Source organism: Pan paniscus, chromosome 4, assembly GCF_029289425.2.
Source record: "Pan paniscus chromosome 4, NHGRI_mPanPan1-v2.0_pri, whole genome shotgun sequence".
Taxonomy (NCBI): Eukaryota; Metazoa; Chordata; class Mammalia; order Primates; family Hominidae; genus Pan; species Pan paniscus.
In genome coordinates, this window is record NC_073253.2 from 1,415,129 (window position 1) to 1,555,571 (window position 140,443).

Below are 140,443 nucleotides of genomic sequence, written 5' to 3' on the forward strand. Positions count from 1 at the left end.
GGCTCACTTGAGGGTCATGGGAGTCCGAAAGACTCGGGGACAGACTCAGGCCTGGGGAAGTCACATCCACAGGGACATCAGGTGCCCCCCTTGGGCCACCAGGACCAGACACATAGCACCCTGGACTCTCATCTCACAGTGTGGATCTGTGCACACACAAACATAGACACAGATGCACACAGATAAACACACACAGAGATATACACAGAAATACACACAGACATGCAGATACACAGAGAAACACACAGATGGAGACACAAATATGGAGACACACACAGATACACACAGAAATAGACACAGATACACACAGACATACATAGACACACAGATATGGAGACACACACACCGACACACACACAGAAATACCGACACGCACAGCCAGCTGCTCCACCTTTGTGACCCCACCACCTCCTCCAGGGGCCCACCCTGATTGACTGAGAAGCTTTGCTCCTAATTTGCTGAAATGAAGCCACCAGCGCTGGGGGGAGTGTGGCCCCGTGTCCCTTGAGCTCCCCGTGTCCCTTGCGCTCCCTGTGCTGGCCTCAGAGACCACATGTTCTAGCTGCATGAACAGCCAGCACACGGATAAATCCGTCTCCAGAGGGTACTTTTCGTGCAGAGCCAGTCGGCTGGGCCCTTTTTCTCCCTGCAGGACACCCTGTGTCTCTGTGGGAGGAGGGCAGTGATGCGGAGTGGAGAGTCCTCCTCAATCAGATAACAGTGTGTCTCCCAGACGAGAGGCCCATGAAGGTCAGGGAGGGCACAGGGCTCTCGGAGGGAGTGTCTGGGGCCAATGTCACAACCTCTGCTTCACGCCCTTTCCAGACACAAGCGCAGACACTGAGCAAGGAGGAAGGAGGCTGAGACTCTGCAGGCCCGGGGACTGGCAGGAGCTCTTGTCCATGAGCTGAAGCTGCAGCACCAGGGTGGGGACAAGCCGGGCCCATGGTTTCCAGGGCCTCTGTCCTCCGTCCACCTGAGAGTTGTGCCTTGAGACAGGAGGCACTGGGCAGCCAGCACAGCTGCACTTTGAACAGCCACGCAGAAGCCTCCACCCAGGCAGCCCCTCCTCCCAGGCTTGCCGCACCATCCTTCTGATGAAGAAAAACCAGGTTCAGCCCTCTCTTATCGGGACACAAAATAAGGGCCCTGGCACACCAGAGCAGGGTCATCCCCCTAGGGTGCAAGGAGGTGTTTTGGCCCCTAAGGACACAAAGAGCTGAGTGGAAAGACCAGCCCCTTCTAAGGGGGCGCTTAGAGGCAGATGTAAAGGGCCCCACCCAGGGCTGGAAAAATGCTGGCCCCAGGCCACATCCTGGAGACTGAGGCTGCGCCTACTGGGAGACCAGGAGCCTTTACCTTTGCAAGGAGCTCCTGGGTGGTCCCAGTGAGTAACGCCCTGAGAGGTTACACCCATATCTCTCAGGAGTCAGGCTCCTGCCTCTGTGTGGAGCATAGTTCACAGAGACTGGTGCATGGGACACAGGCCACTCAGGGACCGTAGGGTAGATCCAGCTCCAGGGCCTGAGGAACAAATTCACCTACTCATTCATTCACTCATTCTTTCATTCACTCATGAACCCATCCATCCAATAATCCACCCACCCATCTCCCCATCCATCCATCCATCCATCCACCCACCCATCTATCCATCCATCCATCCACCCACTCACCCACCCATCTGTCCATCCATCCATCCACCCACCCATCTATCCATCCATCCATCCACCCACTCACCCACCCACTCATCTGTCCATCCATCCATCCATCCATCCAATCATACATCCATCCCTCCATCCACCCATCCTTTCACCCACCCTTTTATCTACCCACCAACCTACCCATCTATCCATCCATCCATCCATCCACCTAACCATCTATCCATCCATGCACCCACTCATCTATCCATCCATCCATCTATCCACCTACTCACCCACCCACTCATCTATCCATTCATCCATCCACCCACCCACCCATCCTTTCACCCACCCTTCTATCTATCCACTTACCCACCCATCTATCCATCCATCCATCCATCCACCCATCCATCCATCCATCTGCCCACCCACTCACCCACCTATCCATCCATTCATCCATCCATCCATCCACCCACCCACTCACTCGTCTATCCATCCATCCACCTACCCTTCTATCTATCCACTTACCCACCCAACTATCCATCCATCCATCCATCCATCCACCCACCCACCCACCTATCCATCCAGCCATCTATCCATCATTCCATTCACCCATAAATCCATCCATCCACCCACCCACTCGTCTATCCATCCATCCACCTACCCTTCTATCTATCCACTTACCCACCCAACTATCCATCCATCCATCCATCCACCTATCCACCCACCCACCCACCTATCCATCCAGCCATCTATCCATCATTCCATTCACCCATAAATCCATCCATCCACCCACCCACTCATCTGTCCATCCATCCATCCATCCATTCACCCACTCTTCAGATAGAAATCTATCCACCTACCCACCCATCTATCCATCCATCCATCCATCCACCCACCCACCCACCCACCTATTCATCCATCCATCCTTCCATCCATCCACCCACCCACTCATCTACTCATCTATCCACCCATCCATCTACCCACCTATCCATCTATTCATCCATCCACCCATTCATCGATCTACCCATCCACCAATCCATCCATTCATGGTACGGGGATGTGCAGAGAATTAGATACCTTATGTGGCTGGGGACACAAAGGGAAACCCCCCAAGGTAGCAGTCCTGAGACGTCTGCCATCAGGAGGGAAGTGAGAGGCACTGAAGGGGTGTGTAGGGAACCCAGGGAAGGTCAGTCATGGGGTGGGCAGTGCAGGGAGATGAGGCATGGGGGAAGCACCTGCCCATCAGGTTGATGCCAGGGGTTCAGAGCAGTTAAGAAGAGCCAGAAGGTGTTCAGGCAGGGGGACCCCCAGGCTACCAGCGTCAGGGAATAAATGACACAGATTTGCAGAGAGAGGCCGTGGTCAGTCCTGCCTCCAGCTTCCTGGCCAGCCCTGCCTGCCCAGACATCTGAGTCAAAGTACCCTCTGTCTTCTGTTGTTATTTTCAACATGTGTGCCTGCCACTTACAGTCCAGAAGGTGATGATGACAAGCACTGAAATAACCTTCTTGATCCAGGTGCTTCCTTCTTTCTCCACAAAGGCCTCCCTCAACCTAGAAGGCTCCATGGCTCCTTATGGCCGAGCAAAACCCTGAGTGGTTTCAGGGCTCTTGGTAGCTCCTGCCCATTCCACACACACATAATCTTAGTCCCATCCTCCCTGCTACAAATTCCTGCAAGTTTCGTACTCAGGAAATGCAGCTGGGGATGGGCACATCTGGGCACCAGGTGCTTTCAGAAGGAGCAGGTGTGGTCAGGGTGCAATTTATGGCAAAAACAGAACTTTCGGTCAAAATATCCTGTGCATGGTGACTGAGCACCACCTTGCGGACAAACTGCCAGTGAGCCGAGCCCTCCGGGACAGATGCTGGCAGTGGGGGAGGTGGACTCCGTGTAGACAGCTGTGTCCACCTGCATCAACACCACCCCAGAAAGCTCAGTCCTGGCCTTGCTGTTGGCCCTCGCCCAGGGGTAATATTGGCCTGGCCGTCTCTGCCCCAGGCATGCTTTGCCTGCTCCAGAACCCCACAGGACAGGGCCCCCGGCTTCCCGTCTCCTCACCCACCATGGTCCTGACATTGTGTCCACAGCTCCGTCCACAGCCCCTGCCCCTGGTGCTGAGCAGCACTCCATGGCACAGATGTGCCACAGCTGCCAGTCACGCTCCTGAGCCTGGACTCTGTGTCATCTCCAGTTTGGCGCAATTACAATATTGAAACACAGCGGCTACGAACCTTCCTGTGCCTGCATCTGGGCAGATGTCTGCATCCATTTCTCTCTGGTAAACACCAGGGGGAGCCGCTGGGTCACAGAGTAGAAGGATGTTGCATTTCCTGAAAAAGTGCCACACTCTTCCAAATGCTTGTGCCGTTTCCCACGCGTGGGGCCCCTGCCCATTTCGTAAGGCAGATCTGCCTCCATGCCACACTGCCTCCTCCGTATTTTTGGCATTCGGTTGCTGAAATAGAACAACAGCCATCTCTGCTCAGCACTGTCCATTCTAGGAACCTGCAAGCATTTCATATACATGATGCTATTTTGGCAGAATCCTTAAAAACACAAGTGTTACTACGATGGACAGATGAGTAAACTGAGGCATAGAGCAAGAGATAACTTGCCTGTTTCTGCTTGTTGGTGTTGAGCTCAGTTGCCCCAACCCCCATCAGGCTGGCCCTGACACAGAGGCCTTGGTCTCCCTCAAAAACCATGATTCTCAAGGTCATAAAGATCCCAACACACGCCCCATCACAGGACCCCACCGCACAACTTCCTGAAACGACCACCACCCAGCCACCGCCCAGAGGCCCCGTGTGCAGCCCTGACCACCAGGCCGGCCCACTTACAACACACAGGATCTATTTCTAGGGACCCAGGGCCTTAGGCTGTTGCGTCAGCCCAGAGATGGTGCGTGGCGAAGCTCCCAGTGCAATGAGAAATTGTGGTCTTGATTTGTATCCAACCGGACGTTTAATATCCGAGACCATGCCCTGTGGTATGATGGTTGGCGGCAGGAGCTCTGGAGCCTAGTTGGCTTGAGGCCTAACTGCTGCTCTGGCAACGGTGCCCAATTTTCTCAAAAGTGCGATCGTCCGTAACGATAGCACCAGGGTGGTAGCTGTGAGGTTTGAGAGTCCCAGCACCTACTGGGACTAGAGAGCCCCAAACACCCAACGATGACTAAGACTCCTGAAGTCTGCGGGTGCCTGGAAACGGCGTGAGGGACGCCTGGGCCTTGGACAGAGCTGCCTCCTCCTGCCCGTCTTGCCTTGCCGCCTCCCCGCACACTACCAACATCCCCAGCTCCAGGGCCCAGGTGGATCCACGGGTTCCCCACACGGCCAGCTCTCCGGTGTCCTGGGGTTGGTTCAGTGATGCGAGCATCACCCCGTTGGGATCTGTCATGTCTGGGATTTCCAGGAGGGAGCACGAGATTAGAAACGTGGCCAAGGCCTGGTGCTTCGTGGACGAGAGCTGTGGGAATCGCACTGGGATCTGGGGAGGTCAGGGCGGCCCCTTGTGCCCCGACCCCCAGAGGACCCTCTGGTTCCTGGAGGCGAGCCTGCCATGCTCCTGCATGACTCTGGAGACCAACCACGCTGGTGCAGGGGTGGTGCAACTCGGGAGGCGAGAGCCTCACTAATGAGGAAAATGTCACCCTAATGAGGAAAGTGCCATGTTCCTGGGTAAGGTCGTGTCTGCTGGAGACTGGAGACTGCGCCTCCCAGCCCAAGCCTGCCGAGCACGGGGGTTCCTGGGGGGCATGGCAGGGCATCAGCCCCAATGAGGACAGGACAGTCAGGGTCTGAACACTAAAGGCTACAGCAGGGAAGGAGGGGAGGAGGGAAGGAGGGCCGGGGGCTGGCCATGACAGGTGTGAGACATGGCCTTGGTGTCTGTCCCCCGCCAACAGACCAAGTTGGGTCACAAAAGGGCCTCCGTTTCAGGACAGCTGGCTCAGAAGGAGAACAGAGCACAGAGCCTTTGGTGAGGGAGCAGGGCCTGAGCCGAGGCCGGCCCTCCTGTCCTGGATGTCTCGTGTCCCTCAGCAGCTCATAGCCCTGTCCACTAAAAAAGAAGTCAAGCTTTTAAATAAGGGAAGTTCATCTTATTTGGAAGTTTTTCTGAGCACTGCAGCCTGGGAGGGGTCTTTCAGAGGCACATGGTCAGGCTGCTGAGGAACAGTCCCAGCTCCTGGCACAGCTCTGGTGATGCAGCTCGAAATGTGCACAGTCACGGAAGAGCAGAGTCACCCGGAGCTGCGCGCGGGTTACAGAGAATGTCTGGATTATAGACACAGAAGTCACAGAAGAGCAGAGTCACACGGAGCTGCGCGTGGGTTACAGAGAACGTCTGGATTATAGACAGAGAAGTCACGGAAGAGCAGAGTCACACGGAGCTGCGCGTGGGTTACAGAGAACGTCTGGATTATAGACAGAGAAGTCACGGAAGAGCAGAGTCACACGGAGCTGCGCGTGGGTTACAGACAACGTCTGGATTATAGACACAGAAGTCACAGAAGAGCAGAGTCACACGGAGCTGCGCGCGGGTTACAGAGAACGTCTGGATTACAGACACAGAAGTCACGGAAGAGCAGAGTCACACGGAGCTGCGCGTGGGTTACAGAGAACGTCTGGATTATAGACACAGGAGTCACGGAAGAGCAGAGTCACACGGAGCTGCGCGTGGGTTACAGAGAATGTCTGGATTATAGACAGAAATTACAGAAGAGCAGAGTCCCATGGAGCTGCATGTGGGTTACAGAGAATGTCTGGATTATAGAGAACGTCTGCTTACAGAGAAAGCCTGGATTGTACTGAATGTCCGATTACAGAGAATGTCTGGTTGTAGAGAACGTCTGGATTACAGAGAATATCTGGATTAAAAAGAACATCCGGGGCCGGGTGCGGTGGCTCACGTCTGTCATCCCAGCACTTTGGGAGGCCGAGGTGGGCGGATCACCTGAGGTCAGGAGTTCAAGAGCAGTCTGACCAACATGAAGAAACCCCGTCTCTACTAAAAATACAAAATTAGCTAAGCATGGTGGTGCGTGCCTGTAATCTCAGCTACTAGGGAGGTTGAAGCAGGAGAATCGCTTGAACCTGGGAGGTGGAGGTTGCAGGGAGCCGAGATCTCGCCATTGCACCCCAGCCTAGGCAAGAAGAGTGCAACTGTCTCAAAAAAAAAAAAAAAAAAGAAGTCTGGATTATAGAGAACATCTGGTTACAGAGAATGTCTGGATTATACAGAATGTCTGGTTAGAGAGAACATCTGGTTGCAAACAACGTCTGGATTATAGAGAAGGTTACAGAGGACAACTGGTTATAGAGAAAGTCCAATTACAGAGAACTTCAGTTTACACAGAACATCTGGATTACAGAGAACGTCCAGATTATACAGAATGATTACAGAGAATGTCTGGTTACAGATCCCAGAGGCATAACTACCAACCCTGCCAGACCTTATCTCGTGCAGGACACAGCAAGGACGTGAGTCACGTACCGTCTTTAAGGAATGGAGTGGCTCAGGCAGGAGTCGGGGTGACGCATTGTCAGTTCATTGTGTCTTCAGAGCATCTTTCCAGCAAGCGGCAGTCATCACAGTCGGGTTGAGAAATGAGGCTGCAAGTGGCAGTGGGCACACATGGCTCCTCATGCTGCTCCCTTGCCCCACAGCCCCCTTGTTCTTGGTCCTACAGCATCTTCCTACATCATCCACCCTCCACCCTGCTGCCTGTCCCCATCCTTGGTTGAAGTGGATGCCCAGATCCCACGTGTCTAAATATTCAGTTTTAAATCTCAGGACAAACTGTCACATAAAGTCAGCTCTGGGCCATCACAGTTACCCACAAGGCCAGGATCCGGGTAGAATCTTGGCTCCCCACATTCAGAATGGGATCTCTGGCCCAGGCCTCAGGGAGACAAGCTGCCCCCTCCACCCAAGCCCTGAAGGCTCCAGGACGCACCCTCAGTCCTCACACTGTCATGGGTGTGTAACCTGTCCCAGCACTGTCCAGCATAGAGGGAGACCCAGCAAAGTGTGAAATGGGAACGTGGCCTCCTCTGCCCCACCCCATCCCCCAGCAGCCTGGGGAGATCAGGAACATGGCGCTGCCCACAGAGGACCCTCCTGGCCCACTGTCCCCTCGTGGCGGGCATCTGCCCTGTGGGCTCGTGAGCTCTGACTTGACTATGGGTGGCGTGGGGGTGTCCACAAGGCTGTGCATGGAGGCATGAGCCACCTGGGTGACCCCAACACAGGGACAGAAGCCAGCAGCATGGCTGGGGTGGGAACACTGCCTGGCTGGTACCCTGATTCCCCACCTGGATCTGGGGAGTTGGGCCTCTCTGGGGAGGCTTCCCTGACCAAGTGCCATGGGATCCCTGGATGGAAGGAGTTTCCCGTCACCCTATAATGGCCAGTAGGTCCGGGGCTCCTCGCAAGCCCTCCCCCGGCCGAGGCCCCATTCTGGTCCAGGATTCTGCAGAGTGACCAAGACCCGGGAGAGTCAGTCCAGAGTAGAAACCACCATACGGGCCCGGCCTGGTGGCTCACGCCTGTAATCCTAGCACTTTGGGAGGCCGAGGTGAGTGGGTTGCCCAAGCTCAGGAATTTGAGACCAGCCTGAGCAACGCGGTGAAACCTCGACTCTACTAAAATACAAATTAGCTGGGCATGGCAGCGTGTACCTGTAATCCCAGTTACTCCGGAGACTGAGGCAGGACAATTGCTTGAACTCGGCACGTCCGGAACTGGTTCCTTCCGGTGGGTTCTTAATCTCACTGACTTCAAGAATGAAGCCACAGACCCTCGGGTGAGTGTTGCAGTTCTTTGTGTCTGGAGTTCCTTCCGGTGGGTTCCTGGTCTCGCTGACTTCAGGAGTGAAGCCACAGACCTTCACAGGGAGTGTTACAGCTCTTACAGGTGGCACGTTTGGAGTTGTTGGTTCCTCCCAGTGGGTTCGTGGTCTCGCTGGCTTCAAGAATGAAGCTGCAGACCTCTGCGGGGAGTGTTATAGCTCATAAAGGGAGTGCGGCCCCAAAGAGCAAGCGGCAACAAGATCTACTGCAAAGAGCAAAACAACAAAGCCACCAGAGTACCGAGAAAGACCCAAACGGTTTGCCACTGCCCGCTCGGCTACCAGCTTTTTATTTCTTTATTTGACCCCGCCCACATCCTGCTGATTGGTCCATTTTACAGAGTGCTGATTGGCCCATTTTTACAGAGTGCTGATTGGTACGTTTACAAACTTTAGCTAGACACAGCACTGATTGGTGCATTTACAAACCTTTAGCTAGACAGAAAAGTTCTCCAAGTCCCCACTGGACCCAGGAAGTCCAGCTGGCTTCACCTCTCACCGGGAGGCGGAGATTGCAGTGAGCCGAGATCGCACCATTGCACTCCAGCCTGGTCGACAGAGCGAGACTCCATCTCAAAAAAATAAAAGAAAGAAAGAAACGGCCGTGTGGGGTGGATGGTAGTCAGGGTCTGCACTGCAGAGACCCTGGGAGCTCCTGTGCCTGAGGGCAGAGAGTGCCCACGATGGTGAAGGGGCCTGCATCTGGCCTGACCAAGGACCAGGCCAGCTGATCGCTGCTCAGTGGACTTGGTGTGGACAGAGGGTAGGGAGGCTCCACAGGCCCTGGCCGCAGGCACCTCTGGGAAAGCATATCCACATCATCTTCCACCGTGAGGCGGGTGGCGACCAGAATGCAGTCAGTGTCTTGTATAAAACCCAGCGCGATGCCTGTGTTGCTGCCCCATGTCCCCAGCGGGGAGAAATCGCTGGATCTGAGTACTTGAGGATGCAATTCAGACTGTCAGGAGGGGAGCGCCCCACCCAGCCCGAGGGGCCTCGTCCCACCCGTGCCCAGGGACACACGTGGACGCAGGTGGGGCTGAGCCGCCCCTGGGGTACTGTGGGCACTGGGGCACTGCTGGTGCCATCTCCCACCTCAGGCCCCTCCAAGGGGTGTCCCTGGGCCGCTTCCCCTCCCTCTGCTGGGGGGCTGCCCTCTCCCTGAAGCACCCCCAGTCCCTCCCCAGCAGACTGATGCTGAGACTGAGGCAGAGGCTGAAAGTCATTTCCAAAAGGTCCTTGGTGACACTGGAACTGGTTCTGCTTGTTAAAAATTTCAAACCGGAACGAGACTTTGGAGCTTATTTTGTCCAAGCCTTTTATTTTTCAAAGGCGGCAACTGCACTGAGAGCGTTAGACTCAAGGTGCCTGGCACTGACTCAGGCTCCAGGGCACCCCCTCCCCGGGATGCCCCACACGAAGCATCCGTCCCTAGAAGGTGGCCCCAGGTTCGTGGTCCCATCTTCAACCCCAGGGTTTACTGTCTATATTCTCTGCCGTGAAGTCTAAGGGCAGCTCAAATTTCATAAACGGAGAAAGAGTCCTATTTGTCGATTCTCAACTGCCTTTATCTCCAGAGATCCCGTGAGAGCAGGGATTTGTGGAAAGACTCACTGTGTAGCGGCGTCTTCTGGCGGTGGACGAGGCCGGGCGCACGATTTTCCCTGTGGGTGAGAGTGCCCTCTGCTGGTCCATCCAGACACCGCTGTCAACAAAGTTTCCTGAGGAATGGTCACCTGGCTCAGCTGGGGGAACCGGACTCCCCATTCTATCCCATTCCGTCCCCCACCCAGAGTCTTAAGCTAGACCAAAGCTGATTTTTCTCCCACACTAAGAATATGCCCGGGGCTGGTATAGGGCACCAGGTGTCGGGAATGCAGGCTCCGTGAGTCTCGCCAAGTCACTGAGTTACCATTGCAGCACAGGCTTCCTCCTGATGGCCCAAGGTGGCTGCTCAGGCTCCAGCCCTCACATGTGCCTTCCAGGCAGCCAGAAGGAGACATGAGGAGGGGAAGGGCCTGTCCCTTCCTTTAAGAAAACTCCTGGAGGTTGTATTCACACTTTTGCTCACCTGTCATTGACCTAAACATTTTCCTGTGGCCACGCCTGGCTCCAAGGAAGCTGGGGAGCCAGGGGGTCTAGGAACAGTGAGAGATGCTCATGTTGACAAAGAATGTGCCCGCCAGCCACAGAGCAGCTCCGCCCGGTCCTACACTCACCCTGCATGCAGCGCCATCGCTTCTCTCAGTGCTGGTGGCTCCAGAGCTTCTGGAGCTGCAGGATGCTTGGAAAGAACATAGACTCAAGGAAAGTGGCGCCTGGAGCCTGCAGCCACTGGTGAGATGGGTGGAAGCAGCCCTCAGAGGCCGATCCCTCCCTCACACCATCAGGATAGTCTGTTAGCCTCACCAGGCCCCAGCTTTCTTGTCCATGGAGTGGGGATACTAACAGTTCCCACCTCAGAGGCTGGGATTCATAGAGTCTGGGTTTTAGGGGAGGCTGGGATCAGAGAAGCTGGGATCGGGAGGCTGGGAGTGGGGGTCCTGGGATGGAGGAGGCTGGGATTAGGAGGCTGGGATTGGGGAGGCTGGGATTGGGAGGCTGGGATAGAGGAGGCTGGGATTGAGGGCACCTGGGTTCCCTCTGGTCTCTGCCTTCTCCCTGGCTGCCTGGTTGGTCCCAAGGCCACACTCAGATTTGGAAGGTGATCTGTGTCTCATCCAGGCGTCCACTGTGGCTTCATGTTTCTGTCAGTCATATGCACTAGGCTGCACCTCACCTTGTTAAGTAGAGATTTTAACATTCACCCCCTGAACATGAAATCAGCATGTGGACTAAACTCAGAAAGATTTCCCGAGGCAAAATCGTGTTTTTAGTGGGCCATTTAGTGTGGGATCTACTTAAACTATCACTGGAATACATGGTGGATGTCAAGGAAGGCCCTGGCCCAACCCTGCTGCTGCTGAGGGAGGGGGCGGGGGTGAGGCCTGGTAGGGGGGCGGGAAGCACCTCTGGGTTCTGTAGCTGGAGTGCCCACCCTGAATCACCCACCTTCACGCACCGTCTTTGTGGCTGTGGAAACATCCGGCACAATGAGCATGGGGCGACTGTGAGTCAGGGCCTTAGAAAGGGCACGGTCTCTGGACTTGGAGTGAATGTCTGCACCCTTGGGTGTCAGACGCCCCAGTGGCTCTCAGTATCGACTGGAGGCTCTACAGAGAAGCGCAGTTGTGTCTGCTCTGTGGTACTCGCTGGTGACGATGAGTTACTGAGCTGTGACCATCGACACCGACTCCCACTCTCAACAGGGCTGAACACCTGCAGCGACTCCGTGGTCCTGCGAAGGTGCTTATGGCCACGCTGGGGCTTGGTCGACTCTTCCTGGGCTCCGGCATCACTGAAATAGTGTCAGGGACCTCGATCTCGGGCCTCCAGCCTCCAGAACGGTGGGGAAGCAATGTCAGTCACTCATCCAGGCTGTGGCATTTTGTTACAGCGGCCCAAGCAGACCAATGCACCCCCTCGCCCTGTGGGTGGTAGTGACCGGAATCCATCACTCCAGCGGGTCGCCTCATGGCCAGAGGCATGGCAGGCTGGAGAGGCCGACTGCGGTCGGAGGGACCTGCTGTGTTCTCCTGGCGGAAGAATCAAGCCTTGAAGTCAGCAGAGCCCAAAGCTGCGGGGTCGGGGGCGCGGGGGGCGCTTTGCACGTGGGTCGCTGAGAGCGAGAGCGAGAGCATTGCTCACCGCCACTCCCGGGACCTGTGCAGAAGGAGCGGCCCCAGCCCCGGCTCTGGCCCCAGCGTTGACTGAGAACCATCGCCCTGCACCTGAGGCAGGAGAACAGGGAATGGGGTCACCGAGGGCTAAGGCAGAAGCAGGAGGGCAGCAGGTGCCACCGGTTCCTGGCTGGATTGGGCGGCACACAGGCCGCAGCCTCCTTCCTGGGAAACCAAGACAGGAGTCTCCACCTCAGCCTCTGATTGGCCGCAGGCCAGTCTTTCATAGGATGCAGCCAATCAGAGACCTTGAAAGGGCACCTGGGGGTGTTACCAAATTCTTTTAGCCCAATACAAACCCTAATGGGGGCTCCGGAGCACTTGCTGGAGTCCGCGTCCCCCCTTGTGGAGTGCATGTTCACTGCAAAGGATCTGCGCTTTCATTACTCTGTTATTTGTCGTTTTGTGAGTTTTGCTCAATTCTTTGTTCAACATGCCAGGAACATGGACTCACAGTCAGGACCTCCCTTCCGGTAGCACACCCAGTAGGGCCTCCGGCCCACCCACAGCGTGGCTCCCACCGCCCCCGGGGTTGCCCACGGCGGGGATCCCACCACCCCTCGGGCCGCCCATGGCAGGGCTCCCACTGCCCACCAGCGCCAAGCCCTTCTGCTCAGGTCGCCTGCTCCTGAGTGGCGGGGACACGGCTCTGGGATCCTATGGCCCCAGATCCGTTCCTCACCTCTTTGCTGTAAAATGCGTTTCTTGGTCAGGAACATTGTGTGGGAAATTATAACATCTGAATAAGGCGTTCGGAAAGACTGTGGGCGACAGTGCTGAAGACAGCCCTGGAGTAAGGGATGGTGACAAGTCCCAGACAAGCACCCACCCCAGAGAGAATAGCTCTGCTCTCCCCACCGTAGAAAAGCCCAGTTTTGGCTGGGCGCGGTGGCTCATGTCTGTAATCCCAGCACTTTGAGAAGGCCAAGGCGGGCAGATCACGAGGTCAGGAGTTCGAGACAGCCTGACCAACATGGTGAAACCCTGTCTCTACTAAAAATACAAAAATTAGCCGGGCGTGGTGGCTGGCACCTGTAATCCCAGCTACTCAGGAGGCTGAGGCAGGAGAATCGCTTGAACCCGGGAGGTGGAGGTTGCAGTGAGCCGAGATCCTGCCATTGTACTCCAGCCTGGGTGACAGAGCAAGACTCTGTCTCAAAAAAAAAGAAAAAGAAGAGCCTAGTTTCCATTGGCCGCCACCGTGGCTGCGCCCTGCAGTGACGCTGTGACCAGAGCCACCTCCATGAGAGAAAACGCTTGCTGGGGAGCCCTCGTGTTCTCCCCAGTGCCACTGTGGCCACCCATCCCCAAGCTCTCGCAGGAAGGACGGGGCAGCTGGGAAGGCAGCGTATTGTCCATTCTCACATGGAGAGCCCCAGTGCCCGGGATGGTCCTCAGTGAGCATTCACAGGGCGCGGCGTCCTCCAGCCGTGAGCATTGGATAGTCTGATGTACACCTCTGCCCCGACCACCCTGCCACGCCTTTCCACGGGTGCTCCTCCCTCCATGATGGTCTCGTCAAACAGCGGCCGTCCACGAGTCAGCGTGCATCCATGCCTCTGGCCGTCTCTCCTCCAGTGGAGGCGAGCAACCCACTTACTGTGGACATCCTGCCTCCCAGGGCATGTCCCTTCCCCAGCACCTTCAGGACCACCCGTGCCTGGGATGTGGGCCCACAAGCTGCCGCAGCCACACAAAAGCCACCCAGACACCCAGGGGCAAGTAGCACCAGTGCATTGGCGGCCTGCAGCTCACCTGCTGAGCGGGTCAGGATGTGACACGGGCGGTCACCGGAAGGCAGAGGGGCCCCCCAGCCTTGAGCCTCCTTCGCGGTAAGTGGTGCAGGGGCAGCCATTTCTCTTTCACTTCTCACTGTCTCCAGAACAGGAGAAATATCCGGAGCTCAGGCCTGTGTGTGTTTGTGAGGCCGGACATCAGTGAAGCCTCACAAACTCAGGATGTGCTCCTCCAACCCTCATGTCTCCTCCTCTTCCTCCTCCTCGCCCGTCCCCTCCTCGTTCCTCCCACCGGGATATCAGAGTCAGAGAGCTACAGGGGTAGAAGGGATGTGGGGGTCACACGGGCGTCCGCTTGAGCCCTGCCTAGGCGCTGGAGGAGGGCCTGGCCATGTTTTCTTTCCTAGAAACTCTCATTTGATCCTCCGAAGGGAGAGAAGGGACGGGAAGGAACAGAGGCCTTGGGTGTCGGCCTAATTCAGTCCCAAGGCCACCCCCACCTGCCATCCTTGGGGCCACTGGTGACTCCACATTGCAGAGCAGCTGCTGGCTGAGGCTGGGCTTGGCGGTGCTCACGTGCCTGGGGTGTGAAAGCTGCACGCAGCCCTCATCTGGCCAGGTCCCCAGCTCCGACTCACACCGTGCTTGGCCAGTGTTTAACCCACACAGCGTGATGCTCTCCACTTCATGCCTGGGGACGGACGTCACTCCTATTCCATGTCTTGTCTTTCCACAGGACTCACGTATGGACTCACATGGCTTTGTGTGCAAAAGACGACTACATGGTCGTAAACAAGGCGGCCCACCCCAGCTCTCCCTCAGGTGAGGCTCAGCTGAGGGCAGATCAGGCCAGCCACGTCCTGCAGGGCGAGAGGCACCCGGCCCGCTGGAGCCCCACGCAGCCCTGACATGCCCAGGACCCTGCTCATCCCACACCCTCGCTCGGGCACCCACCCCCTGCCTGCAGCGGGGGCTTTCCCTGGGGCCTCGAGACTGCAGGAGAGGCAGGCGGGGCCTGTGGGGTCATGTTTCTTCTCTCCAGAGTTCCTGAGTCCGGAGCACATAGGCAGAAGGAGCTGCTCCCCATGTTCCCAGGGCTGCTCCTGCAGGGGCTCAGGAGTGGGGACCGGGGGGTTTTGTCAGAGCAAGTCCCCAGGGGCCAGGCCCAGTCATCTCGCTCCAGGCAGCCTGGGCCTGGGGCCCTGACCACTTGCCCTGCACGACTCAGGGCCCCCTCCGCACCTGGACACGGGCCCCACAGGCCACACTCAGGCCACCCCAGGGTCAGGAACACAAGGCTACGCTGGGAAGTGCCAGCGTCTCGCACATAGAATTGGTGTTGCTTCTCTCTTCTCAATATCCACCCCGAATACCCCATTTTCCACATTTCCTATATTAAACTGTATTATTTTGTAGTTAGAAAAAAGTTTTATTTCTAAAGATGGCAGCTTCTGTCTCTGTACCCGTGGAGTTAGAATCAGGAAGAGAATGTGGCTCCCGTCGCGTGGCACCTGTGGTCAGGATGGGGGCACCCAGCTATAAGCCACATCATTCGTGTTCAGTCCCTGTCAGTTTCATGAGAAGTGGCAGCCGAGAGGGCAGCCCGGGAGGTGCCACCCGAGCTGACGGTGACACCACGGTGATGCCTGGCTGAGCTCAGGGCGGCAGCACACCCCTCCTCGGGACCGCCTGTGTGGGTGTCCCCTGTAAGGTGGCATTGCCTGGGCCCCCGCCAGGCCACAGTTTTCCAAAGACTCCAGGGCTTGGCTGCTGCACCCAGCTGCAAAGAGGCCTGCCGGGAAAAGAGCTGATGCCACAGGGAAGAAACGCGACCCCCACGGGCCCTGCTGGCCTCTCCAAGGCCCCGACCACTGGACGCAGAGGAAGCCGGCCTTGCGTCAGGGTGAGATGGATGGAGACGGCCACGGGCAGCGCTGCCCCCAGCGGGGCGCACCTCACCATGGACTGTGGGGTCCTCTCCACAGGCAGCACTGCCCCCAGCGGGGCGCACCTCACCCTGAACTGTGGGGTCCTCTCCACAGGCAGCGCTGCCCCCAGCGGGGCGCACCTCACCCTGGATTGTGGGGTCCTCTCCAGAGCCGCCCATCTGGTCCTGAGACTTGGCCCAAGGCTTTGGGTCCACAGCCTGGCTCTAAGGAAAGCCTGTGCCAGGCCTTGGGGAACCCATTGCCGAGCAGTCACAGAAAGCTCCCGGGGTCCCCGGGGCCCATCTCAGTGAAGCCTGAGGCGGGGGATGGGGGTGGGGAGCAGGGCCCTTCCCGCTGGAGCCTGGAGCCTGTGCCTCTGGGTCCCCTGTGGGGTGGGGGCCTCATAGCCATGCTCCCAGGGTGGGATGCAGCGCCCTCCCCACTGGAGCCTGGAGTCTGTGCCTCTGGGGCCCCTGTGGGGTGGGGGCCTCACAGCCCTGCATCCAGGTGCCTGGTTCTTCCCCCATGGAGCTTGTCATAGGTACGGCTGGTGTGCCAGAGTCTGAGGCCCTCTGTCCTGAGAGCCGTCGTTCTCCAGGCTCCAGGTACCAGACCTCCATCTGTGACTCCCCCAGGCGCCCACACTTTCCTGGCTCTCCTCTGCCCCCCACCCCATCTGCTGGGGCCCTGGCAGCCCTTCCACGTCTGCTCCTCCTTCCTCCTCCCCACAGAAGCCCTAGGGATGGTCCCAAAGCCAGGCCGAGTGTGTGACACCGTCTCCAGCTCCCACGTGCTCAGGGTCGGGGCGGGCTCAGCGGGGTGTCTAGCTGCTGCCTCTCACCCCTTCCCTCCTTCGGAAACACGGCACTGGGCCTGACATCCACCATACGGGACAGTGGCTGGGCTTCTCTGGCCAGACCGAGGGGCCGCCCCTGCTGGCACTACGGGAGGTCACCCTGCAACACCCCGGATGCAGGGAGGATGCCCCCAAAGGAGTCCCCTTCTCCTTCTGAGGCTTCTGAGGAGCCCGGGGCTCAGCGCAGCTATAACCCCTTAGAATCCCCCGCTCCTCGGAGCCCCCGCCGCCTCCCCGGGCTTTTCCCAAACACTGTGCCTGCTCATGGTGGGCTCTGGGACCTTCTGGAAAAGAGGGAGTCCTTGTCTTTTCAGTGCTTCAGAGGCCGTGCTAGTTCTTTGTAAACACATGGGCAGGAAGAGTCGAGTGGCGTCCAAGGGCCGGAAAAGCCGAGCCCCTCCCCAGTCCTGGCCTTGAAGGCTGCTCTGTTCCCGAGCTGGGCACAGAAGCTGCAGTGACTCAGGGTCCACCGTGGGGTCGGGCCTCACCCTGGGCCCAGGTGAGCCAGAAGGGACAGCGCTTTGAGGGCTGACCTCACGCAGGTCCCCGGGCCAGGGAGAGGCCGCACCTGCGCCCGGGTGGTGGAGGGGAAGGGAGGAGGGGCTGCTCCCACTCTGAGCAGGCCCTGGAGGAGGATCAGGACAGGCCCTAAGGCGCTGTTTCTCCCCCACCCCATGGCCTTGGGAGAGGGTCTGCCCCACTCCCTCTTCTCTCCCATGACCTCTGACCCTCAGCCCCTCCTTCCTTTGGGCCATGCTGGCTAGTAGGCTCCTCCCATGTCCACAGCGGTGGCTCCGCGCTGCCCCTTGGACTTCCCCGAAGTGACCCTGACCCCTGGACCTTGGCCACCCCTCCCAGGCCACACCCCGACCTGGTCCCTCCAAGTGTCCACCAAACCGTGGAAGGGAAACACTGCACACCTGTGCCCCGGGGGCCGGGGTCTGCCCAGAATGCCTTCTCTTTCTTGCTCCTTTCACTAAATGATCTTTTCTTTTCTTTTTATTTTTTTATTTATTTATTTTTGAGACAGAGTCTCGCTGTGTCGCCAGGCTGGAGTGCAGTGGCGCAATCTCAGCTCACTGCAACCTCCGCCTCCTGGGTCCAAGTGATTCTCCTGCCTCAGCCTCCCTAAGAGTAGCTGGGACTACAGGCGTGCACCACCACATGCAGCTAGCTTTTGTGTCTTTAGTAGAGACGGGGTTTCACCATGTTGGCCAGGATGGTCTCGATCTCTTGACCTTGTGATCCACCTGCCTCAGCCCCGCAAAGTGCTGGGATTACAGGTGTGAGCCACCGTGCCTGGCCTGAATGTTCTTTTCAGGACCACTCAGGCCTCCAGCCCCAGGCGCCCAAGAGGTTTACCTGTTTCCCACCCAGGAGCCCCCACCCTGCGTGTCCTCTGACAGCTGTGGGGACCTCACTTCAAACGGGCTTCGAGGGAGGCCCCAGCACAGTGTCTTACCTCAGGCTGAGGTCTTACCTCAGCCTCCCTCCCAGCCCATCCATCTCAGGTCCCCTCAGCGCCCCCAGCAGATGTGCCTGAGAACCTTGCTGAAGGGGTGCCAGGGTCGGGGACTCCGGGACTCACAGCCAGAAGAACTCTCCCCGCACCCCGCTGCCCCGAGGAAGGGCGTCCGAGCCCTGCCTCTCCCGAGGCCCACCTCTCAGGGGCAGCGGATCGGAATGGGGCACCCGCCCGGGGAGGCACTGTTCTCCCGATGAGCTTATCAACACCACAAGGTTCACCTTTGCTCGGCTGCGCTGCTGTTGGTTGAGGAAAAGCAAAGAGGAGTTACATTTTAACATTTGTGATAGCACAGCTAGCAGCTCGCAGCTCCTGCAGAAAGCTGCTGGGGGGAGGGTGCCCAGGGAGTCCACGCTGGCTCCAATAAACCCGGCTCCCAGAGACGTGTGTCCTGTCGCCAGGCCTGCTCGCCCCAGAGAGGCTGTGGGGCACAGTGAGAAACGTCTCCGGCGTGATTGCTATTGGTGAACTGTGAGTTTCGTTCACCTGCTAAAAATGTTCCCCCAAACAATGTTTCCTTGGAAGCACTTCCATTTCAAAATACAGCTGCAAAGTGCCTTGCTTGGCCCGTGAAGGTCAATGAGCCCGCAGAAGGGGCAGAGACAAAAGGGTTTATAATAACTCTCCTTGCTGTCAGCAGCAGCACAGGCTCTGTAGACAAGTCAGGCTTTGTTCCCGGGAGTCCGCTGTCATTACATGGGGCAGCTCCATAAAGATACCAAGGCCAGCTCTGAGGCCGGGGTGCAGACCCCAGATGCACAGATGCTGGGCCAGGGATGCCCCTCACCTGGACAGGAGGAAAAAATCCCCAGGAGCCCTGGACGGGGGTGGGGCAGGAATGGGGTAAACCACATGCAGCATCCAGCACCCGGCACCCAGCACCCAGAACCCAGCACCCAGCACTGTGCTCAGTAAGACCTGGAGGACACCAGGGCCGGCCCCAAGGAAGAGGGGGAGAGCAGGTGGCTCCGTGGTCAGGGCTGGGCAGAGGCAGGAAGGGGCAGGGCCAGCGGCCTTTGGGTAACAGCGAAGCTCCTCCTTGCTTGGTTTTCAAGCTCTGAGACCCCTCAGGGGCTGCTGCAGGGGGTGAGGGAGGGGCAAGAAGGGGCATGAGGGGGAAATAGGAGACGTAAGGGGAGCTCACTTCTCCCCCAACCCTTTCCAGGGCAGCAGACCCCCTCTGGCCAGCTGTGTGTGCTCCACCTCCACCTAAGGCTTCCAGTCTGGGCTGCTAAATGGGGAGCCCCTGTCCCCACCCCGGGTGCGGCCCCAGGCTCCCGATAGGCTGGCGAGGCTGGAGAGCCATGGGCAGGCCCAGCCAGGGCCACCAAGGGTTCTGCACATCAGGGCGTGGAGATGATGAAGGGCTGGGCGCACACGGCCCTGGGGTGGGGCAGGAGGAGCACCCAGGGTCTGGGGGAAGGGGCCTGGATGGGTGGGACACGGGCATCCTAGCCGTGGGCGGAAACCTGGAGGCCCCAGAGAGCAGACTCACCTGGGGACCAGAGCTGCCTGAGTACCCCGCACGGGTGCAGGTGCTAGGCAGGCAGAGCTCCTGGAATGTTCCACAGAGGCGGACCCCGCTCTGCCCGGGTTCTCTTTGCAGGTGCTCAGCAGGGTCACAGGTGCTTCTTGGAAAACCACAGGCCACTGAGAAGACACCTCCCCAGTTGACGGTTAATCACAAACCATTGGTTAGAAACCATTTTACAGGATTCTAGAGGTGCTTGGAGAAGGAGCTCAGGGATAACCCAGGTGCTGCGGGGTCGGGTCAGGCTGTGGCCTTGGATGCTCCTTCTGTCCCATCCACAAACTCAACTTGGCGCCTCTTGGGGCTGAGACTGGCACCCAAGCCTCCCCTGCAGTGGAGGCCCCTGTACACCCTGGGGTCAGGTGGACGGAGGTGAGGACCACTCCCCCTCACCGGGACCCACGGACACTGTGCCCACATCCCAGGACCTTTCTTCTGGGCCATGGAGGCCAGGGGTGGCTGAGCGGCTAGTTTGAGGACCTGGGTTCATTTACTGACCAGGCCCTGGGTGGATGCTTGGGCCCCCAGCTGGAAGATGGGGCTGGTCCTGCCTGGGGAGGCTCCTCTGGGAGAGGCCGTTGGGAGGGCTTTATCCTGGATGGGGCTGGGAGGTGAGCAGGGCCATTGGACTGGGCTGGGTTGTGGGAAGGAGACCTGGGGTCTGGTGCCCCTTGGCCTCCAGCCTGAGTGGTCTCTTTGTCCCCAGGACTCAGTTTCCTCATCTGTAGAATGAGGGCTGACCCAGCCCACCCTTTGTCACCCGGTACCTGGAGTGCCTGGAGGGTCTGTGGAAGGAGCTCCTCCCCCAACGCCCAGAGGGAGTATTGGCACATGCGCGTGAGGTGCGCGCGCACCCGCGCACGTGTCAGGACGGAGTATTGGCACATGCGCGTGAGGTGCGCGCGCACCCGCGCACGTGTCAGGACGGAGCTGGCGCATGCACGTGAGGTGCGCGCGCACCCGCGCACGTGTCAGGACGGAGCTGGCGCATGCGCGTGAGGTGCGCGCGCACCCGCGCACGTGTCAGGACGGAGCTGGCGCATGCGTGTGACGTGCGCGTGCACCCGCGCACGTGTCAGGACGGAGCTGGCGCATGCGTGTGACGTGCGCGTGCACCCGCGCACGTGTCAGAACGGAGTATTGGCGCATGCGTGTGACGTGCGCGTGCACCCGCGCACGTGTCAGGACGGAGTATTGGCGCATGCGTGTGACGTGCGCGTGCACCCGCGCACGTGTCAGGACGGAGCTGGCGCATGCGTGTGACGTGCGCGTGCACCCGCGCACGTGTCAGGACGGAGCTGGCGCATGCGTGTGACATGTGCGTGCACCCGCGCACGTGTCAGGATGGAGTTGGCGCATGCGTGTGATATGTGTGTGCACCTGCGCACGTGTCAGGATGGAGTTGGAGCATGCGTGTGATGTGTGTGCATCTGCGCACGTGTCAGGATGGAGTTGGCGCATGCGTGTGATATGTGTGTGCATCTGCACACATGTGATGGAGCTGGCACATGTGTAACATGCTTGTGCATCTTTACACATCTGCACACATGTCAGGATGAAACTGGCACATATGTGTAACATGTGTGTGCACCTGCACACGTGTCAGGATGAACTTTACACATATGTGTGATGTGTGTGCATCTGCACACATGTCGTGATGGAGCTGGCACATGTGTAACATGCTTGTGCATCTTTACACATCTGCACACATGTCAGGATGAAACTGGCACATATGTGTAACATGTGTGTGCACCTGCACACGTGTCAGGATGAACTTTACACATATGTGTGATGTGTGTGCATCTGCACACATGTGATGGAGCTGGCACATGTGTAACATGCTTGTGCATCTTTACACATCTGCACACATGTCAGGATGAAACTGGCACATATGTGTAACGTGTGTGTACCTGCACACGTGTCAGGATGAACTTTACACATATGTGTGATGTGTGTGCATCTGCACACATGTCGTGATGGAGCTGGCACATGTGTAACATGCTTGTGCATCTTTACACATCTGCACACATGTCAGGATAGAACTGGCACATATGTGTAACGTGTGTGCACCTGCACACGTGTCAGGATGAACTTTACACATATGTGTGATGTGTGTGCATCTGCACACATGTCGTGATGGAGCTGGCACATGTGTAACATGCTTGTGCCTCTTTACACATCTGCACATGTCAGGATGGAGCTGGCACATACATGTAATATGTGTGTGCATCTGCACAAGTGTCAGAATGGAACTGGCACATACGTGTGATAGGCGTGTACATATGCACACATGCATCAGGATGGAAAATGCTGAATTGGCTGTTTCTCGCCCCCATGGATGGTGAAATAAGGACACTTCTCCTCTCCGTGTTTGTTCTGCATTTTCCAAATATGTTACAAAACTGTATTTTATAATCACAAAAGTTACAAAAACACACATTTACACTATGGTTATTTCTCTGACAATAACTAGGGGTGTCCCTTCACTTTTCCCAGCTGTGCACCATAGAGCAGAAGGGTTCCATGGATGGGACCAGGGCTTCCGTGCAGGACTCTGGCCCCCAGGCCTCCAGGCCACAAGCTTCAAGCCGGCCGCTTCCAGGCCCAGGGCTTGTGGCCAGGCAGCCTCCCTGGATGTCGTCCACTCAGGGCAGCCAGGGCCCCATCTGACACACTCTGTGGAGAGGAGGTCACAGCCCCTCTCTGTGCTTCCGCTGCCACCCACTGATCTCAGCTGTTATCTTGACACAGAGGAAAGTCAAACTGCAGCCTGTCCCAGCTTATCTCTGGGTTATTTCCGCAAAGATCCACGTTTGGGTAAGCACTGGCTCTCCTGATAACCTAGCAGTAAACACAGCCAGGAATGTGATGCCCATAGGGGAGGCACAGTGCCAGTGCAAGGCCAGCGTCCCCTGGCTGGCAGGTGCCCAGAGCGCCGCACGCACAGGTGTCCTGGGAATTCCCACCCAGGGACCAGAGTATCTGGGGCACGGCCCCTCCTGGGAATGCAGTGGCCCCAGCGTGGAGCACCCATGAGTGCCGTGGGTGCCAGGGACAGGACCATGGGGACTGGCCCCCTCTCTCCCCTTCTGTCCTTTCTCTTCTCCTCTTCCCTCCTTCTCTGTCTCTCTATCTCTCTCTGCCTCTCTGTCTCTGTTTCTCTCTGCCTCTCTGTCTCCCTGTCTCTCTGTCTCTGTTTCTCTCTGCCTCTCTGTCTGTCTCCCTGTTTCTCTGCCTCTGTGTCTTGCTGTCTCTCTCCCCTGCCCCCCGGCCTCCTGCCCTGGTGGGTGGACACTCTGCTTCCCCTTCCCTGGAAAGCAAAGGTAGAGACAAGGGCAGGGGTGAAGGTGACCAGGAGGAATGTCGGAGGTGGAGCTAACCCTGCGGATTTAGCTCCAGGCCTGGGGGAGGTGGGAGGCCTCAGGGTCTCGTGACTTAGGAAGCTGCTGCTCAATAACTTGGGCCTTACAAACTCGGCTCCTCCATGAAAACAAACCACCCCGTTCAGAACAAAGGTTACTGATCCGTGATCACGAGGCCCCCCATGGCTGCCCTCTTGGCTGCTGCCCGATGCCGGGTGCTGAGGGACGTGAGAGGCACCACCAATGAGCCATCAGCATCCCTGGCACCTTTCTCTGGCTGGGCATGGGGGGCGTCCATGCTTTCAGGATGTCTCTGCCCTGTCCTGGTGGCTGCCCCAGGATGTGGGCACCCCCACCCCCTCCTGCTTTTCTCTCCTGGGCCCAGCCCAGCCTCACACTCATCTTGCTGCACCTGGAAGTTTCCAGAAGGGATGGAATCAGGGCCTTGGGCCTCCTCAGGAGAGACCTGTACTTCGCTGTGATAGCTCCAGCCACACCTCAGGTTTGACCGCCATGCTCCAGCTGGCAGCTCCTCCAGGGCAGATGCAGGAGCCCTGTGGCCCCGCTGGGGTGACGTGGGCCTTGGGGATGAGCCTCCACTGATAATTCTCAGGCAGGGATGGGTGAGAGGGCTGTGGAGTCCAGGACGCAGCAGGTCCAGTCCTTGTTGGGGCGCTTGACCCTGTGCTGGGGACGGCAGCCCCGCCTTGGCTGGCTGTGAGCAGATGGTGGGGGTGGCACAGGAGGACCAAGCCTGGCTTCCTGCTGCTTCCATCTCCAGAAAAGGCTCAGAGGCTATGAAAGGGCGGTGCCTCCGAGGTGGGCCCCCTCCCCACCACCCTACCCAATGGGAGGTCATTCTTCCTCCCTGCAGGGGAGCGAGGACCTGAGCGATGATTCCCACGTGTGTGTCTCCTGAGGGCTTGGTCCCTGTGAGATGCCCCAGGGCCCCGAAAAGCCAAGGCCAGGGCACGCTGGGACCCCTGCTGGCCTGGTGGCTTCCAAATGCTGCCCTTCAGTGAGGGCCCGGCTGAGCAGCCAGGTCATTACCAGTCTGCTGTGCCTGAGCAGTCCTCTGCAGACCTGAGGGTCCACCCACCACGCTGGGCTGAAGGCACAGCCGGAGGCCTCTGTTGCTCAGCACTGAGAGGTCCTGGCTGGGAGCTGAGGCCTCTGCCAGCAGGCTGGGTGGGGGCTGGGGGTGGCACAGTGGCTGGGAGGAGGCGGCCGTCCCCCAGGAGAGAAAGAAGCCAGAGAGCATGTCCAAATGCAGTGCTGGGCCTGTGTGGGGCTGGGGCGGCTGCAGCCGGTCCTCGGTGTGCCTGGCCCCTGGCCGTCCATCCTGGCCACGTGGGTACCTCTGACCATGCTTTCAGGCTCTCCTCCTCCAGCCTTGAGGGTGCTGTGCCTCCTTGTCCCCTTGAAGGAGCAGGTGCTTGGATGTTGGAATGGCTTTGGCCGGCAGACTGTGGGCAGGGGTGGCCCATACTGGGTCCCTAGCTCTCCCCTGCCAGCTTCAGCAGCTGTGGACTCTGCAGGTGCTCTGGAGGTGCAGCTGCCTGGAGGATCCCTGGCCCATAGAACATTGTCATGGACAGTTGGGGGATGTTTGTTCCTGCAGCGTAGCCTCTCTTGTGCCGGCTAAAATGTCGTCTCTTCCAGATGATTTGAAAGATGGGGCATCTTATGTGGGAAACATCTAAAGCTGAAAGCCTGCCCCATTTCAATAAAATCCGAGAGGCAAAAACACGAAATTGATTAAGGGTCAAATCCCCTTTACAAAGGATTCCGGAAGCTCTTTGGTATATTTCAGCTGTATGTTGTTAAGCTTATGAAATTAGTGAAGGTTTTAAATAAATAATATTACCTACTGTGAGTGAAAGTTCAATGAGTAGAAGATTCGTAATTCCTGCTGGCGGAAGCATAACTCAGCTTTTTATGGAGAATTTTGTGATGTACGTGTCTACCCGGAAGATAAGGGCAGCCTGTGGCCTTATAATTCCCATCACAGCAATCCACCCCAAGGACACCGTTGGAAATGTGGATTAAGTCATATGGGCAAGGAACATAGATTATAAAACTCTAAGTATATCTGTGGTGAACTGATGCCAGTGTTGTAAAAATTATGCATGATGGACAGATTGGGATTATTCCAGGATGGTAAAATTGGTTTAATATTTAACAATCAAACTGTGGGCCAGGCGCGGTGGCTTGTGCCTGTAATCCCAGCCCTTTGGGAGACCGAGGCGGGTGGATCACCTGAAGTTAGGATTTCGAGACCAGCCTGGCCAACATGGTGAAACCCTGTCTCTACTAACAATACAAAAATTAGCCGGGTGTGGTGGCACGCGCCCATAATCCCAGCTACTCAGGAGGCTGAGGCAGGAGAATCGCTTGAACCCAGGAGGCGGAGATTGCACTGAGCCAAGATTACGCCACTGCACTCCAGCCTGGGCAACAGAGGGAGACTCCATCTCAAAAAACAAACAAACAAACAAACAAACAACTGTGTAATCACCTCATGAAGATAATGAAGAATGAAGAGGAACAATGTCTCCTCAAAAATGTAGGAGATAATTTTATGAAGTTTATCACCATTCATGATAAAAAGCAGAACATCAAGGAGGGTTGAGGGCAATGGGAATTTCTTTTTCGGGATGAGCATGTTCCAGCGTCGATTGCAGTGACAGTTGCAGGATGACGTGAGTTCCCTGAAAGCCACTGGATCATGGGCTTGAAGCGAGTGGATTCTACGGTGTAAGAATCAATAAAGCTCATGAAAAAATTAAAAGAAACTCTTAGTAAACTGAGAACAGAAGGAGGAGCCTTGAATCTGAAATGAGCTTGTACAAAAGTCTCCACCATACTAGGTGACTCCGGGGGTGACCTGCTGATGGCTTCCCACAGGCAGGGCAAGGCCAGGAGGCCGCCATGGGGACCCCACCCAGCACTGTGCTGGACACAACGCGGCAAGACAAGAAACACAGAAGAAGCAAAGGTGACAGAGTGGGGGAGGAGAAATAAAGCCGGCACCTGCAGTTGGCATAATTTTGTATTAAGATATCTTAAAAGGGCTGGGCGCTGTGGCTCACGCCTGTAATCCCTGCACTTTGGGAGGCTGAGGTGGGCAGATCACGAAGTCAGGAGATCGAGACCAGCCTGGCTAACATAGTGAAACCCCATCTTTACTAAAAACACAAAAAATTAGCTGGCTGTGGGGGCAGGTGCCTGTAATCCCAGCCACTCAGGAGACTGAGACACGACAATTGCTTGAACCCGGGAGGCAGAGGTTGCGCTGAGCTGAGATCGCACCACTGCACTCCAGCCTGGGCAACACAGGGAAACTCTGACTCAAAAAAAAAAAAAGATATCTCTAAAAATCAATGGGTAAAATATTAGAAAAAGATTTTGATGTAAGGTCAATATACAAAAGGTAATTGCACTGTTATTGTCAAACCTAGAGAGTGGTTAGAGAGAGACTAAAAGAAACTATTTGTGGCTGGGCTGAGGCTGGCATATCACGAAGTCAGGAGTTCGAGACCAGCCTGGCTATCATAGTGAAACCCCATCTTTACTAAAAATACAAAACATTAGCCGGGCGTGGTGGCGGGTGCCTGTAATCACAGCTCTTCAGGAGGCTGAGGCAGGAGAATCGCCTGAACCCAGGAGGCGGAGGTTGAAGTGAGCCGAGATCACGCCACTGCACTCCAGCCCAGGTGACAGTGCGAGACTCCATCTCAAAAAAAAAAAAAAAGAAACTATTTCCTTGGGAACAGGCGTTGTGAGGGGAGCAGGCGAACGCGGTCAGGAGGGCTTTAAAGGGAAAATGAAGAGGGTCGCACATGTTGTTGTGGAACAATTCCCCTTGGTGACAGCATCAACAATGAGGGTGGCGTCAGTCCAAGGTTGGACAGGCAGTGAGTGGGCTGATGTCTGTGAAGAAGCATTTTGTGCAAGGTTGTGGGTTTGCAGTCTTTTTTGTGGTTCTTCTTGTCAGGCATTCAGGCGGGAGACCCCTCCCTTCAGAGCCTTCCCAGGCTCCGGTTTCAGCGGGTTCAATCCACGGGACCCTGTTTCAAATCTGACAGCTCTCACATGACGTCCACCAGGCAGGCAGGTTAGGAGACGGACATTTAAAAACAACACCATTTACAACAGAGTCAAAAGATAAATAACTGGGAATAAATCTAATGAAAGATATTCAGGACTTATACACAAAACTATGAAACGTTAACAAAGAAAGCCTAAATTAATGGAGAGATACACGGTGTTCATGGTTTGAAAACCTTAACACTGTAAAGATTTCCACTTCAACTGATTTACAGATCTACAGAGTCAATTAAATGCATTTCCATTAAAATCTCAGCTGCCTTTTTTCTGCGGAAAGTGACAAGATTGCTATAAAATGTCTGTTGCTGAGAAAAATAAAGTGGAAGGACTTTACCACCAGACACCAAGGATTATTGCAAGGCGACAGGGAATACGATGGTGTATTATTGGTGCAAAGTAGACAAGAAGACCAACGAACAAAAGAGGAAGTGCAGAAGCCTACCGAACAGGCCTGGACATGGGTGGGAGGCAGGGGCACCCAGCAGAGGCAGGAGGTGGAAAAGGAAGCTCCAGGGCCTGAAGGCGGGTAGAGGTGCACATAAACAGCAGACGATTGGTGGACTTACACTTGACAGCTTCTGTTCATCAAAACATGTCATGAGGGGAGGAAAGGCTGAGGAGCAGGGGAGATGTCATGAGGGGAGGAAAGGCTGAGGAGCAGGGGAGATGTCATGAGGGGAGGAAAGGCTGAGAAGTGGAGGAGACGTCATGAGGGGAGGAAAGGCTGAGGAGTGGGGGAGACGTCATGAGGGGAGGAAAGGCTGAGGAGTGGGGGAGATGTCATGAGGGGAGGAAAGGCTGAGGAGTGGGGGAGACGTCATGAGGGGAGGAAAGGCTGAGGAGTGGGGGAGACGTCATGAGGGGAGGAAAGGCTGAGGAGTGGGGGAGACGTCATGAGGGGAGGAAAGGCTGAGGAGTGGGGGAGACGTCATGAGGGGAGGAAAGGCTGAGGAGTGGGGGAGACGTCATGAGGGGAGGAAAGGCTGAGAAGTGGAGGAGACGTCATGAGGGGAGGAAAGGCTGAGGAGTGGGGGAGACGTCATGAGGGGAGGAAAGGCTGAGGAGTGGGGGAGACGTCATGAGGGGAGGAAAGGCTGAGGAGTGGGGGAGACGTCATGAGGGGAGGAAAGGCTGAGGAGTGGGGGAGACGTCATGAGGGGAGGAAAGGCTGAGGAGTGGGGGAGACGTCATGAGGGGAGGAAAGGCTGAGGAGTGGGGGAGACGTCATGAGGGGAGGAAAGGCTGCGGAGTGGGGGAGACGTCATGAGGGCAGGAAAGGCTGAGGAGTGGGGGAGACGTCATGAGGGGAGGAAAGGCTGAGGAGTGGGGGAGACGTCATGAGGGGAGGAAAGGCTGAGGAGTGGGGGAGACGTCATGAGGGGAGGAAGGGCTGAGGAGTGGGGGAGACGTCATGAGGGGAGGAAAGGCTGAGGAGTGGGGGAGACGTCATGAGGGGAGGAAAGGCTGAGGAGTGGGGGAGATGTCATGAGGGGCGGAAAGGCTGAGGGGGGAGAGATGTCATGAGGGGAGGAAAGGCTGAGGAGTGGGGGAGACATCATGGAAAAGGAGGAAGGGCTGAGGAGTGGGGGAGACGTCATGAGGGGAGGAAAGGGTGAGGAGTGGGGGAGACGTCATGAGGGGAGGAAAGGCTGAGGAGTGGGGGAGACGTCATGAGGGGAGGAAAGGCTGAGGAGTGGAGGAGACGCCATGAGGGGAGGAAAGGGTGAGGAGTGGGGGAGACGTCATGAGGGGAGGAAAGGCTGAGGAGTGGGGGAGACGTCATGAGGGGAGGAAAGGCTGAGGAGTGGGGGAGACGTCATGAGGGGAGGAAAGGCTGAGGAGTGGGGTGGACGTCATGAGGGGAGGAAAGGCTGAGGACTGGGGGAGACGTCATGAGGGGAGGAAAGGCTGAGGAGTGGGGGAGACGTCATGGGAGGAAAGACTGTGGAGTGAGGGAGACGTCATGAGGGGAGGAAAGGCTGAGGAGTGGGGGAGCCGTCATGAGGGGAGGAAAGGCTGAGGAGTAGGGGGAGACGTCATGAGGGGAGGAAAGGCTGAGGAGTGGGGCAGACGTCATGAGGGGAGGAAAGGCTGAGGAGTGGGGCAGACGTCATGAGGGGAGGAAAGGCTGAGGAGTGGGGGAGACGTCATGAGGGGAGGAAAGGCTGAGGAGTGGGGGAGATGTCATGAGGCGAGGAAAGGCTGAGGAGTGGGGGAGATGTCATGAGGGGAGGAAAGGCTGAGGCGGGGGAGATGTCATGAGGGGAGGAGAGGCTGAGGAGTGGGGGAGATGTCATGAGGCGAGGAAAGGCTGAGGAGTGGGGGAGATGTCATGAGGGGAGGAAAGGCTGAGGAGTTGGGGAGACGTCATGAGGGGAGGAAAGGCTGAGGAGTGGGGCAGACGTCATGAGGGGAGGAAAGGCTGAGGAGTGGGGGAGACGTCATGAGGGGAGGAAAGGCTGAGGAGTTGGGGAGACGTCATGAGGGGAGGAAAGGCTGAGGAGTGGGGGAGATGTCATGAGGGGAGGAAAGGCTGAGGCGGGGGAGATGTCATGAGGGGAGGAGAGGCTGAGGAGTGGGGGAGATGTCATGAGGCGAGGAAAGGCTGAGGAGTGGGGGAGATGTCATGAGGGGAGGAAAGGCTGAGGAGTGGGGGAGATGTCATGAGGCGAGGAAAGGCTGAGGAGTGGGGGAGATGTCATGAGGGGAGGAAAGGATGAGGCGGGGGAGATGTCATGAGGGGAGGAGAGGCTGAGGAGTGGGGGAGATGTCATGAGGGGAGGAAAGGCTGAGGAGTGGGGGAGATGTCATGAGGGGAGGAAAGACTGAGGGGGCGGAGAGGTCATGAGGGGAGGAAAGGCTGCGGAGTGGGGGAGACGTCATGGAAAAGGAGGAAAGGCTGAGGAGTGAGGGAGACGTCATGAGGGGAGGAAAGGCTGAGGAGTGGGGGAGACGTCATGAGGGGAGGAAAGGCTGAGGTGTGAGGGAGACGTCATGAGGGGAGGAAAGGCTGAGGAGTAGGGGGAGACGTCATGAGAGGAGGAAAGGCTGAGGTGTGAGGGAGACGTCATGAGGGGAGGAAAGGCTGAGGAGTAGGGGGAGACGTCATGAGGGGAGGAAAGGCTGAGGAGTGGTGGAGACGTCATGAGGGGAGGAAAGGCTGAGGAGTGGGGGAGACGTCATGAGGGGAGGAAAGGCTGAGGAGTGGAGGAGATGTCATGAGGGGAGGAAAGGCTGAGGAGTGAGGCAGACGTCATGAGGGGAGGAAAGGCTGAGGAGTGGGGGAGACGTCATGAGGGGAGGAAAGGCTGAGGAGTGGGGGAGACGTCACGAGGGGAGGAAAGGCTGACGAGTGGGGGAGACGTCACGAGGGGAGGAAAGGCTGACGAGTGGGGGAGACGTCATGAGGGGAGGAAAGGCTGAGGCGTGGGGGAGACGTCACGAGGGGAGGAAAGGCTGAGGCGTGGGGGAGACGTCACGAGGGGAGGAAAGGCTGACGAGTGGGGGAGACGTCACGAGGGGAGGAAAGGCTGAGGAGTGGGGGAGACGTCATGAGGGGAGGAAAGGCTGAGGAGTGGGGGAGACGTCATGAGGGGAGGAAAGGCTGAGGACTGGGGGCAGACGTCATGAGGGGAGGAAAGGCTGAGGAGTGGGGGAGACGTCATGAGGGGAGGAAAGGCTGAGGAGTGGGGGAGACGTCATGAGGGGAGGAAAGGCTGAGGAGTGGGGGAGATGTCATGAGGGGAGGAAAGGCTGTGGTGGGGGAGATGTCATGAGGGGAGGAAAGGCTGAGGAGTGGGGGAGATGTCATGAGGGGAGGAAAGGCTGAGGAGTGGGGGAGATGTCATGAGGGGAGGAAACGCTGAGGAGTGGGGGAGACGTCATGGAAAAGGAGGAAAGGCTGAGGAGTAGGGGAGACCTCATGAGGGGAGGAAAGGCTGAGGAGTGCAGGAGACGTCATGAGGGGAGGAAAGGCTGAGGAGTGGGGGAGACGTCATTAGGGGAGGAAAGGCTGAGGAGTGGAAGAGACGTCATGAGGGGAGGAAAGGCTGAGGAGTGAGGGAGACGTCATGAGGGGAGGAAAGGCTGAGGAGTGGAGGAGACGTCATGAGGGGAGGAAAGGCTGAGGAGTGGGGGAGACGTCATGAGGGGAGGAAAGGCTGAGAAGTGGGGGAGACGTCATGAGGGGAGGAAAGGCTGAGGAGTGGGGTGGACGTCATGAGGGGAGGAAATGCTGAGGAGTGGGGTGGACGTCATGAGGGAAGGAAAGGCTGAGCAGTGGGGGAGACGTCATGAGGGGAGGAAACGCTGAGGAGTGGGGGAGATGTCATGAGGGGCGGAAAGGCTGAGGGCGGGGAGATGTCATGAGGGGAGGAAAGGCTGAGGAGTGGGGGAGACATCATGGAAAAGGAGGAAAGGCTGAGGAGTGGGGGAGACGTCATGAGGGGAGGAAAGGCTGAGGAGTGGGGGAGACGTCATGTGGGGAGGAAAGGCTGAGGAGTGGGGGAGACGTCATGAGGGGAGGAAAGGCTGAGGAGTGGAGGAGACGCCATGAGGGGAGGAAAGGCTGAGGAGTGGGGGAGACGTCATGAGGGGAGGAAAGGCTGAGGAGTGGGGGAGACGTCATGAGGGGAGGAAAGGCTGAGGAGTGGGAGAGACGTCATGAGGGGAGGAAAGGCTGAGGAGTGGGGTGGACGTCATGAGGGGAGGAAAGGCTGAGGACTGGGGGAGACGTCATGAGGGGAGGAAAGGCTGAGGAGTGGGGGAGACGTCATGGGAGGAAAGACTGTGGAGTGAGGGAGACGTCATGAGGGGAGGAAAGGCTGAGGAGTGGGGGAGACGTCATGAGGGGAGGAAAGGCTGAGGAGTAGGGGGAGACCTCATGAGGGGAGGAAAGGCTGAGGAGTGGGGGAGACGTCATGAGGGGAGGAATGGCTAAGGAGTGAGGGAGATGTCATGAGGGGAGGAAAGGCTGAGGCGGAGGAGATGTCATGAGGGGAGGAGAGGCTGAGGAGTGGGGGAGATGTCATGAGGGAAGGAAAGGCTGAGGAGTGGGGGAGATGTCATGAGGGGAGGAAAGGCTGATGGGGGGGAGATGTCATGAGGGGAGGAAAGGCTGAGGATTGGGGGAGACGTCATGGAAAAGGAGGAAAGGCTGAGGAGTGAGGGAGACGTCATGAGGGGAGGAAAGGCTGAGGAGTAGGGGGAGACGTCATGAGGGGAGGAAAGGCTGAGGTGTGAAGGAGACGTCATGAGGGGAGGAAAGGCTGAGGAGTGGGGGAGACGTCACGAGGGGAGGAAAGGCTGACGAGTGGGGTAGACGTCATGAGGGGAGGAAAGGCTGAGGAGTGGGGGAGACGTCATGAGGGGAGGAAAGGCTGAGGAGTGGGGGAGACGTCATGAGGGGAGGAAAGGCTGAGGAGTGGGGGAGATGTCATGAGGGGAGGAAAGGCTGTGGTGGGGGAGATGTCATGAGGGGAGGAAAGGCTGAGGAGTGGGGGAGATGTCATGAGGGGAGGAAAGGCTGAGGAGTGGGGGAGATGTCATGAGGGGAGGAAAGGCTGAGGAGTGGGGGAGACGTCATGGAAAAGGAGGAAAGGCTGAGGAGTAGGGGAGACGTCATGAGGGGAGGAAAGGCTGAGGAGTGGAGGAGACGTCATGAGGGGAGGAAAGGCTGAGGAGTGGTGGAGACGTCATTAGGGGAGGAAAGGCTGAGGAGTGGAAGAGACGTCATGAGGGGAGGAAAGGCTGAGGAGTGAGGGAGACGTCATGAGGGGAGGAAAGGCTGAGGAGTGGGGGAGACGTCATGAGGGGAGGAAAGGGTGAGGAGTGGGGGAGACGTCTTGGGGGAGGAAAGGCTGAGGAGTGGGGGAGACGTCATGAGGGGAGGAAAGGCTGGAGAGTGAGGGAGATGTCATGAGGGGAGGAAAGGCTGAGGAGTGGGGGAGACATCATGGCAAAGGAGGAAAGGCTGAGGAGTGGGGGAGATGTCATGAGGGGAGGAAAGGCTGAGGAGTGGGGGAGACGTCATGAGGGGAGGAAAGGCTGAGGAGTGGGGGAGACGTCATGAGGGGAGGAAAGGCTGAGTAGTGGGGGAGACGTCATGAGGGGAGGAAAGGCTGAGGAGTGGGGTGGACGTCATGAGGGGAGGAAAGGCTGAGCAGTGGGGGAGACGTCATGAGGGGAGGAAATGCTGAGGAGTGGGGGAGACGTCATGGGAGGAAAGACTGTGGAGTGAGGGAGACGTCATGAGGGGAGGAAAGGCTGAGGAGTGGGGGAGACGTCATGAGGGGAGGAAAGGCTGAGGAGTGGGGGAGACGTTATGAGGGGAGGAAAGGCTGAGGAGTGGGGGAGATGTCATGAGAGGAGGAAAGGCTGAGGAGTGGGGGAGATGTCATGAGGGGAGGAAGGGCTGAGGAGTGGGGAAGATGTCATGAGGGGAGGAAAGGCTGAGGAGTGAGGGAGACGTCATGGAAAAGGAGGAAAGGCTGAGGAGTGGGGGAGACGTCATGAGGGGAGGAAAGGCTGAGGAGTGGAGGAGACGTCATGAGGGGAGGAAAGGCTGAGGAGTGGGGCAGACGTCATTAGGGAAGGAAAGGCTGAGGAGTGGAGGAGACGTCATGAGGGGAGGAAAGGCTGAGGAGTGAGGGAGACGTCATGAGGGGAGGAAAGGCTGAGGAGTGAGGGAGACGTCATGAGGGGAGGAAAGGCTGAGGAGTAGGGGGAGACCTCATGAGGGGAGGAAAGGCTGAGGAGTGGGGGAGACGTCATGAGGGGAGGAAAGGCTGAGGAGTGGGGGAGACGTCATGAGGGTAGGAAAGGCTGAGGAGTGGGGGAGACGTCATAAGGGGAGGAAAGGCTGAGGAGTGGGGGAGATGTCATGGGGGGAGGAAAGGCTGAGGAGTGGGGGAGATGTCATGGGGGGAGGAAAGGCTGAGGAGTGGGGGAGACGTCATGGGGGGAAGAAAGGCTGAGGACGGGAGATGTCATGAGGGGAGGAAAGGCTGAGGAGTGGGGGAGACGTCATGGAAAAGGAGGAAAGGCTGAGGAGTGGAGGAGACGTCATGAGGGTAGGAAAGGCTGAGGAGTGGGGGAGATGTCATGAGGGGAGGAAAGGCTAAGGAGTGGGGGAGACGTCATGAGGGGAGGAAAGGCTGAGGAGTGGGGGAGACGTCATGAGGGGAGGAAAGGCTGAGGAGTGGGGGAGACGTCATGAGGGGAGGAAAGGCTGAGGAGTGGCGGAGACGTCATGAGGGGAGGAAAGGCTGAGAAGTGGGGGAGACGTCATGAGGGTAGGAAAGGCTGAGGAGTGGGGGAGATGTCATGGGGGGAGGAAAGGCTGAGGAGTAGGGGAGACGTCATGGCGGGAGGAAAGGCTAAGGAGTAGGGGAGATGTCATGAGGGGAGGAAAGGCTGAGGAGTGGGGGAGATGTCATGGAAAAGGAGGAAAGGCTCAGGAGTGGAGGAGACGTTAGGAAGGTAGGAAAGGCTGAGGAGTGGGGGAGATGTCATGAGGGGAGGAAAGCCTGAGGAGTGGGGGAGACGTCATGAGGGGAAGAAAGGCTGAGGAGTGGGGGAGACGTCATGAGGGGAGGAAAGGCTGAGGAGTGGGGGAGACGTCATGAGGGGAGGAAAGGCTGAGGAGTGCGGGAAACGTCATGAGCGGAGGAAAGGCTGAGGAGTGGGGAAGATGTCATGAGGGGAGGAAAAGCTGAGGAGTGGGGGAGATGTCATGGTGGGAGGAAAGGCTGAGGAGCAGGGGAGATGTCATGAGGGGAGGAAAAGCTGAGAAGTGGAGGAGACGTCATGAGGGGAGGAAAGGCTGAGGAGTGGGGGAGACGTCATGAGGGGAGGAAAGGCTGAGGAGCGGAGGAGACGTCATGAGGGGAGGAAAGGCTGAGGAGTGGAGGAGACGTCATGAGGGGAGGAAAGGCTGAGGAGTTGGGGAGCTGTCATGAGGGGAGGAAAGCCTGAGGAGTGGGGGAGACGTCATGAGGGGAGGAAAGGCTGAGGAGTGGGGGAGACGTCATGAGGGGAGGAATGTCTGAGTAATGGGGGAGACGTCATGAGGGGAGGAAAGGCTGAGAAGTGAGGGAGACGTCATGAGGGGAGGAAAGGCTGAGGAGTAGGGGGAGACCTCATGAGGGGAGGAAAGGCTGAGGAGTGGGGGAGACGTCATGAGGGGAGGAAAGGCTGAGGAGTGGGGGAGACGTCATGAGGGTAGGAACGGCTGAGGAGTGGGGGAGACGTCATAACGGGAGGAAAGGCTGTGGAGTGGGGGAGATGTCATGGGGGGAGGAAAGGCTGAGGAGTGGGGGAGATGTCATGGGGGGAGGAAAGGCTGAGGAGTGGGGGAGACGTCATGAGGGGAGGAAAGGCTGAGGAGTGGGGGAGATGTCATGGTGGGAGGAAAGGCTGAGGAGTAGGGGAGACTTCATGGCGGGAGGAAAGGCTAAGGAATAGGGGAGATGTCATGAGGGGAGGAAAGGCTGAGGAGTGGGGGAGATGTCATGGAATAGGAGGAAAGGCTGAGGAGTGGAGGAGACGTCATGAGGGTAGGAAAGGCTGAGGAGTGGGGGAGGTGTCATGAGGGGAGGAAAGGCTGAGGAGTGGGGGAGACGTCATGAGGGGAAGAAAGGCTGAGGAGTGGGGGAGACGTCATGAGGGGAGGAAAGGCTGAGGAGTGGGGGAGACGTCATGAGGGGAGGAAAGGCTGAGGAGTGGGGGAGACGTCATGAGCGGAGGAAAGGCTGAGGAGTGGGGGAGACGTCATGAGGGGAGGAAAGGCTGAGGAGTGGGGGAGATGTCATGAGGGGAGGAAAGGCTGAGGAGTGGGGGAGATGTCATGGTGGGAGGAAAGGCTGAGCAGCAGGGGAGATGTCATGAGGGGAGGAAAGGCTGAGAAGTGGAGGAGACGTCATGAGGGGAGGAAAGGCTGTGGAGTGGAGGAGACGTCATGAGGGAAGGAAAGGCTGAGGAGTGGAGGAGACGTCATGAGGGGAGGAAAGGCTGAGGAGTGGGGGAGCTGTCATGAGGGGAGGAAAGCCTGAGGAGTGGGGGAGACGTCATGAGGGGAGGAAAGGCTGAGGAGTGGGTGAGACGTCATGAGGGGAGGAAAGTCTGAGGAGTGGGGTAGACGTCATGAGGGGAGGAAAGGCTGAGGAGTGGGGGAGACGTCATGAGGGGAGGAAAGGCTGAGGAGTGGAGGAGACGTCATGAGGGGAGGAAAGGCTGAGGAGTGGGGGAGACGTCATGAGGGGAGGAAAGTCTGAGGAGTGGGGGAGATGTCATGGGGGGAGGAAAGGCTGAGGAGTTGGGGAGACGTCATGGCGGGAGGAAAGGCTAAGGAGTAGGGGAGATGTCATGAGGGGAGGAAAGGCTGAGGAGTGGGGGAGACGTCATGAGGGGAGGAGAGGCTGAGGAGTGGGTGAGACGTCATGAGGGGAGGAAAGGCTGAGGAGCGGAGGAGACGTCATGAGGGGAGGAAAGGCTGAGGAGTGGAGGAGACGTCATGATGGGAGGAAAGGCTGAGGAGTTGGGGAGCTCTCATGAGGGGAGGAAAGCCTGAGGAGTGGGGGAGACGTCATGAGGGGAGGAAAGGCTGAGGAGTGGGGGAGACGTCATGAGGGGAGGAAAGTCTGAGGAGTGGGGGAGACGTCATGAGGGGAGGAAAGGCTGAGGAGTTGGGGAGACGTCATGAGGGGAGGAAAGGCTGAGGAGTGCGGGAGACGTCATGAGGGGAGGAAAGGCTGAGGAGTGGGGGAGACGTCATGAGCGGAGGAAAGGCTGAGGAGTGGGGGAGATGTCATTGGGGGGAGGAAAGGCTGAGGAGTAGGGGAGACGTCATGGCGGGAGGAAAGGCTAAGGAGTAGGGGAGATGTCATGAGGGGAGGAAAGCCTGAGGAGTGGGGGAGACGTCATGAGGGGAGGAAAGGCTGAGGAGTGGGGGAGACGTCATGAGGGGAGGAAAGGCTGAGGAGTGGGGGAGATGTCATGAGGGGAGGAAAGGCTGAGGAGTGGGGGATACATCATGGAAGAGGAGGAAAGCCTGAGGAGTGGGGGAGTCGTCATGAGGGGAGGAAAGGCTGAGGAGTGGGGGAGACGTCATGAGGGGAGGAAAGGCTGAGGATTGGGGGAGACGTCATGAGGGGAGGAAAGGCTGAGGAGTGGGGAAGATGTCATGAGAGGAAGAAAGGGTGAGGAGTGGGGGAGATGTCATGAGGGGAGGAAAGGCTGAGGAGTGGGGGAGATGTCATGAGGGGAGGAAAGGCTGAGGAGTGGGGGAGACGTCATGGAAAAGGAGGAAAGGCTGAGGAGTGGGGGAGACGTCATGAGGGGAGGAAAGGCTGAGGAGTGGAGGAGACGTCATGATGGGAGGAAAGGCTGAGGAGTGGGGGAGACGTCATTAGGGGAGGAAAGGCTGAAGAGTGGAGGAGACGTCATGAGGGGAGGAAAGGCTGAGGAGTGAGGGAGACGTCATGAGGGGAGGAAAGGCTGTGGAGTAGGGGGAGACGTCATGAGGGGAGGAAAGGCTGAGGAGTGGGGGAGACGTCATGAGGGGAGGAAAGGCTGAGGAGTGAGGGAGACGTCATGAGGGGAGGAAAGGCCGAGGAGTGGGGGAGACGTCATGGGGGGAGGAAAGGCTGAGAAGTGAGGGAGACGTCATGAGGGGAGGAAAGGCTGAGGAGTAGGGGGAGACCTCATGAGGGGAGGAAAGGCTGAGGAGTGGGGGAGACGTCATGAGGGGAGGAAAGCCTAAGGAGTGGGGGAGACCTCATGAGGGTAGGAAAGGCTGAGGAGTGGGGGAGATGTCATAAGGGGAGGAAAGGCTGTGGAGTGGGGGAGATGTCATGGAAAAGGAGGAAAGGCTGAGGAGTGGGGGAGATGTCATGAGGGGAGGAAAGGCTGAGGAGTGGGGGAGATGTCATGAGGGGAGGAGAGGCTGAGGAGTGGGGGAGACGTTATGAGGGGAAGAAAGGCTGAGGAGTGGGTGAGATGTCGTGGGGGGAGAAAAGTCTGTGAACAGGGGGAGATGTCATGGGGAAGGAAAGGCTGTGAGTAGGGGGAGATGTCGTGGAGGGAAGGAGAGGCGGTGAGTAGGGGGACATGTCGTGGAGGGGAGGGACAGGTCGTGAGCAGGGGGCGATATCATGGAGGGGAGGGACAGGCCATGAGTTGTGGGAGATGTCGTGGAGGGGAAGGACAGGCCGTGAGTCGGAGATGTCGTGGAGGTGAAGGACAGGCTTTGAGTCGGGGGAGATGTCACGGAGAGGACGGACAGGCCGTGAGTTGAGGGAGATGTCACGGTGGGGGAGGAAAGGCTGTGAGTAGGGGCAGATGTTTCAGGAACAGGACATTTTGGAATATGTTGAGAGTCCTGAAATCCCCATGAAGAAGTCAGCATCAGTAGCGTACGGCATGTGGACAGGCGTTCCTTCGGGCAGCCGATGGCCCGTGAAAGCCATAGATGATGTCCAGCATCCCTGGCCACCAGGAAAACCAGAATTCAAAGCACGGAGATCCTGTGGCTGAATGGTGGAAAGGCTGGACGCCAGGGGTGGGTGTGGGTGGAGGGGCAGGGCCAGGGTGACCAGCTGGACTGTTCATGGAAATCACCTGCCTGCACTTTTCCGGCCGGACACACTCGCCCCAGGAGGCAGCACCTCCCCTCGTGGGCGCTTACCTCGGAGAACTCTGGGCGTGAATGTGCGAAAGGCAGGAACAGACGTCCACGGCGGCTTTCATCCTCATGGCGCAAACGGGACCCCTACCATCAGCAATGGGGCCGTGAAGGAGCTGCAGCCGTGGACCTGGAGCAGGCACAGCGAGCCAGGCTGCGAGGCCTGGACAGCTCTGAGCGGAACAGCGAGCCACCTGCAGCGTCCAGCTCGAGACAGTGGCTCCTTTCTGGAAGTGGGATGGGGCTGAGGGAGCCGGGCTGCTGGGGTTCTGGAACATTGCGTTTCCTGCTCTGGGCAGGGGTTTGTTCCGCGGATGTGCCGCTTCCTGAAAGTTCATCCACCTGGAGAAAGACGCAGGTGCAGCTCGTCCACCCCAGCAAGGCTTCTTGGGGAAAATGAAAGCCAAGGCTGCCGTGAATTTCCACAATCAACGAGGGTGCCGCTGGTGCAGAGGGCTTTCGATGTCACACTCCGGATGGTATTTGAAAGAAAAATTAAATAAAAATTCAAACCTAACAATCTAAACATTTAATAAACAGAAACTCCTCATGAGATAATGTTTATTTTTTAATTTTTTAAACTTATTTTAAGTTCAGGGCCACATGTGCAGGATGTACAGGTTTGTTACAGAAGTTAATGTGTGTCATGGGGGTTTGCGTACAGATTATTTCATCACCTGGGTATTAAGCCTAGTACCCATTAATTATTTTTCCTGACCCTCTCCCTCCTCCCACCGCCCACCCTCTGACAGGCCCAGTGTCTTATATTCCCTTCTATCTGCCCAGGTGTTCTCAGCATTTAACTCCTGTTTATAAGTGAGACATGCAGTATTTGGTTTTCTGTTCCTGTGTGAGTTTGCTAAAGGTAATGGCCTCCAGCTCCATCCATGTTCCTGCAAAGGACATGATCTGGTTCCTTTTTATGGCTGTATAGTATTCCATGGTGCACATGTGCCACATTTTCTTTATCCAGTCTACCGACGATGGGCATGTAGGTTGATTCCATGTCTTTGCTGTTGTGACTAGTGCTGTGAGGGACATAGTGTGCAGACGAGACATGATGTTTAGTAAATATCATGCACAGAGTTGAATCTCACATCATGAGTGAGTGTATCACACACAGATATTTATAAACCACAGGACAGGGAGAAAACCATTGACAGCGTTTTCCTCCAGGAGGTATTGAAAATGCTCCAATTTCCTTTGCTGAGCTTGTAATAACTTGCTTTTGCAATAAGATATTTCCGTAGACACAAAGGCACACTGTTTCTGACTGCGGACCCAAAGGACCCTCCTCAGGTCTGTGTGGGCAAGGTGTATGGAAACCTGTTCTGCAAAGACCCACAACAATGACCCCCTCCATGTGCTCATCACGGACAAAGGTAACTTTTCACTACGTGCCCCAGGTGGCCTCTCTCGCCTCAAGGGAGGACATCATTCTGGCCGCCCTGGCCTTTCTGATGAGTCTCAAATGCAACCCGGAACAGGCAGAAGCCCGGGGTGGTTCACCTGCCCCCAAGCTGCCCCAGATTTCAGGAGGGAGCTTCACTCCCTGACCCCCATCAGCAAGATGGTAGGGGTCTCCTGCAGTACCTGGAGCTGGGAAGGGAGGGGCAGAGGTGGTGGGGACGAACCTGCCCCGGGGATGTCTCTGGGGCCCCGAGGCTGCAGGGCGTCAGATATTGAGGAGGGCTCATAAGGCATCAGGCAGGTTCTGGGGGCTCAGGGCTCACCAGTAAACAGAGGCAACAAAGATTCCTACCTGGTCCCTCTTATGTCCAAGTGGGGAAGAGAGAGCATGAGCCCTTAGCCCAACAGCTAAACAAACTGGACAGCCTGTTGGAGGAGATCCAGCTATGCAAAGGAAAGGCAAGGAGAAGCGCAGTCCCACTGCCTGGCCCATGCTTCGCCTGTGCGGACCAAGCCGAATTCCTGGGAAGCAGCCCTCAGCGGGCAGCAGGTGCAGGCCAGGCCTGTGGGAGGACCCTGCAGGGTCAGAGGCCGTGCACAGGGCAGGTAGGACCCTGCTGGCCCTCAGGGATCATGGCCTTTGCTCTAATGAACACTGAAGGTTTCTGAGCGAGAGGGACTTGGTGACCACCTGGGGAGTGCAGAGGCCCTGAGAACTGCTTCCCTGGCCCCTGCCCCACCTTGGAGCCCAGAAGAGGACACCTCATCTTTCCCTGCCTCTGAGGAATGACGATCACAGACAGTCACCTCCCACCCCCTGGGGACACAGTTGAAGGCCATCACAGACAGTCACCTCCCACCTCCCGGGCACGCAGTTGACGGCCATCACAGATGGCCACTTCCCACCTCCTGGGCATGCAGTCGACGGCCATCACAGCCGGTCACCTCCCACCTCCCGGGCACACAGTCGACGGCCATCGCCGATGGTCACCTCCCACCTCCCGGGCACACAGTCGACGGCCATCACAGTCACCTCCCACCTCCCGGGCATGCAGTCGATGGCCTCTGAGACCACAGCAGCATCACAGAGGCCTCATGCTGGTGACCCGGCCTCAGGCTCTGCAGCAGAACGTGAGGTCCATGGTCCTTGGCTTGCCTGGTCCCTCCTCCCAGCCGGCAATGGGCAGGGCTGGCCAGGGCTGTGGGGGCTTCGGGAAGCTCAGGCGGTGGTGGCGCTGAGACCCTCCCAAGGGGTCCCCATTCCTCAGAGGCAGGGACAGATGAGACGCTCTCTTCTGCAGGAAGAAAGCTCCAGTGCAGGATCAGAACCAAAGTGGCCCCTCGAGGCCCTGTTGTGGGAGCTGCTGCAGGCGTCAGGCACTGGTCTTCCATCAGTCATAGCTATTTCTAGATATTTTCTCAGGGAACAAGCATGGAGTACTTACCTAGGTACGAGGCAGTTGAGTACTCTGGGGGTTAAGTACTGTGGCAGTTAGATACATTGGGAGTTAGGTATTTTGGGAGTTGGGTACTGTGAGAGTTGAGTACTATGGGAGTTAGGTACATGGGAGTTAGGCATTATGAGGGTTAGGTATTGTGGGAGTTGGGTATTGTGGGAGTTGGGTACTGTGGGTATTTGGTACTATTGTAGTTGAGTACTGTAGGAGTTGGGTGCTGTGGGGGTTGGGTACTGTGGGAGTTGGCTACTATTGTATTTGGCTACTGTGGGATTTGGGTACTGCAGGAGTTGGGTACTGTGGGAGTTGGGTACTATTGTATTTGGGTGCTGCGGGATTTGGGTACTGTGGGAGTTGGCTACTATTGTATTTGGCTACTGTGGGATTTGGGTACTGCAGGAGTTGGGTACTGTGGCAGTTGGGTACTGCGGGAGTTGGGTACTGCGGGAGTTGGGTACTGTGGGAGTTGGGTACTGCAGGGGTTGGGTACTGTGGAGGTTGGGTATTGTAGGAGTTGGGTCCTGTGGGAGTTGGGTACTGCGGGAGTTGGGTACGGCAGGGGTTGGGTACAGTGGGGGTTGGATACTGTGGGAGTTGGGTACTGTGGGAGTTGGGTACTGTGAGAGTTGGGTACTGCAGGGGTTAGGTACTGTGGGGGTTGGATACTATGGGAGTTGGGTACTGTGGCAGTTGGGTACTGCAGGGGTTGGGTACTGTGGGGGTTGGATAGTGTGGGAGTTGTGTTCTGTGGCAGTTGAGTAGTTGGGAGTTGGGTATTGTGGCATTTGTGTACTGTGGGAGTTGTGCACTGTGAGAGTTGGGTACTGTGGGAGTTGGGTACTGCAGGGGTTGGGTACTGAGGGGGTTGGGTACTGCAGGGGTTGGGTACTGAGGGGGTTGGGTACTGCGGGAGTTGGGTACTGCGGGGGTTGGGTACGGTGGGGGTTGGGTACTGTGGGAGTTGGGTACCGTGGGGGTTGGATACTGTGGGAGTTGGGTTCTGTGGGAGTTGTGTACTGCAGGAGTTCGGTACTGTGAGAGTTGGGTACTATGCTTTGTTTTACATATACGAATGCTGGGCCTGAGGGCACTAAGAACTGTGGGGCCAGTGGCCCAGCAAATGTGGTCCAAGTTGGTTTTGGTTGTTACCCCGCAACCTGGTTGCCTCTGCAGAAGTTTCTAGAGGCACTGGGGAGAGGAGGAAGCCTCAAGGCCACTGGCCCCAGGCACCCTTTAAGTTGGGCCCCAAGGCCCCTGGGAAACTCAGGTGTGTCCAGTGGGGCTTGCAAGGGGCAGGGACCCTCCACACACATGTGGGCTCATGCCTCCAATCGTCTGTGGTGTGGACTCTCCCACAAAGCTCATTCAGAAGACCTGCCCTTAACCATCCCATGCTCATTCTCCCTTGCTGGTCCTTGGGGTCCAGGAGACACGTCCTCCCCATCTGAAGACTGTCCTGTCCCCTCCGCCATTCCTGAGTCCCCACTCCAGGCCTGGGCCAGCCACTGACTCTCTCTCTCTGTCTGTCTCTGTCTCTTTGTGTCACTCTGTCTCTGTTTCTTCCCCCTCTCTGTCTCTGTCTCTTTTTCTCTCTCTGTGTCTCACTGTCTATCTTGCTCTGTCTGTCTTTCTCTCTCTCTCCCTGTCTTTCTCTGACTTTCTTTCTCTGTCTCTCCCTCTCTCTCTCTATCTCTGTCTCTCTCTGTCTGTCTCTGTCTTTCTCTCTCTCTGTCTCTCCCTATCTCTTTCTTTGTCTCTGTCTCTCCCTCTCTCTTTCTCTATGTCTCTTTCTCTCTCTCTTTTTATCTGTCTCTGTCTCTTTCTCTGTTTCTTTCTCTGACTCTATCTCTATCTCTGTCTCTGTCTATCCCTGTCTCTCTTTCTCTGTCTTTCTCTCTCTGTCTCTCCCTATCTCTGTCTCTCCTTGTCTCTCTCTGTTTCTGTCTTTCTCTCTCTCTGTCTCTGTATCTCTCTGTCTCCCCCATCTCTGTCTGTCTCTGTCTTTCTCTGTCTCTATCTCTCTGTCTTTGTCTATCCCTATCTCTCTCTGTCTCTGTCTCTCTCTGTCTTTCTCTCTCTTCCTGTTTCTCTGTCTTTCTCTCTCTTCCTGTCTCTCTGTCTCTGTCTCTCCCTGTCTCTGTCTCCCCATCTCTCTCTTTTTCTTTCTCTGTCTCTCCATCTCTGTCTCTCCCTGTCTCTCTTTCTCTGTCTGTCTCTGTCTTTCTCTGTCTCTATCTCTCTGTCTCTCTCTGTCTTTCTCTCTGTGTCTCTCCTTGGCTCTCTTTCTCTGTCTTTCTCTCTCTCTCTCTGTCTCTCCCTCTCTCTGTCTCTGTCTCTCCCTCTCTCCTTCTCTGCCTCTATCTCTCCGTTTCTCTTTCTCTGTACTTTCTCTCTCTCTGTCTCTCCCTTTCTCTCTATCTCTGTCTCTCCTTGTCTCTCTTCCTCTGTCTGTCTCTGTCTTTCTCTCTCTCTGGCTCTCCCTGTCTCTTTCTTTGTCTCTTTCTCTGTCTCTATCTCTCTGTTTCTCTCTGTCTCTGTCTATCTCTGTCTCTCTCTTTCTCTCTGTCTCTCCCTGTCTCTGTGTCTCTGTCTCTCCCTCTCTCTTTCTCTGTCTTTCTCTTTCTCTCTGTCTCTGTCTCCCCATCTCTCTTTTTCCCTGTTTCTGTCTCTGTGTCTTTCTCTCTGTGTCTCCATCTCTCTCTGTCTCTCTGTCTCTGTCTTTCTCTCTCTCTCTGTCTCTGTCTCTCCCTCTGTCTGTCCCTGTCCCTGTCTCTCTTTCTCTGTCTGTCTTTCTCTCTGTCTCTCTTTTTTTTCTCTGTCTCTCTCTCTCTCCCTGTCTCTCTTTGTCTGTCTCTCCCTGTCTCTGTCTCTGTCTCTGCCTTTCTCTCTCTGTCTTTCCCTCTCTCTGTCTCTGTTCCTGTTTCTCTTTCTCTGTCTCTGTCTCTCCTCGTCTCTGTCTCTACCCCTCTCTGTCTTTGTCCCTGTCTCTCTTTCTCTGTCTCTCCTTGTCTCTGTCTCTCCCTGTCTCTCTTTCTCTGTCTCTGTCTCTCCTCATCTCTGTCTCTACCTCTCTCTGTCTTTGTCTCTGTCTCTGTTTCTCTGTCTTTGTCCCTGTCTCTCTTTCTCTGTCTCTGTCTTTCTCTCTCTGTCTTCCCAGGTCCCCACCCTTCCCTCCAATCTGCACTGTGCTCAGAAGCCAAGCGTCCTTAAATGCAAACGTGATCTCTTCCTTCTGGCCTCCCTTTCTGAGTTCCTGTGTCCTAGAGGCAAAGGTCAGGCGCCTAAACTCGCTCATCTCTGAGTGACGCCCCCAGCGCCTTCATCTCCATTACTCAGCGAATGTCGATGAGCCCTGTGCAGGGTGGAGGTGGGGGCGGGGGCGGCTCTGGGTCCTTATCGCCCAGCGGTGCAGACTGAGATAAAGGAACCAGGAGGCTAGGGAGAAAGTCCCATGCCTGCCGGGAAGGCCCCGGCTATGGAGGGAGCCATGTGGGCCGTGGGGGCAGGGGGCCAGCGAGGGCCCCCAGGGAGGTGAGCCCAGAGGCTGAACGGAGGCGACGGGAGGAAGGCCTGGGGAGGGGCAGGGTGTGGCACCGTCCCTGGCCCCAGGAAGGCCGGTCTGGGATTCCAGAGCTTGAGGTCTCCTGGATGGGAGAGACGTGAGGGGAGGCCCAAGTGGGGGCCCAAACGGGCAGCGCCCGACAGAGGAGGGCCCCCAACTCCCTGTGCGGAAAACCAGGAGAGAATCCCACTCTGGCTTTGGAGACACAACCCACAGGGTAGGATCCTCTCCTGAACTCCCCGCAACGTTCCTCCTGCCCCTCCTGGACCCCGTGGTCAGCCCTGTGGCTTCCCCGCAAATGTTCCTCCGGCCCCTCCTGGACCCCGTGGTCAGCCCTGTGGCTTCCCTGCATGGCCTCTTTGCTGGGGAGCAGGGATGCCACCTCCTTCGCTGTCCCGTGCCCGGCACAGGACTGCCCCCCACAAAGTGCTCCACAGAAGGACAGAAACCCTGCAGTCACCGGGAAGGCGGGGATCTGGGGTGGCTGCAGGTTCCATGACACGGGACCCTGCATCCCCGGTGACCCCAGAGGGCCCTTGGGGACGAGGCTGCCCCAGAGGGTGGCTCTGGGTCCTGAACCTATGGCCGGGAGCTGAACTCCTCCTGCTCGATGTTCTCCAGCTCAGCCAGGAATGGGATCCGGGTGTCCAGGCTGGGGTTGGGCAGCGTGAGCTGTTCATTATGAAGTTCATTACGAACCCCAGAATGAAACTGTGGCCCAGGGGGCACAGCCACGGGAACCCCACTCTCAGGTTGATTCAGGCCACATCCCAAGCAGCCGTGGTTCTGTGGGGACTGGTGGGAAGCCCGGCCCCTGAGCAGCTGTCTAGAGCCCAGAGCCCGGCTGGAGGGGCCCAGGGCCTCGCTGTGCCTGGTGTGAGCAGACCAAGAGCTGCCCCAGGGCCCCTGCTCCGGCTGAGTTCCCTCTCCCTGGACCGGGGTGGGGGCCGGGGATGCCTGTGCTCCAGGGAGCTGTGGAGAGGCCCACCCGGCTTCCTGCAGGTGGGGGTGTCCGGCAGCCAGGGGCTCCCAGACTGGGGCAGAGCCAGCATCCTGTTTGCCTTGGTTCTTCCTCCCCGGGGTGCACCGGCGTTTGTGCGCATTTGTGTGTGCGTTTGTGCAGGGGGAGGGGTGGCCAGCGCCCACGGAGCAGCCTCTGGTTGCCCGAAGGCAGTGGGTGGCTCTGCTGGCCCCGGGGCCGGGCGTCTCTGCAGATAAGGCATTAACAGTCCCTCCGCAGACGCACCCTGCAGATCTGCTGACGACTGGCTCCGTTCTGCCCAGGTGCGTGGGGCGAGGTGCCAAAGGTTCTCTATAAAGTGCCCGGCTCCCGGCCCACGGCCACTCACCCTCCAGCTTCTGCCCTGCCTGCTGTGTGCGGAGCCGTCCAGCGACCACCATGGTGAGGCTCGTGCTGCCCAACCCCGGCCTAGACGCCCGGATCCCATCCCTGGCTGAGCTGGAGACCATCGAGCAGGAGGAGGCCAGCTCCCGGCCGAAGTGGGACAACAAGGCGCAGTACATGCTCACCTGCCTGGGCTTCTGCGTGGGCCTCGGCAACGTGTGGCGCTTCCCCTACCTGTGTCAGAGCCACGGAGGAGGTAGGCTGGCCGGGCGGGGCTGCGGGCGACGCCGTGGCCAGGGAAGCACAGACACACGCAGAGGCTCTGGGCAGACATCCTCCCCGGACCCTCGGCTCCCCAAGCACGGAGGGGAGAGGAGAAGCCGCAGGGTGTGGGGGGAGCTGGGGCCCCCACGGGCCCCCGTGCCCGGTTCCTAGGCTGCTGGTGAGGAGATGGGCCTGGCCGGCACGACCCCAAGACTTCGTGTGGGGCTCCAGGGAGGGCCTGTGTTCCAGACTGGCAGTCCTGGAACGTTCTGGCCTGAGGGTGGGGCTGGGGGAAGGGTGTTTCTCCCGGTACAGCCACTCCTCGGAGGACGCGGGGCCGGGCCCTCCTGGGCATCACCTCTCGTCCCAGCCCCACAGGCGGACACCTGCCAGTGCAGGGAGCAGAGGAGGTAGCTGGGTTGGGGGCAGGTGACCCTAGAGGAGCAGAGTGGGTAGCCGGAGCCTGTGGACTCGGGCCTGGCTCTTGAGCCAGGTGCCCTCAGGCCTGGAGGCCGGGAGCCGCTGTGCCCACCCAACACACAAGCCTGACTGCTCCTCGTTCCTCTGGCTCCTGCGGCCCAGGTAGGCATGGCCGCTGCTGGCATGGAGGTGACATTTGTGTTCCCGTCCAGTGGCCCTGAGCATCTGAGAAGTGGCTCCCAGGCCTGGCAGAGGGCTGTACCTAGGACCCCCACACTTGAACTCAAGCCCTTGGGCTTGGCGAACCCCAAAGCTGCTGCCCTCATAAACCTGCTGCTTTCTCAGTGGAAGGTCCAGGAGGGCCGGGCACCCTCGGGAAACAGGCTTCCTGCTGCCCTGGGGCAGTTCACGGGGGGCCGTGAAGGTCTCAGCCTCCGTTTAGAGGAGCCTGCCCTCAGGGGGCCCTGTTCCTTCTCACCATGGAGAGCTGCTGTCTCTCACGCGGGCTTTGTGATGTGAAGGTTTTTAAAGAAAAACAGAAATGGGCTTTTCCTGAATCAGTTTCGCCTCCAGCATTGTCAAGGAGTTGATCACTGCTTTGCGGGGGTGGGCGCTTCATGAGCCTCTGGTCCAGCCTGCACTTTCCACTGGAGGCAGGTCGGGGGACCTTGGCCACTCCGATACTATAGTCCCTGACAGTCCCCAAGTCTCAGCTCACCAAAGCCTCAGGGGACTTCCTGGCCACTGTCCTCGCCCCTCCCCCAGGGCCCTATCCTGTGGGGAGGATCCCTGCGCTCACCCACACCCTGAGTTTGTTTAGCTTGGAGGAGAAACTGAGTCACAGGCACTGGGGACGGAGGGGCAGACACATGCCTCCTGGGAAGAGGAGGGGTTGGGACTGCCTGAGCCTGCCTGGGAAGTTATTTGTCTTTGCACAGAAGGGCAAGTTCTAAGATGCGGGCTTGGGCAGGAATCTGATGGGGCTCCCAGCACCTCAGATAGTCCCCGCTCTGACACCCAGAGACCAGCCGCTGTGCACGGTGGAGCCTGGGAGTGAGCAGCTTTCAAGCAGCGGGTGCTGGTGCTGCACCCTGGGCCATGCTGGGGTGGACAGGTGCGGGCAGCGGGCAGCGGGCAGCGGGTTCCGGGCAGGCAGGCCCAGGTGAGGAGGGCCGAGCAGGGCTCTGGGATGTGCTGGGTCTCAGACGGTCCCACTCCTGGGGTGGACACCAGCAGGCCCTTCTCCCCAGACCCCAGACAAGCTTCCCCTGACCTGGCCCTTCAGCTGGGCCACCAGGTCACCTGCTAGACTCTCAGCTGGGCCACCAGGTCACCTGCTAGACTCTGAGGGCCACTGTCACCTGGGCCCCCATCAGCTGTGGCATCGCAGATGGCTCCACAGGGTTCTGGCAGTCGCCCCGGCCTGGAGGAACCCTGTGCCTTTTGGTCATGCTGTGCGGGCTGACCAGGACCCCACATACCAGACCACCAGCCTGAAAGAGCTGAAGCCCACACTGCAGCCAGAGGGACTCGGGCCAGAAGGGCAGGGCCCCGAGAATGGGAGACGGCTCTGCAGGCCACCGGGTTTCCCAGCAGGGCACCCGTCTCCTGGTGAATCCAATCTGGGCCGCAGCTCTGCCACAAGGGAGCTTTCAGGGAGGCAGCTGGAAGGACCCGGGGACACAGGGTCCCCTCCTCTGGCTCCTGGGGGCCTCATGGGCACCAAAACAGTGGGGCAGGCCGCGTCCCTGGGAGGCCACACCCACAGACAGCACACTCTCTCTCTGTGCATCTTAGTGAGGGCCCCAGCATGCATGCCGTGTCAGTGACACCAGATTTCCTAATTGATGCGGGTCATCGAGACCAAATCGAGGGGAAGCAGGCAGCCGGGTCCTCCTGGTTCCCTCTTGGAAGCCTCCTGAGTGTCTGGGATTGTCCTTCGAGGTTAAAAACCATTTACGCGTGCCTCTGAGTCTCCTGTGTCTTAACAGATTTTGCCCTCCTTGGAGAGCCTGTGCCAGGTGGGCAGGCTCAAGGGACCCTTTCCTGAGGAAGGGCATTTCCAAACTCAGCCGCCCCACTCACCTGAGCCGTCTCAAGGGCGTGCTGCACCTGGGCATTCTCACCTGGGAAATGGGTGTGATGGCGGAGCCCCCCGAGGGTGGTGCTGGGGGCAGTGGGCAGGTGTGCAGGAACAGCAACCGAAAGCCGTGAGGCGTGGTCAGCCAGGGCTCACCCCACTCACCTCCACCTGGGAGCACCACATCCCCACGGCGGGGCCCCGCAGTGCCGGTGGCGCAGGTGGAGATGCATTCATGCCCACCTGTGTCTGTCCAGAAACCTCAGTTGCCCCGTGTGTCCCCGTCAGTGGCTGCTGATAGAGCCCACCCCACAGCTGGCCCCTCAGGGGCTGCCCCCCAGCTCCTCTGCACAGGGCAGTGATGGTGCCCGTGAGCGAGGTGGCGTGCGGGAGCCGGAGGAGCCGCCCCTTCAAGGACCATGTGGCGCCAGCACAGCTGTTTCCCGCTGTCTCTTCTTTGCTGCTCAACGCCTGGCCCCGGGGTCAGCTTTCCCCTTAGTCCATCTGCAGCTAATTCTTAGCAAAAATTCATGCAGCATTTACTTGGTGCCACAAACACCACCTGCTGGAGAGAGAAAAAAGGGGAAGCTTAGTCCCTGCGTGAGAACTGCAGCTCCCTCCTCCCCCTCTCTCCTGGTTTCCTACTTTTTCAAGGACAGACAGGAGGAACTGTTTCTGTGCCCAGTGTCTCTTTCCCTCTGGGTGCTTTCCATTTGGCCACGTCCCCACCCCATTCTCTCGGTTACCTGCTTCCACCTGAGTGAGCCAACGTCTGCAGCGCCGCAGAGAGGCCTGGTTTCCAGGGACCTTTGCAACCACGTCCAGGCGCCCTGCAGGGCCCCACCAGGCAGAGCCACGCAGTGTCCCCTGGGCGCTGGCCACCCCTTTCCTTCTCTCCTTCCTCTGCACCTCACCCCACACTAGGAAGAAGTCACTGCGTTTAAAAGACAAATATTCACATTCTGGTGGCTTTAATTGTCAAGAATGCTTGGCTTTCCTTGAGTTTCTTGGGGCAGGACAGCCTCCTTCATTGGGAGCAACAGAGGGCCTGGCTGCCTCCGGGCTGCATTTGGGGTGGAGTGGGTGTGTGCCCCCCACCCCCAGTCCTCTCTGTTCACTGCTCCATGCTGAGCCTGAGCCCCAGGGGTTGGGGATTTGAGGGTCTCCTGCCTGGAGGAACTTTCAGAAAGGAGAGCCACCAGGAGCAAGGGCAACAACTGAGACTCTCAAAAGAGGGGACACCCTGGTGGGGTTTTCAAGGATGAATAGGAGTTTTCTCAATGGAGATGGAGCGATAGGAAGACCCGAGCATTTAGGGTTAGGGCATAGTGGAGGGAAGGGAGGGGGTGGAGGACACTGGGGATCATGCACTTGCTTTTTCTTGGTAGTTTTGTCTGGAAGAGTTTCAAATCAAGCTCTTGGGAAAAAAAAAATTGGAGGAGTGAATCTTTTCTTATTTTAACCTAATGAGCAGGCCCTGCTGGGGTCCTGGGTTTCCCTGCAGGTGAGCCTGCAGCCCCCACACCCTCCCATAGGGACCCGCTGGCGAGCATCTCCTGCACCTGCTACCATTCCCTTCTGCCTTTCATCTCTCGATGAATCCAGCATCCCGCCAGCCCACCCTACACACCTGGCTCTGCTTCTGCCACCTGCAGCTCCTGCTTCTGAAGGAACCTGTCCCTGGAACCCCAGCTCAGAGAGAGGGGCCTGTGTGGGGATAGAGGTCCTGGGCTCCAGAGGGCCCTGCTCCACTCAACAGGCAGGCACCAAGTGGACACAGAGGGAGGAGAGAGAAAAGGCTGGGTGTTAAACTGGGAGAGGGAGGAGTGAGAAAGGCTGGCAGGGGCCAAGTGAGGAAGTCACAGCCTCCAGTACCTGGCTTCTCCCTCCCGCCTCTACCCCTCCCTCCCTCCTTCTCTCTTTCTCTCTCTCTCTCCATCGCCCTGTCTGTTTCTCTCCTCTGTCTCTCTCTGTTTCTGTCTGTGTGTGTGTCTCTCTGTCTCTTTTTCTGTGTGTCTCCATCTCCCTCTCTGTGACTCTGTCTCTGTGTGTGTGTCTCTCTCTCCTTGCTTCCCTCTCTGTCTCTGTCTCTCTGTGTCACTGTCTCTGTGTGTGTCTCTGTCTCTCACACATGTGCTGTGCCATCCCCTGAGGACAGTAGTTTGGGATCTGACATGGCCCTGCTGGCTAAGGAGACAGTGGCTGGGTCGGGAAGGGAGGCAATGGGGATGGAACGGAGGGAGCTGAGGGTTTAAGAGATTTGGTGGGAGAAGAACAAATGGAACACGTGTGTGGGGAAGGAGGGTGAGGGTGCCCAGCCTGGGGGGCGGGAGGATGATGGGGGCTTGGCTCTGCTGGTGGGGAGGGTGCAGGCAGGCGGGTCACGCATCCCTCCTGAGAGGCCCCAGGGACACGCAGCGTGAGGAGGGGCTGTCGCTGGGACCCCAGTGTCATGTGAGCATCCCCACAGCCCTCCCTCTCAGGGTCAGTCACCACGGGACACAAAGGTGGCCCCCAGGAGACAGGACCCATGTCGGGATCAGGCTCACTGGGGTTTGGGACCTGCACACCCCCAGGCCCTTCAGCCACAGCTGTGTTTGGAATTCTTGCGCTGTTGCAGCTGCTGACCTCGGTCCCAAAGGCTGTCGGCTTCGCTGTGCTCACCCCGGCTGCAGCGTGGCCCTTCCGTCCAGCCTGGGGCAGGTGCGACGGGAGCTGCTTCCGCGTCCCCATAGCAGGGTGCTCGGGTTCAGATAGGAGACGCACTGCGCGGTGTCAGGCCAGCCTCGGAAGCCGGGCGCCACGGCCTGCACTCACCTCTGCTGTTCCCTGACCCTCGTCCTTCTCCACCTTCGAGTGAAGGACCCATCGGTGTCCACGCTGCCCTGGCCGGATGGGAGCCCTGCCAAGGCTGTGTCCCTCCTCGCCCTCTGCCGAGCACCTTGGGCACCGTCATGATGCCCAGGAGTGGCTGGACCTCATCCTGTGTGTAGCCTTGGGGCCGTGTGGCTGAGCTGGGAGGCCATACGTCCACCTGCAGAGGGAGCGGTCAGGGCAGCCCGCTTGGCCGGGCGAGTGGAGTTCATGGGCGCGGCCAGGCCCCTTCTCTGGGTGCTGGCTGCCGCTGAGCTCTGAGAGGAAGCTGACCTATGCTTTTCAGCTTTGGTTTTTTAAAAGAGACAGAATTTAAAGATGTGAGAAAATGTGAGTGTGAAATCCTTCTAAGCATCTGCGATTTTTCCTGAATCTCTTCTCCCGGTCCCAGGCTGACTCTGAGCCTCTGCGCCTGATGATGGCAGGAGCCACTCAGCTTCCTCTCAGGATTAGCACATCCCTATCTTTTATCTATTTCAAACCAACTTTCAGACAAACAACTCTCCAGTCAGTTGAAACACTAAACGTGGCCCTCGGTTTAGACCATGAGTGGGTCACCTGTCTCCTGGCTGTCAGCGCCTGGACAGTCCCACTTTCCTGCTACAGTTCTAGCCCAGACTGAATGACTACAATTTCACAAAGATTAAATAGCATCATATTTCAAAGGTGATCTTACACTGTTCCACATTAGAGAATTAGCCCCAGAATGATGGCTGAAGGTGTCCTTTTAGAGCAAAGAGGTAGCACTGCAGAGGTGGGTAGATCCCCCATAAGACAAGACCGTTGTCACAGCAGAAGCAGAAATGTCTCAACGTGGTTCTCCTTTTTGCAATTTTTTATTATTATTGAATACATATATGTAAAATTTGCCATTTTAATCATTTTTACATGTACAATTCAGTGGTATTAAAGACATCCACAATGCCATGTAACCAGCACCTGGGCTCAGGTCCATCTTTAGAACTCTGTCTTAAGAACCAAAACGGTCCCCATTAAACCTTAATTCCCCACTGAGGCCACACACGATTGCCAGGAAACAGCCTCTCCCCACAGGCATGCCAAATCCACAGAACGTTCATTAAGCCAAGGAGGGACGCGGCAGGTGCAGCTGGCACAGGCGGGGCAGGGGTGGCACGCTGCTGTTGGAAGCCCCTGGCTGGACAGGCAAAAGCAGCTCCTCCGTGGGACTCCTGGACTGCCAGGGGGTGGGTGGGGAGGTCGATTCCCAGGCAGCGGCTGTGGTTGCACGTTGGTCAGAGCGCGTGAGGCATGGACCACACCTCCCTTAACGACAGCAACGTCCCGAGGTCCCACAGGCGACCTCAGCCTGTGTGATGGTCAGGAACGTCCAGCTGCCCAGCAGTGCTTCTAGAACGTGGAGTCAGCTCTGGCCCTGATCCCATGGACTGGCTGCTCCATCTCAGCTCTGTTTCCACGTGGTGGGCCGGCCATAGGGGCTGCAAGGCTTGCTGTGAATGCCTGCTCCCGAGGGAGGCCTTCCTGCTCCCCCGGGAACGGCTCTCAGGCATGGCGGACTCCTCCCATTGCAGGAGCCTTCATGATCCCGTTCCTCATCCTGCTGGTCCTGGAGGGCATCCCCCTGCTGTACCTGGAGTTCGCCATCGGGCAGCGGCTGCGGCGGGGCAGCCTGGGCGTGTGGAGCTCCATCCACCCGGCCCTGAAGGGCCTAGGTGAGTGCTTCGGAGCCGTTCCACCCGGGCCCAGGGGTCGCCTCTGCTGGGAAGCCGTTCCACCCGGGCCCAGGGGTCACCTTGCTGGCCTCAGCGCCCCTGCTCCGCCTTCCCTGTCTGTTTCTGGTGCAACAAAGGTCCCAGCTTCATCTCCTCCTGGAGGCCTTTGGAAACTCCAGGCCACTCCTGTTCACCAGGAACCAGACAGGCCAGCAGAGGCCGCCCGAGTCCCTGGCAGCCCAGGGCCCAGGAGGGTCCAGACGCTGGACAGCAGAGTGACCACTCAAGCCCTGCCCATGGCGGCGCTCAGCGAGAGCCCAGGGCCCAGGAGGGGGCACCAGCCTCCTGTGTCCACTCCCCCACACCTAGTGAGGAGGTCCCCAGCACTGACACCCCCAGACATAGTCACTCATTTATAAGCTCTGGGGCCCAGGAGCAGACCCAGTGCAGCCTCACCAAGAGGACACGGCTCATTAAGCCCTCAGAATATGGGCAGATGGTGAAAGACGGAGGAGGAAAGGGCAGGGTCCACTCCAGAGAGGGGTCTGAGTCCAGGACGCACCTGCCCTTCGGAAGCCTGCAGGCCTGGAGCAGAGCCTACACCCTCATCCCAGCCTCTCCCTGAGTTTCCAAGGCCTCCCTCCAGGCCCAGGGCAGAGCCCACACCCTCTCGCTGAGTATCCAAGACCTCCCTCCTCCCTCTCTCTTCCTCTCTCTGTCTCTCCCTCTCTCTTCCTCTCTCTCTGTCTCTGTCATTCTCTCTTTCCCCTCCTATTCTCTCCCTTCTCCCCTCTCTCTCATCCTCCTCCTCTCTCTCTCCCCCTCTCAGTCTCTGTCTTTTTTTCTTTCCCCTTCCTATTCTCTCTGTCTCTTCCCTCTTCTCTCTCTTCCCCTATCTCCGTCTCTCCCCCTGTCTCTCTTCCCCATCTCACACTCACATATTCACAACACACATTTGGTTTTGAGTTTGAAACTTCAATAAAGCATGTACTACATAGCACACTTTCCATCCTGCCTAGCTGTCCCCAAATAATTGAGAACATTCCCCTCTGCAGTTTCTGTTGTCTCCCCTCTCATGAGTCCTCCACAGGGAAGGCTTTCCTGAAGCCCACCCACCTGTCCTGGGCCACGGGGGCTTCCCGGTTTGGGGCAGGGCCAAGTGGGCAGTCCCCCAGCCCGTAGGCAGCAACCAGGCTACTGGTACATCAAAAGTTCTCTGCCAAGGCGGTGGCCTGGATGCACCTGCTGGAGGCTGCACTGGGCAGGTGAGACCCATGCCTGGGGCAAGCCAGGCAGGCATGTGCCAGGAAGGTGTGAGCCGGGAAGGCGTGTGCAGGGCAGGCGTGTGCCAGGAAGGTGTGAGCCGGGAAGGCGTGTACAGGCTGTACCATGGCATCAGCTGCATGATCCCGGCCTGCACTGGGTCTGCCCCTCAGATTCTGGAGTAGCCCATCCCAGCCACACCCTGTGCCAGCCCTGGGACCTCCTGCTCAGAGTGGGGATGGGTGGCCAGTGGAGGGTGTGCCTCGGCCCCAAGCCTCAGCAGCAGCCTCCCTGCAGGCCTGGCCTCCATGCTCACGTCCTTCATGGTGGGACTGTATTACAACACCATCATCTCCTGGATCATGTGGTACTTATTCAACTCCTTCCAGGAGCCTCTGCCCTGGAGCGAGTGCCCGCTCAACGAGAACCAGACAGGTGAGTCCTTGCAAGCAGCCCCGTCCCTCTCACCTGTGGGGCTGTTGTGTCTCTCATAGCAGGCATGTGGCCTCAGGAAACTCAGGTCAGGCGTGGCAGAAACCAGAGCCCCAAGGCAACAGGGTGTCAAAAAATGACAGCACGAAAGAAAAGACCTTAAAAGTGGTGGCTCTTGTGTGGGGGGCGTGGTGGAGGATGAGGCCCTTGGGAGGAAAGCGTGGGAGCCCGGGGGGGCTGTGCCTGCTCTGAGGGCCCCCGGTCACCAGCCTGGAGCCCCGGGCTGCTGGGAGGCTGCTCCCTATTCTCCAGGAAGGGACGTGGTGTCAGGACTGCCGCCTCCCGCCCCATGCATCCCTGCGTTGCTCCGCACAGGTGGGTCTGTCCTGCCCATGTGGGCCCCGCATTGCCCTCCCACCCCGGCCCTTCCAGAACCCTCTTGCCCAGGGAGGGAGCGTAGGGGGCAGACCCTCTACGTGTGACATGCAGTCAGCTCACGGCGATTCACACGTGGTCCTGGGGCCTGAACGGCTTGGTCACCACCGGCTTCTGGTCCGACCAGCACAGCGGGACCAGCGGGGCTTCCCTGCATGCTGCTGCTCTGTCGGGGCCAGCAAGATGGCCCCTGGGGTCGGAATAAGACAGGTCCTCCCACGATACGTGCAACCCTCACTGCTCGCTGGGACTGTCGGGGCCCTTTCCTGCCTCCGGGGCTGTGGGATCCTCTGGAATTAGACCACTTCCCCTTTAGAAAGGTCTCAGGATGGTTCCACGAGCCCAGAGAGGCCCACAGTGGTGAGAGTGTGTGGAGTGGGCAGTTGCAGGCAAGGGCCCCAGCCCGGGAGCGCAAACACTCTGAGGCCGCCAGACTTGCACAGGGAAGAGGGAGCAGCGTGAGGCCCAGGGTGCACCTGACTGTTGGGGCTGGAGCCTTCTAACCAGTGCACCTGTGTAGGAATGTGTGCTCGTGTGCTCACAAAGGTGTGTGCATGCATGGGGTGTGCAAGTGTGTGTACCAGATGTGCATGCAAGGGTACAGCTGTGCATGTGTGCTATGTGTGTGCTATGTGTGTGCATGCATGTGTGTGCACATGAGCATGTGTGCTGTGTGCATGTGCATGTGTGGAGTGTAGAGGTACAGGTACCGGATGTGCACGCGAGAGTACAGTCACGCTTGTGTGCTGTGTGTGTACATGCATGTGCGTGCATGTGAGCATGTGTGCCTGTGTGCATGTGTGTACTGTGTGTGTGCATGTGCATGTGTGGGGTGTGCAGGTGCATGGACCAGATGTGCATGTGAGAGTACAGTCACACTTGTGTGCTGTGTGTGTACATGCATGTGTGTGCATGTGAGCATGTGTGTGCATGTGAGCATGTGTGCCTGTGTGCATGTGTGTGTTTTGTGTGTCCGTGCATGTGCATGCATGTGAGCATGTGTGCCTGTGTGCATGTGTCTGCTGTGTGTGTGTGTGCATGTGCATGTGTGGGGTGTGCAGGTGCATGGACCAGATGTGCACGTGAGGGTGCAGCTGTGCATGTGTGCTGTGTGCGTGCATGCATGTGCGTGCACGTGAGCATGTGTGCCTGTGTTCATGTGCACGTGTGGGCGTGTCACTGGTGTCAAGGCCTCTGGAACGTGGCTGGCATTTCTTCTAGCTCAGGGCCTTCCATTCTCCTCCCTTGGGGGACCCGTACCCTGAGGTGTGTGAATGGCCCTCTCCCCAGGGTATGTGGACGAGTGTGCCAGGAGCTCCCCTGTGGACTACTTCTGGTACCGAGAGACGCTCAACATCTCCACGTCCATCAGCGACTCGGGCTCCATCCAGTGGTGGATGCTGCTGTGCCTGGCCTGCGCATGGAGCGTCCTGTACATGTGCACCATCCGCGGCATCGAGACCACCGGGAAGGTACTGCATGGGCCCGGCCAGGCTGCAGGTGCTCCAGAGGGCGGGTGCGGGCAGCCCTGCCTCCGGCCGGCTGCACTCTAAAACCCAGCTCTGGGGGTCCCGGGCTCTGCCTTTCCCCAGACCCCACCAAGAGAGCTGCCTTTGCCCTTAGGCTCACTGGCCTGGGCGGGAGGGGCCCTGCCTGCCCCAGGTTTCCTGAAATGACCAGACTTGGGGCCCCAGGAACTTGACGTTGGCCCACACGACACTTAGCGTTATGTAGGAGTAAAACAAACTACCAGAAAGAGATAGACGATGATGATGATGATGGTGATGATGGTGATGATAAAACAGGAAAGTGGAAATGGAAGAGTGAGGCTCGATCTTCCCCTACATGGGAATCTTTGGTACGAGGTCCAGAGCGGCCATCCCTTTCTTCTGGTGGGCCGGCAGCCTGTGAGGCCCTGCCCCCATTCCCACTCGTCCCACATGCCCCCCCCCCCAAGCCCGGCCCCCCTCCGCACCATCCCAAATACCCGGCCGCCCTCAGGCCCTGCCTCCCATCCCCACCCGTCCCACATGCTCGGCCCCCCGTCGTCCTGGGCCCCCTTCCCCAGATGCCCCAACCCCCGTAGGCCCGGCCCCCCTCCGCACCATCCCATATACCCGGACTCCACAGGCCTGGCCCCCCATCCCCATCCATTCCACATGCTCCGCTCTCCGCAGGCCCCGCCCCCCACAGCCCCTGCCCCCATCCCCACCCCTCCCACATGCCCTGTCCCCCCAACAGGCCTGGCCCCCTCCCCACCCTTCCAGCATGCCTCGCCCCCCGTAGGCCCGGCCCCCATTCCCCACATGCCCCGCCCCCATATGTCCCGCCCCCACGTGCCCGCCCCGCCCCCACGTGCCCCCCCCACCGCATGCCCGGCCCCCCAACTTCCCGCCCATCCCACATGTCCCGCCCTCCACAGGCCGTGTACATCACCTCCACGCTGCCCTATGTCGTCCTGACCATCTTCCTCATCCGAGGCCTGACGCTGAAGGGCGCCACCAATGGCATCGTCTTCCTCTTCACGCCCAACGTAAGTCCTCGAGGCTGCCCTGGGCCCAGACCCCGACCTGGCTGCCCTGTGCCCCCGCCAGCCTCAATACCAGCTCTCACCCACGGGGACAGGCAGCCTGCTGCTCGACCAGTCCCAGGCCTGAGGAGGTCCACGGGGCCAGCGAGGGCAAGGCCTGTCCCTGGGGCCTGGGGCAGCTCCTGGGAGGGTGGCTTTGCCCCTGTGAGCCGACGGAGCCCCCACAGGGAAGGCATAGCTGCCACCCCAGGGGGCCCTGGCCTGTCCTGACCACCCCGATAGCCTCGACCCTCCCCAGCCTCCCTGGGAGCACACCCTCCCAGGTCCCCATGGCCCCATCTGCACCATGAGTGGCTGAGGGTCTCCATGTGGCGCAGGTCACGGAGCTGGCCCAGCCGGACACCTGGCTGGATGCGGGCGCACAGGTCTTCTTCTCCTTCTCCCTGGCCTTCGGGGGCCTCATCTCCTTCTCCAGCTACAACTCTGTGCAGTGAGTGCGGGCGTGGCGGGCCTCAGTTTCCCTCTCAGTCCTGGGGGGATCTTGCTGGGAGGATAAAAGACAAGGTGGAAAGCGCTCTGTGGCTGTGTGGCCGGGGCCTTGCTGCCCCGATGGGCCCGTTCCCTCCTGCTCAGGGTCCATGTGAGCTGAGTCTAGAGTGCAGCGTGTGGAGGAGGGGCAGGTCTCCCTGTGAGGAGGGCCAGGAGCCGGGCGCCTGCAGCTTTCCCCACACCCGTCCCTCCACGAGCCTGGTGCAGACCCCTCCTGTGCTCTCCCCAGTTCCCTGCTCCACACCCACATCGCTCCCAGCCCACCCCTGGGCATCCCAGGCCCCCAGACATGTGGCGCCCCCGACGCCCTCCACGTCCCCGACCAAGGTCTGATCCTTCCACTGCCCCTTCCCCACGTACCCACTGCGCTTCCCAATGCCCCTGGGAAGGATGCATACCCTGGAGTCCCCAGCAGCGTCTGGGAGGAGCACAGCTGGTGTCAGTTAATTTCCACTAGCATTTATGAAGCACCTACTGTGTGCCCGACCTGGTGCATCAGGACCTGCCCTCAGTGACCTGTGGCTCTGCAGGTTGACAAGCAAGTGCAGAAGTTGTCCTCTGTGTGGTGACCAGAATTTCAGAGCAGAAGGGGCTGGGGGTGAGGGAGGACTCCTAGGGGTCAGGGTGGCCCTCCAGGCTGGGAAGGTGTGATTGGAGTCAGACACAGGGGACCCTCAGTGCAAGGGGGCAGGGCCTGGGTAGGGAGGGTGGGGCCTAGACTGGACGGGGGCCTGGGTAGGGAGGGCGGGCCCTGGGTGTGAGGGGCGGGGCTGGGCAGGGAGGGCATAGCTGAGGCGGGGCTGGGGCTGGGCAGGTGCAGAGCCCAGGCAGGGAGGGCTGGGGTGCGGAGGGAGATGTGCTTGGAGGCACCTGCAGATGGGCTTGTGGGCAGAGAGGGTGTTGGAGGGACAGAAAGGACCCTGGAGTCATTGTGCGAGCACTGGGTGGAGCAGTGAAGCCCCACCCAGGCCTCAGGAGCTCCCCTGGGTGCTGAGGGCAGGTGCTAGGAGGACCCCTGGGCACTGTAGGCAGCTGGGGCAGGGCCGAGGCAGGATTGAGGACTCTGACTTTTTCGTGGAGTGGCTGAGGTGGAATTGAGGGTGAATTATTTTTAGAACAGCTTTATTCAGATAATTTGAATACCACACAACTCCCCCATTTGGAGTGCCCAGTTCAATGGTCTTAAGTACGTTCACAGAGTTGTGAAGCCAGCCATCAGCACTGTCCAGTTCTAGAAGGTTCCAATCAGCAAAAGCTCCACATATGTGAGCAGCCGCTCCCCAGTGCCCTGTCCTCCTGCCCCGGGTGAGCACTGATGCGCTCTCTGCCTCTGTGGCTGTGCCTGGACCGGACATTTCCTGCGAATGGGGTGGCCACATTGCCACAGCCCTGTGTCTGATCCTTGCATGGGGCACAATATCCTCAAGGCTCATCCCATCACAGCCGGTGTCAGAGCGCCATTCCTGTTTAGGGCTGGGCAATATTTCATGGTGTGCATGGGCTACAGTTTGTGCATATCCATCCATGGACATTTTCCACGTTTTGGCTGTCGTGAGTCATGCTGACGTGAGCCTGTGTGTACGCGTTTTTGTGGACGCATGCTTTCGTTCTTCTGGGTGTGCACCTAGGAGTGGAGTTGCTGTGTCATGCTGGCCTCTGTGTGCAGTCCTTCGAGGAGCTGTCAGGCCGTTTTCCACGGTGGCTGCACCACTCACGTTCCCACCAGCGTGCAGGAAGCTCCAGTTTCCCCGTATCCTCACCAACACTTGTTATTGTCTGACTTTTGTTTCTGGCCATCCCAGCAGGGGTGTGGTGAGATCTCACTGCAGTTTGATTGGCATTTCCCTGAGGCTAACAGATTCAGCTTTTGATGGAAGCATCTGGAAGGATGGTGTCAGCATCAACCGAAATGGGAAGGGTGGAGTGAGCTGGCTGGGTTGGGTCAGGGAGGTCAGGGCTTGAGTTCAAGACACACTGAGCACAGGGTGCCTTTAGGAAATGGTGAGGTCTCAGCTGCCGAGAAGCTGGACAGGACGCCTAGGGTGGAGGCTGGGAGAGAATGGATGTGATGTCTTTGGCCTGGAGCTGTCCCTAGAGGCTTGACGGAGGTTACCGCAGGCACAAGATGGGGAGGGAAGAGACCTGAGCTCTATAACCAGAGTGGTCTGGGGAGTCAGGAGCAGTCATAGCCCGGGGCAGCCCCTAAGCTGAGGCCAGGTGAGCAGGGGACCAGGTGCTGCCCTGGGGCCACCTCTGCATCCCCTGAGCCTGCTCGGAGTGGGGCAGGGGCTCCGACTGCCTCCCCGTGTCACTCAGTGGCTCAGCCTCTCACTCCTGGGGCTGGCGCTCTGGGCGGGATGCGGATGCTGCCCTGTGCTGTGTCCTGACCTGGGACCTCATCGCCAGCTGCCATGACACTGGTCTCGTCTGCAGCAACAACTGCGAGAAGGACTCGGTGATCGTGTCCATCATCAACGGCTTCACATCGGTGTACGTGGCCATCGTGGTCTACTCCGTCATTGGGTTCCGCGCCACGCAGCGCTATGACGACTGCTTCAGCACGTGAGTGGCCGTCCCACCATCCTGGTGCCTTGGGCTGCGCCTCCAGGAAGCCTCCCGGCCTCCCTGGCTCCAGGTGGCCGTCAGCCTCAATCTGACCCGCAGGAACATCCTGACCCTCATCAACGGGTTCGACCTGCCTGAAGGCAACGTGACCCAGGAGAACTTTGTGGACATGCAGCAGCAGTGCAACGCCTCCGACCCCGCGGCCTACGCACAGCTGGTGTTCCAGACCTGCGACATCAACTCCTTCCTCTCAGAGGTAGGTCCGTTCCGGAGCTCGAGGCAGGGAGAGGACACCCCTTGCTGGCACCTCAGAGTCCGGCCACCCCTGGGCCCCTGGCCTGTGGAGGACGCAGATGCTGAGCTTCAGCTGGGAGGCCCAGCTCCCACTGTCTGCTCTGCCTGGCGTCCAGGGCTCTTTGGTCTGGGGCGCTGGTGTCTGCCAGGCCACGAGATTTCACTTCCGAGGCTCCTGTTAACGCAGAGGCGTAGGCTCAGAGGCAGGAGCCGGGGAACACCACGGGCTGCCCCTCCATTCTCTCCCATCACACACACAAAACACCCCCTGGGGCCATCTGTAACACGGTGACTTCTATCGACATTGAAAGAGTTTTTGTAGCTGTTTTTGAACCTGTGAGGCCACCAGGACAGGTTTTATTTTGGACTGGCGGGCGAGGCTCAGCCACGCTGATATCGAGGATACTCCACGTAACGAGTGTTTTTGAATACTATTTCCACAGTTAACGAAGTTTAGATGCTGTTACAATTAAAGGTCGACATTTGCTGATTTTCATTATGCAGTGTTCTTTTGGGGAGCCACCCCATATTTTGCGGGCATGAGGCACTTCAGGGCCCAGTGCTGCTTCTCCAGTGGCCACTGGGAGAAGAGCTGGGCAGAGCGAGCCATTTCCGCACCAGCTGGAGCCAGGCAGAGGGCTCCGCAGCCTCTCCCGACCCTGTGCCACCAACTGTAGGAGGCCTCCAAGTGCAGGATGCGCAGGCAGGAGGGGCCCAACAGGGCCGTCTGGTCTAAATGTCTTTTAAAAGCAACTTTAGCGAGCTATAATTATGCACCATGAAATTCGCCCACTTCCAGTGCCTTGCACAGCCATGTGCAGCACCCCCGTCCACGCCCGCAAGCTTTCCGTGTGCTGTTGCTCCCCACCCCTGGCAGCCCCAGGCACCCCCTCTGCTGCTCTGCCCACCTGCCTTTTCTAGAAACGCCACAGAAAGAAACCCCCGTGGTGTGCAATCTCATGGCAGGGCTGCCCTCGGCAGTGCCATTCCGAGAAGCACCAGAGTTGGTGCCTCCATCCTGGCACCTCCTCCCGCCACCTCCCACCACCTCCCGCCACCTCCCGCCTCCTCCCACCTCCCACCCTGCACTGAAGAGCGGCGTGCCTTGTATGCACGTGCTGCTGCCTGCTTCTAATGATTTCCTTTTAAACTCTTCAGAGCCCTCCACAAGCCACGTCCTGCTGTGCAAGGGGTTCCACTCTTGCCTCTGGAACTCGCATAGTTGTGTTAAGCGACCGTGGAGGACCCTGTCTTCAGATGGGTCCTTGAGTCCTGCCACATCCAATCCCTGAGCCAGTTCCCTGCAGGGAGCCCCACGGAGCTGGGCAGGTCCCTCAGCCTCATGGGTGGAGGTTTTTCTCCGGAGATTCCACAGCTAGGACCACTGATGACCAGGACCATGATGGGCCGGGGCCTGGTTCTTGGTGACAGTCTGGGACCAGACACAGGAGCAGAAGGCGTCCGGGTGGTTGCGCCTTGGTGGTTCTTACCCGAGAGCCTGTCTGTGAGCACAGCCTGCTCTAACCCGGCCGTTGGCCACCTGCCTTCCGAGCACGTCCAGGGTATGCGTTTATTAACAGGTGACTCGCGTAACACCTTGGGTATGTGGCTCAGCTGCACTGGATCAGGGCTGTGCAGGCTGTGAGATCTCAGAAGCTCCCTGTGTTGGGAGAGCCCGTCTGTGGGCGGAACGGGGCTCTGAGTGCCGCTTGGTGATGGGATCCACGTGCTGGTCCTGATGCATAGTTCGGCTTTTGAAAATACACTTTGGGCCTAAAAGACAAGATCTAGCTATTTCATGACAGCTCAGACCTGCCCGCCCCATGCTGCGTGGCTTGGCAACGCACAAGACCTCGGGCGGGGAGGAGACAGAGCCCACGGAGGGCAGAGGCCCTGGTGACTGTGTGTCATCCGTGCAGGCCGTGGAGGGCACAGGCCTGGCCTTCATCATCTTCACCGAGGCCATCACCAAGATGCCGTTGTCCCCACTGTGGTCTGTGCTCTTCTTCATTATGCTCTTCTGCCTGGGGCTGTCATCTATGTTTGGGAATATGGAGGGCGTTGTTGTGCCCCTGCAGGACCTCAGAGTCATCCCCCCGAAGTGGCCCAAGGAGGTGCTCACAGGTACGTGTGCAGTCGGGAGGGGTCCCCATGGCAATGGTGCCACCTGTGGGATGGCAGCCCCTGGGTGTGTGAATAGCTCTGTCCCCGGCCGTGCGTGCATCCTCCGGGTGTGTGAACAGCTCTGTCCCCGGCCGTGCGTGCAGCCCCCGGGTGTGTGAACAGCTCTGTCCCCGGCCGTGCGTGCAGCCTCCGGGTGTGTGAACAGCTCTGTCCCCCGGCCTGCAGGCCTCATCTGCCTGGGGACATTCCTCATTGGCTTCATCTTCACACTGAACTCCGGCCAGTACTGGCTCTCCCTGCTGGACAGCTATGCCGGCTCCATTCCCCTGCTCATCATCGCCTTCTGCGAGATGTTCTCTGTGGTCTACGTGTACGGTGTGGACAGGTAGGGGCCACGGTGGGGACAGGCGCCTCTAATGCAGAAAAGCCAGGTCACAGGGCGTTCCTGTGAGGGAGGACCCGGGCCATGTTCAGGGTACGGAGGGAGAGTCTATGACTCGGGGCCTCGGCCGGCCACAGAGGCTGGTGTAGACCTGTCCTGGCGGGAGCAGAGGGCATCAGCAGGGCCCTGGCATGCCGATAATGGGAGCTTTGTGTTGCTGGAAGCCGAGAAGCCCAGTGGAGCCCAGACCTTGGCAGTGCCCACGCAGAGAGCCAGAGCTCGAGGCCACTGCAGGGCCCACGGCCGGGGATGCTCCTTGTGTGTGTGTGTGTGTGCAGGGGGGTGGGGAGTGCTTTATTTCCCTGATGCTCCAGGCCTTTTTAGGGCAGAGAGGCTCCAGCAGTGTGGTAGAGCCTCAGAGAGAGACTCTTGGTTGGAGCCACCACAGCTTTAGAAATAATCAGACAAGGCCGGGCACGGTGGCTCATGACTGTCATCCCAGCACTTTGGGAGGCCAAGGTGGGCAAATCACTTGAAGTCAGCAGTTTGAGACCAGCCTGGCCAACGCGATGAAACGCCGTCTCTACTAATAATACAAAAATTAGCCAGGCATGATGGTGCATGCCTGTAATCCCAGCTACTCGGGAGGCTGAGGCAGGAGAATCGCTTGAACCTGGGAGGTGTAGGTTGCAGTGAGGGGAGATTGCACCACTGCAATCCAGCCTGGGTGACAAAATGAGGCTCCATCTCAAAAAAAAAAAAAAAAAAAAGAGGAAGAAAAGAAATAATTGGACAGACTCAGTTAACATTGAGCAGGCACAGCCCTGCAGGCTCCCGGCTTGGGAAAACCCCAGCAGTGAGGTTTGCAGGACGCAAGGGCAGTAAGCTCTTGCGGGGTGTGAGGTGCAGGCATAACCACCTAAATGTGGAGCACGTGAGACCAGCTCCTCCTCACACACTTCTGCGGGGACCATGGGTACCCACCTGGACACTGCAGGCCTGGGACCGGCTTGGGTGTAACCTTCTGCCTGCTCCATCCTGATTTCTGCAGACAATAAACTCCTTTGCGCAGAAGAGGGTTCAGCAGAGGATGGGAATTGAGCCATAGGGTGGGGAAGGTGTGGGGTTTTCTGACTTCAGGGTGCTGCTAAGGAAGGAGAGGCTGGGGGTGTCTGGCGGCACTCCCTCCTTCAACCCCCCATTCTGCACCGGTGACCACCTCAGACGTGGGTGAGGGCGGGGCACCTCTGACCATGGGCAAGCCGTCGAGCACTGGCTGGTGGCATCATAGGGCAGAGACAGCTGCTGGCCGTGCCCACAGAGGGGTCTGCTTGAGGAGGCACCCATGGCCAGGAGGGAGGGATCGGGCCCTGGCAAGGGGAGGCCGGGCACCTCGCAGCACGCCATCTGTTCGGGTAGCAGAACGCACAGAAAGCTTAGCGAGTTGAAGCCCAGCTGGTAGCAGCAGTGACAGCTGTCTCTGGCCTTGGCAGGTTCAATAAGGACATCGAGTTCATGATCGGCCACAAGCCCAACATCTTCTGGCAAGTCACGTGGCGCGTGGTCAGCCCCCTGCTCATGCTGATCATCTTCCTCTTCTTCTTCGTGGTCCAGGTCAGTCAGGAGCTGACCTACAGCATCTGGGACCCTGGCTACGTAAGTGTCCAGGCAGTCGCCTGGGGTGGGGAGAGGAATGGGGAAGGGGAAAGGAGGACACTCATCCACACACATGGCGCATGCACACACAATACACACACCCACACACATGGGCACACACTCACACTCAGGTGCAGTCCAGCCACCACCCCACGCATCTTGCTGGTTCCCCCCTCCCTGACACCAATGTGTCACACCATCCCAGGAGGGAGGTGGGTGGGCTGGGAGTTGGGAGGTAGGGGAAAGGGGAAGCTGGAGGAGCCCCAGGCCACCCTGCCTGCCCCACAGGACAGGAGGTGAGAGTCATGGGGTGAGGGGCCTTTGCCTCAAAGTGAACCCCGCTGGCTCCCGGGATGCCTACTCACCCATGGGGCTCTCTCCCCAGGAGGAATTTCCCAAATCCCAGAAGATCTCCTACCCGAACTGGGTGTATGTGGTGGTGGTGATTGTGGCTGGAGTGCCCTCCCTCACCATCCCTGGCTATGCCATCTACAAGCTCATCAGGAACCACTGCCAGAAGCCAGGGGACCATCAGGGGCTGGTGAGCACACTGTCCACAGCCTCCATGAACGGGGACCTGAAGTACTGAGAAGGCCCATCCCACGGCGTGCCATACACTGGTGTCAGGGAAGGAGGAACCAGCAAGACCTGTGGGGTGGGGGCCGGGCTGCACCTGCATGTGTGTAAGCATGAGTGTATGCTCATGTGTGAGTGTGTTGTACACGCATGTGCCATGTGTGCAGATATGTATCATGTGTGCATGTACATGCATGGGCACTGTGTGAGTGTGCACGTGTATGCACACATATACATGTGTGTGGGTGTGTGTATTGCATGTGCCATGTGTGAATATGTGTGTCATGTTGTGTGTGTGCATGTACATGTATGGACATTGTGTGAGTGTGCAAGTGTGCATGCATATACGTGTGTGCGATATTTGCTGCCCGCGTGTGTGCATGTATATATGGACATACATGCCTGTGTTGTGTGTGGTGTGCATATGTGTGAACACACACGTGTATACATGCATGCACATGTGCTTGTACAATGGGTGTCCACATGCACGCGTATATGTATACCTGTGAGTGTATATACATGCATGCAATTTTGTGTATGTGTGTTCTATGTGTGTGTTTGCATGTATATATGCACATGTGTATATGTACATGTATGCCTGTGTGACGTGTGTATATGTGAGCATGTGTACGTGTGTGTATATGTGTGTGTTGTGTATATGTGTGTGTCTGTACCTGTTTGTGTATATGTGTGTGACATGTGCTCGTGTGTGTGCATATTCAGGCAGGTGTGCATTTGTGCATGCCAGTGTGTATGTATGTGTGCATATGGACACGCATGGACATGCATATGGACACATATGGACACGCATATGGACACGTGTGGATATGTGCGCGTACACGTCGCTGGGACACATGCCTGCCACTCGGGGCCCAGCTACCCTCTGTGTTTGTCCTTGCCACAGTCACGGGGTGCATGTGCAGAGGGGAGCAGACCACTGGGGATGTGCTGCGCCCTGCACGTGCCCAGGGGAAGCGGAAGCTGCAGCCGGGGTGGGGGCAGCACCTCTATGCTTCATCTCTGTGGGTGGCAGGAGACAAAAGCACAGGTTACCATCTTGGCTCCCGGGAGCGACTCTTGCTGCCCACCCCCACCCATCCCCTTCCCCTTGGTGTTGACCTTTGACCTGGGGGTTCCCAGAGCCCTGTAGCCCTCGACCCGGAGCAGCCTCTCGGAAGCCAGAGTGGGCAGTCGCTGGCGATTCTGAGAAAACTTGGCCGCATCCACCGGGGCCCTGCCTCCAGTCGGCCCCTGCCAAGTCTCTGCGTTCTGGCCGCCTCCCGGCTTAATGAATGCCAGCCATTTAATCATTGCTCCTTCCACCACAAATAGATGAGCAGTTAAATAAAACTCAACTTGGCATAATTCAAGGCAAATACCACTCTGTGCATTTTCTTAAGAGGACACGAGCTGTGTGAATTTTTAGCCAGCCTTTGGAAAAGATGGGTTACAGGGTAACTCAACCCTGGCTGCCATCCTTGGGCACTCTGTGTGTCCAGGGCACCTTGGAGGACCATGCATCCCCCAGAAGCCTCCAGCTCCCGCACCACTCAGTGAAGCCCAGCCTGGCGCCTGCCCTGCCCCCGTCACAGGATGGGCCCCCATTGGGGTTCAACATTCCATCGCAGCCAAAGGCAGTCGGCACTTGGGACATCTGCTTCAACGGAGAGGTCACCTCTGCTTTGCACGGAAGAATCTGGATGCTTACATTAAACTGATGTTCTGAGAGTTCCTACGGACAGGTCACCTCTGCTTTCCATGGAAGAATCTGGATGCTTACATTAAACTGATGTTCTGAGAGTTCCTACAGGCAGGACTGAAAGCCTGGTGTGTGCCGGTATGATGTTCCACCCACAGAAACCTGGTCACAATCGTCCCTTCCAGCACCCCGTCCAGCAGTGACAGCACACACTGAGTCCTCCTACCAGCCTCTTCCACCCCTGCTGACTGTCACTGGGCCCTGGGATGTGCAAGACTCCACAGCAGCAGAGGTGGGGGGAAACATCACAGCCTCTGCCCCCGGCTGTGATGCCACCGAGGGGCTCGCCTGCTGATGGCTTCAACAGGGTCTCACCCCATCTTTTCCTGCTCTTTGGCCCTAGATGGAGAAAATTCCCATCAGTGCCCCATTAATATACTGCCCTGTGGCATCTGCCCAGGAGGCCCTGCCAGGCGTGCACAGGTGTGCATTGGTGTACCCTGGCATGCACAGGTGTGCACTGGTGTGCCCTGGCATCCATTGGTGTACCCTGGCATGCACAGGTGTGCACTGGTGTGCCCTGGCATCCACTGGTGTACCCTGGCGTGCCTGCCATAGGACCCTGGGCGGGAGCTCCCATCTCATCTACATCTCCTGATTCATGCGTTGTTTCATAGGTTTCAATGTCTCTGTAAATGTGGTAGAAATGCAGGCTTTATGGGCATAAAGTGTACGTTTCTAAATAAATCCCTTCTATTTAGTATGCTCACCCTAGAAGTTACTGTTGTCCAGACGTAGAGGGATGAGTGAGCCAGTGACCTCAGACGGGATGGTGGGGACGGCAGGTCCAGCTCCTGCCTCCTCCTGGGGGTCTGGCTTTGGGGGCTTGCTCTGAAGAGGCCATGGCCCAGGCCTGTGGCCTCACAATGGGGACCAACCAGCTCTTCTCATCTTCTTCCCTCACACTTCCTCTCACTCAAATAAGAACCTTCCAAAAATGTGTCCACCTGGGCCCCTGCCCTGGGACTCATGGATTTGGAGTTGTGGCCACACGGTTGAGGGGTGCAGTGTCCAGTGGAATGGGGCAATTGCGGGCCTGGGGGCCCTTGGCCTGTCCGTGGCGGGAGCATCTGCAAGGAGGAGCCCCAGAGTCCAGGGAGCACTGTGGGGAGCTCCTTAGAGCTGAACTCACCCGGCGTCAACTCATCAACCCTCCACCCATGGACAGGGGTGCCCCCAGCACAGGAGAGGACTCAGCCCTCTGCCCCCACGCACGGTGGGTGCCTGTCACCCTGTCCTGCCCAGCGGCCCGAGGGCAGCAGTGGGTGTGAGGGCAGCCCCCGGCCTCCCAAGAGCAGCTGAGAGGATCCCTGCGGGAATCCGGGCTTCGGGTGCATGCGATCTGATCTGAGTTGTTTCTGACAGTGACAGAGTGACAATCTATAAGTATCTCAAGATCAAATAGTTAAATAAAACATCAGAAATTTAAAACGATTAAAATATGCCTCAGTCTTGGGAATCCTGGTGTCCGCAACAAAAACACTTGAGGCTGTCCTTGCACACGGTCCTCGTGGTGCTGGGGGTGGTGCCAGGCCCGGCGTTTGCCTGGAACACAGAGCACGCGAGAAGGAGCAGAGGACGTGGGTGCCAGGGAAGGACCCCGGCGTCAGAGCCAGGGCCCGGGCCTGAGTTACCCATTAACGGCACTCCACTGGTTTTCCTTTAAAGAAATGAATAAATACAACTGCAGGGGGGCTGCTTGTGGTTTCCAAACGTCGGCAGAGGCTGGAGACGGCTCTCTAGTGCTGGGTGTGGAGTGAGGCACCACCCTCGCCCTGAAGCCTGGGGCACTCAGTCACCATGGCTCACGCCCCAGAACCAGACCCGGCCGCCAGCGGCCTCGGGGATGAGAGGCCCAAGTGGGACAACAAGGCCCAGTACCTCCTGAGCTGCATCGGGTTTGCGGTGGGGCTGGGGAACATTTGGCGGTTCCCATACCTGTGCCAGACCTACGGAGGGGGTAAGCACCCGCCTGCGTCCCGGGGCAGACCCCGAGCAGGGGAGGCCGTCTCCACCCTGACCTGCCAGGCGCCTGCCACGCATCCCCAGTGCTTGGGCAGAGTCACTCCTCCTGGAAACCAGGGTGCACCATTGCCCACGGCAGAGTCAGTCCCCTCAGGGCCCACCTGCAGTCTTCCGGGACCTCAGGGCAGCTTCACCACTGCCCACAGCAGGGAGGGTCCAGTCCCCTCAGGGCCCACTATGGTCTTCCAGGACCTCAGGGCAGCTTCACCACTGCCCACAGCAGGGAGGGTCCAGTCCCCTCCGGGTCCACTATGGTCTTCCAGGACCTCAGGGCAGCTTCACCACTGCCCACAGCAGGGAGGATCCAGTCCCCTCAGGGCCCACTATGGTCTTCCAGGACCTCAGGGCAGCTTCACCACTGCCCACAGCAGGGAGGGTCCAGTCCCCTCAGGGCCCACTGCAGTCTTCCGGGACCTCAGGGCAGCTTCACCACTGCCCACAGCAGGGAGGGTCCAGTCCCCTCGGGGCCCACTATGGTCTTCCAGGACCTCAGGGCAGCTTCACCACTGCCCACAGCAGGGAGGATCCAGTCCCCTCCGGGTCCACTATGGTCTTCCAGGACCTCAGGGCAGCTTCACCACTGCCCACAGCAGGGAGGGTCCAGTCCCCTCAGGGCCCACTATGGTCTTCCAGGACCTCAGGGCAGCTTCACCACTGCCCACAGCAGGGAGGGTCCAGTCCCCTCCGGGTCCACTATGGTCTTCCAGGACCTCAGGGCAGCTTCACCACTGCCCACAGCAGGGAGGGTCCAGTCCCCTCAGGGCCCACTATGGTCTTCCAGGACCTCAGGGCAGCTTCACCACTGCCCACAGCAGGGAGGGTCCAGTCCCCTCCGGGTCCACTGCAGTCTTCCGGGACCTCAGGGCAGCTTCACCACTGCCCACAGCAGGGAGGATCCAGTCCCCTCCGGGTCCACTATGGTCTTCCAGGACCTCAGGGCAGCTTCACCACTGCCCACAGCAGGGAGGGTCCAGTCCCCTCGGGGCCCACTATGGTCTTCCAGGACCTCAGGGCAGCTTCACCACTGCCCACAGCAGGGAGGATCCAGTCCCCTCCGGGTCCACTATGGTCTTCCAGGACCTCAGGGCAGCTTCACCACTGCCCACAGCAGGGAGGGTCCAGTCCCCTCGGGGCCCACTATGGTCTTCCGGGACCTCAGGGCAGCTTCCTGCCAGGCGTCAGGTTGAATGGGCCGCCCTGCCCGACACACACACACTACAAACAGTGAGCGCTCTTCCATCTGAATGTCGTCAGTTCTTTTAAGAACACACAATCCGCTCTGGGTTTCCTCACCACAGCCTCGGTGTGTCCAGACATGTGCTCAGGTGCCCTTCCCCGAGGTTCTTTGCAGGAATTTGGGGGCCCACCCCTCGCCTCCCTGGCTTTGGTTCTCTGGGAGAGCCCTGTGGGGGGTGCCAGGATGTTCAGAACTGTCTGGGTGACTTTAGTGACCTTGGACTCGCCACCCCCAGAAGTGCATTGGTGACTGAAATAGGCTCCCACGCACCCCGAGCCTCCCCTCACCCTGTGCCTGCTTCTCTTCATGCAGGGGTCACACTCTGCTCTCCATGTGGGGACACAGGATGTAGGGACAGGCATGAATCACTGCTCTCAGGGAGCCGACGTACAACATCACGCACGGACACCCAGGTCTTCCCCAGGCAACACGGGCAGGGGCTTCCCAGGCCGCAGGGTCCTCCTCAGGCCAGGCCGGGCTGCTTGGTCAGCCTGTTCCCCGGGCCCTCAGCTCCTTCCCTGAGAGCCCCACACAACTATCCCTTGTTATAAGGTTACTCCTTTAAAGTGTTTTTCCTCCTGCTTAAGAAAAGATTCTCAACAGGCAGAAAATGCAGGAAATGCGCACAAATGGAAAAAACAAAAAGAAACACCCGTCACTGCCACCCTCGGGGCACTGGGGTCTCTTTGGGGCTTTGGGGCTGGAGAGGGTGCACTGGGCCTTGGATCTTCTCATCATGAAAGAGTCCCTTTGAAGGCATTTCTGAAAGCACCAAAGCCCAAGGGCAGAGGCGTCCCTGGCTCCCGGGGCCCTCGCTGCCTGTGCTGCGGCTCGATCTGCTAAGAGTCACCAGAGCGTGCAAGGTTGTGGGGGCAGCAGGCTTCACGCAGAGCTGGAAATGCCGGCCAACGCTTTACCCACCGACGCCTTGTTCGCCAATGCCTTGCCCACCGATGCCTTGCCCGCTGACGCCTTGCCCGCCGATGTGCCCAATGCCTTGCCCACCAACGCCTTGACCACCGAGGCCTTGCCCACCGACGCCTTGCCCACCGATGCCTTGCCCGCTGATGCCTTGCCCAACGCCTTGCCCACCGACGCCTTGCCCATCAACGCCTTGCCCACCAAAGCCTTGCCCGACGCCTTGCCCGTCGATGCCTTGCCCACCGACGCCTTGCCCGCCGATGCCTTGCCCGCCGACGCCTTGCCCGCCGACGCCTTGCCCGTCGATGCCTTGCCCGCCGATGACTTGCCCGCCGATGCCTTGCCCACTGATGCCTTGCCCACCGAAACCCAGTTACCATTGCTAAGCGCCTGCAGTGTACTGGAAGTGTCTGGCACTAGCCTCCCTTAAATTCAGCTGCTCCACACTGGGGCAAAGCTGGGGAGGCCCCCACGTGGGGTGCTGCTGAGGAGGGAGAACAGCCCTGCCCACCAGCTGCGCGGGGACTTCAGGGCTGCTCCACTCATGAACGACTCTACCATCAATCTCCTGATGCAAGCCACCGGGTTGCATGTCATGAAACATCCAAGTTTATTTAACTCACACGCTTCCTAAGGGCCGTGCCATCAGCATTCTCACCCCGTGTATGAACATGCCCTTCACTTTGTCTCGCTGTGAGGATCACTCATTGATGATTTTGAAAACAAGATATAATTAAGAAGCAGGTACTGTGCAGCTTTTAACATTTGCATATACTCATGACTACCAAAGGCGAATATTATTTGCTCTCCCATTCATAAGTATTTAACTACATAAATGTTCTCTTCAAAGCTAAGACTTGTAAAGCAACATTGTAACAGAATGTAGTAAAACGTTGCGGTAAAGATTTACAGTGATTTTCTCACACCTATGACATTTCATGGCAGCTGCTTTATTACACATTCAGCGTCTTTAAATCAAAGGAACGTAGACTCGTAAATGCCAAGCGATGGGTTCAGGCCAGCTGCCCGGGACACTCTAACACTTGCTGTGGTTTAAGGTTTCAACCCAGGAAGCTTTTATGACTAAGCTGGTGGCCCTGGGCTGGCTGTGTCCACACACGTGAGGTCACTCATCAAGCACGCCCCCTCCCCACTACTTCCTGCCTCCGGTGTTCAACCGACTTCTGTATCTGGTAGGTGCTGTTGAGATCTGTGGATTCTTGCACCAAAAATGACACTGTATTAATTACTATGGCTTCTTCGTTAGTCTCGACGCCTAGTAGTAGAGCAAGGCCTTTTTTTTTATAATTTAAACTTTTGCCAGCTGCTACTTTTCCTCTGAGCTTTACACCAGGTTGTCAATTTCCAGAAGAGATTCTTCGGCGCTCCCTCGGCCCTGCGCTGCTTTCTACACTGCCCGGGGGGAGTTTCCACCTGGACGGCCTTCACGCCTTGGAGGCAGGGCCCAGGCAGTGGGGGCCGGCACAGGAGCACCGTCTGCACGCTCGCGGCTCCCAGCTCGGTATCCTTTCTGCCTTCCTGCGGGTCTCTCCATCGTGACTTTGGGCGTGACTCTGATTGATTCTCAGCAATCCCTGGCTTTTGCCGCTGCTCTGAGCAGAGCCTGCTTCTCCTCTGCATTTGCTCAGTGGCTGCACTGCGGCCTCTGCATCTCTCAGCCTCGGTGTGGTGGGGTGCAGGTTTCTCTCGATCCTGCATGGATGATTGTAACAGCAGCCAGCCATTCACAGCCACCTTTCCCGTCTTTGGCAGACACCACTGCGTCCTCCATGCTCATGAACGACGGTGCTAAACTTCACGTAATTGTTAAAACTAGGAGCTGCAGCCTGGGCAACATGGCGAAACCCTGTCTCCATAAAAAATATAAAAATTAGCCGGGCGTGCTGGCGTCTACTTGTAGCCCTGGCTACCCAGGAGGCTGAGGTGGAAGGATGGCGTGAGCCTGGGAGGTCGAGGCTGGAGTGAGCCATGACTGTGCCACTGTACTCCAGCCTGGGTGACAGAGAAAGATGCTGTCTCAAAACAAACACCCAAAAAGGAGTTGTGTAGACATTCTTACCATGTGGAATCAACCCTTCTTCTTTCTTCAAATTCGGAAAAAAATGCATGGACTGACTGTCTCTTCCTGCGCATTCAACGTAAAGACTGCCCAGTGAGACCCGTGCCCACGCAGGCCGGGGAAAGTGCCCTCCGCGCTGGACTTGGGTTGGCCAACAGAGCCACCACCCCCAACCACAACACTCTGGTTGATTTTTTATCTACATTTATGCCCACGTGGCAGTCTACATACGGCTTTACATGCAGCCGCTGTACCATGGAGTTGACGTTCCTGTTTCGTGAAGATCCCAGCTGGGGCCGCAATCTCGTATTCACAGAAAACCCTCTCATCTCCTCTCCCCTAAATACAGCAGATTCAGCTTCCCCAAATCAGTCACAGAGAGCTCACTTCTCCCCAAATCTTTCCCTTCGATGATCTCATCAGGGTGGTCTCTGACAAACTGACCTCAGCCTGGTCACCTGAGGCCCCAGCCCAGGCTCAATGGCCCTCACCACAGAGCAAGGGTCATTGGGGCCCAGGGCACCTGCTGGCCTGGAGTCTGCAGTGCTCCCTGGACAGTGGATCCCATATCTGGAACCCGGAGCCCCTGCCCACCGCGACGTGGTGCCCACACCACCCACATCCGTCCTCCACCCGGCCACTGTGCACCTGAGGCCTGAGTGTGGCCACGAAGCCACTACTGCGGGATGGGTGGCTGGTCACACACCAGCTGTGAGACCTCAGGTGCAGGCTGGAGGTCGGGGGGAAGAAGGCCTCCACGGTGCAGGCTGGGGGTGGGGGGAAGTGATGTTTTCACAGTGCGGGCTGAACAGGGGAAAGGTAAGAGGGGCTCTCACGGTACAGGCTGGAGATGGGGGAGGGGAGAGGAGCTCTCACAGCGCAGGCTAAAGGGAAGGGAAGGGAAGAAGGGCTCTCAGGTGCAGGCTGGAGGGGAGGGAAGAAGGGCTGTCATGGTGCAGGCTGGAGGGGAGGGAAGAAGGGCTATCATGGTGCAGGCTGGAGGTGGGGGAAGAAGAGCTCTCAGGTGCAGGCTGGAGGTGGGGGAGGGAAAAGGGGCTCTCACAGCACAGGCTGGAGGGGAGCGAAGAAGGGCTCTCACGGTACAGGCTGTAGGGGAGGGAAGAGGGGCTTTCACAGTGCAGGCTGGTCGTGGGGGAGGGAAGAGGGGCTCTCATAGCACAGGCTGGAGGTGGGGGAAGAGGGGCTCTCACGGTACAGGCTGGAGGTGGGGGAAGAGAGGCTGGCTTGGGGGTGTCCCCCCATTCACATGGGAGCCTGGCCCTGAGAAAGGCAGGTATGCTGACTCCCTGCCATGAGCTCCCTGGGGTGCCCTGGGTTTTGTTCCCTTTTGCTCTAGGCCCTGGCCACAGCTGTTCCCACCCTCCCAGGAGGCATCTTGGGGTGTCAGGTGCCTCCACCTGAGGCTGACCCCGTAGACCTCAGCTTCCCCTCTTCAATGCTTGTCTTTCTGCCGCTGTGTAAATGACACGGACAAGAGCCGTCCGGCCCCCACATGCTGGCCCTGGAGTCCTGTGCAGAAGCCAACAGGGGTGAGGGCTCACCTCCCACTCTAGGGCCTCCCTGTGCCCGTGGCAGTCGCAGAACATTCTCATGGTGACACAAACCCAGAGCAAGGCTGTGTTGATGACCTGGAAACGAGCTTCTAGAAGCCGGACCCTGCCTGGCAAAGTGGAGCTGACGGGAGATGCCAGACGCGGAGACGCACGGCGGGGAAGAGTGTGGGCAGCCGGCACCCATGTAGGTCAGCGTCTTAGGGCAGAAGGCCTGAGGTCAGTGCCACCCTGCAGCCTGTCCCAGCACCTGTGCATGCAGGTGGGGAGGAGTCAACAGCCCTGGGCACAGACGTGGAGCTGCACAGAGACCCGAACTCGTGCACAGAGACCCGAACTCGTGCACAGACGGTGACTCGCTTGGGGAGCAGTGCAGCTGCCAACTCTGTGAGGCCACCAGGACTCAGACGCAGCGTGCAGACACAGGGGCCTCTTCAGCAGCGTAGTGATGCCCATGGAACCAGGAGCCCGGGAGAACCAGCATCCTCCCAGCAGGTCTTGTAGGCAGCTGCTGAACTTAGAGGTCAAATTGCAGGAATTGATCATGCCCAGCTCTGCCGCTGGGGCCAGGAGGGTCTGTGGATTCCACGGGAAGCCAGCCCTGCTCGCATCCTCAGCACCAGGCCCTGGCACCTTGTCTGCCCCTTCCACTGCGGGTGCCCCAGGCAGAAGGATGGCCATTCATCTCTACTGGGTGCTTCCACTGGCTCCAGGAAGTGGAGCCGGCCTGTTCCCCCTGCCCTGGGGCCTGTGGGGCCTTCATCCTGCCGTGCCTATGGGCACCCCCATCATGGCACTGGATGGAGGTACAGAGGCCCGAGATGCCAGGAAGTGGGGGGACGGGCCCAGCCCTGATGCAGCTCTCAGAGCCTTGGTCTGAGACACCACTCTCCTGCGACATCCCCATGAGCAAAGATGGTTCCAGAGAGACCGCCAGCCGCCCCGGGGTCCTCGCGGGAACAGAGCAGCCCTCAAGCCGCCCTGGGGTCCCTGGGGGAACAGAGCAGCTCACGCCATCTGTTGCATGAAGCTCCAACAAGAGCAGCATGAAGCCGGGGAGCCAACAGGCGACCTCACACAAAAGCAGCCAGACCTCCTCCGGTGACTGGGGTGTTTAAAAAACATGCTCAGTCAGCACTTTATTTCTGCAGACTCATGAATTTTCAGAAAATCACGTTAATGAAAGGAGCTGTTTTCCCATGGGGAGGCTGATGGCAGAGGTTTTGAGTGTGATTCCGCCAGGCCCCTGCAGGCCTCCTTCCCACAGAGGCTGAGTCCCCACTGCCGGCCACAGCAGCCCCCAGGAAAAGGCAGGTGCCTCAAACAATGCTGGTCCCTCAGCAAACGCAACACAGGGGTCACGCTTAGACCCCAAGTCCTAGTCCAGGGCCGGCTGCCTCCTTTTGGGCCCCCTGCTCCCCTCCAGGGCCCTGCCCTCTTGATGAGAGGTCTCAGCAACTGAGCCAAAATCAGAGGCAGGGTTTGGCAACCCAACAGTGCCCCAAGGGTGTCTCTACCACCCAAGTGGTGCCCCCAACATTCAGGTCCCGTCTGCCCCTTGAAGACCACAGGTGGCTCCCCCTGGCCCACGCCACAGTCCCCCCCAGCCCCCAACCCTGGGCAGGTGCTGACCACCCCCTCCTCACAGGGGCCTTCCTCATCCCCTACGTCATCGCGCTGGTCTTCGAGGGGATCCCCATCTTCCACGTCGAGCTCGCCATCGGCCAGCGGCTGCGGAAGGGCAGCGTCGGCGTGTGGACGGCCATCTCCCCATACCTCAGTGGAGTAGGTAGGCCACCGTCCTCCCTTGCCCTGACTGAGGCTGCCGGGGACAGGGCCATCCTGGATGAGGGGTGGGGCAGGGGCGGGTCCATGCCTGTGGTACGGAAGCGGCCAGGCCAGGCCGGCGGGTGGGGTGGCAGGGAGCCCTTGGGTGTGTGTGAGAAGCAGCGGCGACTCAGGGAGAATTAGAGATGGAGACCATGTGTGCCAGGACATCCCGGAAGGACCTGGAAGCTGGTGTTGCCATTCACATGTGAGGTGTGAGGGAGGCCTGGCTTTCAGCCGCGCCCTTCAGCATGTGTTATTTTATGTTGTTATTTTGTTTTATTCTCACTGCTTCTGGGCAGAGGGAGCTGGGAGGAGCCCCGGGGCCGCCTGACATGGTCCCTGTCCACAGGGCTGGGCTGTGTCACGCTGTCCTTCCTGATCAGCCTGTACTACAACACCATCGTGGCGTGGGTGCTGTGGTACCTCCTCAACTCCTTCCAGCACCCGCTGCCCTGGAGCTCCTGCCCACCGGACCTCAACAGAACAGGTGAGCTGGGCGCCGCCTGCTGTGTGGTCCGTGCACGGCCGAGAGAGGCATGTGCTGCAGCATGCCCAGCATCAGAGCAGCTGCGGGTGGCAGATGCTCACGGCAGGGGGAGGGCCGGGGAACCGGTTTCTCTGTGTGCACATGCACGCGCCTCGGTCTCCCCAGGAGCACACATGCAGTCCAGTTCTTATGACCTCCACGCTGTCCTGTGCTTCCCTGCCAGGTCCGGACCACCGAGGTCCCCTTGCAGCCATGTGCATGGTGTGGTCATGCGAGGGCACTGCCGTTGTTAGATTTAAGACGTTAGGTCGGATGCGGTGGCTCACGCTTGTCAACCCAGCACTTTGGGAGGCCGAAGTGGGCAGATCACTTGAGGTCAGGAGTTCAAGACCAGCCTGACCAATATGGTGAAACCCCATCTCTACTCAAAATACAAAAATCAGCCAGGCATGGTGGCGGGCATCTGTAATCCCAGCTAGCCAGGAGGCTGAGACAGAAGAATTGCTTGAACCCGGGAAGTGGAGGTTGCAGATAGCCGAGATCATACCACTGCACTCCAGACGGGGTGACAGAGTGAGACTCTGTATCAAAAAACAATCAAACAAACAAACAAAAAACAGACTTTGGGTCCAGACCTCAGCCAGGAGCTCCATCTGGGGAGATCCTCGAGACATGAATGACAGTTATATTTTCTTCTTTTTTTTTTTTTTTTTTTGGGGGGGGGGGACAAGGTCTCCCTCTATTGCCCAGGCTGGAGTGCAGTGGTGCGAGCATGGCTCACTGCAACCTCCAACTCCTGGCTCATGTGATTCTCCTACCTCCACTTCCCAAGTAGCTGGGACCACAGACAAGTGCCTCCACACTCAGCTAATTTTTTTTTTTTTTTTTTTGAGACAGAGTCTTGCTCTGTCGCCCAGGCTGGAGTGCAGTGGTGCTATCTTGGCTCACTGCAAGCTCTGCCTCCCAGGTTCACGCCATTCTCCTGCCTCAGCCTCCCAAGTAGCTAGGACTACAGGCGCCTGCCACCAGGCCCGGCTAATTTTTTGTATTTTTAGTAGAGACGGGGTTTCACCATGTTAGCCAGGATGGTCTCGATCTCCTGACCTCGTGATCCGCCTGCCTCGGCCTCCCAAAGTGCTGGAATTACAGGCGTGAGCCACCGCGCCTGGCCAGCACCCAGCTAATTTTATTTTTTGTAGAGACTGGGTCTCAATATGTTGCCCAGGATGATCTTGAACCCTTGGGTTCAAGCGATCCTCCTGCTTCAGCCTCCCAAAGCACTGGGATGACAGGCGTGAGCCACTGCACTCAACTGACAGTTGTATCTTTCAGTGACTTGCTCAGGAAGCAACTCTGACTTTCTTTCCTTCCTGCCTTTTGCTAAAACTCACGCTGGGCTGGTGCTGGATGAGGCCGGCCTCAGGGACCAACACTGAGTCTGCGCCTGGATGCCCTGGGCCAGAGCTGGGCACCCTGGGGAGGCCAAGAGCCCTGGCTGTGCCATCAGCCTCCTGGCGCCTCTCTGAGGGTGGGTGGTCCTGCCAGGGTTCCTCCCAGCCACACTCCAGAAGCGGCCCCAGTACAGGCTATCTGCAGCCCGAGTTCCTGGGTGATAGTTTGTGGGTCCCAAATTCCTTCTACCTTGTCCAAGCGTTTACTTTTGGGGTCACTTAGGCCAGCCCTTTGATTTTCAGGCAGGCCGAGAGGAGTTAAGTCCTCTCTCAATGCACACGGCAGGGCCCCATAACTGCCCTTCCCACATCTGCCCCAAGCTCCACTGAAGGAAAATTTCCGAAGAAAAGGGCGCGGAGGGGCCAGCTCTGCCCATGACCTTCCCTCAGCCAAGCGTGGGGCAGGCAGTGCCCACTCAGAGCTGGGCTGTGACAGTGCTCGATGTCAATGACTGGCAGGGCCTTAGAAGGAGACCTAGAAGAAGACTTGGGGCCCAAGGACAGTGTGGAGGGAGGAGCCCTGTGGCATGGGCAGTGGCCCGGTTGGGATACCGGTAATCCTCAGACTTTTCCATGAGGGGCCCCCCACATTTCCCCAGTCAAGTGTCCCAGAAATGGGCTGTAGTGGGTCCTGAGAGATGTCACTGGAGCCTGCTGTTGTCAGACGCTGCCTCTGGATCCCTGCATCAGCCTGTGGCCCCGTCAAGGAGGAAGTGGGAGTCACAGGACAATCTGCCCGCCTGGCCACAGCCTCACTTTCTCCCCAAGCACTAGCCAGCCACACACTTGACACATGCAGCCGCTCTCCGTCCAGTGCTCCTGTGCCACCCTTGGGGGTCTGGGATGGTGGGTGGCAGGAGGAAGTGAGGGGACCAGCTTTACATGGTGACAGTGACGTCCAAGGGGCTGCAGGCTGCCCTGGCTCAGCAGGGCTCATAAACCTTCGCAAAGTGGAGCTTCCCTTCGAGGTTCACTCAGCCTGTTCATTTTCACAGCCACGTCTGTTTCTCCATCTCAGCCCTGGGCCCAGAAAGAAGTGAAAGGGCACCTCAGCCCAAAAGGGCAGTGTTGTGAGCAGCCCAGGGAAACTGAGCTCAAGAGCCACGTGGTGAGGGTGCCTACGCCCCACAGCCAGCCTGTGACAGGCCCCCTGGTTTCAGGGTTTGTGGAGGAGTGCCAGGGCAGCAGCGCCGTGAGCTACTTCTGGTACCGGCAGACACTGAACATCACAGCCGACATCAATGACAGTGGCTCCATCCAGTGGTGGCTGCTCATCTGCTTGGCAGCCTCCTGGGCAGTCGTGTATATGTGTGTCATCAGGGGCATTGAGACTACAGGGAAGGTGAGAGCTGGCAGGGCCTGATCCCCTCTCTTGCTTCCTCCAGCCCCCAAGACCCCTCCCCATTGACCTGTGTTCGCTTTGTGTCTACAAGCTCTTGCGAGGGGCATAAACATCTAGGATTGCAACGTCTTCTTAGGGAATTGATCCCATTATCACTGTGAAGCAACCTTTTTTATTCTGGTGATATTCTTGGCTCTGAAACTGACTTTGTTTTAAAATAGCCACTCCAGATTTCTTTGGGCTATGTTAATAGAGTGTATTTTTTCCATCCTTTTTCTTTTAAACTTTTTGTATCTTTATGTTGAAAGTGTTTTTCTTGTAGACAGCATACAATTGGATCTGGCTGTTTTAACCAATCTGACAATCTCTGCCTTTTATTTGGGGTGTTTAGAGCATTTACATTTAATGTGATTATTGATATGGTTGGGTTTAGCTCTGTCCTCAGGTGTGTTTCCATGTGCCCCATCTGTTTTTTTTTATTCTTGTTTCTCTCTTTCTCTAGGTATTTTTCAGGATCCCGCTCTATCTCCTTGGTTGGTTTAGCTTTAACTCTCTCTTGTTATTCTAGTAACTGCTTTAGAGGTTACAGTCTACATCTCTAGCCTGTCATGGTCTATCATTAAGTGATATTGGGGCATTCTATGGTCATTTAAGAATCTCATTGCATTTTATCCCATTTCCCTTCCCAGGCTTTGCGCTATTGTTGTCATACATTTTACTTATAACATGTTATATAAACAGCAAATGCATTGTTATCAGTTTTGTTTTAAACAAGCGATTATCTTTCAAAGAGGCTTAAATAATGAGAAAAACTGTATTGATGTTCAACCATGTGGTTTCCATTGGGAGCAGCAGAAAGGACCAGTAGAACCTGAGCCTCCTGCTTGCCTGGACCCCTCAAGCAAGAAGAGTCCTTACCCTGTATTCTCTAGTGTGTGCTATCATCTCCAGTCTGGTATCACACATGTGTGGATTCTTTTCAAATGACGGCGCTCAGTCCACGCACCCTGGACCGTGCCTCCTGACCCATGGGCCACAGACACAGGACCCCAGTGCCCCATGCCCTGTGCAGTGTCTCAGGACGCCAGTGCCCCATGCCCTGTGCAGTGTCTCAGTGTGCTGAGGTTGTCATTCCTCTTACATGGAGGGTGGGGGTCTTCATGCTTGAGAGGACTGGAATTACTGAATTAGACAAAGCAGGCAGCCAGAAATTCCAAATAATCCTATTATAAAGGCCCTTAAAAATGCATCCCAAGCTGGGCACAATGGCTCATGCCTGTAATCCCAGCACTTTGGGAGGCTAAGGTAGGCGGATCACATGAAGTCAGGAGTTCAAGACCAGCCTCGCCAACATAGTGACACCCCGTGTCTACTAAAAATAAAAATAAAAAAAAAATTAGCCGGCCGTGGTGTTGGGAGCCTGTAATCCCAGCTACTTGCGAGGCTGAGGCAGAAGAATTGCTTGAACCCGGAAGCAGAGGTTGCAGTGAGCCGAGATTGGGCCATTGCACTCCAGCCTGGGCAAGAGAGCAAGACTCTGTCTCAAAAAAAAAAAAAAAATGCATCCCAGGTGATTCTGCAGTCAGTCTGTATTGGGGGAACTCAGGAGAGGAGTGAGAGAGGAGTGTCCATTTGTAGATGCTCTTCCATGTGGATGCCTAGTGTGCAGACCCTTGTCTACAGCTGATGAGAAGTGGGAAACAGCTCTATGTGGGCAGAAGGGGTACAGGGTAGGTGCAGCCAGGTGGGGGCATCGAGGTGGGAGGAAGAGGACTCTGGCCACACAGAAGGGCTGAGAACTTGAGAGTGGACAGGAGGGAGGCCGGAGAGGGGACCAAAGCAGGGAAAGGATATGGTCAGAAACGAGGGTGACCAGGAGAGAGGCAAGTGGAGGCGGGTGGCTTGGGACAGGGAGGCCAGGGAGGGAGTTTGGCCCAGACCCCTCTTCAGGGCCCAGCCCCTTTGCTCAAAGGAGGCCTGAGTCTCCCAGACAGCCAGTGCTCCACGGGGCACAAACATGTAAACGAATGTGCATGTGACTGTCTCTGGTGAGCCCCAAACCCTCCGAGCTTGCCCTGAGCCTGCACCCCACCATCCCCCAAGGTGCACCCCCATCCGTCCTGGTCAATCCCATACCAGAGGCAGCCACTCTGACCACAAGGGCGGTGTCTGGAGCCTGCCTGCTTCTCTGAGGCTTGTGGACAGACCAGAGGCCATTTCAAGTCTCATGACTCCACCTTTTGTTTCAAGGTGATTTACTTCACAGCTTTGTTCCCTTACCTGGTCCTGACCATCTTTCTCATCAGAGGGCTGACCCTGCCGGGGGCAACAAAAGGACTCATCTACTTGTTCACTCCCAACGTAAGTGGGTCTTGGATCAAAGTTCAGGGCCTCCAGCACACACATTTCAGGGCTGTGGTCAGCAGCTCCCTCCCTCACCTGGGAGCGTGAGAGGCCAGGAGCCACTCCAGCAGCTGGGCTGCCTGGTGGTCAAGGGTGAGGTTGGCCCAGGATGGCGCGGTGGGAGGGGGCCTTAGGAAAGAGGTCAGGTTTGGAGTGAGCCTGGGGCCTCAGGAAAGACATCAGGTTTGGAGTGAGCCTGGGGCCTCAGGAAAGAGGTCAGGTTTGGAGTGGGCCTGGAGGACTCAGGAAAGAGGTCAGGTTTGGAGTGGGCCTGGAGGAGGACTTGATCTGGGGCAGCTGGACTTTGGCACCTGTGGGACACCAAGTGGACATGGATGTGAGGGGTCAGGGGAGGAGGGACAGGGTTCTGGGAGAGGCTGGCTGGGGACTGGATGTCCCTGCTCTGGGCCCGACTCCACCAAGGGCCTTGTCCAGCTGCATGCACCCCACCGGGAAGCCACAGGAGCCAGCGCCTGCTCCAGGAGCCTGCACGGCTTCTAGAGCATTCTGTACTATCCCAGATCGCAGTACTCCCTGCCCAGCATCCCGAGGCAGTTTCCGGGGGCTGGTGTGGGAGTGAGCACCTGGGTATGGGCATGTCTCCCCGGAGTCCTAGCAGAAGACAGAGGACACCTTCCCAGGCCCCCAGAAGCAGAAAAGCCAGGCTCCGTGCATGGCATCCCTGCCCTCGGGGCTTCAAATCACCCAGAACCGCCCGGTTAGAGAGGGCACAGTAAACATGCCCATGCAGGAGCTGCTCAAACCCATCTCCAGCCCCGAAAACCCCGCCAGCTACGTTCTCACGTGCGCCTGACAGCCACCGGCTCATTCGGCCACATCCCGGACAGGGGCCTGGCATTTGCCGTGTCCAGAGCTGCCACTCCACACCCGCACACCTGCGTGGTCCTACCCTGTTCCTGGTGTCTGTACAGGTCACACTTGCTCACGAGTGTCCCCAAAGCCACCTTGGGAACGTTCTGGAACAGTCAGGGCCACCAACTCATGTGGTTTGCCTGCTGAGTGAGACGCTCTCCCTGACTCATTCCAGATGCACATTCTCCAGAACCCCCGGGTGTGGCTGGACGCAGCCACCCAGATATTCTTCTCTCTGTCCCTGGCCTTCGGAGGACACATCGCTTTTGCAAGTTACAACTCGCCCAGGTAGGCAGTCGGGCTCAGCTGTCCAGCCAGGGAAGCTTTGGGGAGACGCCCGAGCACTTCCTGATCTCAGGATCACACTGTGGATCCAAGGGTGGCCTTGTGTGAACCTGAGATAAGAACCTCACGCCACAGTCTGAGCCCTCACGGCAGCTCCCAGCACGTCCGGAGCTGGCTGCAGGAAGACAGCCTGGATAATCACACCCAGGAACCAGGGTGTAACTGGGCACGATACCAATCAAAATGCACATGACACGTGGGGCCATAAAAGCCTCAATGGTCACCTGAAATAGACTCAAGGCCCGTTGGTGCCGACATGAGCAGGTGCTACTTTTATGATATCTTAATATGCACAGAGCCCTACAAAGTGCAATTCCACGGATCATAAAGTGCATAGCCCAGTGCACTGTGATGAACCTGAAACAAGCCTTACTTCCTGTGGCTGCCAGTATTTCTGCCCCCTTCAGAGGCAGGCAGTTTGCATGAGATGGGAGGGGCAGGTTGGTCCCTGGGCAGCTCTGCTCGCTGGCGGCCTTTAGGGAAGGAAGTGCCAGCTGGGATGCCAGGGAAGCTTTAAATGTTTGTGATTGACACCTTACTTCCTTGAACTCACGCTGGAGCTGCGCTTGTGTGCGTTTCTCCTTTGGAGATGATTTTCCAAAACATGTACATTTCAGATCCTCTATGAATGCCCTGCCTCTCAGCTCCCTGTGGGCCTAAAGGCCTTGGTGGGGGAGTGAATGGGTTTCAGACCTTTAGCAGCCTTGAGCTGGGGCTGCTGGAGTAGACTGTGGGGTGGGGGATCTGAGGCCATTCTGAGACTCCAGGACTGGCAGCAGCAGCCCTTGGGTCAGAGAAGGGGCATCCCAGGCGGGAGAGAGGGTCAAGGAGGGAAGCCCCCTCCTCACTTCCTCCCCTGGGTGAGGCCCAGTTACCTCCTGCAAAGCTCCTGATGAGCGTGCATTTGTACCCAGGAATGACTGCCAGAAGGATGCGGTGGTCATTGCCCTGGTCAACAGCATGACCTCCCTGTACGCGTCCATCGCTGTCTTCTCTGTCCTGGGGTTCAAAGCAACTAATGACTACGAGCACTGCCTGGACAGGTGAGCACAGGTGCCGCGCCTGGCTCTGTGGGGCACAGCCGCCAGGCAGGTGCCCGCCGCACCGAGAATCCCACGGCATGAGGAAGGGTGGCTTGGGCATTTCATTTCTGTAGGGGTTTGGAGTGAAGGTGTCCCCAGAAGGTCACTTCCACCCAAAACTTCAGAATGTGATCTGGTTGGAAAAGGGTCTTTGCAGATGTAATTAAGTAGGATCGGTCCCCCTGGAGTAGGGTAGGCCCTAAATCCAATAACCGGAGTCCTTATAAGAAGAGGAGACAGACACAGAGGAGGAGGCCACGTGAAGACAGGCAGAGGTCGCAGCGCTTGTGGCCACAGCCCAGGGACGCCTGAAGGTGAAGAAGCTGGAAGAGGCGGGAGGAATCTCCCGTGCAGGCTCAGGAGGGGCGCGGCCTGGCCACACTGGGATTTCAGATGTCACAGTGCTCCGGAATGGGAGAGGATGAATTCCCGTGGTTTTAAGGCACCATTGCTGGTCGTTTGCTGCGGTGGTCCCAGGACCTGATGCAGTTAGGTTGTCTCCTGCACAGGCAGCTGCCTCGTCAGACCCACGGCCTTCTTAGAGCACCCGACTTGCTTGTGAACTACCTTCAGGCGGGTCCTTGAGAACCCACTGGGCAGACAGCACATCCCTGCAACATGGGGTGACTCTGACCCCACCAAGGTACATCTGGCAGCATATGGAGACATTTTTGATTGGCCACACTTGTGTGAGGGGTGTGCCTGGCACCCAGTAGGTGGAGGCTGAGGATACCACGCAGCACCCTACAGTGTCCAGGACGGCCCCACCCAGAGAGTGACCGGCCCTGAGTGTTCCAACCCCAGCCTCCTGTGCTTGGGAGCAGGGCAGCACATCAGCACTGCACCTGATGGCACTTTTCAACGGGGACGTCACCAAGAAAACGCACACAAAAGTGGAAAACATGGCACGCACAGGCCACAGAAGGGACAGTGTTTTACAGGATGAGCCGGGTCAGGGAGGACGGTGATTTATAGGATTTACAGGATGAGCCGGGTCAAGAAGGCAGAGCTGGGCTTTGTTCAGCCCCAGCCGGGGACGTGCATGGCGGGCAACTCTGATTTCTGCTCACTCTGAATGTCGCAAATAACCGCAAAAGTGCGCAAATATTGACGGGGTTACAAGCACATCTCAATGAGCAGGCGGATAAGGACCAGCCGTGCGCACAACGCCCTGCGCCGTGCAGCCCAAGCTGGCCTCGCGTGCCACATGGGGCTAGAAGTGAGGGGAGCGAGGCCTCTCTCTTCAGGATTGTTCTAGGAACAGCTGGAGCCCCAAAAAGGTGTTTGCTGGTATACATGTGTCCCACCCTTGGCTGTCTGTGCTTGAACCTTAAGGCTTCTGTCCTCAGGAGGACAGAAGGAGCCTTTGGCAGTGGAGACGGAAGGGCGGGCGGGTGGGCTGAAGTCCTCCCAGCAAACCTTCAGAAGCCCAGGTCCTTGTCTGCAGGGCGGCCCCACAGGGCGAATCAGGACCCACCTTCGAAGTGAGGAAGCTGCCACCACCCCCACCCCCTTTGCACCCATGGGGGAGTGCTCCCCTTCCAAGCCCAGGGGGTAGAGAACAGCTTCTCCCCCCACCCGGCAGTGTGCATGGAGTAAACCATGCCCCTACCAGTGCCGCCCTGTCACAGCACAGACGTCCACACGATCCCAACAGGGGCAGGAGGCGTCCACACGATCCCAACAGGGGCAGGAGGGGCCCAGCCCTCCCAGGGATGCTGTGCTTCGCAGCACCAACCAAGGGTTTCTCTGGATGTGTTTGGGAACCAGGGCCATGAGCCCACAGTCCTCTCTGTCCCCGCAGAAACATCCTCAGCCTCATCAACGAGTTTGACTTCCCAGAGCAGAGCATCTCCAGGGACGACTACCCAGCCGTCCTCATGCACCTGAACGCCACCTGGCCCAAGAGGGTGGCCCAGCTCCCCCTGAAGGCCTGCCTCCTAGAAGACTTTCTGGATAAGGTACCTGCACACCCCTTGGGGTAGCCAGGCGGGGCCGTCCACAGGAGCACCAGGGCCGCACTGGCTGTGTGCCACTGCCAAAGGCTGCAAACAATTCCCACAGACCCAGGGCCAGGGCCTGTGAACCAAGAACCCCAGTCTATCTTTGTCTCAGGTTGCCAGGCCTCCTGGAAAGCCCGAAGTCCCGGGGGCAGCTGTGTTCAGCAGACGCTGCACCCAGCAGTCTTGGGGGTTGGGCTGACCCGAGAGAGTGGGCATTGCTGGTGCCCAGACCCCAGGAGAGGGGGTGGCCAGCATGAGGGTCACAGTGCCAGGGCATGGCTCGGGTCAAGCCACACTCAGGGCCAGTGGATGCCTGGACCTAGGGGCACCAGGCAGGGGTGCACAGCCAGGAGGCAGGTGTGGGATGCATCTCAGGGTGCCTGACTCTAGGCATAAAAGGCGCTGGGTTCCTTGGCCTGGGAGAGTGTGTGTCCTGCAGGCAGGCGTGTGTGTGTGATGGAGTGTGTGTGTGCGTGGCCTGAAGCCCGGGGCTCCGTGTACTGCAGAGCAGGCAGGCGTGTGTGTGTGTGGTGGAGTGTGTGTGTGCGTGGCCTGAAGCCCGGGGCTCCGTGTACTGCAGAGCAGGCAGGCGTGTGTGTGTGGTGGAGTGTGTGTGTGCGTGGCCTGAAGCCCGGGGCTCCGTGTATTGCAGAGCAGGCAGGCGTGTGTGTGTGTGGTAGAGTGTGTGTGTGCGTGGCCTGAAGCCCGGGGCTCCGTGTATTGCAGAGCAGGCAGGCGTGTGTGTGTGTGGTGGAGTGTGTGTGTGCGTGGCCTGAAGCCCGGGGCTCCGTGTACGTGTATTGCAGAGCAGGCAGGCGTGTGTGTGTGGTGGAGTGTGTGTGTGCGTGGCCTGAAGCCCGGGGCTCCGTGTACGTGTATTGCAGAGCAGGCAGGCGTGTGTGTGTGTGGTGGAGTGTGTGTGTGCGTGGCCTGAAGCCCGGGGCTCCGTGTATTGCAGAGCAGGCAGGCGTGTGTGTGTGTGGTGGAGTGTGTGTGTGCGTGGCCTGAAGCCCGGGGCTCCGTGTATTGCAGAGCAGGCAGGCGTGTGTGTGTGGTGGAGTGTGTGTGTGCGTGGCCTGAAGCCCGGGGCTCCGTGTATTGCAGAGCAGGCAGGCGTGTGTGTGTGGTGGAGTGTGTGTGTGCGTGGCCTGAAGCCTGGGGCTCCGTGTACGTGTATTGCAGAGCAGGCAGGCGTGTGTGTGTGTGGTGGAGTGTGTGTGTGCGTGGCCTGAAGCCCGGGGCTCCGTGTATTGCAGAGCAGGCAGGCGTGTGTGTGTGGTGGAGTGTGTGTGTGCGTGGCCTGAAGCCCGGGGCTCCGTGTACGTGTATTGCAGAGCAGGCAGGCGTGTGTGTGTGTGGTGGAGTGTGTGTGTGCGTGGCCTGAAGCCCGGGGCTCCGTGTACTGCAGAGCAGGCAGGCGTGTGTGTGTGTGGTGGAGTGTGTGTGTGCGTGGCCTGAAGCCTGGGGCTCCGTGTACGTGTATTGCAGAGTGCCTCAGGCCCGGGCCTGGCCTTCGTCGTGTTCACGGAGACCGTTCTCCACATGCCGGGGGCTCCTGTGTGGGCTGTGCTCTTCTTCGGGATGCTGTTCACCTTGGGGCTATCGACCATGTTCGGGACCGTGGAGGCGGTCATCACACCCCTGCTGGACGTGGGGGTCCTGCCCAGATGGGTCCCCAAGGAGGCCCTGACTGGTGAGCGCACAGCTCCGCCGCCCTGGAGGACCCGTCCCCAGCATCTGACTGTCCACTCCCGCCCGCTGTCCAGACGCCCCTCCTGGATGGAGAGCGCAAGGGGCCAAGCCTGAGTTCAGGGAAAGGCTGAGCCAGGCTGCTCCTTGCTGACAGCCATCAACGGAGAGCTGAGGGTCGAGGGAGGGTCAGGGCTGCCCCTCCCCCACGGCCCCGGAGGCCACATCCCCCATCCGGAACAGGAAAGCAGGTCCTTCCTGCTCCTTGAGCACAATACAGGAAAGAGACTGGGGAGGGCAGGGATGGAGGGTGGGAAGCCGAGAGAAGTCTCCAGCCCAGGTGCCCCGGCCCTCCCCGCTGTCCAAGGGCAGGTCTGCCTGGCTGGCTTCCTCCTGACCCTCCCCACACCTCCACCCCCCACCCCCTTACCCCCCACACCCCTTTCCCACTGCCCCAGGGCTGGTGTGCCTGGTCTGCTTCCTCTCCGCCACCTGCTTCACGCTGCAGTCTGGGAACTACTGGCTGGAGATTTTCGACAATTTTGCCGCTTCCCTGAACCTGCTCATGTTGGCCTTTCTCGAGGTTGTGGGTGTCGTTTATGTTTATGGAATGAAACGGTGAGCTGCCGCCCCGCCGAGCGCTCCTCTGGGACCCACCAGGGTGGGACAGGGAATGGCTGCCGGGCACAGGCTCAACCCGCAGCTGCCCAGACCGCCGAGAATGTTCTGCCCTGGGGAGCTGCCGAGGCACCAGAGGGTGCAGGCTGGACCCCAGTTAGGGTCCGATCCTCGGCTTGGAGTGGGTGGACCTTCCACAGGCCATGTGAAGCCTGAGCCCAGCATCCGGTGCAGGTTCTGCGATGACATTGCGTGGATGACCGGGAGGCGGCCCAACCCCTACTGGCGGCTGACCTGGAGGGTGGTCAGTCCCCTGCTGCTGCTGACCATCTTCGTGGCTTACATCATCCTCCTGTTCTGGAAGCCACTGAGCTACAAGGCCTGGAACCCCAAATACGTAGGTCCTTCCGGTGGGAACCTGGGGAGTGCTGGGACCCCTCGGGCTTGGTCTGGCCCCTATGGTGCCATCCGGTGCCCGACCCATGTGGTGCACATTCACGTGCTAGTGACAAGGTGGCGTGGTCACTTCTGCCTGGCAAACTGGGAAGCCAGGGATGTGAACAGGATGGGCTTTGTGCAGCGCCCCTGAGTGCCCGCTGGGATCAGAAATGGCATCGGGGTGACCATGGGCAAGCGCCTGGTCAGTGGAGTGAGGACCTGAGCAGTGCCCAGAGCCCAGGGACCCCACAGAGCCCTGGAGCTCCTCCTTGGGGATGTGGCTTCATCCTCCCTGCCTGTGTCCTGCCCATGTGGCATGGGGACGGGCAGCCGGACAATTGCCCATTCCTGGTCTGTGACAAGAGAGATTGTGCACAGACCCCTACTGCCACCCAGTGGGTCAGTTTGGCTGGAGGCCGTTTCCACACAAGAGCCTCCCGAGGAGGGATCAGAGTGCCAGCCACACTCTGAAAATGCCTCAGGGGCTCTGAGCAGCGCCAGCCCCTGACATACCGTCTGAGTCCCCACTGGTGGCCGCTCAAAACCTCACCATGCCACCCCTTCTCGGGAATGTGGATGCCACTCCTCTCCAAATGTGTCTTGGAAAGTCCCTCCATAGCAGAACAACAAGGGCAGGTGAAGGAGGAGTGACCGTGTATTTTTGAAGAATTTCCACGGTACCTGCAGCCGGGTGGGTGGTGCCACCCAGTGCATAGGGGAGAAAGCTGGGGACACAGCCTCCAACGACGCCCAGTGGGTTGAGGCCATGTAGCCCCTCTGGTTCCAGAACACAACACCTAGGCCTACCTCGGGGAGGCCCCAGCCCCAGGAGAAGCTCAGCCCAGGTCCCCAAACTCCTGGCCCGGAGGGGCGGTGGTGAGCGGCCACACGTCCTGGCCACTGCTCTGGCCGTGCCTTTTCCATTCCCATCCAAGTCCGGGTTGGCAGGTGGCTCTTGCCCCTTGGATTGAGGAGCACGGAGGTCAGCCTCACGGCCCAGGGTGGCCGCCGCCAGCTAATGAGGCTGTGGTCCCGCAGGAGCTGTTCCCCTCGCGTCAGGAGAAGCTCTACCCGGGCTGGGTGCGCGCCGCCTGTGTGCTGCTGTCCTTGCTGCCCGTGCTGTGGGTCCCGGTGGCCGCGCTTGCTCAGCTACTCACCCGGCGGAGGTGGACGTGGAGGGACAGGGACGCGCGCCCAGACACGGACATGCGCCCGGACACGGACACGCGCCCGGACACGGACACGCGCCCGGACACGGACACGCGCCCAGACACGGACACGCGCTGAAGCCGGCCAGAGCGGGGCCTGCATGGGCGGGTCTGTGGGGGGGCTTGGCCTGATGGTGGGCGGGGCCCCGCCCACAGGGCCGACCCCAATACACCAGCGACTCAACCTTGATGCCGCTGTGTAGGTGTGGTTACTGCTTTCCCGACGCCTGGGCAGCGCTGCTGCTTGGGGCCCGCCCCTAGGGAGGTCTCGCAGGGCCCCGGCATCCCTGCTGAGCCCGCGGCCTGGGCGTCCTGCAGCGGCTGGGGTCCCTGCGCTTGGCCGGGCTGGCTCAGGGATCTTCGCAGGTGCGGGGCTCCCAGTCTCACAGACTCTGAACCTAGCCTGGCTGGTCTCTGGGGAAGAGCGGCCGCCCGGGTGGCTCAGGGGGCCGCCTGCACCCTGGTTCCAGGTCCCAGGCGGGCTGTCCCCCTACAGCTCGCAGGCGGCAGGGGTACCCAGGACAGATGCTTCCTCCCGCCTGGGAGCGGGGGCCTGGGGTCTGGAGTCTGCGGTCTGGCTGACCCTTCCTGAAATTTCTGAGAAACACTGTAGGTTGCCACTTTTATTTTCCCAAACTCAAATTGTATTAAGGAGGTACCAAAAGGCTCCTGCTGTCCCGGGGCAGAGGGGCGACAGGCAGGAGCTCGCTCACGTGGGGCAGTCACCCGCGCCCCGGGCGCCAAGCGCACTGTGCAGCCCCCGTCCAGCCCGCCCTGCTCCAGAGTACCCCGGCTCCAGGCGCCACGCGCGTGCTTCCCTCCTCCCTCTCCCTCTGTTCCCTCCGCCCTCCTCCCTCTTTCCTCCCCATCCTTTTTCCTCTCCTCCTTCCCCTGCAACAGCACCACGGAGCCAGGGATCAGGTCTCTGACTCGCCACACGGAGGGAGGCCCCGCAGGTCCTGGCTTCCTGCCGCCGGGAGGGGCCCTGTGAAGACCCAAGGCACCTGCTCCCGCTTTGGAAAAGGGCGCCTGGCCAGGCAGCACTGTCCGTGGTGCTGAAAAATCCCAGCATCAAGGCGCGGCCGCGGTGCCAAGCGTCCATTACACGCATTCTTGTTAGGAACCCGTCCTTGACCAAGGCCAGCCCAGAGTAAACAAAAGCACGTGCACCGCTACCCACCTGCAGATAAGCTGAGTGCTAAACATGCAGTTAACGCCAGTGCACCCCACCCAAGCGCATCCTGAGCCCACAGTGGGGGAAGCTGCCCACCTAAACATGTCCTGAGCCCACGGCAGGGGAAGCTGCCCACCTAAGCGTGTCCCGAGCCCACGGCAGGGGGGGAGCTGCCCACCTAAGCGTGTCCTGAGCCCACGGCAGGGGAAGCTGCCCACCTAAGAGTGTCCCGAGCCCACGGCAGGGGAAGCTGCTCACCTAAGCGTGTCCCGAGCCCACAGCAGAGGGGTGCTGCACTTAGTCCCTCCGTCCTGCAGTTGTGATGCCCCCCACACAGGTGGTAAGGCAGGGGGACTTGAGGATGAACATGTCACAAAGCGAGTCAGTCCACTGTGAGATAGGGCTGCTGCAGAGGACAGTCTGGCATCCCCCAGTTCAGCCTCACAATCTTGCCACAACTCCATGCCTTGGGCCTAATAGCCAGCCTCTTCCATTGTAACTGACACAAACAAACTCAAACCAAATGGCCTTCACCAGCTCTCAGAACTGGCCAAGTTCAGGGTGGGCTTCAGGCCCTACTGGACCCAGGAGTTCACAGGATCCATGGGACTCTCTCCCCACACTGTTCAGGTTTTTAAGTAGGGCATCTCTGTGACCATTCCAAAATCCTTTTGGTTCATGATCTGGGTGAGATGCTCCCCCTTCAGAGTCTAGACACGAAATTGCAGGGAAAAGTGATTGCAGAGCCTGGAGGGTGGGGTGGAGGGAGGGGTGCTTCCCCAAAGGAAAGCCTCCAGCAGCCAAAGCAACAGCTGCGTTCCATGGTGTCACCAACTCACAGAGCCTGGAGGGTGGAGTGGAGGGAGGGGTGGTTCCCCAAAGGAAAGCCTCCAGAAGCCAAAGCAACAGCTGTGTTCCATGGTGTCACCAACTCACAGAGCCTGGAGGGTGGAGTGGAGGGAGGGGTGGTTCCCCAAAGGAAAGCCTCCAGAAGCCAAAGCAACAGCTGCGTTCCATGGTGTCACCAACTCACAGACGCAAAAGGTAGAGAAACCTGCTCAGAAGCCAACACTGCCAAGGGGCGTGTGTCCCCAAAGGCAGCTCTTGGGACACCTTCCCCAACTCACTATAGGGCCTGCAAGTCCTGTCGTTGACCCGGACGAGAAAAACAGGCAGCTGTTGGCAGCAGGGGTGCTGACAAGCCACTCAGACTTATCCGAGGTTACATTTTGCGTCAATACCATACTTAGAAAATAACTAGGATGTGAGCAGGTGCCCCCTGCTCCCACCCTGGATCAGACTTTTGGGTGTAGCACATCCTAACGAGGGCTGGGGCTCTGCCCAACACTCTGTATGGGGGGAGCTAGAAGCAGCATCTATAGCCCCACCCTGAAGCTTCAGAGTCCTTGTCCAGCTGACGAAAAGGGAAGGGGTGGGGGGCTGGGACACAGAGGACACAGTGGACGCTCAGCCCTCCAGAAAATGCCACACCACCCATGTGCCTGATGCAGCCATGGATAAAAGTGGGTAGAAAGGAGGAGGGACAGAGGTGGCCCAATAGGTGATGACAGGTGGACAGACGGACGCCACAAAGGGAGGCAGAGGTGGTCTGTCCCATCACATTGCCAAGGTTGTTCAGGGACAGGGGCTGAGGCCTCATGGGCTGTGGAGGTACCCGAGCACCATCGAGGGAGGGGGAGACAAGGGCCAGGCAGCGAGAGCAGAACTGGAGGGACTGACCCTGCATGGCCACACCCCATGCTCAACACCTTCAACTTGTCCCTCACCCTTGGGAAAAACATTCCAGGGGCGGGTGTCTCAGACTGGCCAGTGTCGGGACAGGAACAAAATGCTCCTATCACCTGACCAGAAGTGGCTGGAATAGAGGATCTGTAGCTCCACAGGGGCTCTCCCCTTCCAGGGGCCACCGTGTTGAACTGGAAATAAAGCCGGCTGCAAATGAGGCCAGCCGGCCCCAGAGATGGACACAGCTCCCATGACAGTGGTGGTCACATGAGGACAGGCTGTCCCGTGAGCGGGTTCCTGGCAGAGGGTGACCCCAGGGCTGCTTTGCCAGGCACAGAGGAGTCAGGGAGCACTTGATGGGAAAACGAGGTTCAGGGCCCAGTTTTCGAAAGCCTGATGGGGCTCATCCTCAGGGGAGAGTCTGAGGTCACCAAGAACCAGGGCAGAATGCGTGAAGGACATCAGTGCAGAAGGAGAAGTGAGGCGGGAGGTCATGGAGGGTGCAGTCAGCACTGGAGCTGCCCCAGGACTCACCCACCCAGCTCCAAGGGAAGCAGCCCCTTCCAGCAAGGGTGGGCCTGGACCTGACAGAGAGGACCCCACTGCCACGGCCAGGGAGCATGAGTCTCCCGTCCACACTGGGGGCTGGGGACGCACCACTCCAGGTGGCGAGCCCGGGGCTTCGTGCCGTGTCAGAGGAGAAAGCCAGCCAGGCCCCCTCCGGCAAGACACGGTTCTTTCATGCCTGCATGAGGCTGAGGTGAGGCCCAGGCCTGTCGTGATGCTCGCTCTCTGGGGCCGCAGAAATGGGACCATGGAACCTGTGCATCCAGATGGCACCTTGGAGACCTGTCCGACCCTCCTGCAGGCCACAGCGGAATGCTCAACACCAGGCTCCACAAACCTGGGTGACCTGCACTCGCCGGGGGCCCTGGTCAAAGCTGGATCCAGGGTGAAGAGGCTCCATCCCTTGCCCATCAGTGTGAGGACCCTGCCAGCAGCCTCGGCCATTGGAGCTGGATGGGCACAGGAGCCCTGCTGCCCCAGCACACACATGTCATCATGACCCCAGGTGACCAGCACGCAGGGAGGCTGGCAGCCCCACTGTCTCTGTTCCTTTCTCCCTCTCGGCAGCAACTCCACCTGAGCTGTCCCACAGGATCCCCAGGGGTGGGCTGAGAGTCACTCTGAGAACTGTCCCTATATTCATTTCCCTGTACTGCTATTCCATTTGCTGCTGTAACAAATCACTGCAGCTTAGTGGCTGAACACGAACGCATCATCTTACAGCTCTGGAGGCCGGAAAGCTGAAACGGGTCCCACTGGCCTGAAATCGAGGCGTGGGCAGGGCTGTGTGCCCTCAGGACGGGGGAGGATTGCTTGCTTTTCCAGCATGGAGCGGCTGCCCCCATTCCCTGGCTGGGGACCCCCTCCTCCATCTCAAAGCCAGCAGTGGCCAGTGGTCCTTCTCACGTCCCCTCTCTGACTCTCCCCTGCCTCCCTCTCTTACTTCTAGGGACCCTTGTGGTCATATCAGGCCCACCAGATAATCCAGGATGACCTTAAGATCGGCTGACTGGCAGCCGTGATTCCACCTGCAGCCTCCACCAGCCTCTGCCTTGCGGGTGACACATTCACAGGTTCCAGGAGAAGGACGTGGGCATCTTTGGGGAGGGGCTATAATTGTGCCTGCCGCAAGTGCCTGGGGCTTCTGAAACCCACCAAAGTTTGGCAAGCCCCCTGCACAGCATCCTTCCCAGGTGGGCACCTGGCACCAACATCGAGGGTTACAGCGGGTGCAGGACCGGCAGGAGCATGGGGCTGAGGCAGGAAAATAACCACTCCCTCTCAGGGGTCCTGGCTGGTGTCACCCACAGCCTCCACCCTTGCCTGCTTCTCCTCCCTTTCTGCTTTGAACTCACTCGCTCCATACACGCTTGTCTGTGGAAGGAAGCTGCTTGAGATGAAGTTCAGGCCTAAGGAAGTCCATAGAGCTGGGGTTTTTCTTTCCCTTTAAAACTTTGTTATTTTCATTTTGCTCTGAGATTTGACAGTCTACCTAGCACCTAGCAGGCCTCCTTATTCTTTCTTCCTTATTCCTTCTTCTTCTCTTCTCTTTCTCCTTTTTTTTTTTTTTTTTTTTTTGAGACAGGGTCTCACTCTGTCGCCCAGGCTGGAGTGCAATGGTACAATCACAGCTCACTGCAGCCACGACCTCCCGGGCTCAAGTGATCCTCCCACTCAGCCTCCCGAGCAGCTGGGACTACAGATGCTGGACCCCACGCCCAGCTAACTTTTTGGATTTTTTGTAGAGATGGGGTCTCCCTATGTCACCCATGCTGGTCTCAAACTCCTGGCCTCAGACAATCCTTCTGCCTCGGCTTCCCAAACTACTGGGATGACAGGTGTGGAAGCCACTGGGCCTGACCTTACATAGTGGTTTTTAAAAGTGCCAGGCAAGGGCAGTGGCTCACACCTGTAATCCCAGCACTCTGGGAAGCTGAGGCCGGAGGATCACTTGAGCCTGGGGGTTTGCGGCTACAGCGAGCCATGACTGTGCCACTGCACTAACAACCTGGGTGACAGAGTAGACACCATCTCTAATAATAATAATAATAATTAATAAATAAAAACAGACAAAGCAGGTGCTTAGTGAGTTAAGCCGTATCAAAGCAAATACCTTTTTTAAGGGTCTAATACTTTAGCAAAAAATACAAGTAATCCTGAGTAAAATTTCAACAAAAAACACCCGGAGAAACAGGAATCTGGAGCTTTGTAGAAGATGGATAACTGAACAATGGCCTGACGTGTTGGTCTGTGATTCAAACCCAGGTGTGCCTGAGCAGCGGCCTCTGCTCCTGGGAGTGCCCGCCCTGTTCTGTCCAACCTCCCACTGAGGTCGTCCGCCCACGGCGCCCCGGGCTGCTCCCTTCCGGTTTGCAGGGCAAAGGCGCCCCCAGGCCGGCTGCCAAGAGCCCCTCCTTCCTCACAGCTCCTATACAGGGGCTCCAGGCGCCAGAGTGCATTTACGACACAGTCTGTGGACTTGGGCCCACCATAAACACATTAGGCTCGGTCACTCAGACATTCTCTGAAGCAGCAGCAATAAATGAGGCCATATCCAGTGGCCATAAGCCCCCACCCCGACACCAGGCACGTCCGGGCTGCACTCAAACCAGAAGCCCTGTCCAAGGTGCACTCAGTAGGACCCGGCCATACCATAAGGCCCCACCAGGGACCTGCTGGAAGGCTCTGGAGCCACTCACGCCGGGCCCTCGGTTTCGTGTGGCCCAAGCCAACTTCTGAGGACGGGCTGTTTCTTCACCCCAAGACTGCGTCCCTCTGAGCCGCCCCTCCTGTTCTCTGCAATCCTTCCAGTTCCTTCTGCCTGAGGAAGGACGTATGTCCAGCTCCACTGCGAGCCTGGCACCCGCCCTGGGAGGTAAGTCTGGATGAGACTAGGAGATAAGAGGATGAGAGATGAGACTGGGAGATAAGAGGATAAGAGATGAGACTGGGAGATGATAAGAGGATGAGACAGATAAGAGGATGAGAGATGAAACTGGGAGATGATAAGAGGATGAGAGATGAGACTGGGAGATGATAAGAGGATGAGAGATGATACTGGGAGATGATAAGAGGATGAGAGAGTATCACCAGCCCCACCCTGAAGCCTCCTGTGTCCACACCCTCCACTTCCCCACCCTACCCACCCTTCAGAGATCAGAATCCTGGTCTACTCTTAAGAGAATGGCCAGAGGCGGAATGTGACTTTCAACCTGAGTTGGGTGGCTCAGGAGGAGGAATCCTGGATTTTATACAGGATGGTGTCATGCCCCTGCCCCCCACCTCCATGAAAGCTGATGGCCCAAAGGATGTGCACCAGGGAAGCACATCCGGATCCACGGCTGCAGGTGGGAGGCAGGGGAGGAGGGGGCCCAGCCAGGCTTCCCCATCTTCCCCGCCACCCAGACCAGCCCCCTCCATCACCCCTGCCACCCCAGCTGGGGCCCCCATCATCCCTGCCACCCCGGCCGGGCCCTCCATCATCCCCGCCGCCCAAGCTGGGCCCCCAGCATCCCTGCTGCCCTTCGGGCCTGGACTTACTGTTATGTCTTCCAGGGTGGGGGCTCCCACTGTCTATCCCCTACCCTCCTTCCCCTCCTGCCTCACAGCATCAGAAACCTCCCAGGCCCAGCCAGGCTATGGGCCTGCACTGACCACCACCCCCCATTCACTCATAGACTTTCGTAAATGCACAGCCAGGCCATGGGCCCGCACTGACCACCACCCCGTTCACTCACAGGCTTCTGTAATCGCACAGCCAGGCCATGGGCCCGCACTGACCACCACCCCGTTCACTCACAGGCTTCTGTAATCGCACAGCCAGGCCATGGGCCCGCACTGACCACCACCCCGTTCACTCACAGGCTTCTGTAATCGCACAGCCAGGCCATGGGCCCGCACTGACCACCACCCCGTTCACTCACAGGCTTCTGTAAACACATACAGTGGTGTCTATGCAGTGCACGTTAGGATTCAAACATGAGATTTTTTTCAAAACTGAAAAACTCATATATTCAGTATTTTACTCCCACAGCACCCCCCCCCCCCAATTTGACCCACAGGGACCCCCATCCAGGTGCAGGGTCCTCACCTGTGTACAGGGCACACCTTTGGTCACTCCAAATTCCCAGAGCTCCCAGGGTCCTTCTCAGGGTCTCCATCTGGATGGTGGGGGTGGAAGGCAAAGGAGGGCAGGGCGAGGGGTGGACAATGGCGAATCTGGGGATGGACTATTCCCATGTGGGGAGTGGGAAGCCGGGCTCCTGGCGAGGAAAAGCTGGCCCTGGGGTGGAGCTGAGCGCCAGCCTGTGGGGAAGTGAAGACGGCAGGTGTGCTGGACACTCAGCCCTTGGCTGGACACTCGCTCAGGCCTCAGCTGGACACTCAGCCTTCAGCCGGACATGCAGGCCTCGGCCAGACACTCACTCAGGCCTCAGACTCCCAGCGGTGCGGGTCTGGGTGTGGGCCGCCCCTCCCTCCCTGGGACGTAGAGCCCGGCGTGACAGGGCTGCTGGTGTCTGCTCTCGGCCCGGCTGTGGGCGGGTGGCCATCAGTCCAGGATGGTCTTGAAGTCTGAGGGCAGTGCCGGGTTGGCTGCGGCCTCCAGGGCACTCAGCGTCGTCCCCGGGAGCTTCCGACTCAGCTGCGTCTGGGCTGCGGGGCCAAAATCAGACTCCGTTCCAGAAGAGGCCAGAGGTGGTATCCTCCAGCCCACCTGGGACGTGTGGGTGGCCGGGCAGGCAGGGCCTACACCTCGTGGCCCTGGCTGGTGGGAACCTCAGTGAAGGGACAGACACCCCTCCACCGGGGCGAGCAGACAGGCAGCCCGGTGACGCTGGAGCGGCGGGGCGGGGAGAGAACTTGCTCAGGACCCCAGGAGCTCAGGGCAGCAGCCAGGGCAGAGGCTGTGAGAGGACACAGGTCACGGGTCAGAAGGCTCCCAAGGGTGGGGAGGCATCGCCCCTGAGATGGGAAGCAGGGGTTCAAGAAGTTGTGGACCCTGCCAGGCTCCGTGGCCTGGGGACACCAGCATTTAATCACACAGGGCTGCCAGTGTGGCTCCAGGCCCCCACAGTCAGGCCCGGGGGCGTCAACACTTCAGCAGCATCTGAGGCTGCTCGCCCCACACAGGGCGTTCAAGGATGACCCCTGGGCAGGCGGGGCCCGCACTGGCCTCCACCCACACTTGCCTGTCCTGAGTGACCCCAGGAGTGGCACGTAGGTGACGCGGTGTCGAGTCAGCTTGAGCAGGAATGCTTGGTGGCACAGCCACTGCATGGCCTCGGAGGGCAGAGGGCCGGCGGCACCCTTGGCCCCCAGCGACATCCCTGGGGGAAAACAGAGGCTGAGGAGTCACAGGCCCAGCCCAGCTCCCCTCCCAGGAGACACCGGAAAGCTGCCCACCCCTGACGGTCTGCGGGGCGGCTCCATCTCTGGCTGCCCCGACCCAAGCACCGCAGGAGTCACGACAGAAATGTTTTCTTCGGCTTCTCCAAGTGAAATTTCCACAACACAGAAAGAACAGAAAGTAGAAGCTGTTAAGCTCAGGACCGCAGGTTCGACATGGCTTGAATTTCAGACGGATCAGAAACCTCCCTGACGCTGGACAAAGTGTCCAGAAGCAGAGGACGGTGACTGGGAAGCAGAGGACGGCGCGGGGCTCTGTCGTGGTGATACACGGCCTCTGCTCCTGAGAGGGGTGGGGTAGCCTGGGCCCGGCCTCCTCCTAAGCCCTTGGCCTGGGTTTGCACAAGGGCCCTAAGTGCCATGGACGGGAGACAGCCCAATCCCACCACAGGGCAAACAGGAGAGGCCAGGCCCCCCGAATCCCACCATGGGGCAAACAGGAGAGACCAGGCCCCCCAGTGCTTCCCCAGGCAGAGCAAGGTGGGAAGGACAGCAGCTCCCAGACAGCTCCTGTCCCTTCCATCAGGTGCTCTGCTCACCCCACGAGAGGGCGGGCAGACGAGCCTGCCAGTGGTTGGGTTAAACCACTTCCTGATGCGAAAAGGGGTAAGAACTTCCTAAGCCCAGATTCACTCAGTCTCCTGACACACTAAAACCAGCAGGCAGGCACTGCTGCCACTGAGGCCAGGCACCTGCACATACCTGCGTTCTTGGCTTTCAGGATGGAGTAGCAGAGGGAGGCCGTGTCAGAGATGATGCGCAGGAAAAATGTGGGGTTCTTCCAAACTTGCTGATGAAATGGGAGCTGCAGCACACATGCGTGAAACCTGAGAGGATGGCGGACAGCGTCAGAGGAAAGGCCTCCTAATCAGACGGTGCTCGTGGGTGTGGGCATGAGCCCACCGGTGCCTGTGTGCGTGCATGAATGCACATGCATGGGTTTCCTCGTGGGCACAGGTGCACACACACGGATGCATGCATGCATGTCTGTGTGTGTGCTCGTGTGTGCGAGTAGCTGCGTGTCTGTGTGTGCACAGGTACACTGCGTTTCTGTGCACCATCTGTATGAACACACATGTGGAGGCTGAAGCAGCTCCATCCTGGATGCCAGCCCCCCATGCTGGCTTCTGATTAGCCCCTGTCCCGGGAAGGCTTCTAAGGTTTCCAGTTTATCCACTGTTCCTTGTGTACCAGCAGGTACTTATCATAAATCCTGCCCTTCGTCAGACCACCTTGATGTCATCGTATATCAACGTCCTGCGCATCCCTTCTGAGCCACCCGCCCCTGTGGTGCATAAACCCTGGGTCTGGGGTGATGGTGTGAGGACCCATCATCTCATCTCACTGACACTGAGACACCGACTTGGCTTCTGTGCGTAGGTTAAGTTCCTACTAAATGTTTCTTTCCAAGAAACTGCATTTGTCAGTCTTTTCTGTTGTTGTTGAGACGGGCTCTCACTCTGTCACCCAGGCTGCAGTACAGTGGTGCAATCTCAGCTCACTGCAGCCTCCACCTCCTGGGCTCAAGCGATCCTCCCACTTCAGCCTCCCAAGTACTGGAACTACAGGCGCACACCACCATGCTCAGCTAATTTTTGTTTTTATTTTTCATAGAGATGGGGTTCTACTATGTTGCTCAGGCTGGTCTTAAACTCCTGGGCTCAAGGGATCCTCTCGCCTCGGCCTCCCAAAGTGCTGGGACTACAGGTGTGAGCCACCGCGCCAGCCCTGTCAGCCTCCATCTTTGGCCTCTCAGCTTCCTGGGACTTTGGGGCAGGTGTGCACAGACCTGGCTACCATGAAACAGCACATGTGCACATGTGCTCATATGTGCGTGTGATCAGAGCCCCCGTGTATCTGGTCTGACCCACTGCCTGAGCTCCCCGTGTACCTCATCTCACCCACTGCCTGAGCCCCCCATGTACCTGGTTCTCACTGACTGCCTGAGCCCCCCGTGTACCCGGTCTCACTGACTGCCTGAGCCCCCCATGTACCTGGTCTCACCGACTGCCTGAGCACCCCGTGTACCTGGTCTCACCCACTGCCTAAGCCCCCCATGTACCTGGTTCTCACTGACTGCCTAAGCCCCCCATGTACCTGGTCTCACTGACTGCCTGAGCAACCCGCGTACCTGGTCTCACCCACTGCCTGAGCCCCCCATGTACCTGGTCTCACTGACTTCCTGAGCCCCTTCTGGAATGACCTGAGATCACACCAGTCAAGCCAGCACCCCGGTTTCAGCCTCTCAGTAACTCTGCTGAGGTGGGATGTCTTTTCCCCATTTAGCAACAACGGAAGCCAGGCCCAGAATGTTTTTTAAACAAATAAATAAGCCTAAGGTCCCGGGGTTGCCACAGGGCCACGCTCCTGACCCAGGAGGGAAACACCTAGCATGGGTGAGGGGCTCTCTTCCAAAGGGAGAAATAGCCACCTGCTAGAGGTCGGGGCGTCCACCCCAAGCCCATGTGGAGGCGCGGCCAACAGGGGCCAGGAAGGCTGAGCCCCAGCGGATTTGAATCAGACCCCGCCCCCAGCGCCACATGGACCACCACAGCCTCGCCCACTGCAGCCTGGCTGCCGTGAAATCGGGGCCCAGCTCTCCGTTCTCCCACTCCTGCCTCGAGGGAAGGGGATTCCTGGGCCTTCCACGTGCCTGGCTCTGTGTTTGGAAACGGCCCGTGGCCCGTCGCATCTCGGCCTCCTCAGGGCTACCCAATCAAGCGACTACCCAAGGGTCCCCACATGGGTGGGGAAACTCAGCCGCCCTGCCCTGAGCCCAGGCCCTCTACGGGAGCTCCTCGGAGCCAGGGACCCTGGTGGGGAAATGAGGACAAGACTGAGCTGAATATGGGAGGAGCAGGTGGCAGGTCACATGGCCCTGGGAGTTTCCCAGGAGTTTTCACCTGGGAAAACTCCTCTGACCTCATCATGGCCCAAGGAGGCCCCAAGCACGCCAGCTGGACCCTGGGGTCAACCACAGTGTCAGACACCTCCAGTCCTCAGCGGCACCTGTATCCAGCACACTCCAAGGGTTTCCGGAAAGGAGTCAAGCAGCTTGCACGAGGGCCCAGGCACGCGTCAGGGAGATGCAAACGAGGGAAGATTTGAGGCAGAGAGAGAAGGCAGAGAGGAGGGCGGTCTGAGCCGGACACACCCTGGAACTGAGACAGCCTGGTCCCAAGCCTCTGGAGCTGGTGCAAAGGCGGTAACATGCAGCTGTGGCTCTGCCCTCCCTGCCAGAGCATGAAGGCGCAAGCGCTCGGGTTAAAAACCATTTTCATGGTGCGACCTTGTAATGGAAAACTCTCCCGTGAGCCCTTGCTGGGTTTCCACGACAGACGACGACCTCGTTTCACATCAAGTGTGCACGGTAATTCGCGCAGCCTCGGCCCTGGGTAACACAAATGCTCACACTCATTCTCAGCCCTCATGGGGCGAGGGCTTCGGCCTCCTGGCATTCAGCTCCCAGTGGCTCGGAAGGCCTGTTGAGGTGGAGGCCCGGGCCTGTGGTGCCCGACTGCCCTTTGGTACAGCCCCGAGGCTTGTGCCACCACCTGCCCTGACTCCAGGCAGAAGCTGGCCCTGTGGCCTCCACAGATTGGCCCTTCCCTCTGTGATAAAGTTGTCGATTCTTGGCAGGGGCACCCCCTGACCAGCCAGGACAGGGAACGTTCCAGGAGCACAGCCATGCCCAGAGCACAGGTGCTGGCCGGGCTGTGTGGGGAGCCACAGCTCTGCTGCACCTTCCTGGGGGTGGGGCCAGCGACCCTCATCTGCACCCACCTCAGCCCTCTTTGCTGAGACCCCAAATCCTCCCAGCATCTGATCTCCCACCTACTGTTCAGACACCTTCCCAGCCTCCTCTGCTAAGACTCCCCATTAACATCTCTTTACCCCATGCCCCTGCTGCCCTGGGATGGCCTCCATGATGTCCCACGGCCAGTGCACAGGCACAGTGGGGACACCTGGGGCCACACCGGCTCCTACCACTACCCAGAGATGGAGAACAGGCGCTTTGCACAGGGCCACGCGAACACAGAACTGTGCAGAGGCAGCAGCGCCGCTGAAAACACAAGACGCTGCTTGCCCCTAAAACTCGGGACCGAGAACAGGCGCTTTGCACAGGGCCACACGAACACAGAACTGTGCAGAGGCAGCAGCACCACTGAAAACGTAAGACATTCCTTGCCCCTAAAACCCAGGAGTTCCCAGGTGAAGCCCCGGGTCAGAGGTGAGCAGAGCGCGGAGGGTCCCTGGAGGCTGGGCCTGCACCCCTTGGTGGCGGCTCACCTGTACGCCTGCAGCAGGAGGATCTTGTAGATGTTGGTGCACACCGTCTGGAGGCTGTTCACCTAGAGTCACCAAGAAAGAGTGAGAAGCGGTAGAAACCTCTCTGGGATTTTAAGTTTTTACTTTTTGCTTTATCATCCATTCAGATGGAACAAGAAAGAGGAATATTTTGACAAGAAACTATCCCTCTTCCCAGTGAAATCTGGCCTGGCCCTCACCCGGCAGCTGCGAACCACCCTGGGCGAGTCAAGACTCTGTGTCGTCTGCCTGCCCCCAAGGCTCGGCCAAGACAGGAAGGAACCAGGAGAGGGAGTGGACGCAAATGCCCACAGAGAGGGGGAGTGGACGCAGATGCCCACAGGAGAGAGGGAGTGGAGTGGATGTAAATGCCCACAGGAGAGGGGGAGTGGACACGGACGCCCACAGGAGAGAGGGAATGGAGTGGATGTAAATGCCCACAGGAGAGAGGGAGTGGATGCAGATGCCCACAGGAGAGGGAGTGGACGCGGATGCCCACAGGAGAGGGAGTGGATGCAGATGCCCACAGGAGAGGGAGTGGACGCAGATGCCCACAGGAGAGGGGGAGTGGACATGGACACCCACAGGAGAGAGGGAATGGACGCAGATGCCCACAGGAGAGGGAGTGGATGCAGATGCCCACAGGAGAGGGGGTGTGGACACCCACAGGAGAGGGGGAGTGGACACGGACGCCCACAGGAGAGGGAGTGGACGCGGATGCCCAGATGGGACAATGCCCTCAGGGCTGCAGCTTCAAAGCCTCAGCCCACCAAGGCCTGGGACCCCGTCTCACCCTGTAACGAGGGGCACTGGTGCTGAGGACCTAGCGGGGCGAACACGAGGAGCCCTCAATACATGTGCACACATGCTACTCACACTGCACACCCACACGCATGCACCTCACGTGAATGCCCACACGACTGTGCACGAACACACATGCATGTCAGGTATGCATTCGCATGTGCACATTCACACTTGTGCCCTTGCACACCTGTGCACACACTGCCATGCCTTCATGTACACACATGCACACATGTATGTGCTCACGTGTATATGCGTACATGTGCACCCTTATGTGCAGCCAGTCACCGTCAGCCTTGCAGGCACGCGCGCACACACACACATACTTGCACACACGCCTCCTGAACTTTGAACTCTGTGCTGACCATCAGCCTGCTCACCTGCAAATCCAGAAACAGGCTGTGACACTTCAGCCGCAAGACCCCAAAGAGTTTGCGACGCATGTTCCTCCCAGCCTTGAAGCCGCGGTTGAAGGTGAGACTGGCTCTGATGGAGGTCCGGGCATAGCTGAGACACAGGGGGGGAATGTCAGATACAGGTGCCTGCCCCACACCCAGCCCCCTCCTGCAAAGCTTGCTCCAAAGAGCCTCCTGCCTTCCTCCCACTTCCTTGCCCTGCCTGGGGCACGCGCTGCAGCCCGAGGGGGCTGGGTGCTCACTCCATGGACTCAAAATGCTACACGCCATCCAGACTCTGCATGACCAAACTCCACCAGGACCTGGCTAGTGATGTTGAGTGTATCCAAACCTCGCACAGCCGTGTGTGTGCACTCATCATCTGCCCTGATGAGATCTGCACATAACTCAGCCGAAAACACATAATAAACCGTGGAGCCCTGGCTCCCGGGCGTCCCTCGAGTGAACACAGGTGTGACTCAGGTTTTTTGTGGGAGAACACTGAGTTGGGCGTGGGGAATCTCACTGTGTTTGAATCTCAGGGATGGAAGAGCCAGGTGGCACCAGCTAAACAGGGCTCCAATGAGTGCACGTGGCACACATGGTGTCTCCAGAGGGGCAGGATGGAGGCATCCCACCGATGTCCTCCAGGGCCTCACCACCACTCACTGCCCATGTACATCCATGTCCAAAGATGAACACACATGACATCCACGGCAGGCTCCTGGGGTGTGTTCTTTTACATCCAGCTTTGAACACTGCTACATTGAAATAAACGTTTTGTGCCATTAAACATTCTTCAAAAATTCTTTGAAAAATGTTTAATGGCAGAATAAGTTTTGTGATGCATAATATCTGCTTAGCCCTGTATTTGGGCAGGTTCGTGACTTGCTGTGGCAAGTCCCCCTGCCTGGAACACTGGAAATGGTAAATAAGACCCGTGATAATGTCTGGTCACTTCAGAAGTGGAATTACTGGGAAGACACAGGACATTGCGAGGACTTCCATGCAAACAAGCTGCTTTCCAGAAAAGTCTTTCCAGCTTGCCTCAACCTGATGCTGGCTCTTGGCAAGCCCAGAAAAGGAGCCAGCATGAGGGATGGGGACAGGTCTCGCTGTCAGTTTCACGTGCGTTTCTTTGAGGGACGGGTCTCGCTGTCAGTTTCACATGCATTTCTTTGACACTGCTGGTAGGACCTTCCCAAGTGTGCATCAGACGTCCATTTCTTCTTTCACAGCCATCCCCAACACGACCTTGGGCTCCGGCTCGCCCTGAGCCTATGGGTCTGACTTGTGTGGGGTCCTCGGGCAGAGCAAGGGCCCCAGAGCAGGAGGCCAGGCTGCAATCATGCATGCCCCTTGCCAGCTGGGTGACCAAGGGCGGCTGCTCCCCTGGAGCCTTTCCTCCTCTACCTCTCAGGTGGTTAGGAGAACAAAGTGAGAGGATGAATGTGCAGGACCTCACAGGGTGCCTTAAATAAATCATGTGCACAAACGCTCCAGGGAATGGCCATTTTCACTGTGGCTCAGGCAAGCTGAGTTTCTCTGCAGTGAAAGCAATGCCCGTTGCCTCACTGGTTTCATCCACCTCCCTGTGTGTCCTTCCCCAACACCAAACCAGGGAATGTTCACCTCCCTTCCCTTTGAGTCTTTTGTTTTATTTCTGTTGCTGGTGTTGTTTGCATGTATCTCCTCTTCTACCTAGAATCTGCTCTGGTATATGCTGTAAAGACACAACTTATTTGCTTCCAGTCAGTTTTCTCAGAAAAAAAAAAATTACACACACACTCTCTTTTCCATCAGCTGTGCCACACACCACATTAACACACGTTTCTGAGAGATAGGGCTTCCGTTTTGTTCTATTGTTCTGTCCATCAGTTCTGACCACATTCTGCCATCTGAGCTGTGGTTTGGGAGACTAAAATCTGGACAAGAAAATTTCCATCTTACCACTCTTCCTTTTTCACTTTTCTTAATCATTTTGCCTGTTTTCTTCTCCCAGATGCCCTTCAAGCCTCTGCTGTATACTTCAGACACACAGGATGTGAGTTTACCCTGAGTATGGCAAACCACTGCCTCCACTGCTGAGCTTTTAGAGCCACCTCTGCAAGCACGCACTCTGACCAAGTGGCCTTTGGGTGCACAGAATATTCTGGCATTGAACCCACATCTGATGACCTGATGCCCACCCATCCTGCACTAGCCTCTGTGGCTTTGCAATGTGTTTAGAGAGAACCCATTTTCCTGATTTGTTTGTCTGTCCTTTGTCCTTCAATAACATTCACTGATGCTGTGCCAGAGGCTGGAACCAGGGGTGCCTGTCCTAAAAAATACATTTCATGGGGAGCAAAATAAGCAGTGGACAGTTCACAGCTGACTGGTATGGCCAGCGCTGCAGAGGTGCCTGGGAGAGGCGAAGAGGTGCTGGGAGCCCAGGAAATCTGGAAATCATGCAGACAAGGCCAGTGGAGGCCAGGACCAGGTAAGGCTGTGGGAGGGAAGCAGGGACTGTGGGAAGCACAGGGGACCGGCATCCTTGTGGGGAGGGAACTGCAACAGGGACATGCTGGGCACCATGCACAAGGGCATCTGCACCTGCCACTCCCCCATCATGAGGGCGTCTGCACCTGCTGCTCCCCCATCACGAGGGTGTCCACACCTGCTGCTCCCCCATGAAGCAAACCCCAGGGAGCATTCTGGAAAGAGGCAAAGTCCAGATCTGGACTGTTCAACTCAGAACGACAGGACCCCAGTTTAAACCTCTGGTTTAACAACCATCCACCACTTATTTCTCTTCCCATGAAGGTGTGCCTTTCAGAGGAAGGCACCCCCAGTTCTGGCCTCTAGCACAGCACCAGTCAATAGTATTGAAGGACAGAATAAACAAACACCTGTCCACTATGGTTTTGGAATGCTGATACTTTTTTTTTTTTTTAAGATGAAGTCTCACTCTGTTGCCCAGGCTGGAGTGCAGTGGTGTGATCTCGGCTCACTGCAACCTCTGCCTCCTGGGTTCAAATGATTCTCCTGCCTCAGCCTCCCGCATAGCTGGGACTACAGGCATGTGCCACCAGGCCAGGCTAATTTTTGTATTTTTAAAGTAGAAATGGAATTTCACTATGTTGGTTAGATTGGCCTCAAACTCCTGGCCTCAAGTGATCCACCCACCTCGGCCTCCTAAAGTGCTGGGATTATAGGTGTGAGCCACCTCGCCCTGCCTGGAATGTTGATACTTTTCATTCATAAAAGAAACAGCACAGATTTCTGCATCTGTGTCCATCTTCAATTCATTTGTGTCTGAGCCTGAGATGGGGCCTTGAGCTCTTGGGCTCAGGGGAAACAAGACCCCAGAATTTTGTAGAGACCCCCCAACACCATGGCCCTGTCCCCTGATGGGTCACATGTGATCATGAACTCATGGCATCCTGTAGACTGTGGACGAGCCTTGGAGTGTGGGGCTCACAGTGGAGAGACTCACGCCCAAAAGGGCCCTAAAGTCTCTGGGTTCGGAGAGACTCATGCCCAGCAGGGCCCCAGGGTCTCAGGTTCGGAGGGACTCATGCCCAGCAGGGCCCCTGTGTTTCAGGTTTGGAGAGACTCACGCCCAGCAGGGCCCGGACGTCTTGGGTTTCGGATCCAGACTGCTTTCTGAAGACACCTCAGTGCACCTGGGTCTGGTGCACAATTTCCTTTTACCAAAATAGCACAGAAAACTGCTCCCCTTGTGAGCACCCTCACTCCCACAGAAAGATGCATTTCTGCTCAGCCCCAGAGGGGACGAGGGGCACCCTCCAGACTGCTTTCTGAAGACACCTCAGTGCACCCGGGTCTGGTGCACAATTTCCTTTTACCAAAATAGCACAGAAAACTGCTCCCCTTGTGAGCACCCTCACTCCCACAGAAAGATGCATTTCTGCTCAGCCCCAGATGGGACAAGGGGCACCCTGTGGCCTCTGACCCTTTGGGATTGGCAGTCGCCTGCCCCACACGGAAGCAGGGGTGGACACGATGGCCCTGCAGCAGCACCTGCCCCGGCCGGGCACAGGCTCCACTTCCGGCCAGGTGCGCTCACCTGGAGTAGTCGCTCTGCACCTCCAGGGTCCGGGTGTCCAGCAGCAGGCCGCACCAGGGGAATAGGCCGTGGGCCGGCAGCTGAACAAAAGCCGTGCCACCCAGGGCCTCATCTTCTACAGGGAAGTTCACTACTGTCTTCCGCAAGTTCACCACGCAGCCATACTCAGGGACACCTCGGACCAGGGTCCTAAGGCAGAGGGGCAATGTCAGCCCCAGGATGCGGGGCCGTCACCCAGGAGGTGCCCTGACACCCTTGTTAAATGCTTTGGAAAACTCCAGAGAAGTGGTGATTTGGAGCAGGGTGCTGGGCCTGGCAGGAGCTCTGAGGAGCCTGGACCCAGCCCTGCTCCAGACTTCGGGGTGCTTGCCCTGTCTCCCAGGCAGGACAGGTAGGTGAGCATGCAAGAACCTGGGCTGGACCCGGGACAGCCAGGACTCAGATGGGAGGTGCAGCCCCAGTGGCCTCTGTGATGGTCCATCTCATGTGTCCCCATGGCAACACCACGATCCCGTTATAGACTCATCTGTGGTCTGGGGCAGACTAAAATCTGGACAAGAAATTGCCACCATCCCACCTTCTTTTAAGACGTTTCTCAACGACTTTGCCTGTTTTCTCCTAGATGCCCTGAAGGCATCTGCTGTGCTTTAGACAAAGGGGAGGGTTCTGAGTTCCTGCTCAGGCGTGGGACCCGGCTGGGCTGTGAGCTGGGCAACACCAGTCGTCAGCTTCACGTCAAGGAGGTTCCCTCGCCGAGTCATGAGCCTCGCTCACCCAGCTCAGGGAGCCCCCCTGTGCCCGGCAGCCTCTGCTCTGGCCTGGGCATCCCCTTCCCTTCCTGCGGCCTCTGCTGTGGCCCCGGGCGTCCCCCTGCCCTTCCTGTGGCCTGGCCCTGAGACCTTGGCCGGCTGCTCAGCTCCCCTGGTGCATTTCCAGCTCCCTGCGGCCACCCCTTCCTGTTACATGGCTGCCAACTCATCTGAGACAGAGTTCTGCCCCCAGTGGGACCCCAACATATACTCTGAGCCACCTCCCTGGCCAGCACCCTCAGGAACTTGCCACACAGAAGCAGCGTTCCCCGTCTGCTCTGTCCCCTCAGCAGCCTCAGGACTCCTGAGCCCTCAGTTGCTTGGGACCTGGGCTCCTCCTGAGTGAATCTTAGTGGATTTAAATGTGCGCAGCCTGCTGTGCTCCGGGCTGCGGCACAAGGAACGCCGGGCATACCCCCAGCCCAGGGCGGCCCTGGAGGGTGGACCTGGAGGGTGGACTTGCAGGGCGGGTCCAAATGGGTTTTCACAAACACAGCCCAGCAAAGCACCTGAAACCACCCCTGGCGGCCACATTTTCTGAGGGTTCCCTTTACAGCTTTCAAGGTTTCTCGTCCCTCGTCAAATCGCACTTTAAAACAAGCCCACCGGATCTGTGGGGCGCCCTTGAGGGGACCACATTGGACAATCCCCTGTGCTGAGGCCAGGTCCCCTGTGCCTGATTTTAGTTTGAGCCACAAAAATCAACTCTGAAACCCACTCCTAGCTATCTCCGTGGTTCAAGACAGCAGCACTCAGCAAATCCAAATTCTCCCGCCGATCCCAAACAACCCCACGCGGGAACGTGACCGCAGCGAACGCTGTGGGCCAGCTCACTCAGCAGCTCCTGCTCTCCGCAGGCTCAGGTGCACCCTGGGGGGGAGGCTGCCGCCTCGGCCCCGCAGGCCCTGTGCACAGCTCCTGGGGGTCTCACTGGGGCCCCAGGAGCCGCCACACTTGACTTTCCAAAGAGCAGCAGGAGCCAGGTCACCGCCTGCACTCACCACGTGTGTAACCTGGGTGCGTCTCTGCAGGACCAGGGCCTGCACGGTACCCACTCCCTCCCGAAGGTGCCCCTGCGCCCCCAGGCCTGGGTGCACGGCCAAGCGCCTCTGCTCTTGCGGATCCAGCACCGACAGAGAGAGAGGACTCATCAGAGACAACGCTGCGGTGCCAGGGGCAGGACACGGGGGGCTCAACTGCAAAGCCCCCAGACACACGGCACGGGCCTCACCTGAGGAAGGCTTTCGCGTGGGTGAGGTGAGGTGTCACCAACAAGAAATCATCCACCAAACGCAGGAGCAGCCTAAAATAAGGGAAAATACACAGCAAGGTTAACTTTACACTTTTTACGTAGTATCTGTCTACGAGGGACTGAATGTCAAACCATTTACACAGCCATAAATAAAGTAACATTCTCCAAAGCAGTTAAATCAAAAACTTAAATTTCTTTCCAACAGACGTGCTCTCTACAGTTAACTGCTACAGCAATTCCTCATTCATTGTAAGTACTTAGTGTTTAGCAACGGCTTGTGCAATTCTGTGCCAGCTGAAGACGAACGAAGGCCATCAGGCGCGGCCCCAGTTCTCAGACTCTTAGGGAAAAATAACTGAAGACGGTAAGAATGCTGGGGCTGGGAACCTCGCCCCCTCTGAGCCATGTGGTGCCCTTTACCAGCATGGCAGCTGTGGTCCTCAGCATGATCCGAGACCCAGATCCTATCCACAGGAAGCTGGGCATGGTGCACTGTGTGACCCTCAGGCCCAAGCCCAGCGCCCCATGACCACGGGCCAGAGGTATCCTGTCCCAGAGGGCTGACCAGTGTGCCGCCAGCTCGAGGACACTTTCCTCCAAGTCCCAGAGCAAGTTGTGTGTACAAGAAATTTTTGTTTCTGTTACATAAACTTATTTCAATCTAGAACTTGAACCTTAATGAAGAAGCACCTTGATCCACTATACATGCTATAATTGGAGCTAGCGTTTCAAAAGATGCACAGGAAAAACCCGGAGACTTCGAGAGAAATGGCCGTGAGGCCTGCAGGCTTCCTGACGCATCCTTCACTAACTGTCTGCTTGTTCAGTGATACTATTTTCATAAAAAAGTAACTGCTGACCACATCCTCTCCAGCACCAGAACACTTTTACACTGTTGGTGGGAGTGTAAACTAGTTCAACCATTGTGGAAGATAGTGTGGCGATTCCTCAAGGATCTAGAACTAGAAATACCATTTGACCCAGCCATCCCATGACTGGGTATATACCCAAAGGATTATAAATCATGCTGCTATAAAGATACATGCACATGTATGTTTATTGCGGCACTATTCACAATAGCAAAGACTTGCAACCAACCCAAATGTCCATCAATGATAGACTGGATTAAGAAAATGTCGCACATATACACCATGGAATACCATGCAGCCGTAAAAAAGGATGAGTTCATGTCCTTTGTAGGCACATGGACGAAGCTGGAAACCATCACTCTGAGCAAACTATTGCAAGGAAAGAAAATCAAACACCACATGTTCTCACTCATAGGTGGGAACTGAACAATGAGAACACTTGGACACAGGGTGGGGAACATCACACACCGGGGCCTGTCATGGGATGGGGGCAGTGGGGAAGGATAGCATTAGGAGAAATACCTAATGTAAATGATGAGTTAATGGGTGCAGCAAACCAACATGGCACATGTATACATATGTAACAAACCTGCACGTTGTGCACATGTACCCTAGAACTTAAAGTATAAAAAAAAAAAAAAAGTAACTGCTGTCAATAAAAGCCAGTTGAGTTGAACCACATTAGGTTGGCACGATATTTAGGTGTGTGCGTCCTTGGGTGTAGACCCCACGCAAGTGGGATGGGCAATGGGCTGAAGAGGCGCCCAGTCCAGGCCACCTGTCGAGGGCCTGCTGGGAGATGCGGGGCCTCAGGCTGCACCAGCCCCGTCTCCCCAAGGACCCTAACGGAACCTGGGTGACGTGATAGAAGCTGGTGTGCTTCCTCGGTGTTGAATTCACATGCTCATCATGCAGGGCAGCGGCCCTCCTGCCTGCTGAGCCCTGAGGCCTCTGGACATGGCCGCTGGACAGAGCCTGCATGGAGCCCACAGTCCTTGGGCTGTGCAACCCCTCCTGTGCGGCTTCATACCAAGGAGGGGCTGCAACCTTGTCTGGTTCCTCAAGACAGAGCAGTCATGGTATCCAGAGCACCAGGAATATTAACACTGAACGCATCAAAAGCAAATCAACCCCTACCCAAGCCCCCCTGGGGAAGAGGAGGCCTCACCCGTCCCGCCGAATCCCCGCAAACAGCTTGTTCTCCATGTCGCCGTAGCACAGGCTGCAGAGCAGCGTGGACAGGATGGAGCCCTGCGGGATCCCCTGGCACTGGACGTAGGACCTGGGGCGGGAAGACACAGGTGAGAGACGGGCAGGGCATGTGCTGGACATGTGTACACTCAAACAGAGCCACACACAGACACAGACCCTCATACACACCAACGACATGTCTACCATTCAGCCGGCAAACACCTCAGAAACATACCAGATGAGACCTCTGAGCAAACAATCCCTGCTCCCCACTCTCACCATGCACTGGGGCGGCTTAAACAGATCCAGCCACAGGTGTGACCACATCCTTGCTCTGAATCATCAAGGCTTTCTTTCATTAAGGTTTCTTAAATCTTAGAGTTTATTCACAGAACCAGACACTTGACCCGGAATGAATGCTTAACCGGACTCCTTTTTTTTTTTTCAAGGAATTTATCCACGGTGAAAGACTCACGACCCTACATGTAGCCGCTGCGCGCCAATGGATACAACCTTGCCGCTAGTTTCAGCACGACCAACGAGACGCAGAAACTCTCCAAACAAGGATGCCAAGGGTGCGTTTTCAGACAAACAGTGAGAGCAGAATAGCCCCGTGGAACCTAAAGGTGCACACAGAAGGCATGGCTGCCACGCGACCCTCAGCCATCCCCAGAGCCCACAGGACGCCACTCCTGTTGCTAAGAGACACTTGCAGCCTACTGCAAAAACAAGACCTGTTATTTTCAGGAAGCGCTGTAGGTGGTCACCTTAAAAAGAGGCTTTCCGGCTGGGCGTGATGGCTCACACCTGTAATCCCAGCACTTTGGGAGGCCGAGGTGGGTGGATCACCTGAGGTCAGGAGTTCGAGACCAGCCTGGCCAACATGGCAAAAACCCCTCTCTACTAAAAATACAAAAATTAGCCAGGCGCAGGGGGTGGGTGCCTGTAATCTCAGCTGCTCGGGAGGCTGAGGCAGGAGAAATGCTGGAACCCGGGAGGCGGAGGTTGCAGTGAGTTGAGATCGCGCCACTGCACTCAAGCCCGGGCAGACAACAGTGACATTCCGTCTCAAAAAAAAAAAAAGAAAGAAAAGAAAAGAGGCTTTCCTTGCTGGTGCAGATATCACAGTGACGGGCAAGAGGACTGCGCTTTTTGCACAGAAGCACACGCACCAACTCTAGGAGTCCGGCCAGCCCAGCGGGTCAACGCAAGCAGATACGCCCCTGTGAGCACATGGGATGGGAAACTCTCTCTGTTCTTAGTTTTTGGGGCAACAGGTTTTGAAGACGTTTTTATTCAGAGGCCAAACTGGACCACGATGGGGACTAGAGCTTCGGGCCTGTCCGTGTCCTAGGGACAGGACAGACACAGTCACCTCCTGTCTGTCAGGGCATGAGGACGCAGTCATCACCTCACATTCCCCAAAGCCCTGCCACACGTGGACGGCACGTGACTTGATCCATCTTAATAAAATTCATGGCCACGAAGGAGGCCCATGGTGGCTTCCCTGGGGAGGTGACTTTGTCAGCGAATTCTGTGGGCCTGGGGGCCGCTTACACACATGTGCACATGTGTCCCTCGGCCAAAATTCACTCTGCTGCCATGTGCAATTTGTGTTTTTCCAGAACGTGTGTACTACTTAATATTTCTAATTATACTTTAATAAATATTATAATTGCTGATACCATTAGTGATTACTTATAATGCAATAATTAATAGTTATATTTTTAAATAAAAGCTTCCGAAGCTGTGCACAGTCCTTTATCCGCTGGAGACGATCCCAGAGAGAGGCCTCCACGTTCCACCTGACTGCGGATGACCTTGCTGATGACCTTGAGTGTGCACGAATTTCCTCCGTGCTACCACTCTCCCCGGGCACACGCAGGGTCGCAGGCAGATGCCTGCTGGGAGGTGTGTGGTTTTACTTAAAATCCAGAGGACATGATGTGGCACCAGGCACCGTGGCTCTACCACCGTGAGTGTGGCTCACCCAGTGGCTGTGTGACGGCAGCTCTCCCAGGCCGCCTGCCCCATGGCCACCACAGGCCCCCCGAGAGGAGCAAACTACACGGTCAACCCCGCACTTTCCAGATGGGAAATCTAGTCACAGAGAGAAGAGCCCACGCCCTCGCGGGGGTCACACGACAGGGACAGGAATGAGAATCGGATAAAATCCTCTTGTATCGGGAGAGAGAGAGACAAGCGTGTGAGAGCCGGGTGTCCAGCGTCAGTAGTAACTTGGAGCTGACAAGCTGCAGGCTCAAACGCTCGGCCGCACACCTGACCCAGACACACCCCCCGCCCCTCGTCCTCCACACAGGAGCAAGTCCACACCCCGCTTGCCATTTCCAGACCTCGTGTGGCACCTGCTCCGCTCCGGCTGCCGCAAGCCGAGCCATGTTTCCGGGGCCTCGGGAGCCTGCAGCCCAGGAGCCGGAGGGGGCGGGGGCCAGAGAAGGAGACTCTGGTGGCCCCGGGCAGAAGGGCAGTGGGGAAGGGGCAGGAGAGAGGTGAGCAGAAGCCCTGCCAGCCCGCCCAGCCACCCGCAGGGCAATGGCACCTGGCCACCTGACTCACTTGCCCCTGATGCGCACGGCGTGGCGGCACACGAAGCGTAGGAAGACGTCGAAGAGGCCACTGCTGGCCTCATTCAGGGAGGAGCTCTGCAAAAGCAGACGGGAGACACGTGGGAGTGAGCCGGTGGGTGCTGAGACAGGCAGGACCACGTGGCCGAGACCCTCCGTCCCTTCTGGGGTCAGTGTTTGTGATGAAGTGTGGGGCTGGGCTGGAATGCAGGGCCATCATGGGCTGGCCGGGCCGAGTCTCTGCAGACACACATGGGCTTAGGCAGAGTGTGTGACACAGAATGTCTCCTCTGGGCCACCTGTGTGTCCAGCTGGGCTCACACCCACACAGCCCACCGTGGCCCGGATGGCATATGTGATCCAGGAGTTGCTGCCCAGCTGCCGGGCACAGGGTCTGGGTCCCAGCAGCCCAGGCCACCCCCACCCCCACCCTGGGAGCCAAGGAAATTCACCCAGAGGTCTCTGAGCCTCACGCGGTGGACACGACTGTCCCCTAGAGCCGAGCAAGTGCTAACAGACATCTGCAAAGAGCCACAGGGCCACGTGGACAGACTGCATCTGCAAAGAGCCACAGGGCCACATGGACAGACCCAGCACTGAGGGGCCCGCTCAGCGGGGCGTGGTTCAAACACGGCCCGTCCTCCTAAGAAGGGGGACACGTTTCCTTTGGCCTCAGACCCAGCACTGAGGGGCCAGCTGGGCGGGACGTGGCTCAAACATGGCCTGCCCTCCTAAAGGAGGGGGACACCTTTCCTTTGGCCTCAAGATCAAAACTGGCAGAGAAGACATTTAGCAAATCATGAACAAAGGCACTGCGGACTGGAGAGAGGCCGCGCAGTCAAACGTGAGCAGGTGCCTGAATGCAGCAGCTGTCACAGCCTGGCATGGCCCAGCTCAGATTTCGCCAAGGCACACAGCTCATCATGCCCCCACCACAGCTCATTCCCCCCACCGCCCCCCAGGGCCAACAGTCTGTCCGGTCATGAGCCCGGTGATTGCCCAGGGGAGGACCCACTGCTGGGAGTCCGTGCCCAACCCTGCAGGGCAGTGCCCAGACCTGCTCGATGACGACGGCATCCCTCAGTGGGCTGGTCTCCTGCAGGTGAGCCACGAACTGTCGCATGTACGGCTGGAGGTCTGTCAAGGTAGAGACCTGCCGGCAGAGGAGAGGGCATGAGCCACAAATGTGGCCCGCCCCGGCCAGAGCTGGGCACTTGTTTCTTCCGATCAGGACGTGTGGACCTGTGGCCAAGCCCGATGGCGGGATGAAGCCCAGAGAGCGCCTGGGGAGCTTCTGTTTGGGAAACGGGGGCCGGGGGGCCGGGGACGCAAAGTAGCTACAGACACACCTGGGACTCCACCTGCAGCTACCACACATCAGACCCCTGTGACCGATCACCATCCACAGTCACCACACATCAGACCCCACGACCGCCATCCACAGTCACCACATCAGACCCCCATGACCGCCATCCACAGTCACCACACACCAGACCCCTGTGACCGATCACCATCCACAGTCACCACACATCAGACCCCATGACCGCCATCCACAGTCACCACACATCAGACCCCATGACCGCCATCCACAGTCACCACACATCAGACCCCACGACCGCCATCCACAGTCACCACACATCAGACCCCACGACCGCCATCCACAGTCACCACACATCAGACCCCCACGACCAACCGCCATCCACAGTCACCACACATCAGACCCCCACGACCAACCGCCATCCACAGTCACCACACATCAGACCCCCATGACTGCCATCCAGTCACCACACATCAGACCCCACGACCGCCATCCACACTCACCACATCAGACCCCCGTGACCGACTGCCATCCAGTCACCACACATCAGACCCCACGACCGCCATCCACACTCACCACATCAGACCCCCGTGACCGACTGCCATCCACAGTCACCACACATCAGACCCCCGTGACCGACTGCCATCCACAGTCACCACACATCAGACCCCCGTGACCAACTGCCATCCACAGTCACCACACATCAGACCCCACGACCGCCATCCACACTCACCACATCAGACCCCCGTGACCGACTGCCATCCACAGTCACCACACATCAGACCCCCGTGACCGACCGCCATCCACAGTCACCACACATCAGACCCCACGACCGCCATCCACAGTCACATCAGACCCCCACAACCGCCATCCAGTCACCACACATCAGACCCCACGACCGCCATCCACAGTCACCACACATCAGACCCCTGTGACCAACCGCCATCCACAGTCACCACACATCAGACCCCCGTGACCGACTGCCATCCACAGTCACCACACATCAGACCCCCATGACTGCCATCCACAGTCACCACACACCAGACCCCTGTGACCGATCACCATCCACAGTCACCACACATCAGACCCCCAGGACCAACCGCCATCCACAGTCACCACACATCAGACCCCCATGACCGCCATCCACAGTCACCACACACCAGACCCCTGTGACCGATCACCATCCACAGTCACCACACATCAGACCCCCACGACCAACCGCCATCCACAGTCACCACACATCAGACCCCCATGACTGCCATCCACAGTCACCACACATCAGACCCCACGACCGCCATCCACACTCACCACATCAGACCCCCGTGACCGACTGCCATCCACAGTCACCACACATCAGACCCCCGTGACCGACTGCCATCCACAGTCACCACACATCAGACCCCCGTGACCGACTGCCATCCACAGTCACCACACATCAGACCCCCGTGACCGACTGCCATCCACAGTCACCACACATCAGACCCCCGTGACCAACTGCCATCCACAGTCACCACACATCAGACCCCACGACCGCCATCCACACTCACCACATCAGACTCCCGTGACCGACTGCCATCCACAGTCACCACACATCAGACCCCCGTGACCGACTGCCATCCACAGTCACCACACATCAGACCCCCGTGACCGACTGCCATCCACAGTCACCACACATCAGACCCCCGTGACCGACTGCCATCCACAGTCACCACACATCAGACCCCCGTGACCGACTGCCATCCACAGTCACCACACATCAGACCCCACGACCGCCATCCACACTCACCACATCAGACCCCCGTGACCGACTGCCATCCACAGTCACCACACATCAGACCCCCGTGACCGACTGCCATCCACAGTCACCACACATCAGACCCCCATGACCGACCGCCATCCACAGTCACCACACATCAGACCCCACGACCGCCATCCACAGTCACATCAGACCCCCACAACCGCCATCCAGTCACCACACATCAGACCCCACGACCGCCATCCACAGTCACCACACATCAGACCCCTGTAACCAACCGCCATCCACAGTCACCACACATCAGACCCCCGTGACCGACTGCCATCCACAGTCACCACACATCAGACCCCCGTGACCGACCGCCATCCACAGTCACCACACATCAGACCCCCATGACCGACCGCCATCCACAGTCACCACACATCAGACCCCACGACCGCCATCCACAGTCACCACACATCAGACCCGTGACCGATCACCATCCACAGTCACCACACATCAGACCCCCACAACTGCCATCCACAGTCACCACACATCAGACCCGTGACCGATCACCATCCACAGTCACCACACATCAGACCCCCGTGACCAACCGCCATCCACAGTCACCACACATCAGACCCCCATGACAGATCACCATCCACAGTCACCACACATCAGACCCCTGTGACCGACTGCCATCCACAGTCACCACACATCAGACCCCCACGACCGCCATCCACAGTCACCACACATCAGACCCCCACGACCGCCATCCACAGTCACCACACATCAGACCCCCGTGACCAACCGCCATCCACAGTCACCACACATCAGACCCCCACAACTGCCATCCACAGTCACCACACACCAGACCCCCATGACCGATCACCATCCACAGTCACCACACATCAGACCCCCACAACCGCCATCCACAGTCACCACACATCAGACCCCCGTGACCAACCGCCATCCACAGTCACCACACACCAGACCCCCACGACTGACCGCCATCCACAGTCACCACACATCAGACCCCCACAACCGACCGCCATCCACAATCACCACACATCAGACCCCCACGACCGCCATCCACAGTCACCACACATCAGACCCCCGTGACCGATCACCATCCACAGTCACCACACATCAGACCCCCGTGACCGACTGCCATCCACAGTCACCACACATCAGACCCCCGTGACCGACTGCCATCCACAGTCACCACACATCAGACCCCCGTGACCGACTGCCATCCACAGTCACCACACATCAGACCCCCGTGACCGACTGCCATCCACAGTCACCACACATCAGACCCCACGACCGCCATCCACACTCACCACATCAGACCCCCGTGACCGACTGCCATCCACAGTCACCACACATCAGACCCCCATGACCGACCGCCATCCACAGTCACCACACATCAGACCCCACGACCGCCATCCACAGTCACATCAGACCCCCACAACCGCCATCCAGTCACCACACATCAGACCCCACGACCGCCATCCACAGTCACATCAGACCCCCACAACCGCCATCCACAGTCACCACACATCAGACCCCCATGACTGATCACCATCCACAGTCACCACACATCAGACCCCCATGACCGACTGCCATCCACAGTCACGTGGCACAAGTGGCACTCGAGCTCCCGGGCCTCTCCAGCCCAGTGCTGGAGGGATTGCAGGGATGCAGGTGCAGCCACAGCACAGGCAGGAGAAGAGTCTGAAGACGCGGGAGAGAGACCGGCAGCCCCACCTCCTATTCTGCAGACTCCCCCAGGACGCTTGTCATTTACTACGGGACCCGCTAAGCCCCTGCGTCCCCAAGACAGGATGTGAGCAGGCACATGACACACGCTAACACGGACACAGGAGGCCTCGAGCTTGTGAGGCATCAAAAGAGGCGCACGGTGACTCTGTGCTTCAGCATGTTCCCCAGCCCCCAGGAGCTGGCGGCAGGGCCGTGGGCTAAAACCACATCGAGTACGATTCAATCCTGAGAACCAACCTGGAAGGCAGTAACAGGAAGGTACATGGGGCCTGCACCCTTCCCAACCCAGGAGCAGGCAACACGCCCACAAATAGCCCATGGGTCTGAGGTCGGCGGAAAGCATCACAGAAATCCATAATTATTCTGGACTCAACACAGAAAAGCCAATATATCAACACTGACGAGAGGCTGCTGAAGCAGGTCTTTAGCACAGGGTCCCCAGCCATTGTGGTACCAGGGACTGGTTTCGTGGAAGACGATTTTTCCACAGGACAGCAGTGGGGAAGGGGATGGTTTTGGGAGGAAACAGTTCCACCTCAGATCATCAGGCATTAGATTCCCATAAGGAGCACAGAATCTAGACCCCTCTCACGCACAGTTCTCAGTAGGGTGTGTGCGCCTCTGAGCACCGCATGCCACTGCTGATCTGAGAGGGGGTGGGGCTCAGGCGGGAACGCGGGCTCACCACACCCCACCTAGCCTCCCACTGTGCGCCTGGTTCCTAACAGGCCCCAGACCGGTGCCACTCCATAGCCAGGGGCCTCGGGATCCCTGCTTTAGAGGGAAAACGGCAACTTCAGATGCTTGTTTAGAAAAGAAAGTTCAAACATCCATAATCGAAACTTTTCCTTCAAGGAGCCGGAAAAAGAACAATAAACAAAGCCTAAAGGAAATGGAAGGAGGCCATCGATAAACAGCAGACACCAATTATGCAGGAAACAGCCGGGAAATCAGCAGACGTGAAACTCTTCTGTGAAGAGAGTCATGAAATGGAAAGACCCCTAGCGAGACCTGGAGAAGGAAAACGGAGGTTGTCAGCACCAAGGCTGCAGGCAGCTATCGCTGCAGATCTCACGGAAGCTGCAGGAAGCGAGTCTCGGCCGGGTGCGGCGGTTCACACCTGTCATCCCAGCACTTTGGGAGGCCGAGGTGGGAGGATCACCTGAGGTCAGGAGTTCGAGACCAGCCTGGCCAACATGGAGAAACCTCGTCTCTACTAAAATTACAAAAATTAGTCAGCATGGTGGTGGGCGCCTATAATTCCAGCTACTTGGGAGGCTGAGGCAAGAGAATTGCTTGAACTCAGGAAGCGCAGGTTGCAGTGAGTCAAGATCACGCCAAACCACTCCAGCCTGGGCAAAAAAGAGCGAGACTCTGTTATCAAAAAAAAAAAAAAAGAAAGGAAGAAAAAAAGAAAGAAAGAAAGCCTCCAACTCGCAGGGGAATTCCAAGGACGGAGCGCAGCCAGGGCCACATCCAGGCCAATGAACACAAGGAGGCCTGGAAGCCCTGCCCGCCAGCCACACACCACAGCAGGCACCGCACGACCCCGGAGTGGAAGAAACAGAACGGGGAGCCCGGGGGAGGCCTCCACATCCCTGACTTACTATAAACCCGACCATAGTTCAAAGGAAGATGTGGTCTCCTCAATAAAGCTGTTGGAGCACCTGCAGACCCACTACAGCAAGAAAGCTCGCCTTGAACTCTGTGTTACCCCACGCATAAAAACCAATCCCACGGATCCCCACCTACCCCCACACATGAAAACCAACTCCACAGATCCCCACCTACCCCACACATGAAAACCAACTCCACAGATCCCCACCTACCCCCACACATGAAAACCAACTCCACAGATCCCCACCTACCCCACACATGAAAACCAACTCCACAGATCCCCACCTACCCCCACACATGAAAACCAATCCCACAGATCCCCACCTACCCCCACACATGAAAACCAATCCCACAGATCTCCACCTACCCCACACATGAAAACCAACTCCACAGATCCCCACCTACCCCACACATGAAAACCAACTCCACAGATCCCCACCTACCCCACACATGAAAACCAGTTCACAGATCCCCACCTACCCCACACATGAAAACCAACTCCACAGACCCCCACCTACCCCACACATGAAAACCAACTCCACAGACCCCCACCTACCCCACACATGAAAACCAGTTCACAGATCCCCACCTACCCCACACATGAAAACCAACTCCACAGACCCCCACCTACCCCACACATGAAAACCAACTCCACAGACCCCCACCTACCCCACACATGAAAACCAGTTCACAGACCCCCACCTACCCCACACATGAAAACCAACTCCACAGACCCCCACCTACCCCACACATGAAAACCAGTTCACAGATCCCCACCTACCCCACACATGAAAACCAGTTCACAGATCCCCACCTACCCCACACATGAAAACCAATCCCACAGATCTCCACCTACCCCACACATGAAAACCAATCCCACAGATCTCCACCTACCCCACGGATGAAAACCAACTCCACAGATCTCCACCTACCCCACACATGAAAACCAACTCCACAGACCCCCACCTACCCCACACATGAAAACCAACTCCACAGATCCCCACCTACCCCACACAAGAAAACCAGTTCACAGATCCCTACCTACCCCACACATGAAAACCAACTCCACAGATCCCCACCTACCCCACGGATGAAAACCAACTCCACAGACCCCCACCTACCCCACACATGAAAACCAACTCCACAGACCCCCACCTACCCCACACATGAAAACCAATCCCACAGATCCCCACCTACCCCACGGATGAAAACCAATTCACAAATCTCCACCTACACCACACATGAAAACCAATTCCACCAATCCCCACCCAGGTTTGCAAGCTGACACAGTAAAGACTGTTCTAAAAGGAGGCGCAGAAGCAACGTCACCACGACCTCAAGGTAAACAGAGTTCCTGCAGAGAACACAAACAGCTTTAGCCACAAACAGCTGATAAAGTGGACTGCGTTAGTGGACTGTGTTAGTGGACTGCAATAGAAGTACAGTCTTCCAATCCTCAAAAGGCTTGACTTGAGAGCACAAAAGCAAGACACACACGGCACAGAGATTCACAGTGCACGCATGTGATGCCACACTTGCAGCAGAACACACAAAGAGCTCCTGCAAGCCGATGATGGCAGGCAGGCGCCCCATACAGAGCAGGGCAGGACGGACAGCCACCTCCCGCAAGAGCCCCGGGGCGGCCAGCACGGGAACACTGTGGGCACGTGGGCATCAAGAGAGGCCCCTGCACAATCCCACGAGGCGGCTTCGACACCTTCAGGCCAGCGGCCACCGGAGGCATCGCCCTCACAAGCAGCCAGCCGGGGTGTCACTGTCACCCCCCTGGAAACTCCCACAACATCCCTAAAGCACGTCTGTGACCCAGTAACCCCACCCCTGGAATTCACCCAGAGGCGAGGGCCTCTGACCCCTGGGACACTCCCAGAACCCAGCAGGCTCACAGCAGGTGCAGCGGTGCAGTCCGCACCCAGGAGCCTCCACAGCAGCAGGAAGGATACATCCACGTGGCGAGTTCCACAACGGATGCCATTCATGGACAGAACGCACAGCTGAGGCGTTCAGCATAGCTGAGGCTCGAACCCCAAAACCCACCTCCTGCCTGATCTCACTCACATGGAGACCGGGAGAGGGAGACCATGGAGGTCGAGGTCGGAACGAGGGTCACGGCGGGGGCGGTAGCTTCCGCTGCAGCGGGGATGGGGGGGGGGTCTCCTGGGCTCTGGTGACTTTCTACACCTGGGCGCAGATGGGCGGCAGGGAGGGGGGTCTCCTGGGCTCTGGTGACTTTCTACACCCGGGCGCAGGTGGAAGCCGGGGACAGGGGGGTCTCCTGGGCTCTGGTGACTTTCTACACCCGGGCGCAGATGGGCGGCAGGGAGGGGGGTCTCCCGGGCTCTGGTGACTTTCTACACCCGGGCACAGGTGGGTGGTGGGGACGGGGGGTCTCCTGGGCTCTGGTGACTTTCTACACCTGGGCGCTGGTGGGCGGTGGGGACGGGGGGGGTCTCCTGGGCTCTAGTGACTTTCTACACCTGGGCACAGGTGGTGGCCATCAGCTTTCCACGAGGGTAAAATTCTGCTGAGATTTGCAAGTAGCTGCGATAGCTCAAGAAGTCAGAGAAAGAGGTCCTTGTGGGTTTCCACATGTGCCTCTCCCCAGACCGAAGCTCCAGGGATACTTCTTCACCTCTGCACCCCGGCCTGGCATGACTTTGAGGGCTTACCCCTCCAGCGTGCTCATGACCACTGGGTGGGAACCCAAGCCCAGGGCCCCTTTCACCGCTGCCAAGCCCCAAGGCCCCCGGCCGCTCTGGGAGGAGTGTGTCCCGGGGAGCGAGGCCTGAATCAGCCTTCCTATATCTCATGGAGCCAGCATAGGCCAGACTGGGGTCCTGGGGGTGCCAGAGGTCCAGGAAGGTACCACCAGCATCCCTACTCTCCTCTCAAACCTGGCTTGCAGTCTCCAAGGCCCAGCCCTGTGACAGGACAGGGGCACCCATGCTAGAAGTGAGGACCCTGAATGTGGAGCTCCCCAAACCAGCACCTGAGAGCGTGAGGACAATGGTGCAGACCATGCCTGGAGGAGGAAGGGGTAAGGCCAAGGGGCCACACACACCCATGCCATAGACACGCATATGTCACGGATACATGCACACACACACACCACAAATAGGCACATCACAGACATGCAGCATGCAGCACGAACACGCACGTGTCACAGACACACACACATGCACACCACAGGCACACACACCAGAGACACACCATGGACACACACATGCCACACACACACACACACCACAAATATGCACGCCACAGATACATGCACCATGACACACACGTGCCACACACGCATATCACAGATGTGTAAATCATGGAAGTACCTCCACCACAGAAACACATCACAGACACGACTGCATTCTAGACACATTCATATCCCAGAGACACACATCCTGGACACGACTATCACACGTGAACCTTACGTGGCTCTTGAAGGCCTTGCGGACGTGCCCATGGGCGGCCTTCTGGACCACAGCATACCGACGCACGCAGTACGTGTTCTGGGGTTTGATGATGCTGGCGATGACCTCCGTGAGCCTGTCCTGGGGGATGGTGTCGTATGCGCCCGTCACATCCACCTGCGTGAGTGGAGGCGAGGAGACTGACAGTGGCCACGCAGAAACTCAGACATCACCTCTGCCCTCAGGGCCTGGCCTGGCGGCGTCCCCCGCTCTCTCTCTGACCCCCACCCCTCCAGACCCCAAGGGCAGGGCGGGCTGTGTCCTCTCTGAGCCTCAGGACAGGAGGCCCCTGGCTCAGGACTGGGGTGTGAGGCACCGGGGCCTGGTGGCTGAGCCGGTGCGGTTCCTTCTCTGACGGGAACTGGAATCCAGTGGGACCCTCCTTGGGAATAGGAGCCCGGGCAGTCAGGGTGCACAGTCGGCCCCATGTGCTGCAGGAAAGGCTGAAGGCCTCCACCCTAGGTGCCAGGTGTGTCCCCAACAGTGACAGGGTCACCTGCACTCCCTGCGGCCCACCCAGGAGTATCTCCTCCACCCAACATGAGGTGCCAATCAGGCAGCCACTCCCAAGGTCCAGCAGGGCTGCTCACGGGGGTCCCCGGCACCCACCTTGACAAAGTACAGCTCAGGCGGCGGGTCCTGGGCCCGCACACGCAGCACGAAGGTGCGCCAGGCCCTGTGGATATCGTCCAGGCCCAGCACAGAGGCGCCCAGGAGGCCGGGGCGCCGCGCCCGCTCGTAGTTGAGCACGCTGAACAGTGCCTTCACCCTCGAGGTGAGACGCTCGGCCTGGCGGGGACAGCATGGGAGACAGTCAGGAAAGTGGACCCGGCCAAGTGCCCCGCCCCACCATAGGGACCCAGGGGAGAAGCAGCCCCACCCCAGTGTCCCCAGCCACCCAGACCCGGGACCTAGAACCCCTCCCAGCTTCCTCAGACCCTGTTTGAAACGTGCTCCTGGCTGCATGTGTGTTGCACACGGGATCCTCATGCCATACCTCTGTCCACCTCACCCCACACTCCCCTCAGATGACGGGGTCACCGCAGCCACCGCAGCCACAGGGGTGGGGTGCAGGAGCCGTGGGGCAAGGTCCAGGATCCTCAGAGCCCGGTGGGCTCCTGGCAGCCGTGGCCTGGTCCCCGGGCCCCATACACGGAAGCGCACGGTGCCTGAGCCGAGGCCTGGTCCCCGGGCCCCGTACGCAAAAGCACACGGTGCCCGAGCCGAGGCCTGGTCCCCGGGCCCGGTAAGCGGAAGCGCACGGAGCCCAAGCCGAGGCCTGGTCCCCGGACCCTGTACGCAAAAGCACACGGTGCCCGAGCCGAGGCCTGGTCCCCGGGCCCGGTACGCGGAAGCGCACGGAGCCTGCGCACCACAGCAGGACACGGATCCGGGACCTCGGGCTGTGCTGCATCCAGGCCCCGGCCCGGCTGCTTCTTGTGGTCCTCAGAGCCTGTCCCTGCCCCAGGACCTCCCCCTACACCCCCACGCTGCTTTTCTGGAGGCACCGGCACCTCGGCCACCTCACCGTGCACACAAATGGGTTGGAGCCGTGCCGTGGCCCTGGCTGTGTCCCGTGGCCCCTCCTCCGGGCCCTTCATCTAAGCTGATACCAAATGTGGGGCTCAAACGCACTTCTGTTTAAAAAGGAAACTAAACCAAAGCACAGCCACCCTCTTTTCTCTGCGGAACGTTCTGGCTCCCACGACGTAGTCCATGTTCACAATCGGCCGCAGCCCGTCAGGCTTGGGGATGAAGCGGAGTCTGGACGTCAGCAGGGCGGGCCTGGCTTCCTGATGCTGCCTGACCTCTGCTTCCGACAGCTCCCGCAGCTGCACCCTCTTCAAGTGCTGTCTGCAATAGAGAGCCCCTCAGGAGGCTTGCTCAGCCAGGCAACAGACTAGGGGGAAGCTCACGGGAAGGCACAAGCCCCCACCGACTCAGTGAGGGCTCAGGGCACCCACGGCAGCACACGCTGAAGGCCATGCCCGGGGTCACGTCCACCCATGCCAGCCAGACGCCTCTGAGGGCCCCTCTACTTGCAGGGCACCTGGACACCTGGTCCTATAGTCAACCCTGGGGACGCCCAGTCCGGTGGTCAACCCCCAGGGTGACTGTCCCACCGTCAGCACCAGGGAGCCTGGTCCCATGATCAACCCCCCAGATTGCCTGTCTGGTGGCCGCCACCCAGGATGGGGTGCAAGGCTGCATCTGGGGCCACATGAACCCATGCCCCCTCCACACAGGATGCCTGTCCCTCTGGTACAGCCACTGGGGTAGCCCAAGGCTGGCCCCAGGCAGGACCCCGAGGTAGAAAGAGCCGCATCCCTTCAGATGGAGAGGGCGGGAGAGGCTGCTCAGGGCAGCTCAGCCAAGGAGCAGAATCAGCTCTCGTGAGCCCACCAGTCTCCTGACACCTCTGCCCTTTGGCCTTTTCCCCCAAAACCACCCATGGGGGCACGGGGGGCTGGAGCGGCCACACCTGGACCTGGGCATCTGTGGCTGACGGCCTGGCACTCCGTGGACACTGGGGCCGCGGGTGCTCCGCGGCTGGTGCCCTGACCACAGGCTGCAGGCCCAGCCGAGTAGAAAAGGCACAGTACCCTGTCCAGGGAGAAGGGGCCTCCAAGGCCCCCCAGGCAGAACAACAGTCCCAGTAGTGACAAGGAGCATCTTGGGGACCACCACGTCTGTCTGCTCCTTCCGGTCACCCCAATTAAATTATTTCCAAAATACTGGTCAAATGACCATGTTGGGTCGCACACCATTAAATATGTGTGAAGTCTAAGTAAGGTGCATTGTGTATTAACTTGTTTCCGCAGGGAAAGCCCTGACCCTCCCACAGATGCAAGGAAATGGCCCCAGCACCACGTCGGGGTCCCCAGCCCAGAGGCTGCGTTACCTCTGACGAGGTCTGCTGCCAGCTCCCTCTGCAGACATCCTGATTTGGGGCATGGGGTGTCACAAGGCACCCCAGGGACTCGAGTGTGCAGAGGAGCTGGGGAAGCCCTGATCTTCTGACTAAAGCCCTCCACAGTCAGCCTGGGCGGGACACGGAGAAGCTAATACCACGGCCTGGGCTCAGCCAGGCTGGCATCTCCCAGACCAGCACTCCAGTCCCTCACTGATGCAAATCCAGCTTGAATCTGCCACAATCTCACACTCTCATCAGCCGAACATTGCAGACAAAATCTCACAGCCATTCAAATGCAGCCACCTAGAAGTTAGCTCATGGTGGAACTCTCCTATCCCCAGGTGCTCCCTGCACAGGTGCTCCCTGCAGTGAGTCGCCAAGTGGGTGGGATTTTATCCTCTCATGACCTAAATCCAATAGACTGAAGATTCATACAGAACAGCATGAATTAAAAGAGAATCGGGGGCTGGGCACAGTGGCTTAGCCTGTAAACCCAGCACTTTGGGAGGCCAAGGTGGGTGGATCACCTGAGGTCAGGAGTTCGAGACCAGCCTGGCCAACATGGTGAAACCCCGTCTCTCCTAAAAGTACAAAAATTAGCCAGGTGTGGTGGCAGGTGCCTGTAATCCCAGCTACTTAGGAGGCTGAGGCTGGAGAATCGCTTAAACCCAGGAGGTGGAGGTTGCAGTGAGCAAAGATTACGCCACCGCACTCCAGCCTGGGCAACAGAGTGAGACTCCATCTCAAAAAAAAAAAAAAAAAAAAAAAAAGGAGAGAGAGAATCAGACCCACATCCCAGGGAGAGGCAAGGAGGCTAGTGGTAGTGTTTCCATCTAATATAAATCCCTTCTGCTTTACAAACCCTAGAGACCACTTGGCACAAACTCCTGATTTTACAAGTAAGAGAACGTGAGCTCCAGGCAGTCAGAGCCTTGCACAGAATCCACTTGGACCAGGCCTGTGACGGCGCCCCTGGCTCCCAGCCCAGAGCTGCACAGCCAGGGAAGCACCGGCAAGTGGAGACAGGCACACGCTGAGGCCGGGCTGGTGTTCCAGGACTTCGAGAAGCAGAGGCCTGGTGTGGGGATACAGTACCTGATTCCAATGCTTTGCAACTTGCTCCAGACACTCTTCCGGTAGAAAAAGAGCCTGTTCTTCTGAAACGTGGTCTCCGTGACATAAAAGAAAGACCTGAGCAGCTCGACAACGTACACACTCATCAGCCAGTGCAAGAACTTGGCCAGGATCTCCTCACGCAGACGGTGCTCTGCGGCCGGAACAGAGCCAACCCCTGAAACGAGAAGGACACACCACATCCAGATCACCGAGGGCCTGGGGACCTCACCCCGGACCTGCACCATCCGGACACCGCACATCCAGCTAACCGCAGGGCCTGGCGACCTCACGCCGGACCTGCACCATCCGGACACCGCACATCCAGCTAACCGCAAGGCCTGGCGACCTCACGCCGGACCTGCACCATCCGGACACTGCACATCCAGCTCACCAAGGGCCTGGCGACCTTACCCCAGGCCTGTACCATCCGGACACGGCACATCCAGCCCACCAAGGGCCTGGCGACCTCACCCTGGACCTGCACCATTCGGACACGGGGACACCGCATATCCAGCTCACCGAGGGCCTGGCGAACTCACCCCGGACCTGCAGCATCCAGACGCCACACATCCAGCTCACCGCAGGGCCTGGCGACCTCACCCCGGACCTGCACCATCCGGACAACGCACATCCAGCCCACCGCAGGGCCTGGCAACCTCACCCTGGACCTGCACCATCCGGATACAGCACATCCAGCTCGCCACAGGGACTGGGGACCTCACCCCGGACCTGCACCATCCGGATACAGCACATCCAGCTCACAGCAGGGCCTGGTGACCTCACCCCAGACCTGCACCATCCGGACACTGCACATCCAGCTCACCAAGGGCCTGGCGACCTCACCCCAGACCTGCACCATGCAGACACCGCACATCCAGCTCACCAAGGGCCTGGCGACCTCACCCCAGACCTGCACCATCCGGACACGGCACATCCAGCCCACCAAGGGCCTGGCGACCTCACCCTGGACCTGCACCATTCAGGTCACGGGGACACCGCATATCCAGCTCACCGAGGGCCTGGCGAACTCACCCCAGACCTGCAGCATCCAGACGCCACACATCCAGCTCACCGCAGGGCCTGGCGACCTCACCCCGGACCTGCACCATCCAGACAACGCACATCCAGCCCACCGCAGGGCCTGGCGACCTCACGCCGGACCTGCACCATCCGGATACAGCACATCCAGCTCGCCGCAGGGCCTGGCGACCTCACGCCGGACCTGCACCATCCGGATACAGCACATCCAGCTCACAGCAGGGCCTGGTGACCTCACCCCGGACCTGCACCATCCGGACGGACACCGCACATCCAGCTAACCGCAGGGCCTGGTGACCTCACCCCGGACCTGCACCATCCGGACACCGCACATCCAGCTAACCGCAGGGCCTGGCGACCTCATCCCGGACCTGCACCATCCGGACACCTCATATCCAGCTCACCGAAGGCCTTGGCTACCTCACCCCGGACCTGCACCATCCAGACACCTCATATCCAGCTCACTGAAGGCCTTGGCTACCTCACCCCGGACCTGCACCATCCTGACACTGCACATCCAGCTCACAGCAGGGCCTGGCGACCTCACCCCAGACCTGCACCATCCGGACACGGCACATCCAGCCCACCAAGGGCCTGGCGACCTCACCCTGGACCTGCACCATCTGGACATGGGGACACCGCACATCCAGCTCACCGAGGGCCTGGCGAACTCACCCCGGACCTGCAGCATCCGGACAACACACATCCAGCTCACCACAGGGCCTGGCAACCTCACCCCGGACCTGCACCATCCAGACTCCATATGTCCAGCTCACCGAGGGCCTGGCGACCTCACTCCAGACCTGCACCATCCAGACACTGCACATCCAGCTCACCACAGGGTCTAGCGACCTCACCCCGGACCTGCACCATCCGGACACCGCACATCCAGCTCACCGCAGGGCCTGGCGACCTCACCCTGGACCTGCACCATCCAGACTCCATACGTCCAGCTCACCGAGGGCCTGGTGACCTCATCCAAGACGTGCACCATCCGGACACTGCACATCCAGCTCACCAAGGGCCTGGCGACCTCACCCTGGACCTGCACCATCTGGACACGGGGACACCGCACATCCAGCTCACCGAGGGCCTGGCGAACTCACCCCGGACCTGCAGCATCCGGACACCGCACATCCAGCTCACCACAGGGCCTGGCGACCTCACCCCGGACCTGCACCATCCGGATACAGCACATCCAGCCCACCGCAGGGCCTGGCAACCTCACCCTGGACCTGCACCATCCGGATACAGCACATCCAGCTCACCACAGGGCCTGGCGACCTCACCCCAGACCTGCACCATCCGGACACCGCACATCCAGCTAACCGCAGGGCCTGGTGACCTCAACCCGGACCTGCACCATCCGGACACCGCACATCCAGCTAACTGCAGGGCCTGGTGACCTCAACCCGGACCTGCACCATCCGGTACAACAGCCATGGCCACGGGAAGCCCAGCAGGTCCAGGCCGAGATGGCCACACACGGGACCTACACACGGGATCCCGCAGACAAAGCTCAAAAAACGTCAAATGTCCTGTGAGTGACGCTCCCACCAATGACACCCTAAAATGATGAGGTGTGGACATGCTGGGCTTCAGTAAAATCTATTATTACATTAATTTCACCTTTTTTTACTTTTTTAATGTGGCCACTAGAATTTTTTTTTTTTTTTTGAGACACAGTCTCGCTGTGTTGCCAGGCTGGAGTGCAGTGGCGCAATGTCGGCTCACTGCAACTTCCAACTCCCTGGTTCAAGCGATTCTCCTGCCTCAGCCTCCCGAGTAGCTGGGATTACAGGCACCCGCCACCACGCCCAGCTAATTTTTGTGTTTTTAGTACAGATAGGGTTTCATCATGTTGGCCAGGATGGTCTCGACCTCCTGACCTCATGATCCACCCGCCTCGGCCTCCCAAAGTGCTGGGATTACAGGCGTGAGCCACCGCGCCCAGCCTAGAAATTTTAAAATTATCCACATGGCTCACGTCATGCTCCTGTTGGGCGACAACGGCTCGGAGCCTCATCCTTTGTCCTGGTTCCCAAGCAGAAGGGAGGAAGCAGACACTCCCCCGCCAGGCAGCACCGTCAGAGCTGGCGCCACACCGCAGGTTTGCGCGATTTCAAACTCGACACCACGGAGCCACCAGACCCCGACATGCCTGGGGTTTTCCAGGCTGAACCCAGGCCGAGCAGACGTTGCTGTCACTCACTGGCTAAGGAACGCTGGCCACGTGGTGCTCCAGACACTCACGGGCCAAGATGACCGCCCTCCTCGTGAGTCTCCACATCTTCATCTGTGCATCATAAGCAGAGGTCCCCGGACGTCGCTAGATGCCATGGAGGCCAGCACAGGTAAAGCTGGGGTTTACCAGCAATAACAAGACAGAAGAACCACGCAAAGGACAAGGAAGGGGACCCCAGACGGCGGGCCTGAGACAGAAGACAGACGGGGAACAAAGGAGGAAAAGCAGGGCGGGGGCAAAGCTAAAGAAACACTCAACACGGAAAGCAATATTAACAATGCTTAGCTTGTGGGGGTGTCAAGATGCCTGAGACAGAACTAAGTCAGCAGGGAAAACAGCACACAGGCTGGGGGGGTGGCCAGAGCTAAAATACACTAAGGGTCTTATTGCTCAGGACAAGGGTAGCAATGTTTCAGACTTCATTTTAAAAGATCAAGGTATGCCGGGCGCGGTGGCTTGCACCTGTAATCCCAGCACTGTGGGAGGCCAAGGCGGGCAGATCACTTGAGGTCAGGAGTTTGAGACCAGCCTGGCCAACATGGTGAAACCCTATCTCTACTAAAAATACAAAAATTAGCCAGGCGTGGTGGTGGGCGCCTGTAATCCCAGCTACTCATGAGGTTGAGGAATGAGAACTGCTTGAACCGAGGAGACAGAGGTTGCAGTGAGCCGAGATTGTGCCATTACACTCCAGCCTGGGTGACAGAGTGAGACTGTCTCAATAAACAAAAGCAAACAACGACAACAAAAAGATCAGGGGGTAACACTAAGCAAAGAGAAATAAAAGCAAATGCCCAGTGACCAGGAGGCAACGACAGGATCAACACACACTCGGCAGGAAACGCACACGGCAACCCAAGAGGTGGTGAGAAACAAGGGAACGAGGACACGCAACAGGCAAGTGGAGAATCAGAGTGCACCAGACGGGTCTCTAGTGACAAAAAAACGAAAATAAATCAGGTTACCCAGTTAAACAACGACTGTCAGACTGGATTGGAACTTCACCTACATGCTGTTAATAGGACATATTCACACTATAAGAATATAAAAGGGTTGAAAATTAGGCCAGGCGCGGTGGCTCATGCCTGTAATTCAGCACTTTGGGAAGCCGAGGTTGATGGATCCCTTGAGTCCAAGAGTTTGAGACCAGCCTGGGCAACACAGCAAGACCCTGTCTCCAGAAAAAATTTAAAAATTAGCCAGGTGTAGCGGTGCGTGTCTGCAGTTCCAGCTACTCAGGAGGCTGAGGTGGGAGGACGACTCAGGCCAGAAGGTAAAGGTAAACTGACCTGTGATCACACCACTGCACTCACCCTGGGCGACAGACCAAGACTCTGTCTCAAAAAAAAAAAAAAAAAAAAAAAAAAAAAAATATATATATATATATATATATATATATATAAATTAAAGGCAGAAAACAGACACAGCAGGAAAATACTAATCAAAAGAAGCCCAGTGTGGCAGTACTAAGAGCAATTTAAAAAAAGAATTACTAGATTACTAGAGACATAGAAGTCTACAAAAGATTCACTCATCAGGAAGATAAAAATTCTACCACGTGCATGCACCTAATACTGCCTCACATAAATGCTACCAAACGAGAAGAAAGGAACAGACCCATCTCCCAGGTGAGGGACTATGGCCTCCTTGGAATTTCACGCATCTAGAAGGAGACAGAAGCTTTGCACTGGACCTTAATAAGCTGGATATAGTGAACATGCATGCCCACTATTGACAGGATGTCAAATTTACAATGGACAGTTCTGGAAACCATGCACACACTAGATCACAAAGCAAGGCTCCACAAACTTCAAATAATCGGTATTATACAGACCACTACACAACTGAGTTAGAAATCAATAATAAAATGATAACTTAAAATACTCTACGTATCTTGATACTCTACATATCTTGAACGTAAACAATGTTCAAATAACTCACTGCTCAAAGAAATCACAGAATAAGCTAAAGAATACTTAAAAGTGACTGATATCAAAATGATTTCATGTCAAAACACAGCGTGCATAAAGAAAAAAATCACAGAATAAGAATACTTAGAAGTATTAACACTTTGAAGTAGTTTAAGAACACTTGAAAGTGGCTGATGTTGAGATTACTTCACATCAAAACACAGGGTGCAGGTAAGGCAGCACTTAGAGGGAAAGGCATGGCTAAACTAAGAAGCTGGAAAAGGAATGAAAGAATAAACCAAGAGAAAGCATACAATGGAGAGATAGAAACGTCAGAGGTAAATCGGTGAAATTCAAAACTAAGACCCAAGAGGGAAGTCTGACGAAGGCCGGCGGAGACACCGGCCCTCCACGTGGGTCTCAGAGCAGGAGACAGACAGAGACACTCCAACCTGTGGCTGGATGTCAATCCATGTGAGGGGGCGACTGGAGGCAGAGCCCAGCCTAAGCAATGAGCGGCAGGTGCCCAGCCTAAGCAATGAGCGGCAGGTGACAAGCGTTGCCACCCACCCAAGGGGGCCAAGCAGAGGGGCAGCTTGGGAGAAAACAGGACAAGTGAGGGGGGTGGGGTGACTTGCTTTCCTTCAGGCCACAGAGAACCCTTTCTGGGATGTCTCCAGCAACACGTGGCAGCAGACACAGGCAGCCCAGAGTCCAGCCTCGGCATGAGACAAGCTGGGAGAGGAGTATTGGCAGCATGCATGTATGTGGCGGGCATGTGGTGAGCAAGCCAGGCCCAACAGAGGCAAGCGGACCTGAAGCTGTGGCTGCAGTGCCTGGCATGCGGGAGGCGAGAGCCTGCAGTCCCGTGTCCCCGTAGCAAAATGGAACGGAGAGGTGACCAAGAAGAGCCGAGCATAAGAAAAGATAGGCTTGGGGACCAGCACTGCGCCTGCACCATCTACCCAGGCAATGGGCAACCGGCGCAGCTGTGGCTATAGAAAGAGCAAACATTCAGGAGCAAGCTCAAGTGAGCAAAAGCCAAGGACACCTGGGGACAGAGCCTCACTCACCCTACACGAGACAGGGACACCCGGGGACAGCGCCTCACTCACCCTGCACCTGACAGGGACACCAGCGGACAGCGCCTCACTCACCCTACACCTGGGAGGGACACCCGGGGGCCGCGCCTCACTCACCCTACACGTGACAGGGACACCCGGGGACAGTGCCTCACTCACCCTACACCTGAGAAGGACACCCGGGGACGGCGCCTCACTCACCCTACACCTGAGAGGGACACCCGGGGACGGCGCCTCATTCACCCTACACGTGACAGGGACACCCGGGGACGGCGCCTCACTCACCCTGCACGTGACAGGGACACCCGGGGGCCACACCTCACTCACCCTACACGTGACAGAGACACCCGGGGACAGCGCCTCACTCACCCTGCACGTGACAGGGACACCCGGGGATGGCGCCTCACTCACCCTGCACGGGACAGGGACACCCGGGGACGGCGCCTCACTCACCCTGCATGTGACAGGGACACCTGGGGGCCACACCTCACTCACCCCACATGTGACAGAGACACCCGGGGACAGCGCCTCACTCACCCTGCACGTGACAGGGACACTCGGGGGCCGCGCCTCAATCACCCTACACGTGACAGGGACACCTGGGGACCACGCCTCACTCGCCCTGCACATGACAGGGACACCCGGGGGCAACGCCTCAATCACCCTACACGTGACAGGGACACCCAGGGATCACCCCTCACTCACCCTGCACGTGACAGGGACACCCGGGGGCCGCGTCTCAATCACCCTACACGTGACAGGGACACCCGGGGGCAACACCTCACTCACCCTGCACGTGACAGGGACAACCGGGGGCAACGCCTCACTCACTCTGCACGTGACAGGGACACCCGGGGACGGCGCCTCACTCACCCTGCACGGGACAGGGACACCCGGGGACGGCGCCTCACTCACCCTGCACGGGACAGGGACACCCGGGGACGGCGCCTCACTCACCCTGCACGGGACAGGGACACCCGGGGACGGCGCCTCACTCACCCTGCACGGGACAGGGACACCCGGGGACGGCACCTCACTCACCCTGCACGGGACAGGGACACCCGGGGACGGCGCCTCACTCACCCTGCACGGGACAGGGACACCCGGGGACGGCGCCTCACTCACCCTGCACGGGACAGGGACACCCGGGGACGGCGCCTCACTCACCCTGCACGGGACAGGGACACCCGGGGACGGCGCCTCACTCACCCTGCACGGGACAGGGACACCCGGGGACGGTGCCTCACTCACCCTACATGTGACAGGGACACCTGGGGACGGCGCCTCACTCACGCTGCACGTGACAGGGACACCCGGGGGCCGCGCCTCACTCACCCTGCACATGACAGAGACACCCGGGGGCCGCACCTCACTCACCCTGCACGTGACAGAGACACCCGGGGGCCGCGCATCACTCACCCTGCATGGGACAGAGACACCCGGGGGCCGCACCTCACTCACCCTGCACGTGACAGGGACACCCGGGGGCCGCGCCTCACTCACCCTACACGTGACAGGGACACCCGGGGGCCGCGCCTCAATCACCCTGCACGGGACAGGGACACCCGGGGACGGCGCCTCACTCACCCTGCACGGGACAGGGACACCCGGGGACGGCGCCTCACTCACCCTGCACGGGACAGGGACACCCGGGGACGGCGCCTCACTCACCCTGCACGGGACAGGGACACCCGGGGATGGTGCCTCACTCACCCTACACGTGACAGGGACACCCGGGGGACGGTGCCTCACTCACGCTGCACGTGACAGGGACACCCGGGGGCCGGTGCCTCACTCACGCTGCACGTGACAGGGACACCCGGGGGCCGCGCCTCACTCACCCTGCACGTGACAGGGACACCCGGGGACCGCGCCTCACTCACCCTACACGGGACAGGGACACCCGGGGACAGCACCTCACTCACCCTGCACGGGACAGGGACACTCGGGGACAGCGCCTCACTCACCCTGCACGGGACAGGGACACCCGGGGACAGCGCCTCACTCACCCTGCACGGGACAGGGACACCCGGGGACAGCTCCTCACTCACCCTGCACGGGACAGGGACACCCGGGGGCCGCACCTCACTCACCCTGCACGTGACAGAGACACCCGGGGGCCGCGCATCACTCACCCTGCACGTGACAGGGACACCCGGGGGCCGCGCCTCAATCACCCTGCACGGGACAGGGACACCCGGGGACGGCGCCTCACTCACCCTGCACGGGACAGAGACACCCGGGGACAGCGCCTCACTCACCCTGCATGGGACAGGGACACCCGGGGACGGCGCCTCACTCACCCTACACGTGACAGAGACACCAGGGGACAGCGCCTCAGTCACCCTGCACGGGACAGGGACACACGGGGACAGTGCCTCACTCACCCTGCACGGGACAGGGACACTCGGGGGCCGCGCCTCAATCACCCTACACGTGACAGGGACACCTGGGGGCAACGCCTCAATCACCCTGCACGGGACAGGTATACCCGGGGACGGCGCCTCACTCACCCTGCACGGGACAGGGACACCCGGGGACGGCGCCTCACTCACCCTACACGTGACAGAGACACCCGGGGACAGCGCCTCAGTCACCCTGCACGAGACAGGGACACCCGGGGACAGTGCCTCACTCACCCTGCACGGGACAGGGACACTCGGGGGCCGCGCCTCAATCACCCTACAGGTGACAGGGACACCTGGGGACCACGCCTCACTCACCCTGCACATGACACGGACACCCG

At 58.2% G+C, this 140,443-nt stretch overlaps 3 protein-coding genes and 1 long non-coding RNA gene across 5 annotated transcripts in view; 2 read left to right on the forward strand and 2 right to left on the reverse strand.

The window, feature by feature from the left end:
* Positions 1 to 3,391: 3,391 nt before the first annotated feature.
* Positions 3,392 to 14,201, reverse strand: LOC134730388 (uncharacterized). Its single transcript, XR_010112160.1, has 7 exons — positions 14,034 to 14,201; positions 11,551 to 12,134; positions 10,719 to 11,278; positions 10,114 to 10,220; positions 8,330 to 9,071; positions 7,143 to 7,261; positions 3,392 to 4,101 (listed from the first exon to the last, which is right to left on the reverse strand). It is a non-coding gene; the product is annotated as an uncharacterized LOC134730388 (long non-coding RNA).
* Positions 14,202 to 46,834: 32,633 nt separating this feature from the next.
* SLC6A19 (solute carrier family 6 member 19) lies at positions 46,835 to 66,928 on the forward strand. The gene is made up of 12 exons (XM_063604161.1): positions 46,835 to 47,036; positions 53,969 to 54,109; positions 55,670 to 55,807; positions 57,530 to 57,711; positions 58,662 to 58,772; positions 59,147 to 59,259; positions 61,752 to 61,880; positions 61,983 to 62,139; positions 64,097 to 64,301; positions 64,527 to 64,686; positions 66,177 to 66,339; positions 66,725 to 66,928. Exons 1-12 carry the CDS (start codon positions 46,835 to 46,837, stop codon positions 66,926 to 66,928), a joined length of 1,905 nt encoding a protein of 634 aa, XP_063460231.1.
* Positions 66,929 to 70,377: 3,449 nt separating this feature from the next.
* Positions 70,378 to 92,467, forward strand: SLC6A18 (solute carrier family 6 member 18). The gene is made up of 12 exons (XM_063604351.1): positions 70,378 to 70,634; positions 78,157 to 78,297; positions 78,688 to 78,825; positions 81,437 to 81,618; positions 83,869 to 83,979; positions 85,070 to 85,182; positions 86,154 to 86,282; positions 88,126 to 88,282; positions 89,813 to 90,017; positions 90,472 to 90,631; positions 90,866 to 91,028; positions 92,108 to 92,467. Exons 1-12 carry the CDS (start codon positions 70,475 to 70,477, stop codon positions 92,354 to 92,356), a joined length of 1,908 nt encoding a protein of 635 aa, XP_063460421.1. The 5' UTR covers positions 70,378 to 70,474; the 3' UTR covers positions 92,357 to 92,467.
* A 7,281-nt stretch (positions 92,468 to 99,748) lies between these two features.
* The window catches only part of TERT (telomerase reverse transcriptase), a 44,500-nt gene continuing 3,805 nt past the window's right edge, over positions 99,749 to 140,443 (reverse strand). Inside the window, exons 3-16 of one of the 2 annotated variants that reach the window (XM_063604364.1) lie at positions 131,402 to 131,597; positions 129,066 to 129,246; positions 128,002 to 128,181; positions 127,354 to 127,509; positions 118,510 to 118,605; positions 117,445 to 117,530; positions 114,845 to 114,958; positions 112,787 to 112,858; positions 110,747 to 110,935; positions 106,660 to 106,786; positions 105,461 to 105,522; positions 101,873 to 101,997; positions 100,954 to 101,091; positions 99,749 to 100,417 (exon numbers count right to left, since the gene is read on the reverse strand). In XM_063604364.1, coding sequence (XP_063460434.1) covers positions 100,314 to 100,417; positions 100,954 to 101,091; positions 101,873 to 101,997; positions 105,461 to 105,522; positions 106,660 to 106,786; positions 110,747 to 110,935; positions 112,787 to 112,858; positions 114,845 to 114,958; positions 117,445 to 117,530; positions 118,510 to 118,605; positions 127,354 to 127,509; positions 128,002 to 128,181; positions 129,066 to 129,246; positions 131,402 to 131,597 — 1,826 coding nt within the window. In that variant the 3' untranslated portion in view covers positions 99,749 to 100,313. The remainder of the gene's footprint in view (positions 100,418 to 100,953; positions 101,092 to 101,872; positions 101,998 to 105,460; positions 105,523 to 106,659; positions 106,787 to 110,746; positions 110,936 to 112,786; positions 112,859 to 114,844; positions 114,959 to 117,444; positions 117,531 to 118,509; positions 118,606 to 127,353; positions 127,510 to 128,001; positions 128,182 to 129,065; positions 129,247 to 131,401; positions 131,598 to 140,443) is intronic. The other variant, XM_063604365.1, reaches the window with a different exon arrangement.

Coding starts and splice junctions, on each gene's coding strand:
- SLC6A18 (XM_063604351.1), top strand. CDS start 70,475: ATGGCTCACGCCCCAGAACCAGACCCGGCCGCCAGCGGCCTCGGGGAT. Junction 78,826..81,436: donor ACCGGACCTCAACAGAACAG/GTGAGCTGGGCG, acceptor CCCTGGTTTCAG/GGTTTGTGGAGGAGTGCCAG. Junction 90,632..90,865: donor TATGTTTATGGAATGAAACG/GTGAGCTGCCGC, acceptor CATCCGGTGCAG/GTTCTGCGATGACATTGCGT.
- SLC6A19 (XM_063604161.1), top strand. CDS start 46,835: ATGGTGAGGCTCGTGCTGCCCAACCCCGGCCTAGACGCCCGGATCCCA. Junction 59,260..61,751: donor TCCAGCTACAACTCTGTGCA/GTGAGTGCGGGC, acceptor TCTCGTCTGCAG/CAACAACTGCGAGAAGGACT. Junction 64,302..64,526: donor GCCCAAGGAGGTGCTCACAG/GTACGTGTGCAG, acceptor CCCGGCCTGCAG/GCCTCATCTGCCTGGGGACA.